The sequence below is a fragment of the Juglans microcarpa x Juglans regia genome, chromosome 1D, assembly GCF_004785595.1.
Source record: "Juglans microcarpa x Juglans regia isolate MS1-56 chromosome 1D, Jm3101_v1.0, whole genome shotgun sequence".
Lineage (NCBI taxonomy): Eukaryota > Viridiplantae > Streptophyta > Magnoliopsida > Fagales > Juglandaceae > Juglans > Juglans microcarpa x Juglans regia.
The window spans coordinates 35,109,842-35,247,078 of NC_054594.1; the positions used below are offsets into that span (position 1 = coordinate 35,109,842).

Here is a 137,237-nt window from a genome sequence, read left to right on the forward strand (position 1 = left end):
AGATTGTGAGTATCACGTATAAATAAGTGTTGAATTAAAAAAGATTGCAAGTCTCACGTATAAAGAGATTTTTAGTTGAGATGAGTTTAGTAATTTGAGAGTTTGGTATTTAGATGTTAGACTTAGCTTAAAATTAGACTAAAATGAGTTGAACTCATATGAGTTTACCAACCAAACGGAAACCTTAAAAATTAAGAGAAGTGTTGTAGACATAAGAAAGCTAGAGATCATTACACAAAAGTAAATCTACAAATTAACATAGTTTGATTTAATCCGTTAGATCTATTTTATAAAAAAAAAAATTTTACAATCTGACATATTATATCAAATTACGTTAATTTGTGAATTTATCTATCTTTATGTAGTCCTTTTATGATTGACGGCAGGTGGGGAATCCAAGCTCCAATTAGAGAGCAATATTGTTTCGAGTCCATTTTCATGGTCGGGTCAAGAGGGGATTCGGCTGCAATGCAGTGGTTGAGAATCCCACCAGATACACATGATTCAATAAGTTATCTTGCTTTGGAGTATTCAATCGATCGGTAGGGCTTTTTTCATTCTCTCGATCGTCTTCCAAATTCCAAGATAAAATAGACAAGAGTCAACTATTAACAAAAATGACAATCAGTCCCACTTTTATGGATAGTGAGGGTGAGATCTAATTTTCATATTATGAAAAAAATGGATTAGATTACCTCAACATATGAGACTTAATTATGAGTTCCGATCGTGTCGATAGAATAAATGCTTAATAGATGGTCTTTGGAAGATTAGTAGGTTAAGAGTTCAATGGCAGGATGCATTGCATATAAGTATTTGAGAAATAATAATTACAATCGTAAAGTGTGTAAATTCTTCATAATCTTTCATTTGAAAAAAAATGAATAAATACGAAATCTATATGAAAAATAATAATAATAATTTTTTAATAATAGACCACACTCTTTTTCAAAACGATTATATAATACTTATATACTCTACGCTGTATATAGCGTTACTCAACTCTCAGGAAAAGAATCGTCATGAGAAGTATCACTACTTGACTATCAATAAGGACCAATATATTTTTCTAAAACAGAATAGAGATCATAACATCAATATCACGTGTTTAATTTTCAATCCTCCAATTGCAGAAGGAAGGATGTGGAGAAAATCAATTTCAGATATATATATTTTTTTTCTTTTAATCTGATGTTTGGAAACAAATTAAAGATAATTAGCCTAATCGATCGATGATAATAGAAAGTTGAATGTGACACGAGAAGAAAACTGACAACTTGAGTACCAGTGAGTTTGATTTCTATCTAGTCTTGCAATAATGCAAAACCACTTTTTGGCACATTAAATCAACCATGGTACTGTTTTTTTTTTTTTTTTCTTTTTTTTTTTTTTTTTTTTTTTTTTTTTTTTTTTTCTGTCCAACAGAGAAGGTAATCATGTTCATGTGACTCTAGTCAAAAGCCATACGCGAAGTTGTTTGTCCGACCAACCGAGTAAAAGGAAATGCATAGGCTTAAAAAAATATTGCTTTTTGTCCAATCCCATCCTCCCACGACTTTCTGTACATGCAAAGCTTAGAAACTCTTATGGTAATTTGCCACTTTTTGTGACATTAAAGAAACTCCTTTGAAATGAGAACGTGAGACAATGAGATGAGATGAGATAAAAATTTTATAAATAATAATAAAATTATTTAAGATGAAATTTTTATTAGATTTTAAAAAAATAGAGAGAAAAAATTGAATAAAAATATTATAAATTTAAATTTTATTATAATATAATTTTATTTTAAAATTTGAAAAAATTGTATTATTTTTTATGTTTTGTTTAAAAATTTGAAAAAGTTGTAATAATTAGATAAAAAAAATTGATAATTTGAAATTTGAAAAAGTTGTGTTCAAATGATGTTTATGAAAGAAATTATACAAACATCATTTTCTCTGAACTGGACCGGACCGAACATCCATAGCCCATAGGGACCGGACTGGTAGCTATCGGTCCGCTCGGTTCGGCCTAAGTATTTTATTATTATTTTCATATTTTTTTAAAAAAATAAATTAATAAAAAATTATTTAAATTACTAAATTAAAACTAAGTGAATTATTAATGTAGATTATGTAACCAACTCATTAAAAAAATATTTTACTATAATTATATTTATGATGTTGATAGTTACTACTTACTAACTTAGACTTTACTCTTTAGTATGCATAATTATTAATAATATCATACATTTTATATATGATTAATGAATATCAAATTATTTCATTGTACATAGATGATTATTCATGTTTGCTTGTAACTTAGGTATTTAAAAACAATTACCTAATTTTTTAATTAAGTGTAAATAGTAGAGTATGTATGATGTATTAACTATTTACATATAATGACATAAATTATCAAATGATTTATTATTTAATATTAATTGATAGCATATATTATTTTATATTTTATATGGTCAATGATAATAAATTAGATGAAAATGACATCATTAACTTCTATAATTATTAAATAAAAATAATATATTAAATTATTAAAAATATTTTTTTAAAAATATATATAGAGGTTAGGTCCGATTCTGTCCAGTTCGGTCTAAGATTTGTAGACCCCGAGACTGGACCGAATGCCATCGGTCCACATATTTTGGGACCGAGACCAACCGGTCCAAAATTCAGTCCCGTCAATTTTGCCAGTCCAAAACAAATTATTTACACCCCTACCAATGTTTTGAATACCGTACCGGTCAAGACACTAGAACGAGTACCGGTACTATTTCGGGATAGCGTTTCGGGATAGTCGATATATAAATAAATTATATATATAAATATATATATAAATTATATTCCAAAATAATAGTCTATATATAAATAAATTATATATAAATACATATATATAAATTATAAATAGTTTAGTCTGAATTGGGGGTTAAAAAATAAGCTTGTAGTTTGAAAAAACGAAAAAAAAAAAAAAAAAAAAAAAAAAAAAAAAAAAAAAAAAGGTCGAAATATCGGCCGAAATATAGGCCGGTACAAGTAGAAATTCAGGCCGGTACGGCTGGTATTTTGGCCCGTACGAAACAGATATAGTACCTGTATCGGCCGAACGGCCGAAACGAAAAATTTTGACCATACCGACTGGTACGGTACAAAATTTAAAACACTATCCCCTACACTCACATGTATATTTCATGACTTTTATTTATTAATTTCCATCACTCTTTTCTCTTTTTTTTCTTGGGTTTTAATGACGCATTATTGCGACGGTCTTAGCGTCATGGAGAGGGAAGTGATCAATTATTGAAGGGATGATCACAATGATCTTAAGATTTTCTATATTTTGATTTTGTGGTGCTTTCACCTTTGCCACAAAGTCAAGTCATGACATGCACGGTAGAGCTTTAGCATGTTGAATTTTGGCCTTCGTTTGTGTTTTTTTTAGATGAGGTGGGATTAAAGTTAAAAATTATATAATATATTATTAGAATATATTTTTTTAATATTATTTTTATTGAAACTTCTCAAATTGGGACACGTGGTCAATTAAAATTGATCCATTAATCAGCATGCTTTGGTAATTAATTCCAAAGGTTCTTTTCCACAACTACATGAAGAAAAAGATGCCAATTAGCAAGCTAGGTAGAGTTATAGTAATCGATCGGAGTATGCGATTTTGACTTGCATCCAGTTAAAAATTTACTGATCAATATATTTTCACTTAAAGTAATCTTTTTCTATTCATTATTCAAACAAGATGTATTCAGTAAAATTTTAACATGATCTGTTCAGGAATTTTCCTTTTTATTTTTTTCTTTCTCATAATTAAGATAGATATATAAACTGTGAAAAAATCATAGAAAACTCTAAAAAAGAAGGGCTAAAGTTTTTTTTTTTTTTTTTTCTAAGCTAAAGTACTTAATGATAAGGACGTTACTTAATTTTGAGCCTAAAAAATTCACTTTCGGCGATTTATTGCTTTGTATAGCCAATAATTTATAAGCTATATATTTAATTATATAATCCAATAATATTTGTTACAATTAATTCTATTTACTGAAATTTTTCTTTTTGCTCATTAAAACTCATGCATGCATGCATCAATTAGTTTTTCGAACCATACGAAAAAGAGACGTCAACCATATTATTGGAAACAACCATTGCCGTGAACTTGCTTATAACTACAGTACTCAAAAAAGGAATATATATATATATATATATATATATATATGTATATATGTATATATTCTTCGTCATGTTTGCTAAAGAGGTAGCTAGCTAGCTTATCAGGGTTTAATTTATCTTATTTTATTTATTTTTAGGAAGAACCGAAACTTTAATTTTATTGATAAAAATTTACGTAAGCCAAACGAATTTAATGGGAACAAGCAGGGACCGCCACCCCCAAAGTTTTTTCAAAAAAATAATTTTCTCTTTGTTTTTTTAAGAAATTTACAAAAATAAAATAAAAATCTTTAGCCGCAAAAAATTCAAAAGAGTTTTGCTACACAACCTCCATCACACTCCACACTTTACATTTTTTAAAATTTTTAAATTTTTTAATATTTTTTTTGAGTTTATTCTTTTTAAATTATTTCAAATTTTCTATTCATTATTCATATAATAAATATTTGATAAAAGAAAAAAATAATAAAAATTAAAAAAAATGTGTAATGTGAAGTGTAGAGTGTGAAAAGATTGTGAAGATTTATTCAATTCAAAATAATCTAACTGCTCAAAAATTTGAGTAAATACTAAATACTCAAAAATCTATGAGTAATACTAAATATATACAAGAATTCTCTTTGTTAAATGCAAGCGTCGCATTCTTTTTAAAAAAAAGTGAGGTTCATTATTAAAAAATTAAGTAGGTCTTATATTTTTTCATTTAAAAAAATATATATACGATATTTGCGCATTCAATAACTATTGCAAATATCATTTTTTAAAATATATATATAATAATCATATCTTTTAGAAAAATTATTAGAAGTACTGAATTAATAATGCCACCCTAGGTAGCTTTATCCCTTTTTTCTCACATCCTGCATTCGACAATAATATTCCAAGCCAAGCCATGGTCGACCTAGTTCCATTTACAGGGTCCAGAACCACATGATCACATCTCAAACGTCCATGACCATTATGACTAATACCATATATGTTAATTAAATGTCTCTAATCACATAATTAAGCTGGCTTTAGTCTGTTTTTTGCAGAGTGATTTAACCTCTAAACCTGTTTGATAGTTAACATAACCAACTAATTGGTTGTTGGCTTGGTTGATTAGACTCAACTTCTTATTAAAAAATGTATGATCTTCTTTATCTGATCAATAGCACATTGAACGTCTGAGGCTAATTCAGGAGCTATTTCTGGCTAAACAAACAGATAATTATCATCATGATCGTGTTCTCAGGTTTGAAACAAAACAGACACATCAAAGGTCATGTTATCAGCTAAATTAAGTAATCAATTAGCATGATCAGTTTGTCTTCGAACCCAATTAATGTGGATTCATGTAGCTATGTTCAGGTTAATTTGTAATGTCATTTCATGGTTCAAACTGAAGAAACTATGTTCGCTTAGCTCCAGTACAGACAAGCCAAGGCAACATAAAAGACTAGTCATTGTCATGCATGCATGATGATCTAGACGTGAGTGCAAATTGCCCGGTAGATGCCCGGCCGGCAGTTGCAGTAGCCATGATGGTGTTCCCTATTGCTGTCGGTAGGTTCATGATAATGATAAATCTCACAAGCTGGTCCAAAGACTTTAATCGATCCTAGAATTTGTGGGAGTAGTCTTGCTGCAAATGATACTAAATAAGGTTACAAGTGGGTTTGGCCTACCTTTCTTTTTATAGCATATATATATGCTAACTGACTTCATTCCTGTTGCTCTATTCAGGTTGATTTTTTGGGCAAGCTTGGAGTACTTATCCAGAATAAATAAATAAAAAGGATGCTTATTTGCCCCTTGGTCCTGGTCCAAATGACAAATATTCATGAGTGGGGTTTCAAATATCTGGCAGCTAGACTGCTCATCTTGCAAGTTGCATATAATACAGATCAGAGGGGGAAAAAAAATCATGATTGCAGTATTGATCACTTTACACAACTGAGAATCATTGGTTTAATTCATTCCCCTAACATGTCCAAAGTTCAAAGTTCAAACTCCTATTGGTCTGAAGAATGGTCGAGTATATAGTACTCTTGGCTTGTCAGCTCATTGATCAGTTGGCTTGGGATTTCATACCAAGCATTCCGGCCTGGTATGCCATGAAAAAAAAAAGGGGTGAAAACAAAAGATCAGACAAAGAAATTTACCTTGTTTTGTTCTTTGTGCAGTGTTTCCATGCATATATAATATTTAAGTAGCACTATATTAATGTTAATCTAATACTTAAGAGTAATAATTTGTTTTAGCTTCTTATGCTTAACGATTCCCTCACGGATTTATCAGCTCTCTCTCTCTCTCTCTCTCTCTCTCTCTCTCTATAGTTCAGAAGGTCAATAACTTCTCACATGGCGTCTTGTTCGGTTCTTCCATTATTATATATTTGAATTGTATAGGTTTTTAACTCTGTGTGTGTGTGTGTACAAGTGGAGTTTGTTCAAAAAATTAATGCACTTCACGTGGCATCCCACATGCACTCTCTTAATTCTATCGTCTAGCTCCACATGACTACCACTCAACCAATTCTCTCATCTCCCAATCAATCATTTGGCACTTGAAGCTCAGCTTTAAGCCCTAATTAATTAAGATCATTTTCCCATGATTATTATTAAATTACTAATTTCTTAATTAGAAGTATAGCTAGCGCGTATGAGTTTAAGGGCCGGCCGGTGGTCGTTCTGTACCTGCACCATATATGATTCTGTAGACTGCATCACGATTCAGTGCGTACGTACTACGTTACTTTACAGCCATAAAAATCTCATCGACCATCATTGCTATCAAACTGTTTCTGTGCGCTTCGTCGTAGTTCTTATCATCATCATCTTTACAAAAATAATTGAGAGAAACCAAGCAAGAAGCTAGCTGATCGAGCAATCTTCGATCTGGCTGCAAACATATACCTTGGTTTGTAGCATGGCCCATTAATTTTTTTCTTCCCCCCATACAGTTTAGTATAATTTCCTGTCACAAATCATTTTTGTGAATGGAAATCATTATTCGATCAACGCAAAAACGTTATTTTCTGGTACTGGATTTTATTATGTGGGGTATTTAATTTTTCTATTATTATCATGAGAAGATACATACATACATATATATATATATATATATATTAATTTGTCTACGCATGCATGAATATTTAAGAACCCAAGTACCCAATCGGCAATCACTACAGAAGCCATATGTATCAATAATCAGCACGTAAACTAATATAAAATATGAACCGATATTCATCACTACTCGTCTAAGTTGGCTTTAGCCTTCGATCCTTCTCGCTAGCTCTTGGTCGAAAACCGAAGTATTTCATGCATGCAATACAAGATTCTGTATGTACGAGGAAATGAGAAATTGAGCTTTAAATTGAGTAAAATATATTCTACCTCGTGCTTGTCAACAGTCAACATTATTGATATATATATATATATATATATATATATATATATATATATAACATGCTTTCCAACCTATACCACTAATGACTGAAGTATTAATTTATTGAAATAAATTACCTGCCACTCCATTTCGATTCTGATTGTGAAATTATGTCAGAAGATGATAGCTATATATTGATTCGGTATACTCTAAAGACCCTAGCTCTTGATAGCTCTTGATACACTACTGACGATCTCACAAATTTAATTTAATTTCGGTGAAATCCCATTTATTAATCGATCTCCTTTTCTTTTACTGTACACGAATATGTAACTCGGCATGTGTACAGGATAACGTTGATCTTTCCCTCTCCCCCAAAAAAATTAATATAAGGAAGGAATTCTTGAATTTTATAAGAACCTGCCAATGGTTTTGCATAGCAATACCATGCAAGAGATTGATCCATTATTAATATTGATACCGCTATCGGTTTTGTATTTAAAAATTATATATGATTAGCTGCATATATATATATATATATATATATATATATATATATTTTATTATTATTAGTGACCCTAATAATTGGCATCCTCCTTGATATTTTTGCTGTGTCATGAGTTGGGTATACAAGTTATGAGAGACAATATTTTAAGCTCATGACTAATGGCAAACTTGAGTAGGAATAGGATATATAACATTAAACATCCATCCTGAATTTAAGACTTAAATAGTAGTTGTACATAGTACTGGGACATTGACAATGAAACAAAAAGCTAAAATTTGGTGTAATATAATAATATATACATATCAAAATTAAATTAAAAGAAAAGACTGAAGAGTGTGACTGGAGCATGCATGCATGCATGAAATGATCAAATTATAGAATATGATATGATAGAGGGAAATCTAACACGGTGGTCCGCATGTGCTGTGGTGTGGCCTAGCGCGATAGCAGCTCATGAGAGGGTTCAATTGGTGGTGGGAATTAATGTGGGATCCTCATCATCCTCTTTATATATGTACGTACGTTGGGATTCTTTTGAAAACTGAAATCAGACCTTCAACACTCGACACGACACCAGATATGGATAACTTCTTCCTAGGGCCCACCACGTGGATTGCACAATCAGTTTGTCCCTTATGTCGGTCTCCCTTCGCTCAAGTGTCCCTTTGTTTCTCCTGTAGTGGGCAACATTCCCCTGTTGTCTGAGATGTAGTCTTTTGGTTTTTGGTTTTGTGTCTCTCTCCTAATTTATGGCTAAAATTGAGAGAAGAAAAGATGTTTAGGCTTAGGGGAGTGGGATTGTGTCCACTCCACAGCCTTCATTTATGATGTACATTATTTCTGTGAAGAGTTAAAGACGCTAACATCTAGCGTTTCCAAGGAAATCAAATACCGTGTTCTTTAGTGAGTTGCTATACTAAGATATAGAGCCATTGGTCAAGGCAAGCCCAAACAAACAGTACCAAAATGTTGGGGGTGGCAGAAACCTTGATCACATTCTCGGCAATATGATGAACTTACTGCAAGGAAAACCCCTCTCGAGGCTAACCACAACAGCAGTCAACATTGGAATTTCATTTTCAATGTAAAGTAGAGGGGAAAAGATCTTAATACTTACAGATGCTCTCTCTCTCTCTCTCTCTCTCTCTATATATATATATATATATATATATATATATCTGTCTATCTCTCTCAAAAGATTGTAAGCAACAGTACATCACGAGGCTTGCAATTTTACCAAGGGCAAAGATACCGTTAATATATAGAGAATGAGGCAAACAATCAAATCTCAATTAGATTTCATCTCAAGATCTTCACTTTCCTTGTTGGCATCATGATTATCCCGTGGTAAGAGGCCGAGGAGTGGCAAAGGCAACAATGAACTCAAATTACAAAGGATTATCAAAGCCGTCAAGTTATCAAATCTGTCTTTTGTAACACCAAACAGCTGGGTCAGACCAGCACCAATCAGCCCCCCAAGAACGCTTCCTCCATTTGATATGGACATGAGTGTTGCAAAAAGTGTGGCTTCCATTCCCTCTGGACATAGTCTTGCTGCTAGCACAAGAACAGGCATGAAAGAAGCCTGCAGGAAAATTAGCAATTAATTTAACACTAGAATCAGGAGCAGGATAAATTGTCTGCAAACAAGAAATAAGATAGTTGTTCAGGAAATAATGATTCCACGGCAGAGAGAGTACATAACGTCATCCAAGTGGTTATTATCAGATCCATCAGACAAACACAAACAGGATCTTATTTACAAACAGACTAACGCCTTAGAAGTCAAAGTAACCAAAGACCTTGTATCTTTTCGTTTGTTTTAGGCTAGGAAAAAGGTATCTAGAAAGCTTTAAACAGAACAAAAACAACCAGTAGCAGTCACTGGGGAATGCATTTCAGCCAATTCTCCGACCATTCTGCATATACAATAATGCAGTGGGGGACAGTGACATGCATACAACAGGAATTGAAACCAAAATCCTCATATTAACAGAACCCAAAAATCACCATATCAACCACATCAGAGTTATAGGAACAGTAAAGAAACAACTTTCAACTGTGCAGAGAAGTAAAATAGTGAGGTAAAAATGTATCACCTGACCAAGAACTGTTAAAATCAGAGAATCCCCAATTGCAAACCACTCATCACTTATACCAAACTTCCGATTCAATCCCGTTACAAGGAAAACCTGACCAAAATCCATCAATAGAAAAAGGTTAAAAAGGACCATCAAGCACACTCAATCAGACATTATTATGAATGGCCTCAAAAGTGAGTTCCATTACAAACCTGGGTCATTCCAAGAGATGAACCAATAACTGTTGTTACAAGAAAAATCTTCTGCAACTGAACGTTTTTCAGAAATCCATTATACAGTCCAACACCAAGCAGGGATGCCACCGAAGTCACAAGTTTGACACGCCCCAAAAATTCTGGGGTGAAACCAAGTTTATTTGTGCTGTACCAAATCCAAAATAATAAATAAATGAAATCATGTTGCAGATTTGAGTTAGATTTAAAAAGTTAATTTAAAACGCTAAAAGCACCCCTGAAATACATTCGCAGACAAGACATACGTGAAGAAAAACATGGCAGAGTCTGACTGAGGTGTTGCCTGCCACAAGAATATAAATAATGTAGGAAGAAGTACATTGGGCTGCTTGACAGCATCCCACAACTGAGCAATGTTCTGTTTCGAGCTTTCAATAAAGTTTAGACTAGCCAAAGGAAGATTTTTCCCTCTTGCTGGAAGCACGGGTTGTTCTTTTACAAGGACCGCAACTGCTGAAGTAATCAGTGGAAGCAAAGCCGTGATACCAAAAACAAACCTGAGACAGTAAAATTATAACCAAAATGACTGCTTCGAATGATCAATCAGTAGTAGGACATTGTATCCATTCAAAAAAAAACAAGTACCTTACACCGTAAGCATCCACTAGGGAGCCACTAAAGTAGGAGCTCACAATTCCACCAAAAGCCGAGGATCCCCAACACAAGGACTGAAGAGACCCAGACATGCTTTGTGACTCACCACGAGCTCTTTCTACGACCATAGAGTCTACAACCTACAACATGCTTGAGTTTTTTTAAATTATTTGTGAAGTATGCCACAGAAAATCAAGAAGATGAAACACCAAAGATGCATTTCCGAAAAAAAGCAAACTAGACAGTTCTGTCACTTCTAGTATTTGGGAATCAAACCCAACCATCATTTCTGACTCATGTCCTCTGAGTGCCGCTTTCCCTTTTCGATTAATGATAAGATTTTTGGCTAAATGGTCCATAGACCATACAATAACGAGAATTTGAAGCATATGATTGGTGGGGGTGGTAATAAGACACACTATTAACTATCTTGTGATGTTATTATTAAATGGAAAAAATACTATAAAGCCACATCATTCACTCCATATGTGTTATTATTAAATATATATATATATATAATATAGCTAAACTTATGAAATAAAAAAGATATATTCAAATAACTTATTTAAAATTTAAATTATTAATGAAAAATTATATATTTTTAATAAAATTACTAATTTTATTTCAAATAATTAGCTTTTAATTTTCCTAAAGCGGGTTTTTTTGTTTTATCAACTTAAACCATTTTACTTATGGCCTCTCTTCACTCAAATAAAGTTTGTGATTTCTCATCACTAACATAAAAACAAAGGAGAGTAAGGGGCCATAAGATCAAGTAGCTCAACCAAAATCTTAGAAATCAAAATGCTAATATATACATCTTTAAAAAGTTTTATTTGTTGTATACTGCCTAAGATATGCTAACTTAGTTACAGAGTGTTTTTCATTTTCGAGATGAAAGTCTCATGCACAGTTTTGAATGAGGGGAAAAAGTGAGGAATCCTCTTTTTGACTTTGACTATCCCACTATAGTTGCAGCCCCAGTTATACTTCCACGGTAATACATTATAAACCACATGGCGTCGTTTGTTTTTCTTGGGCCCAGCTTGGTGTGTTAGGAGGTGGTTTCGATGGTGTAGTTCTGGGGTGGAAGCTAAATCTTTTGTGTTTAGAAGGAAGGGGGGCAATCTTTTTAGTATTGTTGAAAAGTGTAGGAAATTTATTAAGGTTCTTTACCTTAATGGTGAAGCAATGGTTTGGATGGCTAAGGTAATCGAGGAGTGTCTTGAGTTATTCGGGTTAAAAAGTTTTTTTCCAGACTAGAAGGGAAGGTAATAGAGTTTTCCTTATTCAACTCTCTCATAATTCTTTTGGAAGATTTGTTAAAGTGATTGAGCTGGGTGAGGGTAAGGGGAAAGGAATTATTGTAGTTCCTAAAGGGAGAAATGGTAGCGGCTGGTCTAGATTCGTGACGAAGGTGCGTGAGGTCGTTGGGTCTAGACCCTCTGTTCTTGTTCTAGAAAACAGAGATTCTTTTGGAGATGAGAAGGAGAAAAGTTCCAGAGAAACTCCTTACTTAGCTGCTGCAATGAAACCTGTAGATGTTGATGTTGGTTTCAAAAATAGGTGTGAATTGGTTGAATCTTCAGGAAGAATCAAGAAGGTGAGCTTGAAGGAGACGAACTGTCGTAGGACCTCTTCAGTACAGGGTGACGATTCGAGTCCCAAGATGTGGAAAAAAGTGGGGCAAGTTGAGGGGTCTCTCTGGCATATACGGGCGGAATTAATGGGTTGGAAAGATAAAATTGGTTCCTTATTATTTTCAGTTGATAAGGGTTTGGGTCTCTTGATGGGCTTGAGTAATATGAAGTGTGGGCCTAAGTCAGATAAGCCTAATGGGAGTAAGGTGTTTGTGCCTATTCGAGGCCCAGGTGGAAAGACCAACGAGGTGGTCTATCGGCAGATTGGGGCTAGGCTTCGCTTTTCAGCTACAGTGGTTTCCCCTGTGCAGAAGTCTGGCCCACCACCTCAGATAGGGTCACGGCGAGGTGTGAACCGTCGGGGACCTTTTGGTGGCAAGTTCTGCGGCATTTAACAGCACGACAGGAGTTGGGCTCATTGAATGCAATCGCCCGTTAGCCTTTGGGCTTCCTCCTTTGGCTATGATGGACTACGATGGTCAAAGTCCTGGTCCATCATCACAGAAAAAGTCGCCGGTGAGGTGCGAGCCGACGGGGACTGTGGAGTTGTCAAGATCGACAGTTGTGAACAGTGACGAGGGGTATTTTTCTGCTGCGAAGATGGTGTGTGCTCAGTCCAGGGAGGATTTGGGTTCGATTCTATCTGGGTCTTCACAGAAGGGGTCAACAGAGGTTTGGGGGGGGGGTCTTCTAGCTGTTTCCCGTCGATGTGCTTGTCCTTGCAGGGTGGATTGGAGGTTGGTGTGCTGTCCAGGGAGGATTTGGCTGACGATGCTAGGGCTGGGGTTTTGGAGGAGTGTTGTGATGGGGTAAAGGGATTAGTTTCTTCTGTGGAAGTAGTGCCCTGCACTCTTCTAAAAAATTCTGATTTACAGGTGGTGTTGGGGGGAGGGGAAGACTCAATTTCGTGTGAGTCAAGGGAGACTTTAGAATCTGATGAGGATGGTGATCCTGTCCCTTTGAGTTATTTGAATCCACTTGAATGGCCTTGTAACTCTTCTGATTGGATTCTGAGGAAGGTTGAAGAGATCAGAGATGTTGTGGGGATTTCTTGTAATGGTTATGATGAAAAGTTCAGAGCTCTTTTAATTGCTATTGAAGTGGGTCAACCTGCTTTGGCCAAATCTGCTGCAAAAAAGGAGAGGGAACTTAAAAGGTTGGAGTGTTCTATCACCTATAAGTCAACGATGGGAGTGTTTGGAGGGAAAAAGGTAAGGAAAGGGCTGTCACTGGTTTGTCATGAAACCCAAAATCATTTCTAGGAATGTTCAGGGTTTAAATTATTATAGGTAGTGTTTAAGGGTGAAATATTGGCTGCGTCAATGGAAGGCTGATGTTATTTGCCTTCAAGAAACCAAGCTGAAATTTGTGAATAAAGCCATAGTTCAAAGTTTATGGAACTGTAGTAGTGTGGGTTGGGTAGAGCTGGTCTCTAATGAGGCCTTGGGTGGTATCATTATATTGTGGAATAGGAGGGTGGTGGAGCGGGTGGATCATTTTGTGGGGGGAATTCTTGGTGGCTTGTCATTTTAAGAATATTGAGGGTGGGTTTGAGTGGGCGTTTGCTGGGGTTTATGACCCTAATGTGGATAGTAGGAGGATTCATTTATGGGAAGAAATGTCGGGTGTGTGTAGTTGGTGGAATTTACCTTGGTGTTTTGGAGGGGACTTTAATCTTACTCGGTTTCCTAATTAGAGGTCAGGGGATTCATATTTTTCAAGTGCTATGGCTAATTTTTTAGATTTAATTTTTTATTTAAATTTGATAGATTTGCCTTTGGTGGGAGGAGATTATTCATGGTCTAATGGCAGATCTTCTTCTAGGTTGGATAGGTTTCTGGTCTCGTCTTCTTGGGAAGCACACTTTTTGGGTTTAATGCAGAAAATTTTGCCAAGACTGTGTTCCAATCACTTCCCCATTATGTTGGATTGTGGTGGTATTGTGAGTAGAAGAAGTTATTTTAAATTTGAGAACATGTGGCTTAAGGTTGAAGGTTTTGGGGAAAAGGTTAGAGGCTGGTGGAATTCCTATAATGTTACTAGCACTCCTAGCTTTGTTCTGGCTAGAAAGTTAAAATATCTTAAGAAAGACTTGGTGAGATGGAATAAAGTGGAGTCTGGGTTGTTGGATACCAAGAGGAAGCGGCTTATAGAGGAGAAGCAATTTTTGGAAGAAAAGGAGGTGAAAGGGTTGTTATTGGAAGAGGAAAGAACCAGAAAACTAGGAGTGGTTTCTGAACTGGAAAATTTAGCCTTGATGGAAGAGATTTCATGGAGGCCAAAATCGAGGGTGTTGTGGCTGAAGGAGGGGTATAGGTGTTCTAAATTTTTTCATCAAATGGCAAACTCTCATAAAAGATATAATGCGATTGGGATCATTCGTGATGGGGACAGGTTGATTACGGATCAAGAAGATGTTAAGGCCCACATTGTGAATTTTTATGAGCTGCTGTTTTCAGGAAATTTTTCTTGGAGACCAAAACTGGACAGTCTTGCTTTTAATTCTATAGAGCAGTTGGATGCTGTGTGGTTGGAAAGAGAGTTTGAAGAAGATGAAATGCTAGATGTGGTAAAGGGTATGGACAAGGATAAGGCTCCGGGTCCATATGGGTTCACTTTGGCTTTTTTTCAAGATTGCTGGAACGTTGTTAGAGATGATATCATGAAGGTGTTTGCTGAGTTTCATTCGTATAGGAGGTTTGAGAAGAGCTTGAATGCTAATTTCATTGCTCTTATTCCAAAGAAGGCAGGGGCTGTGGAGATAAGAGAATTTAGGCCTATTAGTCTGGTGAATGGTATTTATAAAATTATCTCAAAGGTGCTGGCAAATCATTTGAGTAGGGTGATGGAGAGAATTATTTCACCATCTCAAAATGCTTTTGTGAGAGGAAGGCAGATCTTAGATTCTGTTTTAATTGCTAATGAATGTTTGGAGAGTAGGTTGAAGGTGGGGAAAGCTGGGATTCTTATTAAATTGGATATGGAAAAGGCTTACGATCATGTAAGCTGGGATTTTCTTGTTTATTTACTGAGGAGATTTGGTTTTGGTGCTAAATGGAGCTCGTGGATTATGCATTGTGTTTCGACTTCAAAATTTTCTATATTAGTGAATGGTGAACCGGCTGGTTTCTTTTGTAGTTCTCGCGGTTTGAGGCAAGGCAATCCCATTTCCCCCTTTCTTTTTGTTATGGTTATGGAAGCTTTGAGTAGAATGTTTGAGAGGGCTGTGGAGGGTAATCTGCTGTCCAGTTTTGTGGTGGCTAATGAGACTAGGAATTGTTTAAAGATCTCTCATTTGTTATTTGCTGATGATACCTTAATTTTTAGTGAGCCTGATTTGGATAATTTTCATGTTTTAAGAGCACTTTTGCTATATTTCAAAGCTGCTTTGGGGTTAAGAGTTAATTCGGAGTCTGAAATTGTTCCTGTGGGTGATGTTCAGAATTTATCAGACCTGGCTAATTTACTGGGGTGCAGAATCTCTTCTTTGCCTTTGAGGTATCTTGGGCTTCCTTTGGGAGCCTCTTTTAAAGTTGTCAATATATGGGATGGGATGATTGAAAATATTGAAAGGAGGTTAGCAGGTTGGAAGAGGATCTACAGATCAAAGTTGGTGCTTGAAAGAGAGGATAGTATGGTGTGGATCCTTGCTGGAAATGCTAAGTTTTCAGTCTCATCTTATTACAGATTTTTGTCAAGTCATAGTAGTTGTGTTTTTCCTTGGAAAAGTATATGGAAAGTGAAAGTTCCCAGTAAGGTTGCTTTTTTCTGTTGGGTGGCATCTTTGGGTAAAGTATTAACGACTGATAATCTTAAAAGGAGAGGTCTGTTTATAGCTGATTGGTGTGTCATGTGTAAAAGGGCAGGAGAATCTGTAAATCATCTTTTTCTTCACTGCGAAGTGTCAAGATTCTTGTGGACTGAGTTTTGAGTTGGACAGGTTTACATTGGGTAATGCCTAGAGAAGTGGTGGATTTATTGGAAGGGTGAAAGGGTTTGAAGGGCTGTAAGAAGGCGGGGAGAGTTTGGAAGATGATACCTCTTTGTCTTATGTGGTGCATATGGGTTTGAAAGAAATGGGAGATGCTTCGAAGATAAAGAACGCTCATTGGGAGATCTGAGGGATTTTTTCTTGAGTACTTTGAGTTCTTGGGTTAAAGTGTTTGTAATGGAGGATAATTTTCTGCACTTGTTTTAGTTTTCTGGCATTTAGTTTCTTTTCATTTGTGGAAATTGAAGATGTTTCCTTTGTATACGTCCTGTGTACTTGGGCTTATGCCTATTTCTTGAATAAATTATTACTTATAAAAAAAAAATTAAACCGCGTGGCATTCCTTCTGGTTCAATAGACAGGACCCACCTAGATCGAAAGCCAGCGCCAAAAGCAGAGACAAGGAAAGCGAGGGTGATAGTCAGTATAGGGAGCACCCCTCCAGTTCCATCTAATTTAGTTATCCTGCACATCACGCAGCTCTACAACTAGTATGGATTAATGATTTATGTTTTAATGGGCATTCCGAGGGTTGTCATACCTCTTAAGGCTGCCTTTGTTCTAAGATGATATGGGGTTGTCTATTATCAATAGCAACTACAGGTGCTTAGTTTGACATGGAGAATGACATACTTGGGCTCTCTAGGTGCAAAATCATCTTCCTCTTAGAAATTTTTATGTGCAAAGCCTAAACTTCTGCCATCGGTGGCAACCATGTGAAAGATTTTATTTGTATCAAATAGGATATATAGCTTCCATAACAATCCATCTATACATAACTATAAATAGTATCTTGGACACAATAATCTACAAGAGATACTTACAACATCAGAGAATGCTACAGAAAGTGATCCTAGCAGTATGCAGAAAGCAGCATCATACTTGCTGTCAACAAAGTTGGCCATCAAAGTCCAAGACAGTGCACCAAGAAGTCCAGATAGAATCAAATATGACCTTCTTCGGTAACCAAAAAGTGGGACAGAATCGCTGCAGTGACCAAACAATTCCTTCAATAATGTACAGAAACGAAAACATATATACTTTTAAATAATGGGAAGGAAATTTGGGGTGAGATGGTAGATAGACTCACACCTTATAAACCCATAGAGAGGTTTGACAAGCCACGGTAATGCTGAAAAACCAGATATGACAGCTGTCTAGTGAACCACATATAATTTGTCAGTCTTTCAGTTATAAAAATAAATCTGCTGATTCCCCTATAAAAAGATGAATCCATCAACTATTAACTTTTGAATAAAATCCTGCATGAGCAGAAAGTATGATAGGACATCAATCAAGATATTCCTTCATTTGAACAATAGTCACAATTTACTCTTCACAACTACATCTTTGAAGGAAGCGACAGGGTATGAGTTGTATATCTAATATATAATTCCAATGACAATCAATAGAACCAATTAAGATCAAATACCTCTGCTGGTTCAAGATGCAAATCGTCCTTCAAGTAAAAACTGACAGCAAGCCTTGCAAGGCCCAAAACACCTTGTACAAAATATACCATAGCAACTGCCACATTATCTGGGGACAACTCCACCCCAAAGCATTTCACCGTCCTCATGTGATATTTGTTCTTGCGAGGAGCAGTTTTAGTAGAAGAGGCTGCCTCTCCATCCACACTCGTCGTCAGCATATCCCCTTTTCCTGCACCTGGATTAAGCACACACAACAACAATGGGAGAAACAGAGGTTAGGAACTGTGGGTTAAAGCAAATCAGGGAGCCTCCTATATTGAATTACTGTCTGAAAGCTGGAATGAAAGCAAAATTGTTCAACAAGGAGCCTTGCCTCTATTCATTCTAGTCTTTAGTTAAAAAATGCAACTCCAATCTCCAAGATAGTCTCTTCAAAGCTTGAAGATAACAAAAATTCACTCAAAAAAAGAGCTACTCTACCTTAAACAATCTGATAACCCAAAAGTTTCAGTCTCGGACTTCCTCAACTACACTAAAGTTCAAATTAGCAGGAATTTGATGCCTATATCCAGGTCAAGTTTCACAAAACTTGAAGATTATTAACAATGCTTGGGTGTCAGCTACCCTCGCTCATAAAGTCTCTTGTTCTTATAAAAAAGAACTATGAAATCCTTAGAGGTTGGCTCAAGTGGTAAAGGCCTTGGTCTTGGGGGTATGCTCCCTCCAGGTCTACGGTTCAAATCCTCTTGGGTGCACACAATTTCTAGGAGACATCAGACTGGGGAAACTTCCTCTTGAATTACCCAATGTACACTAACGGAAAACTCCTTACTGAGGGCCTATGCACCCCAGGGATTAATCGGGACTTTGTTCTTGGACACCCGGTGCCAATTAAAAAAAAAAGAACAGTGAATCTCATCTAGTTCAAAACAAGGGGACGAGGATCCATTTCATTGTCGAGCCTATAAGATCTAATAAACCTCTAATGACAAGAAAAAAGATAAATTAAAATAAACCAATGAGCTCTAACTCAACAGTGCCTCCGGCTAATATTCTGTGGAGGGTGAGGTAGCGGTTCAAGTTCCACTGAATGCTTGTCTTAACTTATCAATCAAGATTAAACACCAAAGGTGCTGAATCGAAGAAACCTTGGCCGGACTCAACCCCAATTAAGTACGAAATCTGAAATCGTAGTTTCTATCTCAAGACTTCAAATACTGTTACCATTAAAACATTTCCATTCTTCTTCTCTTTTTCCAAGTATTTCGAAGAAGAATTATTTTTTTATTAGTGAGTTGAAGAAGGGAAGGACTGGATGAGGGCCATTAATTAAACATTTCCGATCAATCATTATCTAAGGCAATACTTAGATAATCATTCAACATACTTAGATAATCATTCAACATCACCGTTGCCCAACCCAGATCAAAGCCAGCCACTAAACGGGTCCACTTGCATCATTATCGTCATCATTTCATCATATCTAAACATAAAAACTTGTATTTTGGATGCCTAGAAATCAAAAGAAAAGTACGAGTGAAACCAAGAACACTACCAAGTCCCAACTACTATTCGAGATTCCAAATCTTCCTTTCCTTTTACCAATTTTTTTGGCTCAGAAAGAAAACAAATTATATACCAGTCTCGTAATGCAATGCAAGGAAAATTTACCGTTTCTGGAATCCGCAAGAGGGACGTCGTCCTCGCCCTGCAAGTGAGACGGAGAAGGCGCCCGTATCGTAACCGCGACGGACATTTCCTTATCGGGAAGCTTCCGACGGGGTCTCCGTCGAGTCCTTCTATGTGGCCCGGCAACCAAAGCTCTGGTTCTCCGTGGAATCCGAGAGATTGGAGGAGAGGAGATAAAGGACAAAATCGGATTTTGCAAGGGTAAGACTGAGATTGAAGAAAAAGTAGACGCGGATGCCATTACATATAATTTAATCAAGGCTTGATTTTAGATGTTCAGTGTGTTGTAACACAACATTCAGAAAAGTGCCTAAAAAATAACCCCTACCAAAAAAAGAGTGACTCGCCTGTGCATGGACACGTAGAGAGAGCCAATCGCTAAGGCCTGAATGGTTAAGACCATGGGCCTCGGCTCAAAAATATTGCTGTTTTGAGAAATGGGCTCGTGGATCTAATGATTTCTTAATTGAGATAGTAAATGCCTTGTATTTTCTTAACTTACAAACAGCTCAAAATCTCTTTTTCCGTCATCTAGCAAACATCATCGTTAAAACATATATAGGGATGAGAGACGCCGGTTCAGGAGAAATGGTATTTACAATGAGTAATGATATATACATAATATATTGTATAATATATTACATAATAATATTATAAAATGAGGGTATTTTTATAAAATGATATTACTTTTATCAAATGTTTTATAAAAATACTTATCATTTAAAACATAGTTATATAAAGTGTTGTGAAAAATATTGTGTATCATTTTTCATTTGCAATTGTGAAGTGCGCAAAGGTGGTGCAATTATTTTAAAAAAAGTGAGTAAATACAATATTCACATGAAAAAATTAATTAATTTTTTAATAGTGAACCTTACTCTTTTTTAAATCAATTGTACGGTGCTTACGCACTCTATGACTGTATGTGATATTACTCATGTTTCAAACAGTGATGACATATAACATGGTTGGCATATCTATTTTGCAGTAAATAAAAAGAAGTGATCTATGTCAAATTTTAAATTTTCTAAAAAAATCAGTCATTGTATGAAAATATAAAAATATATATATTTAACTATCTCAAACATGAAAAGATATCAAGGGAAGCTTATGGATGTTTGGACACTTAAAATATTTTAAGATACCTTTAAATAGTAGTAAAATGTTTTGATTTAAAATATTTTATTTGATTTTGAGGCGAGAGAAAAGTTGCACAAAATATTATAAAGATAAAAAATTATTTGAATAAAATTGTTTCATATAATTTTTGTTTTAAAAATTACAAAAATTGTATGATTTTTTGTGTTTTGCTTGAAAATTTAGAAAATTTGTATCGGATTTTTGTGTTTTGCTTGAAAATTTAAAAAAATTGTATTGAATTTTATGTTTAGACAATGATCAGGTAATAATTAGACGAAAAATTAAAATTTAAAAATTATTTTGTATATGAATAATATTTGGGAATGAAATTATCTGATAATATCTTATTACACAATTGGGTCATGTAATGTTAGCTCTTGGTATAGAACCAAAAGCATTTTGTTACGAGGAAGAAGAGTTAATTGGATAAGTACTCTCCAAACGTATATCATGTTATATCATTTTAGATTACCCATCAATATGATTGTTCTACATAGAATTGTTCATCCGAGTTTCGGCTCGAGAATCGAGGTATACCAGGATCGAAACCCGGACTAGATTAGAACGGGTCAAATCCAAGCTAGAACTTGGATTGAAATCAATTTTTAAAAATCCGGAACTTGGGTTCGGGGTTGCATCCCGCATCCCTCCTTTTTTTTTTTTAATCAAAGTCTAAATGTTATGAATATTATTAATGCAGCATTCAAACGCTATTTATTTAATTTTTTAAATCAAACTTACATGTTCCTTAACTATCAATAAAAAGCCGCATTGAAAAGAGAGTAAGAAAAAAAAAACTATAAAATGGATGATTTATTGAACATAATATGGTTTGGTTTTTTTTTTTTTTTTTTTTTTTTGAGTTTTTGTCCATTTAGTTGCTAGAAAAGAACAAAAAATTTAGAACATCATAACATCCGAACTTAAAAAAAAATAAAAAAATAAATAAAATAAAAAAATCCGGGTGCCAAGTTGTAAACCCGAATTTTGGGCTTAAAACTCAATATCCCGATCGGGTGTACCAAGATTTTTCTATGTTAATACTGGCTCAAATTTGTTTCGGGTTGAAACCTGATTATATGAGTTCCAAACTAGGTCAAGAAAAAATACGACCCGAATGAACAAGCCTAGTGAAGGCAAACGGTACTAAGGTTGGCATTCTAACCTGGATTTGAAAAAAAAAAGACACTTAGTGAGAAAGAAAACAGTAACCAATTTGTATTTGTTCTTTTTTCAACCGTTTGAAGTGGGTTCAACTTGCATGGTGGACACCATTTTTTATAAAAAAAAAAATATGACGCAAAAGGAGCATCACCTCCAAACCTACCGCTGAATTGAAATGGAGATTGATAGGCCAATAATCGAAGCTTGGTTTCAGTCATGTCTCTTTCTTGCCCACTCGCCAAATGCTGCAAGTCTCGCCTCAACTTTTTGGGAGGGTTGTTCATCCTCCTTTTATTTCGCGGTTTTACCGTTTTATGGACCAAATAGTTCCGATACTGTGAGCTTGAGGACTTCAAAGAAAGTAATAGCCATATCTATTATCTATATTGTAATCTCGAAGAGACTGATCAATTTAAAAGCTTGTTTTTAGATACAAGGTACTTCGATAACTTTCACGAGGGCTAGAGATGAAGATTGAAAGAGGCCTCGAAGCGTGAGCTTCCTGATATCAAGGATGTGAAGTCACAATTTATCTCAAAAATTTAAATTAATAAAAAAAATAAATTTTATTATTTATTTTATATTTTAACACTCTTTCTCACTTATGTAATAAACTCTCCCTCAATATATAGTTCAACAAATAAAATATTTAATTAAATAAAATAAAATATGAATTCAAGATTCGAATTTAAGACTTATGTTTTAATATTATGTAAAATAATTACTTATCTCAAAAATTTAAACCAATTAAAAGAGATCAATTTTACTATTTATTTTATAACTTAACCGTAGCAATACTTGGGATTAAGATGTCGTTTGGATTCGAAGATGAGTTGAGATAAGTTGTGAATAGTAGTGAGATGGGTTGTGAATAGTAATGAGATTTGTGAGTTAAAGTTAATGAATAGTAATGAACAGTAGTGAGATGAGTTGAGATAAATTGAGATGAGTTGTGAATACAAACCGAACCTAAGAAGTAAGAAAATAAAAAGATACTTCAGTAAATACGCAGAATCATTCGCTCGAAATAGTCACTAAACTATACCCTCGAAGTAGTGATTCTCAGCACTGTGGTATAAAGAAATGGAACTCGCTAGAACTCTTGATAATTTGATTTCAAAGCTTGACAAAATGGGCAATTGATCATTGGAGATGTGGAAAGAGGACATAAGAAAAGAATCTATTTTCAAGTGAGGTCATTGGTGCTATGTGCTTAATTATTAGATGATTAAATTAATATAAACAAAAATAATGTGAGCTTTAGTCATGCATCATCATCATCACAAACTATGAAAAGACAACAATCTGTGGACAAACCCAACAGCATCGCCTATTTTTCAATTCAACAAAATCATCAACTCTACAATATCTAAAGCCCTTTTAGTCCTCCTTACAGGAAGAGTATCAAGAAGTAAAAGCAAACAAGAGAATATGAGTGAGATTACACCAAAGCACGCTCAATTTCCCAGGAAATTCAAGGACCATCCTTATCTTCGGTAAGGAGAACCGACGATACAAAGATTTCCCTTATTAAGTTTCTCGTTTTCTTTTATGGTTCTTTGGAACAAGCAAGATTAATGGAGATTCAGATAGCTATCAGGAACAGGTCCCATCATCATTGGGTCCCAATTTATCCATTCCCTCCTCCAAAACCATCTGCTGGTGGCGGCACTCCCTGCTGCAGAAAGCTTTCTCACCTCTGAAAGAGAAATAGATCAATTAGATTCAAAGTTCCAAACTTGGCTGAGTCTCTGATGATCAAAGACCAAAAATCATTAAATAAGGGTGTATATATTGGAAACACGATCAGTCCAATCAAATCATGCAAGCTACCTCAATCGCCCTGGTATCAACCATCTAAGACAGAACAGAATGGAAACAAAAAATAAAGCCACGATAAAGACTAACAGTGCCCGATCAAGGTCAGTTTATGGTCAGTTTATTCATATAATTAAAGCCATCTAGCATATCCAAATATGAATCATATGGGCATTTTTGCTAGCATAAAACCTACTTTAAGCTTAATTTTCTTTCCCTTAGTAAGAAACCACCATGCTATGGGAGAAAAGATTCCTAACCTTCCACAAATGCATATCTAATATTTCCAAAGGTATCTAATCAACTATTTTTTCTGTCAAATAAAGGAAAATAAGGCCAACCTGTACATGTAAATGTCTTTTCCCTGATCAAGATTCTTCTTGCAAGAGTAACAGAAACTGAGAAAACTTTCAGACGGATAGCTGGACGACTGGTCAGCTAAAAACCCATCTTCTTTTCCGAAACTAGAGAACGCAACCTCAGCACAGCAGCTCTCAACAATGCAATCCTCAAAAATATGGGTGGTTCTGGGGTTAGGCCCATGGGATATCACACAAGTATAGTCCTCTGAGAGCTCCATATCACTTGCAGAAAGACATCCCGCGAAAACCCGGGAAGAATTTGGAGTCTCTATACCTGAATTCCCAGAACCGAATATGGATTTCTTCGCCGGTGACTGAGAAAAGCCGGAAGAAGATGAATCCAGTTGAGAATTCCTCGTCTTGATGCCAAAATCGGCGGGAGATTTGGGCGATTCAGCAGGTGAAAGAACCGAATTTGGAGGATGAGGGATCTGAATCTTAAGGTGGGAACCAAAGAGAACCATTCGGCTTTCAGGTTTGGATAGTTTGGAGTCAAATCTTTCTTCATTGAGAGCATCCACAATAGCTAGACCAATGGCTTTGGAGTTCAAATTGTCCCAGTGGCGTTTTGTTTCGGGTTCTGGGTTTCTGGGGGTGTTTGTTTCGGACCAAAAGGGGTTTCTGAGACCAGAGAATGGCTTGCTATCGAGTATGGAAGTGGGGCTCATCACGGCCTCGGTTTCAGACAACGATTTTGGAGAGAGATTAGTGAACAACCTTGGGCAAATGAAGAGAGACGAAGTGGGTTGTCTGTATTTGCCTGTGGGGGATGGGAGGGGACTAGAGTCTGCCATTGAAGCCTGCTTGCTGCTTGTTGCTCTTGACCTCTTCCTCAGCATACCTCAGAATCTTATAGTACCACTGCAAACATCGAAAAAAGGGGCCCAAAGTTAAAGCTTTCTTCTTTAAACCGAAAGAAAGGAAGACGTTGGGACTCACCCGAAAAAAGTCGTGATCTTTCTTTGTATTAATGACTATCGGAGAAAAGGGTGGTAGTATAGTCAAATCCAACATTCTGATGAAACCCGGAAACCAGAACACCCAAAAGAGGCTCCATGAAACCTGCCCCTGCTAATCCTCTGTAAACTCCATTTTCTGAAGACTCACAGAAACCCAATAAAAAATGAGAAAGGGACCTTTTCCCCGACTTTCTCGCTCTTTCTTCCTCGCTATTTTGTTCAGCAAGAATCACCCATGCTCACAACCGACATGCAAAGAGACTCTCACCAGTCATGATCAGAAGGACCGGACGTGCATGCACCAGACAGCAATAACAAAGAAGGTTTTGTATTTTTGTTCCTCTTTATGGCTAGCTTTTGTTTCCTCCTTTATTTTTTTTATCGTTTTGGATATGTGCGTTCCGCACGGCTATTTCAGCTAAAATGGTTCCTACCACCGAAAGGATTTTAATTTTTAGAGCCTTGCAAACAAGACCCTCAAATAATAAAATCAAATTTGCACAGATTATAAACCAGGCCCCAAAAACCCCTGCGTAATACAAAAAAAACAAAAAACACCCAAGAGCGAGTGAATACTGCCCCCTTCACTCTCTCTCTCTCTCTCCCACAAACTCAGACGTAATCCATCGTCAGTCCTGAAAAATCGCCATGGAGCTGCAGAGAGGGTCAGAAATAAACATAGGCACGCACACAGAGAGACACGGAGGTTGTGGGCTTTGAGGGAGGTGGTGGTAGTTCAGTTGTGAGCGATTTTAAAGACGCGTGTGCATGGGAATCAGTGGATTTGATAAAACCACCCAACACTGTCTGCAAAACGACAGTTCTCTCTCCTAATCTGTTTGCGAAGAAAGAATTGCTACTCCCCTCTCTCTCTCTCTCTCTCTCTCTCTCTGAGTGGAATTATTTCTCGATGATCGGCTATCTCCAGCTCTCAGCATGACAGAGAGGAGCGAATATAAAATGCACGCGTAGAGGCTACAAAGTACAAACACAACAGAGCTTTGGATCGGCTAAAGTTACAGTTCTACATGGCTTTGGATCGGCTCGATCGGCTTGTGGTTACCTTTTAGGGTAATGATAGATGGGTTGGTTTGTATGCATAGATTATTTCACATCATTTTATATTATTTTATTATTATAATTTTTTTTAATTTTCATATAAAATATAATAAATAATTCAACTTTTCAAATTTTAAAATAATAATAATATTAAAAAATAATATTTTATTCAACTAATTTAAAACCATATCATCTTATCACATTTTCCAAACGAGTATTTACAATCTTTTTACCACCACTTTACTATCCTTAGTATATTTTTTTTTTCTTTGAAGTATTTTTTTAATATCTTTAATCATTAAAAAAAAATTTTTAAAATATATAATTTTACTAATAGTTACTTTCTTAACTATTAAGTAAAAGAAGTATTTTTAAAAAATTAAAAAAAAATAGTAGAAGGATAGTAGAAGAGTGGTAAGATTATCATTATTCTACTTTTTAGAGATGGTTTGGATTCAAAAATGAGATGAAATGATTTTAGATAAAATATGAAAGTTAAAAAAAATATTGTTACAATATTATTTTTTAATATTATTATGATTTTAAGATTTGAAAAAGTTAAATTTTTTATTATATTTTAAGTGAAAATTTGAAAAAACTATAATAATGAAATGAAATGAAACACTTTCTTAATCCAAGCGAGTCTAATCATTCCACTAATTTATTTATTTATCTTCATTAATTAACAATGATATATTTGCATATATATTCGGCGTAGAGGTCACCAACCCTAGCTAATATATATACCCATATGGGAGACACACAAACACATCCTACCCGAGGAATCTTGTTCTTTTAAGAAGTGGTTCTTTGGGTACATCTAGGTTTTAAATTCCTACTTAAATCAGCTTGAGAATATAGAGATTCGGGAACATACTAATTGACGTTAATGGGCAGGCAACATTTGTTTATGTTCTTAAATGCATTATTATTATCATTATTGTTACTTGTTCAGTGCATGATTATAACCTGAATTAATCATGTTCATTGGTGACGCTGCTAATTCGGGTTTTTGTCGCCAATTGTATGCCTTCTTTCTTTCACTATTAATATTGTTGTACTCTGCTTTTTCAATTTGTAGAATATAAATCTTATTTAATGGATTTGACTAGGTTGTATACTGAGAAAACAACATATTCATCATCTATGGTTTCTGATCGAATAGATTATTAGTACTCTAATGTTCCATTTCCATTAATTATGTTGATCTTATAAACTAATGTTTCTAAAAGAGTTGAGAAGTGCCAAACGCATAAAGAGATTGCATAAAAGTAATCTCACAAACTAATGTAGTATCTTGTGATATGTTATATTTACTTTATAATAAAATTAACATTACGATTTGACGAACTATATCATGTCACGTCAGTCTGTGAGAAATTTCTTTATAACTAAATTATTTCTCTTTTTAGTGTGTGTGTGTATATATGAACAGGCAATCAGCCTCGTTTGTTTTCAGAGATGAGATGAGATTAAAGTTAAAAAGTTAAATAAAATATTATTAAAATATATTTTTTAATGTTATTTTTGTTTTGAGATTTGAAAAAGTTGAATTGTTTATTTTATTTTAAGTGAAGATTTAAAAAATGTATAATGATGAGATATAAGATTTTCAAAATTTTTAAAATTTTAAATTTAGCTTTGAAAGTAAACCAAGCCTAAGATTCTAAACAATGTTTTATTATTTATCCACCATCCCTCCTGAACTGAGAGATTTATCCATAAATCTAAACGTTTTTTATTTTGCACTCTCAATCATCGAATATTTTAAAATTAAAATTAAAATTAAAATTTTTCACAATGTGACATGAAAAAGTAAAGAACTTGCTGCAACTATTTAACTATTAATAAAAAAATTTGAGAAATATTTTAATGATCATAAAAAAATAAACAACGTTATTTTGAAGTAAAATACTATATATACACAAAACGACATCAGATCAAAAACGTCATTTCATCTTTTTAATGCGAAATTTGGTTATGGGTACCGGATTTTACTCGCATCATATAATCGACTACTTCGATCAAGAAAATCAATATCTTTTATTTAAAGGGGGAAAAATTACTTTAATTTTCATGTGAATCTAGCAGTGAGCAGTAGTTAACAAGCCAAGCCAAGATTGCAGTCAAAAGGAACGGAACTTTAACTGGGTTTAACTTCGGCTAACCGTAGGTCTAGTCTAGAACAAGCCGGTGACGTGGATGTGGGCCCACATTCCCTGACGGAAAATGGACAATGTGGGGTAAGTTCACGGACCGTTCTTGTGGAGCCGTACCACATCATCGTCATCAGGACCCCGGACTCCTCGGCTACGTCAAAACCCCTTTAAGATGGGTCCCACTTAACTCTCAGTTAAAGAACCCGATTTCTGGTCCGACCCGGACCACTTCTTATACGGGTTGGTTGGGTGGGGGACCACGCTAAAAGAAATTGTTGTCATCATCTCATCATTTGATATATCGTATTTTTCTTCGTAATTTATTAATTAACTCTGAATTTATGATTCCATCTACCGGTGTATTTTACGGAAACACCCCGAAACATGTTAAATGGGAGAGGGACCCGTTTGGAAGTTTGGGGGGGGGGGGGGGGGGGGGAAAGGGGAAAGGTGTCCGGTTGGGGCCCTTTGAGAATGATGACGAACAGTGAAGAATGGTGAATGATGGCAGTTACCAGACCTGACCGATTAAAGTCTGTGCTGAGGACTGTGTCTGCGTATGTCAGTGGGACCTGGTGGGGCCCTTGCCCCCTCTCTACATTATTTTGTCCAACTTCTACCCAAATAGAAACCCGATTTGGACCTCGCCTGTACACCAGTACTACCTGATCCACCTCTACTGAAAATGATTATTAATAAATTTATATATTTTTTAATTTTTGTAACAATTGTGGATTTTTAAAAAATATTTAAAAAAAAAAAACACATTTACACTCATGTGCATAGTCGCCTATAAGACTTCAATCTGATTAATAAGATCTCAACTACAATAATGCATAATCTCTTGAAAATATCTACAGATGCTATATAAAATAGTCTAAAATATGTTTGGATAATGAGATACGAAGAGAATTTTATCAATATTAATAAAATAATTTGAATTAAGATATTTTATTAAGTTTTAGGAAATAAGAAAAAAAAATTAAATAAAAAAATTATTAGAATATAATTTTTTAATATAATTTTTATTTTAAAATTTAAAATAATTATAATATTTTATGTGTTTTGTTTGAAAGTTTAAGAAAGTTATAATAAATAAATAATGATTAGATAAAGTTAAAAATTTAAAATTTAAAAATTTTTATATTTCAGTAATGTTTCAACAGAAATTATGAGAATTTTTTGAATGAGAGATGATATAAAAAATTATATTTAAATAAGTTTTTAACTTTCTAATATTTTTATTCAAACTTTTCTATCTTATTTATCAAGATTCAATAAAGCATCTTAATCAAAATCAGTTTATTATTTTTTACAAATTATTTTATTATTATTTACATTATTATATCATATCATTATCTAAACATGCTCCAATCAACACAAGCATATTATATATATAAAATACAAGAGTTAAACAAGTGAGATATATTCGGGAAGTTTGGGAGGTTTGAAATGAGATGAAAATTTTATGTTTTGTTTAAAAATTTAAAATATTATATTTTAATATTATTATTTTAAAATTTAAAAAAGTTAAATTAAAATTTTAAAAAATTAAATTATTTATTTTATTTTATATAAAAATTTAAAAAATATATAATTATAAAATAAAATTTTTGTATTTTATCTCTCCCCAACCCTGCCGTCAGAGAGTTCTAAATTATCAGTAAACGACCTCAAGGGTTGCATCCACACTTGGGAGCCACGTGCCGAAAGGATACGGGTAAAGTCAGTCAAATCTTTCATCTCGTTGGATTTTTTGGTGCCATGTGTGGTAATTGAAGCCTTATTTATTTTTTAAGATGAAGATAAAATAAGATTAATTAAAATTAAAATAAATAAATAAATAAAATATTTTTTAATATTATTCTTATTTTTTGATTTATAAAAATTTAATTATTTATTTATTTTATATAAAAATTTAATAAATTTATAATAATTAGATGAAATGAATTAAAAAAATTGTGAAAACAAATTAAACAATTTTTATTACACGGCTGAGTGCGGATCACATGTGTGAGTCTAGGCAGCACGTGAGACCACGCGCTATTCGCTGGTCAATCTTTTCTCAATTGTCGACTAAAAAATAAAAATCACAATATTAAAAGTTAAAAAAAAATACAAATACTTAAAAAAAAAACCATAATTCGATACAATAACTGTAAATCAATGATGGAATATGTATTGGATAATGCTAAAGTCGCCTATAAAATCTCTACAGAGACCGATTGGTTTTTTTTAACTTAGCAATTAAGAAACTATTTTTAAATGATATTGCAATTTGTTTTAAAAAAATATCTAAAATGATTAAAAAAATATACGAAATAAAAGAAGAAGAGAGAAATAACCTTATCGGTGGGCAGTGTCAGGACCCACTCTCGGTGGCTTAGCACTGCCCATATGTATTAGAACTAAGAGGATAGGATGTGTGCAAATCAAGGATGGAATATATTGCTAAGAATATTTTTTTCTTAATATTTTATCAGTTAAATAGTTTGAATGCCGAGAAAAAAAAAAAGTTAAATAGTTTGTAATTTAACAAATTAATTTTTCAAAATATGAGTGGAGAAAGGTGGGTTCATTCATGGATTAAGTTTTATTGATGTGCCATATTTTTGGAAGCAGAATCTTTCATCAATACAATTTTAATTCTAATGTCGCAACTAAAGAAAGCATCAACTCTATTCTCATGGCCCAAAACAAAATTCCCACCCTGAATCCCACCATCACCTCTTCCGCAGCCCACCTTATCACCATCAAGCTTACCTCCCATAACTACCACTTTTGGAAGGCTCAAATCCCCAATTTCCTCAAAGGCAACCAACTCTACGATTTTGTCGATGGCACTTGCCCTAAACCTTCTCCCACCATTCATAAACAACCCAATCCCGAGTATGATAAGTGGGTTCTCCAAGACCAACTTCTCATTTCTGCAATAAACTCCTCTCTCATCGATAATGTCCTTGCTCAAGTTCTGAATTGCTCCACCTCTCAAGAGGTCTGGACAACACTTCAAGGACTCTTCTCTGCTCAAACACAAGCTCATACCATGCAAACACAATACTTCCATGCTACTCTCAAGAAAGGCTCAGAGACAATAACAGAATACTTCCATAAAGCCACAACCCTATCGACTTCCCTTAACGACGCCAACCATCATCTTTCACCCTCCAAATTTAATATCTACCTCCTTGCCAGTCTTGGGTCAAATTACAAATCACTCATAACCTCCATTACCACTCGGCCCGAACCCATGTACTCTTCCCAAATATATAGCTACTTACTTAACCACGAGTCCCACCTCAGCCATCAAACCCAGTCGATTTTTTCTGGCTCTTCTACTTCTACTCATGCTACTTCGATTCGTCCACCTTCTTAGGCCTCCCCACCTAACCGAGGCAGTAGTCATGGCTTTCGAAAAGGTCGGGGTGGAGGTCGCCCAACTCAGTCTACTCTCAGTAATGTTTTTACTTCTACTTCCTCAAAACACGCTGCACGTCAACTCTGTCTTAAACTTGGTCACATGGCCTTAGCTTGTTATCACCGTTTTGATCACTCCTACCAGAGCCCTTCCCCTTCTTCTTCCTCTGCTAATTACACGGCTTTCCCCAATAGTCCAGTAAATCCAAATAGTTGGTTCCGTTCCCTGCCACAACAACTACAAATCATTTTATTGATGACTTTGCAAACTTAAATCTGGAATCCTCTCCTTATCGAGGCACTGATCATGTCAGCATTAGAGATGCTTCATCTATTCCCATTCAAAAATTTGGCATTGGCATTCTTCAAACCCCTTCTGGCAAATTTCTTCTCCATCATTTATTTCATGTTCCATTAATTTCTCGCAATTTACTTTCTGTTCGTCAATTTTGTATAGATAATTCCGCTTTCTTTGAATTTAATTCCTCTGATTTTCTTGTGAAGGATTTTGTGCACTCAGGCGATACTTCTTCTGGGAAGCATTAAGGACGGTCTGTACGTTCTTGCATTTGATGCCGCAGCTATGACTTCCACCTCTTCTTCCCCATACGCTCACATTAGCGTCCGAACTACTCCACAAATATGGCATTCCCATTTAATCCATCCTTCTTCGTGGACTACCTCACTTACCATTAGGCAATTTAATCTTCCCACTACTAAAACCGATATACAAACTTGTCCACCTGCCTCCAAGCCAAATCTCATGATCTTCCTCATCCCTCATCCTCATCTCGATCCCATTCTCCTTTTCAATTTTTATTTTTAGATGTGTGGAAATCAGCGTCTATGCTGTCCTCTATTGATTTTTGGGATTGTATCTATTTATTGTTGATGGTTTTAGCAAGTATATTTGGTTTTTTCTATTACGTGCCAAATTTGATGCCTCATCTATTTTTTTAGCATTCTTAAAATATGTGCATAATAATTTCTCTTCCAAAGTACTTGCCATTCAAACAAATTAAGGGGGGTGAATTTTGCCGCATTATCCATCGTATTACTTGTCCATATTCTCATGCTCAAAATGGTAATATTGAACAGCGTCATCGCCATATTGTTGAAACATGACTGTCTCTCATGGCTCAGTCCTCAATTCCAACAAAATATTAGATTGATGCTTTTCAAACCGCTATTTTTCTTATTAATAGAATGCCCACTCCAATTTTACAAAACTCCTTTCCATTTCAAGCTTTGTTCAAATTACCTCCTGATTATTCCTTCATTCGTATTTTTGGCTCAGTTTGCTAGCCTAATTTATGGCCTTTTAATCGTCACAAAATGGATATGCATTCTCAACTCTGTGTTTTCCTAGGATATACTCCTGATCACAAAGGTTATAGTTGTCTTCACAATCCATTTGGTAAAATTTACATTTCCCGTGATGTAATTTTTTATGAGACACGTTTTCCATTTAGTGATAACCTATCACCTCCTCGGTCTTCATCCTTACCCATGGCTTGCACTCCGTCTACCCCGGGACTTCTTCATTCTATCTCACTTGAGTCTATTCCATCTTCCCAACCCGTTACACTAAACACTTCCCAACCCATTACAATAAACACTTCTCAACCTAATACACTCAATCCATAATCGTCATTCCCATCTCTAGCCCTTATCCGACGGCCTATTCACCCTTCATCACCTAACCCTAATATGTCAACGTTGTCTCCTTCCCACCCGAGCCCTAACGTTCCCTCCTCTCTTACAAAGTCTTCTTCCCTACAATCAAATGCTCACCCTGTACCAATACAATCCTCTCCACTGCTCGTTACACTCTCTACTTCGTTGTCTCTCATAGATGCCATAGCTTATAATCCTTCCTCATCCACTGATCATATGCTTACTCAGTCCAAAAATCATAATACTCGGCCTCTCATCCGCTCAGATGGCACCGTTCCATGGTCCTTTCCCAAACCCACGTCTCTTCTTATTGAAGCTCATGGCATCCCTGAAGAACTCTCATCCTACACAGAAGCCTCAAAATTCCTTGTCTGGCATACTGCCATGGCCAGTGAATTCAAGGCTCTTATTCACAACCACACCTGGATTCTCGTTCCTCCTCACCCAGTCAGAATGTTCTTGGCTCAAAATGAGTACTCAAGACCAAAAGGCTCTCTGATGGCACCCATGAGTGATGAAAAGCTCGTCTTGTTGCTAAAGGGTTCCATCAGCAAGTGGGTCTTGACTACTCTGAGACCTTTAGTCCAGTCATAAAACCCGTCACCATTCGTTTGTTAATTTCTTTTGCAGTTTCTCGTCAATGGTTGCTGCATCAGCTTGATGTTCAGAACGTTTTTCTTCATAGCGATTTGGAGGAGGAAGTCTTTATGCAACAACCACTTGGGTTTGTAAATCTAACTTTCCCCACTATGTTTGCAAACTTAGAAAATCCATTTAAGGGCTTAAACAAGCTCCTTAAGCTTGGTTTTCAAAACTAAGCTCTAAATTGATCTCCCTTGGCTTGCATGCATTTGTTTCTGATTCCTCATTATTTATCTTTACTTCTAATTCTGCCTGTGTTTATGTGTTAGTTTATGTAGACGACATTATAGTTAATTAATGCCTTTGAAGCAACACTAATCACAAATTTTATTTATGCTCTTCGCACTACATTTCCAGTAAAAAAACCTTGGTATGCTACACTATTTTCTTGGCATTCAAGTGTCTCGGTCCTCCTTTAGTCTTTTCATGTCTTAGTCCCGCTATATTTCATAATTGTTATTGCAAACTAATATGCATAACTCGAAGCCTATGTCTACTCCTATGGCTACCACGACTAAACTTACAGTTCTGGATGGGTCCTCCTTTGAGGACCCCCAGCTTTACCGTAGTGTGGTTGGTCGTCTTCAGTATTTAGGATTCACTAGACCCAACATTTCTTTTGCTGTAAATAAAATATGTCAGTTTATGCATTGTCCTCATCTTCCCCAATGGCAAGCTGTTAAACGAATACTTCGGTATCTTCGTTCAACAGCTTCCTTTGGATTACGTTTTTCCTCCCTTTCTTCACTTAAACTCATTGCTTTATTTGATGCTGACTGAGTTGGCTGCCCTGATGATAGAAAGTCAATAGGTGGTTTTTGCATATTTTTTTGTTCACATTTGATTTTTTGGGGCTCTAAAAAGCAGTCCATCATTGCTCGTTCTTCCGTTGAGGCCGAATATAAATCTGTGGCCAATACGGCATGTGAGCTCTTATGGTTTCAATCTGTTTTAAAAGAATTAGGCATATTCATGACTGAACCACCAAGTTTAATGTGTGACAATCTTGGGGCCACTTATCTTTATGCGAATCCAGTTTTACATTTACGTACTAAATATGTAGATTTTGACTATCACTTTGTGAGGGATCGTGTAGCTACAAAAACACTCAATGTATCATTTGTCTCAAGTCATGATCAACTTGTACATATTCTTACCAAGCCGCTTTCATCAACTCGACTTGCACTTTTACGTTCAAGCCTCGCTATTTTTCTTGTGCCGCTTGAATCGCGGGGGAAAATAAAGCAAGCAACGCTGCTACCTCAATAGAATATTCTTCTGATAAAGGCACAACCACAATACATAACAAAAGCAATTTGTAAAATGCTCTGAAATGATTCTTTGTAACTGAATGGGTGCAAAAATGTAATTTTCCTTTTTATCATGTGTCTGAAATATAGGCTTGAGAAATGCCTATTAAAACTGTATTAGACCTTTGGTCATGGTATGAGAAAATATGAGACAAAAAAATTCTCTGTGAAAATCGAATATTCATAGTGGCATTGCATGGAATACCTATTGTGCACTGTTGCTCTGTTTTTCTCTTCACGGTATCAGAGTCTACCATAGGACGAATGAGAGCCCACACTACTTAGCTCGTGACAAGGATCAGGAAAAATGCTGGCATGTACGTGAGGGGAGTATTGAGAAATAATCTCACATTGTCTGTGGACAAGGTCTTGAGCATATTTATAAGGAATGAATAGTCTTCTCTTGTATAACCTATTTAATGAGATGAGTTAGGCCCATGAATTTCTTTAATGAGCATAGAATGCAGTTGAGTAATTTTATAAATTCTTTAATCATAAAAGAATTTTACACAAAGTAAATTTATAAATTGAGTAATTTGATAACTTATGTTAGATTGTAAATTTATTTTTATTGTAAAATAGATCTAATGTAATCATATAAAATTGCGTCGACTTATAAATTATGGGTATGTTTGGAGTTGTGTTAGGAGTCATAAAAAATGTTTAATAGCCTCAAAAACTCTTTAATGATAAAATTAAATTGTTTGGATGTTACATATTAAAGTATTTATTAATCTTAAAAAAGTTAAAAAATACAGTTCATGAAAAATATTAGTTGATGCTTTTATTCAAACGTGTTTTTTCATATAATACGAAACTTAGTTTGAATTTAAAAGAAGACTGTCAAAGGGCTAAAATGCCTATACATGTTTTAAATAATTACAGATTTGGCTTTGCCCTTTGCCATGGATTTCTTTTTTTATTATACTTAAAGAAAATCCTATTAGATTATTTTCATTGTTATTTAATTATACGAATTGGTTTCTATAAAATAATATTGTCATAATATTTAAAAAATCAAATTAATTTTTTTATGTCATTTTTACTTTAAAAACTATTTTTATATATTTTTTCTAAAAAAATATAACATATTTTAAAGTGTTTTAGACATATAGTTACCAAATAATAAATAACTAGAACTTATTATTAAAACTCTATAACTAAAAGCTTTAAAGTTAGAAGTTGTGGTATTCACTTCAATCTCAAGCTTGCACTATTTTTATTAAATATTTGTGTAATTAAAATATTTACTTGGAAGAAATTGGATGGCAAGAGAATAAGGGATGCTTCGAGAATTAGATGAGATGTGAATTTTGTGAATATTAGTAAGATAATTTGTAAGTAGTAATGAGATAATTTGAATTAAATATTTATTGGATTTTGGGAAATGAAATATAAAAGGTTGAATAAGAAATATTATAAAATTAAAGTACTATTAGAATATAATTTTTATTTTGAGATTTGAAAAAATTAAATTTTTTTTATTTAAAAACTTTAAGAAATTGTAATAATTAATTTAAAAATATTTTTAAAAAAATAAAATAAGATGGGATGAAAATTTTTTCTAAACATCTTAAAGTAATTTCTAAAGATTTGTTATATAACTGGATTTGATGGATAAATAAATATCTTCATTGTCTTCTGTCATCGGATGCGGAATTTTTTTTCGAAAGGAACTAATTTTAAAATATCCTGACCCGATTCGTATTCACTTTTTTGAACGCCGGTTTATTTTCTGGATGGATTTTTTAAAAAAAATATAAAATAATAAAGTTTTTCTTTTAAAATTGGCAAAAAGTCAAAAAGCGTAAAGTGGAGCCGGCTTCATTGCTTATCTTTCACACCGCATCCCTCGGTGGAATTGGACTTCTTTTCAAGCACAGATCCCCAGTAGTAGCACCCCTTTCAGCGGAATTGCCTTTCTTTTTAAAAATGATAAGTTAACCTCACTTTTCACTTTATGCAACAATATTTAAAAAAATATTTTTATAAAATATCTTATAAAAATAATAATATTTTATAAAAAATTCTTATTTTATAAGAAAGGAAATATCTTATAAAAAATAATATTATTTTAGAAAAATATTCTTATTTTAAAAGAAAGGAAATAACTTATAAAAATATTCTTATTTTATAAAAATATTCTTATTTTATAAGAAAAAAAAATATCTTATAAAAAATATTCTTATTTTATAATATATACTTTTGGGGTCATAGAAAAGTGGTTTCGAGAATTTTTACCGAAAAATTTAAAAATATATTTTTATTATATATATATTTTTAAGTATTTTTTAAATCCCTTTAAATATTAATAAAAAAGAGAAGAAATTTACAAATTTATTAAAAAATACTTTATTAATCATTAAGTTAATAAAAACCACCATTCGTCACATTTCTTGGTGGGATAAACATTTTCTTATTATAAAATATATTATGTGAGTATCGTTAATCTTTTTTTCCCTCCTCCGCACGAGCAGGATGTTGCTCAACCAAAAGGATCATTAAAGTCCTGTTTGAATACAGAAAAGGTTTTATCTCATCTCATTATTACAATTACTTCAAATTTATACACAAAATATAATAAATAATTTAACATTTTTAAATCTTATAATAATAATAATATTAAAAAATAATATTTTAATAATATTCTATTCAATTTTTAACTTTAATCTAAAATTATTTCATCTCATTTTTCTATTTAAACGAGAGTTGGCGTTTCAATTACGTTGACAGTGTTTAATGCATCTATGCCTCGATGCCTTCAAAGCCACAAATGCATCTTCGCCGCACACGTGGATATATATATATATATATATATATTTATTTGAAGCAACGAACTTGTTATTTTAAAGAGATTTTATAAAAATAAATTAAAAAATTAATATAATTTAAAGTGATGCATTAAATCTATTTTATAATAAAAATAATTTTATTATTTAATATACTATATCAAATTATATCAATTTATAAATTTATTTCTAAAATTAAAAGCGTCACGTATAAATCGAGTAAAATTAAAACTAAAAGATAGGACAATAAAAAAATGAAGACAAAATATTATATCTCATCGATTATCATGATTTAATAATAAATTATTCTAGCGTATAGGGGTTTATTTTGTTTTTCGAAAGATAAGATAATAGATTGATAATAACAAAAGAAAACCCTCTATGTTGGGTTATTACGATTGATGGGGTCTTTTAGCTTTTTGTATAAATATTTTTGTAAATGGTTGGTCAATGATGATAAGAGAAAAAATAGAGATAGAAGCACTTCAAGTTTCGATCAATGGACAATGTAAATGGTAGGTCGGCCCCCAAGTCCAAAGTATTTGTTTACATCCATGTCAGCGCTGATGAAGATGATCTTGATTGTAATGGGACCCATCCATGACAAAAAAAAAAAAAACTGATAAGACTAGTAGAGTAGACACCACCAATACACAAATTTAATGTCATTACTCATGGCCGGTTTGGATTTTGTTATTAGAAGTTGTACCAGATGACAATCGTTGAACGAAAATGATTTAAGCATAGCATTTTTTCACAACATTTTTTACGATTATATTTTAAAATGATTATATTTTAAATGAATAATATTTTTATAAAACATCTTATAAAATTAACATTATTTTATAAAAATATTCTTATTTTATAATATTATTATATAATATATTGTAATCATGTGTATATCATTATTTATTGCTAAAAAGTACTGTCCCTTTAGTTTATTTATTTATTTATTATTATTATTATTATTATAGAAGAATATATCATTTCATAAATTTTGGAGTTAAAAATAATGTTACAAATAATCGTGGACTGCGTAAGTGTCGTACAATTATTTTAAAAAAATAGAATCTATTATTAAAAAATTAATTTTCTTTTCATATTAGTTCTGTATTTATTTATTTTTTTAAAAATAATTATACAATACTTACACACTAATAACTGCAACTATAATTTCTCAAGAGCTAAACCCACACAATTATTGACAGATTAAAAATATTATCTACGTCTCAAAGTTGGTTTGCCAGCTTTATCTACCACTAATAAACCTCTAACTTTTCTTAAATTGAGAATATTGATGAGTGTTAAGAGCATTAGTATTGGTCTATATATATATACAAAGTCATATTTGCATAATATAATCTTAAAATTTTCTACATTGACTTATACATATCCAAATATTTAGCTATCTATGAACAGTGCTTATCCAAATTTAGATAACTACTATTCACCTTATAAATAATATTTTAATCATTATTTCTCTCTCCTCCCACTCTCTCTCTCACAATCCTTTCATTTTCTCCCTCCTTCAACATCACAACAAACCTTCAGTTGCACATTCATTTTATTATTATAATATATTATATATATATTTTTCATTTTATTATATTTTTAACATAATATATAAAAAAATTATATTTTTTTATTATTGCATTTGTATTATTAATATCAAATATATGCAGTGGATGCTAATTGTAAAATATATATATAAAAAAATTGATTTTAGCAAAAATTAATAATAATAAAATAATAATATTTTATTATTATTTTATCTCAAATATGTATAAGCCAATGTGAAAATTTTGCTTGAATGACAAAATAAATATGCAAAAAAAATAATTTTGCATATGTATATACATAGATCAATACTAATGCTCATGCTTTACCAAGATAATTTCAGCAACTTTCTTAATCTCTTAATTATATACATGACTAATCTCTTAATGATTTTGTACACATTATATGCTTTGTCTTATGATTGATTGCAATCTCTTCCCTCCACGTACAAGATCCCGAATCTATGTAAATAGTTTCGTATCCATACATCATCTAAAGTTATGAAAAGAATATCAAGGAACTCATCATATCAAACCACTATCTAATAAAACATAAGAGAAGATATTTGTAACCGTTAATTGTATAACCGTAATTTAATCGTTTTAAAAAAAGTAAATTAAATATGTGATTTACATAAAAAAATAATTTTTAAGTGAATCTCACTATTTTTCAAGGTTATTACATGACGTTTACAGACATCACGATTGTACGTAGAATTACTCATAAAATATACATGCCAATCTACGGGAGGCTGGTTTTGCCAAAGAGAAGTGTTACAAGTATAAAAAGATTACACAAAAGTAATTTATAAATTAATATGACTTTATATGATTCGTTAAATTTATTTTATAATAAAAATAATTTATAATTTGATAAAACATATTAAATCACGTCAATTTATAAAATTATTTTTATGTAATTTTTTGTGATTAAAATATTTATATTGAATCGAAAAGATGCTCTCTCTCGCTCGATCATATATGAATCAATCACGGAGAAAATGAAATTCTGCTCCAAAGTGATCAGTTTTTGGGTAAGATAGCATTATCTGCCGGTCTCTTTACGTGCACAGATCCATAGAAACATAACTTTCACCATAAAATCAGTTATATAGTTGTAGGAGTAGTTGGGCCTTCTCATATCCACTTGTTATTAATAATGTGCAAAAGGAAAACGTACAGCTATTATATATATAAGGATCCCTCTTCAGATGTCCTTTTTTTCGTGGGTCCGTTTGGAACATGAAAATATCCGAGTTTATATTAGTTGAGTTGAAATTTAAGTATAGCTTAATTTTTAAATAAACAATTTCTAAATCATTAAATATCATTGAACTCAATATTTCTTTACACGTAAAATTATAATTTTTTTCAATTTAACATTTATTTATATGCGGGATCTATAACTTTTTTTAATTTATCATAAATACATATGAATTTATTTTAATATTTAAACACATCGAAATTTATAAAATTCATTTTATCATATTAATTTATTATTATTTATAAAAAAATCAACAATCTTATCTCAACTTAAACGTATAATCACAACCTTAAAGTGCTCGTAGCACCACCATGTCATAATTTTGATCCTTTTTCCTTTATTTCTTTAGCCGAGACCTCATTGCCCTAAACATTTTACTTTCGAGGTATAATCGGATGGTGGCAAAGAGAAAGTCCATTCCATCTCCACACACACTATTTTTTTTTTTTTTTAAATTTTGGGAGTATTATTTAAAGTTTAAACAATGGGTTGATTCAATTAATTCTAATTATATGGGTTGAAATTCCGTTTACTGGACTGCTTTAGATTGCGTTTGGATGTTGAACTGAGTTGAGTTAAGTTGAGATTATAAAATATTTTTAGAATATTATTTTTTAATATTATTATTATTTTAAAATTTAAAAAAGTTGAATTATTTATTATATTTTGTATTGAGATTTGAAAAAATTGTAATGAAGAGTTGAGATTAGTTGGAAGGAGTTTATGTATCAAACGAAGCCTAAATCAATCGATTTAGACTGATTTTATTTAATACTACACCGATTCAAACAATTTTAAAATTATATTTATTTCTATGCTCACTAATAATTGAGTTTCTTTTTACTGTACAAGAATTTGACAGAACTAAATATATAATAACTTCATCATCACTCTATTCAATAAGAATCGTAGAAAAATTGAAAGTTAGAAAATATACTTTATTTTATTTAATTGAAAAATGAAATGTGGGAGTTGAATGTATATTTTATATTAAATTTGTGGTTGTGAATAAAATATTATATTTGTCATGTGCTTATAATTTAATAGTCTTCATCTTCTTCATATATGAGGCAAAAAAAAAAAAAAAAAAATTGACAATTGAAGTTAACTACATAAATTACGTTCTTTATTGAAACTATTTGAATTCATATTATATTTATTAATTTTATTAAAATTAGTCAATGTTAGAAAGCACAACAGAAAAATATTCCAAACTCAATTTCCAAAATTGCTCTACAAGTTTCTCAAGATTGACAAATCACAAGTATTTCCTCTTCGTGACGAAGTGTACTACGTAGTATAAAATTAGAGTAACACTTAACAAATCCACAGCCTAAATATCTTATTAAGATATAACAAAAAGAGAGAGCTTTTGTATATTTCAGATAGTTCCAAAAACCAATTAAGGAGGACTATATATAATCCTCCTACACACGACTGGCTTTAAAGGTCAGCCTTCAATTGTCAAATTGAATGGCAGTAATGCATGGCTTTTACAAGCAAATAACGCATACTACAGTTAAGGAGGAGGTCAGCCCCAAGTGGGCGCCCTTCCATCTAACATCTTCCACTCGCACACAGTGAACATTACTCTAGGTTTGCATCTCTTTAATGTTTTCAATCTTGTTCATACAAGTAAATTGGTTGTGCGACCACCAAACACATATGTAGAAAGGTGGGAGTACATACACCAAATCTCTCACAGAGAAGACCAGCATAGTAATATCCCTAAAGTGTCTGGTTATGTCCTAGACTCATTCGATCGCATCAAGATCAAGCATTTTCGAACCATATTGAGTAAAAAACTCAGAACAATGCTTGATTACCTCCAAATCATTTCAATGTGTTCACAACCTTTAGCTGCTACCACCAAGATATAGCGTTATAGTTTGACGCTAGCAAACACTATCGAAGATATGATATCAAAGAGTCTTCCTTTTGCACTCATATCACTCAATTTTGGTCAAACCGCTTTCCCAGCAATGCCTCTTTAGACCATATCAATCATGGCCATAGACAGCATACCAAAGTAGCAAACATCACAACCTTCATCTAATGACATAGTCATAAGTAAATGACATTTTAAAAAATGTGACTCACACAATGAGAAAGAGGGAAACATTATACTCACTTACTCATATGATCATATAAGCACATATAGTATGAAACACATGCTACGGTGGATTTCTCTTTCTCAAAGAGCATATGTCTATATCAACACAGTACAAATCTTAATCTAGCCGCTCCTTAAACATCTAACCCGAGATCATCCATTTGCATGCCTCCAAGGCGTCAAAGAAGATCTCGCATCAGGCTTACTACATGCTACATGGGTGGTGGGTGACCCATGCATAGTCCTCTCAATGGACCTCATCTTAGCTCCCATTAAGGTGGTATGTGTTTATGTAAACCAACTTATCCCTTTGACAAGTACCTAGAGACATAATGTCTCATCTCTACTCGCTACTCAAGCGCTAGAGGCGATCGCTCGTGTGAGTGAGCCAATCTTAGCCTGTTGACATATCTTCTGTGTGTATTAGAAAAACAATATGATAAAAAATTGAATCATATTGTATTAATATCCTGAAGGAAATGTTACATCTCAATGTCATTTGAAACACAAATTATATTTACAGTCTACGCAGTCCTAAATTTCTAACATGAGTCTCAAAGACATTTCTTGCTATAGGCTTCGTGAAGGGATCAGCAACCATGCGACTTGTAGAAAGGTGTTTCAGAACCACTTTTTTTTGCCCTACCATGTCTCTGATGTAATGATATATAATATCTATATGTTTGGTTCTTCGATGATACTTTGAGTCCTTAGCTATTCGAGAGCTGCTATGCTATCGCAAAATATCGTCATTGGATTTGAAGTATCTGTGTCAATGTCTAAATACTTGAAGAACCTCCGTAACCAAACAGCTTCTTAAACTGCTGCAGAACAAGCTATGTATTCTGCCTCCATTGTGGATAAAGCCATACATGGTTGTTTCTTACTGCTCCATGTAATGGCACCTTTGTTGAGCATAAAGACATACCTAGTTGTTGATTTGAGCTCATCTAGGTCACTACCCCAATAGGCATTACTGTAACCTCTCAATTGTAAATTTGAACCCCGATAGCACAACACAAAGTCTACAGTTCCCTTGAGATATTGCATAATCCTCTTGATTACTTTTCAGTGAGCCAGTCCTAGATTCGATTGGAATCTACTTACTAAGCCAACTGCATAGCATATGTCAGGCCGAGTACACATCATTGCATACATCAGACTACCCACAACATTAGCATAAGAGACACGAGCCATCTTTTCCTTTTCTCTTTAAGTCTTAGGACACAACTCTTTGGACAAGTTATCGCTTCTTGCAAGATGGGTGTTAATGAGTTTACATCCACTCATTAGGAAGCATTCGAGGGCTTTCTTTATGTAAGTCTGTTGGGACAAACAAAAAAGTATGTTTGAGTGATCTCTGTAGATTTTAACTCCCAGAATATATTCTGCCTTCCTCATATCCTTCATCTCAAAATTGAAGAATAACCACCTTTTTATGGCGACTATCAACCCTTTATCATTTTCAACTAGTAGTATGTCATCAACATACAATGATAACATAATGAAACTCTTCTTTGACCTTTTGATCTAGACACAATGATCCTCTGTGATCATTGTAAACCCGTTCGAGAGAATGACTCGATGGAATCTGAGGTACCATTGTTTAGATGATTGCTTTAGGCCATATATAGATCGTTTGAGCTTGCACACTTTGCACACTTGACCTTTGACCACAAAACCCATTGGTTGATTCATATAGATCTCCTCATCTAGTTCTCCATTGAGAAATACTGTCTTAACATCCATTTGGTAGAGTTTCAAAACCATGTTTGCTATTATAGTTAGAATCAGGCAAGTTGAGGCAAATCTCACCACTTGTGAAAATGTTTCCTCATAGTCTATACCCTTCTGTTGAGTATATATTTTCGCCACTAAGCGAGTTTTGTACTTATCTATTGATCTATTCGAGCTGCATTTGACCTTAAGAACCCATTTGTTCCTAACAGTCTTACGCCCTGTCGGTAGATCAACCAGATCTCAAACCTGGTTAGTCTTCATAGATTCAATCTCATCATTAAGAGCTTTCATCCACTCATCTTTAGTAGAAGATGAGATAGTCTCATGAATTTTCATAGGCTCGTCATCGTTATGCGGAGCTACCATAAAAGCTTCCCATTCAATCTCAAAACGACGACGGGAAATATTTTCAAGTGAGCTTTTACGCGGCTGAGGTTGTTGTGATTGATTGACAAGTAGTGTGCTCCCACTCGGATTCAAATCATTTTTATAATTTGTAGGAGCTTGAAGAATTTCTTCCTTATTCTCAACTAAATTTTTTGGAACACTTTTCTTTTATTCCACAATCTCATGAAGTTCTAAACTCCTACTAACCTCAAATTTACTTGGAAACTCATTTTCAATGAAATCCACATCTCATGACTCAATCTAGTCACATTTCCATCAGATTGTTCACCTATTAACACATACCCTTTAGAGTGTTTTGAGTACCTTATAAAGATACACTTCTTCCCTCTAGGGCCTAACTTCCCATACTTATGAGAAATATCGTGAACAAAATGGGTTGAACCCAATGGCTGCAAGTTACTCAAGTTGGGTTTCTTGCCAGTCCATAGTTCATATGGGGTGGAAGTTACTAATTTTAATAGCACTAGGTTAAGAATGTTGGCAACAGTCAAAAGTGCATCCCCCCAAAAAGAAATTGGTAGGTTTGCTTGCGCCATTATTGACCTAACCATTCGAAGCAGTGTTCGATTTCTTCTTTCCGCCATGCCATTTTGATGCGGCGTACTCAGCATCGTCAACTATTTTTTGATTCTTTTTTCATCACAGAGCGTTTTAAATTGCTCATAGAGATATTCTCATCCTCTGTCAGTTCTTAGAGTTTTTAAACTCTTGTCTAACTGATTATCAACCATTCTTAGATATCGCCTAAAACATTCTAATGTTTCAGACTTATGGGTGATTAAGTAGACATGACCATACGTGAAAAATCATCTATAAATGCGATGAAGTAAACACCACCATGTCTTGCCCTCACATTCATTTGACCATAGATGTCTGAGTCAACTAATTGCAGTGGAAAAGATGCCCTAGTGGCTTTTCCAAATGGTTTTCTCTTAGTTTTTCTCATTAGACAATGTTTACATATCGGCAACATGACCTTAGCGAGTTTGCCTATCATGCATTCTCTAACTAATCGAGCTATTCTATCTTATCCTATATGGCCAAGTCTAGCATGCCATTTATATGAATCTAAATTATCAGATGTAGAAAGAAAAGTAATAGACTCATTTATATTTGAATAATCCAAATCCAATATCATAAAACTGTCTTGAAGAAAAACATTATTATAAAACATATGACCTAAATAAAAGAAAACATAATTGTTTTCAAATACAATTCGAAAACCAAGTCTTAATAGAGTGACTACAGAAAGTAAGTTTCGTCGGATCTCGGGAGCGTATAGCACATTGTGGAGGAAAAGAGTGCGGCCACCCCGTAAGTCCAGCTTGTAGGTATCAAGTCTCAGTACCTCCACACTAGCTCCATTCCCCACCTTGATACCACGGCTCCCAGCTGGAATTCGACGATACTCAACAAATCTAAATCTGTCTCGCACTTTATGTTCGGTCGCTTCTGAATCAACAGTCTACACAGGATAGGAGTGAGCAACCATCATATAACTAGTTACAAAAACAATGCGAGAAAAGTCAGAGTGTACCTTCTTCGGCTCAGTGCAGTCACGAGCAAAGTGGCCATTCTTTCCATAGTTGAAACACTCTAATTTTGACTTGTTCTTCCCGCGTTTGTCCCTCTTACTGGGTTGAGAAGTTCCGGACACTTCCTTAATTTGTCCAGCAGCTACCCCATTCTTAGGCTTCTTGGGCTTCTTGCACTTAGACCTTGATGCCTTAAGTGAACTAGAATCAGCCACATAGGCCGTATGATTGGGCTTAGCAGCCTCTAGGCGCTCAGCCTCCAATTCAAGTGACGTGAAACATCATTAAAGTTTTTGATATTCTCGTTATGCTTCAGGTTCCAGCTCATATTCTCCCAAGAATTCGACTGCCTGGACTTGCTGTTCATCAGTCAGGTTGTTTCCTACCAACTTAAGTTTGTGGATCATGGTCGACATAGCCTTAAGATGTTGCTTCATCGTGTGGTCAGAGTATATCTTGTATGAGTCAAATATCATGGTTAATCCACGCAACCTAGTGGCTGAAGTTCTACTAAACTTCAATTTCAAAGCTTCCCACATGCTCTGGGCAGTACCATAGATCTCGAACTCACACATTAGATCATTGTGCATACTGCTTAACATTATTATGTGCGCTTTGTTTCTTAGCTCATTGAGTATAGGCTAGTTGATCTATCTTGTATTATTCTGAGGTCCCTTCTCTAGGTGCAGTAAGGGAGTGAGATAAGGCCTACAAGACCTCTTGCTCATCTAAGACATATTGGATTTTGTGATGTCATATGTCATAGTTTTCCACATCTAATTTCTCCCCTTTGTTTAAGTTAGCAACAATACTCTTGGATGTCATTTCCCTACAATACGTAAAGAAGTGATATTACACACACACACCTAAAAAATCTGCCGCGTCCATCCAAGCTAAAAAAAAAGAATAATTTAAACATGTCGCAAGATCAAAAAATCGCTAGGCTTCAGAATCATCTCTTGCGTCACAATATCCAATTATTAAATTTCTAACGTAATTCTCGCACAAATTTAAAACAACTATGGGAGAATTAATCATCATAAATCTCAACCATATACTCCTACTATCTTAAGTCACCTAGTCCTAGTCACGCGTAAAGACAGATCCTACAAAAGTTGCAGTAACCTTTTGGGCCAATCTACAATGACAGCTACTCCAACCACAACAATTTGTTGGGCCAGTCTATAAAGATGGTTCATATAAGACTATTATTGTTCATTTTTCTTGTTCCATCAGTGCATTTACAGTTTTTACAAGGGCCACCATGGTCTTTTGGCTATACAATGCATTTACAGTTCTTACTGGGGTTACTGCAATTCTTTCAGCCTATCATTTACACTAACAATTCTAACTAAGACTATTTAGTGGAAATTTTTCTATTTTATCATTGAAGACTAATGTATAAACATTCAAGCCTAACATTCATAGATGATAAAATAATCACATATCCACATGTTCAATTCACATATACATGTAATCACATTTAATCTAAAAAAATTAAATAAAAGATCACATGTAATATAATATAATGGAATAAAAAAAATAGCATGAATATAACCAAATATTTACATGTAATCATATTTAATCTAAAACATTAAATTAAAGATTACATGTAATATAACAATATATCTAAGCATATATTAAATCATGCAAACTTTTTTAATAGAAGCGAAATAAATGTATAATAAATACATTTAAAACCCCACCTAAGCCAAAGTTAAGTTGTAACCCAGTGGTGCGCACGAGACTTTTTAAAAAAAATTGACACCTATATTTCAATCATATGCAAGAAAAAAATATAAAGTGGAAGCAACTATATGCGCTCTGATACCAATTTTAGAAAGCACAATGGAAAAATACCTCAAGTTCAGCTTCCAAAATTGCTTCACAAGTTTTTCCAGATTGACAAATCACAAGCGTTTCCTCTTAGTGGCGAGGTGTACTACATAGTATAAAACTAGAGTAACACTTAACAAATTCACAGTCTAAATATCTTATCAAGAGAAAATATAAAAAGAGAGAGCTTTTGTATATTTCAGATAGTTCAAAAAACCAATTGAGGAGGACTATATATAGTCTTCTTACAAACGACTAGCTTTAAAGGCTAGCCTTCAATTGCCAAATTGAATGGCAGTAACGCATAAGCCATGCGTTAGCAAATAATACATGACTTAAAGCCATGCGTTACACTGCAGTTAAGAAGGGGTTCAGTGCCACGTGGACGCCTTTCCATCAAATAGTCAATAAATTTATACTTTATATTCTTTTTATACATAATATTAAATAATTGAATTGCATTGTATATAATTTTTAATACATTTTATTCTAAATTATCATCAATCGCATATGTTGAATTGCCGAGTTATTCTAGATCTGACTTGTACGGTAAAATGCAGTTTAGATGGTGAGTTGAGATAAAATAAGTTGAGTTGAGATGAAAGTTAAAAATTGAATAAAATATTGTTGGAATATTATTATTATTTTAAAATTTAAAAAATTTGAACAATTTATTATATTTTGTATAAGAATTTGAAAAACTTGTAATGAGAAATGAGACGAGATAAACTGAGACGAAACTTTTTTTTATAGAGCTTTGCTACTCATCATCCTCACACACCACACACCATATTTTTTTTAAATTATTTATTATTTTTTAAATTTTAAATATTATTTATTCTTCGTAAACTTATTAAATTCTTCTATTTATCATTCATATACCACAAATTTAGTAAGAAAAAAAAAATAAAAATAAAAGTGTAGTGTGTAATGTGTAAAAATGATAAATATAATTTTTATTTTTTATTTTTATATCCAAACCGTACCTAAGACGTGCTTATTTCTTGCGTTCAATAAATTTACAACGTCGTTCAAAAGTGGATAGCTATAACGGACTACATCTCTAATCTCTGTTCTTCGTACTCAAATTTGAATTATGATAAGGTTACTATCTTACTACTACCTATCTATTACTCTTTTTATATTTGATTTTTTTAATTTTTTATTTACTTAATGATTAGGGAAGTCAGTATTAGTAAATTTATTTATATTTTTAATTTTTTCTTAGTGATTTAAGATGTTAAAAAAAATATTTTAAAAAAATGATAAAAAAATAAAAAAACCTAAAATACATTTGGGTAGTAGATGAATAGTAATAGAGTAAGCCTATCACTACCCCTCAAATTTTGTTTCCTTGTAGTCATACTTTCATTTTGTTTATAAAATATTTATTTGTGATGGAATTTTATATTAGAATAATTATATTTATCATCCTTTATATTATACATTAACATATAATTTATCATTTTTATCATTTTATTTAAATACACATATTAATGTACAAATATGCGTGTTTAAATAGAAGAATAAAAATAATAAATCAAATGTTAGTATGTGGTGTGAGGATGATAAGTAGTATTTCTCTTTATATAAATATAAAATTATCTTAATTAGTTTGAATTTATGCCTGATTCGGATAGCAAAAATATAAAATCTTATTTCATTTTATCTCATCTCATATTATTTCAATATCCAAACACCACAAGCACAAACACCTTTTAATTTCAAATTTTCAACTTTTTCATCTAATCATTGCTTAATTATTACAACTTTTTTAAATTTCTAAACAAACACAAAAAATAATTTTACTTTTTTAAATCCTAAAATAAAAATAATATTAAAAATTTAAATTCTAATAATATAATATTTTTATTCAATTTTTTTCTCTGCTTTTCCAAAACTTCTTAAAACAGTTTAATTCAAATTATTTTAGTACTATTTATAAATTATTTCATTACTATTTACAGATAATTTCATCTCATCTCACTCCTTATCCTATTTTTTTTTTTCACGGCAAACTAACTTCATTATAATAAAAATAATACAATTGGATGCAGTCCAAAGTCTGAAATAAAAACTTTACAAACAAGGTGGATCCTTTCCACTATGGAAATCTAAAAAACATTAAGGGATCTTGATCAGCGGGATGCTACCATACTGATTTTTGGTAGCGGCCCATTGCGCAATGGAATGCGCGCATCAATTATGTGATCGATGTATTTTCCTTACTTTCCAATTTTCAAAACTTTGGAGTAGAAACCGTGTGTCTCTTACAATTCCTTCTATAGTCCAATCTGAATTGTTGTTTCCATTTATTGCTGAAATAGCCACTCGGGAGTCATATTCTACAATGATTTTTTTGATATTTCTTGTGTGGGCTTCTTGATTTCCAAGCAAAGCTGCTTGTGCTTCCTCTTGGTTGGAGTTGTTGCTCTGTATGTGTTTTGAAACAACAAAGATTGTGGCTCCCTCATGATTTCTGCAAATTGCAATTATAGTACTCCCAGTATGCCTAGTTGCTTCATCAAAAGAAATCAAAAGATGGTCGATTGGAGGAGCAAACCAATTTGGGAATACATTGAATATTTTCAAGACCCAAGATTTGCAGTGATCTTTGTGGAACTGAATGGTTCTTTGGATAAATGACTCAATAGAAGAGGAAGCATTTTCATGAATAATTTGATTTCTTAGAAACCAAAGATTATCCATGGCTAAAACAGCAAACAATTGGAAGTTATGGATAACTTTAGATCTGAGATTTAAGGAGATGGTAGGGTTAAGAAAAATTTCTATCCATTTACTCAGATCATTTTCAGTGACAGATGTGATGTCCATTGGCCAAGGGGAATGACGCCACAAAATGCGGCTAAAGGGGCACATTAAGAAAAGGTGAGAAGCAGATTCCTCCTCCCCTGAACACAATGGATAGAGAGTCTGATCTTTAGTGAGAGAGAGACAGGTTTTGAGGAGTGATCTGGTTGGCAAAATGCTACTTTTAACTTTCTACAAGAACAGTTTTAGCATATCTTGAATCTTTAAAGACCACAATTTTTTCCAGTTAAAAGTGACAGGATGGTTGGGCTGGATGGAGTAGGAAATGGCAGCATAGGTTGATTTTACTGAGAAAACACTACTGGAATGTTTTTTTTTCACTTAAGAGTATCCCTTTGATTATGGTATTGTTATTGAGAAAGAGGGATTCTTTCTATTTTAGTACAAGTCTCCACAGAGAATAAAGCCTGGATCAAGATAGTATTCCATCTTCTAGGTTCCCTTAAGATGAGTTAAGAGACTCTAAGCAGAGGATTTTGAATTATTCTTGAGGATCTAGGAAAGGGGACAGGAGGAGAAAGGGTAGGGATCCAAGGGTCACTCCTTATCCTATTTGTTTATTTCTCTTATTTTCAATTTGGATAATTTTATCCCTTTCCAATTTCTCTAAAAAAACTCAGCCACACATGCACACTAAAATAAAGATAGTGTAAAAAAAAAAACATAATGAAATATAAAAAATAACTACTGTTAGATATATATATATATATATATATTTTTTTTTTCCTTTCAAATTGACGTGGAGTGAGCGAGTTTCGTTAACGAGAAACTCCAACAGGGTAACGTGCGTCTTGTCTTTGTTATCCTTAAAAGAAAATTTATACTTGTGAGGCCCAGCTCAAACCTAGGCCCGAGACCTGTGAAGCTCAGTCCACCGGTTAAAAAGGGCCCCAAAACGACGCGTTTTAGTCTATGGCCTAAAAACCCTATTCTTCTTCCCCAGCCCCCAGCCCCGATCTCTCTCTCTCTCTGTGGTCTCTACTCTCTCCTCCTGCGCGCAGCCCCCGACGTCTCTCTCCCCGGCCCAATCTCCCGTCCCTCACCTGTCCACCTACTTCTCTCTTTCTCCGTCTCCGTTCTCCCTCTCTCTGTCTTGCTGCGCCGTCGCTTCACAGCGCCCACCTCCGCCAGGCCCTGGCGCCACTACGGTCCGCAGTATCGAGCCCCCTTGCGTCGAGCACCACTGCCCACCGCCCAAGAAAAACAAGGCGAACGCCTCACCTCCAAGCCGTGCGTCCACTGTCCTTGCTGCCGCCGCTCTAGTTCCATCACCGAAGCCGGTAAGCTTCTCCGACCATCTCTCCTATCTCGGTCTCTCTGTCTATCTCACTCTCTCGGTCCCGCAAGGCTAACACCCATTTCGGGTTTCAAAATCCCTAAACCGTGCCTCCCCTCCGGCCACCTTCACTGTCTCGCTGCCGCTCTTCGCCGGTCAGCTTCTCTCTCTCTACCCATTTCTTACTTTCTTTCCCTTCTCTCTGTCTCCTCTTCTCTCCCTCTTCATCCCGCCATCTCCCCCACCCAGGCCACCAGCCACCCCCATCATCAGAAAAAACGCCCCAACCGCTCGGCCTCATTTCCACTCCTCTCTGAGTCGAACCCAAGCCCAGAAAATCTTCCCAAAGCCTCCAACCTTCAACTGGACCACACACGGGGACAGCAAAGCCGTTAAAGCTCGGAACACGGGAGATCTTCCAGAAACCTCCATTGTGCACGGTGGTAAGTGGCTCTCGGACTATACTTAGAATACTGTCGTTGGAATTGAGAATTATGAATTTTGTACTGTCGTGTGGATTGTGAACTGTGCTATGTTGTTGTGACTTGTGAGCTGTGAAGTTGTGAAGTTTTCTAGTTTTGTGACGGGCCATGTCAAGTGTTCCTTTTGCTGTTTAAGCGTTGTGGTGTCTTGTATATTAAATGTTGTTGTTGTTATGTCATAATAAGGTGCATTTTCCCCCATTCACACTGTTGTTCACTTGCAATGGGGCGATGAAATTTTCCACTATTGCATGGGCTTACAGCTTGTGAATGTGTGCTGGAAATACCCTCCCTTGCGCTGAATTACAGCATGTGAATGCTTGCTGGAGAACTTCCCATGTGCATTGTCATTTCTCCTGTAATTAACTGTTGTATTTTTGGACTGCATCATAACTGATATCTGTTGCTGATTACCTTGTCATTGAACTGTAATTGTGTGTAAACTAAAATTTGTAAAATTGCTGGGTCTTGTATTAAACGGCTTTTGTGGGTGTGTACGTTTCACGACCCCTAGTCAAAATGAGTTATTATCTCGGTGGAGCTCATATGGTCACTTGGGAGTGGATAATACTGAGACTCCCCTGGGTTGTCATTGGGCGACAATGGGCTCGAGCGAGACGGTAACACTCTTGGGTCGACGTCGTTGTGTAACACCCCTTTCCATAGGTTAGGAATATTGCTAACATTCATAACATAGTGCACGGTGAAGAGATTCATATTCTGAAATACCTCATTTATTGAAATATCAACTAAACTGAACATAACTATTTTTGAAACATGAAACTGAAAACATAAAGTAAAAACATAAACTAAACTAATTCTTGTGTAAATAACACTTATTCCTTTCTAAGTCTTTACACTAGATCTATTCCTGGCCCTCCAGCTCTGCGTCCTCATACTCATCATCTGTGATAGTTAAACATAGAAGAAAATAGAGAAACAAACAAAAATGACTCGAATACTCAGTAAATAGCACATCATACCGTAAAATACATCTTAGCTTAGCATAGACTTAATTTTTGAAAGACTCTTCATAACATTCATACATCATCTCAGATTTACAATCATATTGTAAACATAACTTAATTTAACATATGCTTAATTTCTGAAAAAACTCCACATGCATACATATATTGTCACAGATTCACATAGCGTATATAGTCATCATTAACATGAGCGGAATCACACACAATCATGGTAAACATGTAACGTGAATGCATAAATGACTGACTTATGCATTTTCCAACAATCATACATAACTTGTTTATCTTGTCTTTCACTTATTATATGGTGATCCACTTTGTAGTGTGTTACTTATACGAGGTGGGAGGGGAAGTGTGTTACTTATACGAGGTGGGAGGGGACCTTACCGTTGACGGCGTCTGTGGTGGATTCTGGCAAGGTAAGTGTCTCGGTTCGATGTGAGAGTGATTTTCTTGGTTTGCAAAGGCTGTTGCGTTGGGCTGGAGTGAATAATGTTTCTTGTGTTTATTTCTGAAGGGTCCCGTGGGATTCTTATAGACAATGGGAAAGAATAACGTGAGTCTTTAGGAGATATGTTAGGGTTCTAAGTTGGCTACACTTAGGAAACTATTCCTACGAGGATACAAACACTGAGAGGATTTTTGAAGAGTTTGAGTTGGAGTTAGTTTCAAACTAGGAACCTATTCCAATCTGGGAGACTAAACAGAAAAATAAAAGAGGCGTATAGTTTAACAGTAGAGAATTCCTATTCAAGACAAATTACTACCTCAAAACATATCTAATAAAATAGTAATAATAAAAAAATAATAAATCACATTTTTGGGGTCTGGATGTTACATGTTACCTCTGCTGGTGGAGGCTAGAGGATGTTTGACCACAAACACGTCATTACATTGCTTGATACAAAGTCACACGTACGATCGTTACCAGTGGTGTGGTGAAGGAAGCCAGAGTGTGTAGATGGTCCATATAGGGGAGACCATGTTGCACATATTAGTAAAATGAATGATTTGACTTTATGTGGGTGTGTACGTATCATGACCCCAAGCCGAGATAGGGCATTATCTCGGTGGAGCTCCTTTGGTCATTTGAGAGTGCATAATACATAGTGACATCACCTAGGTTGTTGCTGGGCGACAACGAGTTTGGGCGAGATGGTAACACTCTCAGGTCAATGTCGATGCCTCTCTGTTGGTAGTGACTAGAGGATGCTTGGCTACAAGCACGCCGGACGTGAAACTGGGCATCTCTTGTTACAAAGTCACATGCATGGTAATTACTCGTGGTGTGGCAAAGGGAGCTAGTGTGTGTGGATGGTTCATATAGGGAAGACCATGGTGCGCTCATCAATTAAATGGATATTTTGGAAAATGGGATTTTTTGGTGTATCAACTTGTATATAAATTTTTTATTGAATGTTTGAGTTTTGTATAATTATCATATTCATCAAAAAATTATCATTTTCCTTGCATTAAATGTTTGCATAATTTTCTTTACCACTTGCATGTATTTTTGAGTGTTATACTTAGTTCCACTTACTGAGATTTTGCAAAATCTCACCATGAAATAATATTGTATAATAATTATACAAAATCTCACTATTTTCAAAAATAATATTGAAAAACAATTTTTTAACTTTATAATTTTTTTATTCACCTTTTTTTTTTCTCATTTCTCAAAACCCAATAAAACATCTTAACTTAAACTGTTTTACTACTATTCACAGAATTATGAAATAGTCCATGCAAGTGTCCAAGCATTCCTTCATGTGGCATTAAATGATTAGTTCACAAGTGGAATATTGCAAATAGTCTCTAATAATTAAATGTCACATCATGAGTTGATGGAAATAGGGGTGATACCCGCCCCCGCCCCCGCATATGCGGGGGTGGGGAATTTCTCCCCGGACCCCGCCCCTGCATGGCGGGGGCGGGGTCCCCCGTCCGTTGGGCCGGGGTGCGGGGGTGGACCCCCACCCGTCCGCACCCCCGCCCCCATACTGGGCCTTCGGCCCAGTACATTTTTCTGGGCCCTAATTGGCCCAGAATCGGTTTTTAGGCCACTTTGGGCCCAGAATTCGTTTTTGGGCCATTTGAGCCCATTATTTAGATTAAAAAGTATATATATTTAAAAACAGGAAAAAAATATATATATATATAAGGGATATATAGAATTATACATTGAACTATTACGTTATTAACTAATTAAGTAGTAATCATCACTAAGGCAGTAAGGCACTATGCTAAAATATTTTGTTCACAATTATACAAATTAAGAGAACTAATAAACTATTACACTATTACAAACTCCTCTAAAAGAAATAAATATTACAAATTATACAATTAACTATTGTAGCAACATTACAATCAATGTTAAATGAATAAAATCATAATTTTTCAATTTGATCAATTTGATTTTGGGGTGGAGCCGTAGCGGTGAGTTCACTGAGTGGTGAGTTATGTCGATTGCTGTGAGACTGAAAATCAAGATCATAAAAGTCAATAAGTTATAAAACCTGAAATATTAATAAGTTAAAAATAAAACAAATTAGAATTAAAAAGTTATAAAGATGAAACAAAATTTTAAATGCAAAAAACAATTATGGAAGAAATTGTGCAAAGTGCAAACCATGACAATGGTGGGTCCAATACAAAGTCATACTGCATCGGAGGTAGCCGTAGACGTCGTCTCATGTATCACTATAAGTATTAAATTTGAAATCAAATTAATGAATACCAATTAAATGAAAATAAATAAATTAAAATAAATACCAGATCCAAACTGATCATCACTATCCTCCTCGACGTCGGCCTTCTCATACTCAAGAACATCCGGAACATGAATTGGAGTTCCCTTGATCCAATTCTGCGTGCAAATCAAAGCCTCCACAGTGGCAGGAGCTAATGAACTCCGAAATGAATCTAATACACGTCCTCCCGTGCTAAAGGCTGACTCTGAGGCTACTGTGCTAACATGGATGGCCAAAAGTGTGCGGGCTATCTCTCCAAGGATGGGATACTTCACGGCATTCACCTTCCACCAACTTAATATATCAAAATCTCGGGAAAATGGTAGAATCTCTGCTGCTAAGTATCTGTCTATCTCTGACTGAGCCTCTATAGAACTCCGAAGGAAGGGGGTCTGCTCATACCTCTCACCCCACTCCAATCTACGTCTTTTCCCAACCTCGACTTCAGGAAACTGTGAGCTTGAGGCTGAGGGGGTAGGTGTAGGTGCCGCAATATTACCACCCCGCAGGGTGGAAAACTCATCAAATAATCTAGTAAGGGTTTCCCGAACCCTTGCTGCAATAAGCTCTGCCCATACTTGCCCGTACGCAAGGCCCAATCCAAATATCATGCCATCCAACTTATACCTCGGGTCAAAGACGACAGCTACATATAACAAAATATTAGCCTTCGTTAAATCTCCCCAATACTTGTCGTACTTTGTCCTCATAATCAATGACATCTCCCGCATTCTAATGTGACCACCCGCGACCATGTCATCTAATTCTTCTTTTACCCTACATATTTGCTGACATACAATATTGGATGTAGGATACAAAGTTCCAGATAGCCTCATGGTGACATCGTAAAAAAGCCTCAAAAACTCTACAAAATTAGTTACAATTTTCCAATCATCCTCTACGGGTTTCCCCAATCCCCCGTGATCATCAAAATATTTAACATATTGGATGTCTTCGTCACCCAATAATGTAAATGCCAGCTTATATTCTTGGGCCGCCTCCAACATCAGAAATGTTGAGTTCCATCGTGTAGGCATATCAGTACAAAGGCCCCTCTTAGATGTTAGGCCCGCAGATCTCGCAGCAACCTTGAATTTGTCCAACCTCGAAGGAGAAGGTCTCACCCATCTCACAGCAGTCCTAACCCGAGCAATCGAGTCATGAAGATCTCTCAAACCATCAGTGACAATCAGATTCAGAATATGTGCCGCACATCTCACATGCAGACACTCACCACCCATGAGTGTCTTATTTGCCTCTCTAAGATAGGTCTTTAGATGTCCCAATGCAACATCGTTAGACGAGGCATTATCGACTGTGACTGTAACCACTCGGGTCAACCCCCACTCCTTTATTGCGGCCTCCAAGGCCTTTCCAATTGTCTCACCCTTATGATCGGTGATTTTACAAAATTTTATAATTTTCTTTTGCAATGTCCAATGACAATCAATAAAATGCACAGTCAAAGACATATAATTAAAATTTTGGATCGATGTCCAAGTGTCAGTGGTGAGACAAACAAATTGATCCTCCAATTGACCCCTCAACTTCTCCTTTTCAATGTAATAATGTTTTTTTACATCCTTTGCCACCGTGTGGCGAGAAGGAATGTTAAACCTTGGTTCCAAGTAGCGAGAATACGCTTGGAACCCTTTCCCATCAACAATTTGAAAAGGTAGCTCGTCCATTATGACCATACGAGCTAGGTGTCTTCTACACTCATCGGGATCATACTTAGTATACCCCTTCAAAGTTGCACCCCCACTAGTCTCATCCGCCATTTTTTTAAGTCCAATTTCTAGCCTAGATTGGCTTTTGTCTTGTAATGATCTTAATATTGGACTTTTTTTGCATTGCTCTTCTAAGTGCACCTTTAATTGTGAGGTGCCATGTTTCCTATAGTGACATCCATAAATTTTTCCACAATAGTTACACTTGGCTTGGGGGTTACTTGAGTCACCACCCTCTAGTTTGGTGAAATGACTCCAAACTATTGAAGCAGGTTTCTAGTTGGGCTTGGGGCGGGGCAAGGTGCCGTAGGGCTAGGGGTAGGGGTTTGACTAGGAGGGGTAGGTGTAGGTGTAGGTGTAGGGGTAGGGGTAGGGGTGCCCTCGGCCTGGAAAGGAGAGCTCGCACTAGAATCTGCTGGCATATCCATAACTCAAGCAAACAACAAATCTGAAATTATAGAAAACATAGCAAATATATAATGAACATAAAAAAAATTAGAATAAAAAATTATAATTATATATATAATTCATCAAACAATTGTAAAAAATTTAAAGTCATAAATTTTAGGCATTAAAAAGACACATTAATTATTCAAGTTATAAAAAGACTTATAGTGGTTTTAGTTATTTATATATATATATATATATATATTTATAACTTGAAAGACTATAAGGCATAAGCATAGCAACTATATAAATTATAATGAACATAAAAAAAAAAAAAAAAAAGTAGAATAAAAAAAAGTACCACTTGACATTCATAATTTCATATATATATATATATATTTCATCTTAATTCATTATATTGAATTTCGAAATACCCTAGTGCATTCTTTTTTTTTTTTTTTGTTCAATTTGGTAGGGAACATCAAATTCTGTTTTTAAACCCCTAAATTAATTTTTTAAACCCCTAATGCATAGCAATTTTAAAGATTAAACCCCTAAATTAATTTAGGGGTTCCAAAGATTAAAACCCCTAAATTAATTTAGGGTATTTCGAAACCCTAAATTAATTTAGGGGTTCCAAAGATTAAAACCCCTAAATTAATTTAGGGTATTTCGAAACCCTAAATTAATTTAGGGGTTTCAAAGATTAAAACCCCTAAATTAATTTAGGGTTTCGGATTGGGCTATTTAGGGAATTTCGAAACCCTAAATTAATTTAGGGGTTTCAAAGATTAAAACCCCTAAATTAATTTAGGGTTTCGGATTGGGCTATTTAGGGAATTTCGAAACCCTAAATTAATTTAGGGGTTTCAAAGATTAAAACCCCTAAATTAATTTAGGGTATTTCGAAACCCTAAATTAATTTAGGGGTTTCAAAGATTAAAACCCCTAAATTAATTTAGGGTTTCGGATTGGAGCCCTAGACACAATAATATTGAAATTCAGTGATTTACACACATTATATAATGCAAAAAAAAAAAAAAAAAAAAAAAATCACAGCACACAATTCACGGGTCACATTCAAAATTTCAAAGATCAAACCACATGCACAATCTAAACTCCACAGCACACAATTCACAAAATCCCATCCTCCATCTCCAATAAACCCCATCCTTCCTCCAATCTCCATTAAATATGTAAATAAAAAAAAAATTGATTTAAAAATTTGGGTTTCTTACGGCTTACCTTCGGAGATGAAGAGAGATGAACCAGAGAGAGAGAGAGGTGATGGACCGGGCGGCGGCTCACGGCTGCGAGAAGTAACTCAGAGAGAGAGAGAGGCGAGAGCGAGGCTGCGCCGCTGCGAGCGAGAGTGAGAGCCGAGAGGTGAGAACTGAGATGCGAAGTAGGGGGAGCTGCGTAAGGGACGAAGGGTTTCGGTTTTAATTTTAAACCCAGGCATGAAACGACGTCGTTTCATGCCTGGGTTTTTTTTTTTTTTTTTAAATATATGTAAATAACGTATAATATATAATATAATTATATATAATTATAATTATATATATTATATATAATAATATCCGCGGGGCGGGGCGGGTTATATCCGGGGCGGGGGTCACCCCAGCCCGCCCCCGCCCCCGGATGTTGCCCCAGATGCGGGCGGCGGGGCCGCCGCCCGCATCTGACGGGCGGGGTGATCCGCCCCGCCTAACGGAGGCGGGGCGGAAGCGGGTCGGGGCAGCGGGGGCGGGGCCCCGCTGCCCACCCCTAGATGGAAATATGCTAATAAAAGAGACGGTGTATAACATTACTCTATCTAAAATATCAACATCGAAAGCTCCAAGTGTAACAAATTCTGAATTATATAGGGACAAAAAATACAGAGATTATTTTAATATTTAGTAGCAAACAAGGATGTGCATTTTTTTAAGTAACGAGGATGTACATTTTCAGGCTAAACCGACCCAAAAACACTAGTGCCATTGATACTACTATACGACTTGTCGGATGGATTTTACTATACTTTTATTAGCCTCTCTCGGTGTAGCCCTAAACTCCTCCATAATCTGTTTGAACTTAAACCTTCAGTTAGGGTTTTTCCCCGACTGCAAGCTCACATCGCAGTTCATGTTAGCATTCTCCTTCTGTCTCTGACATGTGCACGCAATTTTCTCAATCCTAAAAAGTGGAGAATTTTAAGGGCTTGTTTGGACACTTAGAATATCTCATAATATCTATGAATAGTAGTGAAATGGTTTGAATTAAGATGTTTTATTGGATTTTGGGAAAAGAAAGAACAAGTTGAATAAAAATATTATAAAGTTAAAAAAATTGTTTGAATATAATTTTTGAATATAATTTTTGTTTTGAAATTTGAAAAAGAAAAAGTTGTATTGTTTTTGATGTTTTGTTTGGGAGTTTCGGAAAGTTGTAACGATTAATGAAAAAGTTAAAGATTTGAATTTGAAAAATGTTGTGTTTGAGAAGAAAATATTTGAAAATAACTTAGAATACTTGTGTTCCCAAATAAGGCCTAAGTTTTCAAACTTTGAAAATTTTCCCCTTTATTGTTTTTTCTAGACATCCAAACAGAACAATACTGCTGCTGTTTTTTTTGTTTGTACTCATAAAAAAAAATACTGTTGCTGTTTTTAAATTTTTATTTTTTCGACGGGTGGTCTTTCTTATTGAATATTTTGATATTGGTATAAATTGATGCAGATGGCTGCAGGATTTGCTTCAACATCATCTCACGGTATGTGATTTTACAGTTTTGAGTGCCTTGTAGGTTTGATTTCAAAAATTAGTTTTGACTGCTATAAGTCGTTTCCAAGTTTCAGCTACTAATTCCAACTTCAATTGCTTCATTAAAGTTATTTGGCCCATAAATTGCATATTTTGTTGTACTTGGTCGATGCCTATTGCTTTCGATTACAAAACTTATTGATGACTTATATATAAAAAAAACTTGCTTAATATGTATCTTGTGCATCTTTTTATACTTTGGCTTGTTGCAAACGATCGTATTCGTGTGGTTTAGGTGAGCTTCATTGATGTGGTATCTTCTGTGCAATTCACTAAATTCCTTTTTCTTGTACAAGTCCTTAAAATAGTGTTTGGGAAAAGGTAAGCACTGTGAACTGGTTGTTGAGGCTTTTTGTGTGGATCCAATTAGGATTATTTGGGATGTAAAATACATTTGGTTGGTAGTCTCTTTCAGGTTTGTCCTATTTGATCCACGAGGTTTTTTGCTGATCTTTAAATGAGTTTGGTGCTAAAGTGTGCTTCAGCTCGGCAATTGATGTTGGATCTCCGTGTTATTAAAATAAACCTATCAAGTTGTGATGTTGAGCTTGAGTAGGACCCCGGATATTTCAGGTGTAAGTAGTATGCGAATGCTGAGGCTCAAATATGGGTTAATCAATATTTTTTAGTAAGCGAGGTTTACAATTCTTGTACAAACTAGCCTGGTTTTAAGCCTTGGTACTTGTATTTTAAAGTCAACAAAGTTGGCTTCTACTGCTGCTCATTCTAATTCAAGCTTGGCTTGAATGGACTTGACCAATCTAAAACTTGGCGTGGGACTAATCACAGGTTTTCAAACTAATGGTGCTGAATTGAACTGGCTTTCCTTGATAGAACTATAAACTTAACAGCTTTCAAAGTTGGTAATAAAGAAGAGGAGATATCTAAATTTTTGGTTACGACCCGCAAGGAGTCATATGGAGCAAGAAGTCACCTTTGTAAAGACCTGAAAATGGTTCTTAGAGAAAGAAGAGGTGAGGAGTGAGTAAGTATCCCTGCATAACGCACACCCTGCAGTAATCTAATGCCTTTGTGTGAGTTGTTCATGTTGGAGTACATGGACATTTACTTGTTAAATCTGAATACTGAATATCATCTACTTTATTATTAATTTTTTTATTGGAGTACTCTATTTATGAGTGATAAACTGTGTTGGTGGACTTGCTTATATTTGTGCTCTGCAAGGATACCATGGCAACCGAGGAAGCAAAGGAAAGGGATTTGTTATTTGTTATTTTTTGTTTTTGATCACTAGAAGAAAGGGAAAATGTTTTTGGTTTTTTTGATAACTAGAAGAAAGGAAAAGGATTCTACTAATAAGATACAAAAATAGATCATGATATCGAAATTTCATAAGTTCTTTTATAATGTTTCAGTTTAATTCAAATTGTATAAAGGCTCAGTCCAACTTTATGGGAGTGAGGTAGGAATTTGCAATTAGATCTAATAACGGGGGGGTAGATTGTACTTAAACCTTATAATCATATACCATTGGGACAAAAGGAGTTCATAAAAGGTTCCATCACATGGACTACTGTGTTTGTTGGGTGGATAACAGGGGTTACCTGGATGCTTTCTAAACACATGGTCCATTTCTCTAGGATTCATGATGATTTGAGGTGCTGAAGAAATTGCTGATTTTAAAATTTTTTAGCTGGTTGCTTGAGGGCACATCTCTATTATGTGGATAATTTATGGATTTAGGGCAACTCTATTGTTATGCTTAAAGATCACCTGGAAACTACCACACCTTCAGACGGACTAAGGCAGTAAATGTTTGGTACATTGGAAGTCAGGATTTTCCCACGGGATTCCTCTTCAAGGGATGGCATACCTGCTTGCTTACGCTCTAATCATGTGGTGAAGAACTATTGGATCACTTGGTGTAGAGTTATGGCAGCTTCCTTAATGAAGAGCGGCTTTCTCTTCTTTTCAATTTTTTTTTCCTTAATTTTTTCGTTCTTTCTTTTTTGGGAAGATTGATGAATTGAATGATTACTTTTTTATATAGGTAAAAGATCACTTCTTGCCTTATCTAATTTAAATTGGCTGATTGTATGTGAAAACTATGCCAAGTTTGGATTATTTAAGTTCTTCGCTTGTATTTACTATCCTGGTTATGCTTTGTTTGGAGAGTCCAGATTTGTGTGATGCTTGTCTTGCAATATGTGCAATCTGCATCGATACAATAAATACAGAACATTAGTTTTTAGTTTTGTTTCTTAATTTTTAATTTTTAATTTTTATTTTTTAAAAATCTAGTCAACTGACAACATCTTATTCAACGTGTTGGGAAAACAAAACTATCAGTTGGTCGTTCATTGTTGCGATGCCTCAGCAACAACTTGTCGAGTGTACTTGGCACATCTCATGGGATAGCTTGCTGCAATTTGTTATCGCAGGTCAGTGTTTTTCTCCTTTTTTTGGTCGTCATTATTATGATGATGATGATTATAGTTATTTGCTAGATATACAGTTGTGGAAGACATACATTTGGTTCACATGCAATATTCTTGGAGACCTTCTATTTGTTTGTGTGGTTGAAAAATGAAAAGTAATGTCCTTATGATCTAGCAAATTTCTTTGCACCCAATAGATAAAAATTAATGGCAGAAGAGGTACTTTAGTCCCCTTTGTATATAGAAACAATTTCATCTCATCTCATCTTATTATTACAACTTTCCCAGATTCCCACAAAATATAATAAACATTTCAACTTTTTCAAATCCCAAAACAATAATAATATTAAAAAATAATATTCTAAAAATATTTTATTCAATTTTCAACTTTCATCTAAAACCATCTCATTTCATCTCACTATCCAAATGGGGCCTTAATGTGCTAAATGGTGAAAGCCTATGTGCTGTTGCCAATCATAACTTTTTGGGTGTATGGATAATCTTCTCTTAGAGCTGTCAGCAGGCTAAAAATCTGGATAATTTTTATTTCACCTTTAGAATCAGAACTGGAAACGCACATGAGAATGGGATTCTGATTGGGATCGAGGATAGATTTGTGATCAAGCCTGTGCCAGTTTTGGGTTCCTTTTTAAGACTGCTCCTTGTGTTAGCTATGTACGTAATGCGAGGTCGTATGTAGTTGTCTGATCTCTGCCACTCCATTTGTTACTGTCCCTCTTGGGAATTGGCCATAAAATGTATTTGTCCAGAGATCAATGAGTCCACATTTTTCTAAATCAAATCTTAAAGTCCAGCGTTAGTACCTGTTTTAACATTGCCTTAGCCTCTTTGTTTGCAATTTTACAGCAGCAAAGGACTTTCATTCAGATGCGAACTGTTCTTAAAGTTGTGGACAACTCGGGGGCTAAAAAGGTGATGTGCATACAAGCTTTAAAGGGGAAGAAAGGTGCAAGACTGGGAGACACAATAGTTGCATCTGTCAAGGAAGCCCATCCAAATGGAAAAGTGAAGAAAGGAAAAGTTGTATATGGTGTGGTTGTGCGTGCCGCAATGCAACGCGGCCGCTGTGATGGCAGTGAGGTCAAGTTTGATGACAATGCCGTGGTGCTTGTCGACAAGCAAGGCCAACCCATTGGGACTAGAGTCTTTGGGCCCGTCCCACATGAACTGAGGAAGAAAAAGCATGTTAAGATTCTTACTTTGGCGGGGCATATTGCTTAGAGTATGCCGAGGGACACAGCCTAGCACGGCTTAACTAGATATTGAGCATATGCTTGGTTTGACTCTTGAAATTATAAAAAGAGAAAAGAATCGAAAGGAATGTCTCTTGTCCGTCGATTTTAAACCTAAACTTTCAAATAATGTAGTAGTGCCTGCCATTGATTTTCACTATTCTTGCGGACTACATAATCAAATTATCATGTTAGGTAGTGCGTCCTATCCAATCAAGTGCTGTTTGATTCACCGTAAAAAAAGAAAATGTGGTTCCCAACTGATTTGTGAATCTAAAAGAAGATATAAAAAAAAGAAAAAAAAAATCTAAAATAGTATCAAATAGATAATTGACGCAATTAAAGCAAACATACAGAATCAAAGAGAGAAAAGATTTTGTAAGGGTGACGATAATTAGAGCATGCCCGAGGACGATATTTTCAGAGGATGTCACGCCCTTTGTGATGGCCGACAAGTAAACTAAACACCAAGAAAGACTCCTAGGGGTCTTGTAAATACGGAGTCAACCAGGGCGGCTATAAGCAGAGCATCATGCAGTGCAATTCTTATTTATAATGGCTCATAAAAATTAAAAAATAATAATAAAAAAGAATCATATACAATCTAATAGGAACCGATACTTTCTCCCCACTCCAAGTAATGCATAGTTGGCACCTTTGAGGCAATTGACTCCAACCTGGCTTTTGTATATAACCATAATTCCAGGCAACTTGTTGCAGCTCACTCTGTAGCAGACAAAAAAGACTTGACATCGTTGCCCACTTGGTCTTTCCTTGCTTACCTCCTTTCTTGCTTAAAATTCATAGAACCAACATCGCTAGATAATCTAAACGAAGCAGCAAAAATGGAAGGAAGTGCTTGCAATTGCAGATCAGTGGGAAAAGAAGGTGGGGATGAATTCACCAACATCACTCTGCGGCCATTGGGTGTTTCTGACATAGACCACTTCATGGTGTGGGCTTCAGATGATAAAGTTACACGCTTTTGCACATGGGAACCCTATACCAGCAAAGAAGATGGCATTAGCTTTATCAAGGATACGGCTATCCACACCCATGGTTCAGAGCAATTTGCCTTGACAACCGCCCAATTGGTGCCATTTCAGTGACTGCAAATTCAGGAAACGACAAGTGCAGGGGTGAACTCGGCTATGTTCTGGGTTTCAAGTACTGGGGCAAAGGGATTGCCACGCGGGCAGTGAAAATGGTGGCTGATGCTATATTTGAGGAGTGGCCACATTTGGAGAGACTTGAAGCTCTGGTTGATGTGGAAAATGTGGGCTCCCAGAAGGTGCTGGAGAAGGCTGGGTTCCGGCGGGAAGGGGTTCTGAGGAAGTATATTACTTTGAAGGGGAAAACGAGAGACATGGTTATGTTCTGTCTTCTTTCCACCGATCCCCGAACCTGAACACTATCTGTTCACAATCAATTGTAGATATTGTTTTCTTAATATGTGATGACTAATGAGTGTCAACGATTTTATTTTGTAGGATAAAGCTATAATTTTCTCTCTCGTTTGTATCTAATGGTAAAAAAAGTGATTACGTGCCTTTATTTGTCTTTATTATTCTGATTATTTTTTGTAATCTATCAATTAGTATATGCCCACGTGTTTGAATTAGAGTAATTAGGTTGCTGAAGTTTTAGCCATATAAAAGGCATGCGATGGTCCCTATAGCCATAAAAGAGAAAAAGTGGATACATGAGACAGAGAGAGGCTTCGATAGAGAGGAAGGTTTTCATGAGAAAAACTTGTAAATCTAGAGAGATTGAGAGAGTTAAGGTCATACTGATGACCTGAATCTTGTAACCTACATCCTTACTATTTGAAATTTGAATAAGACAATCTTTGGCCAGTTCCCCTATGGATCTAGATTCGAAAGGATCGAATCATGTTAAATTTTCGTGTTCTTGATGTTTTCGTTCTATTCTTTTATTTTTCAATCTGGTTGTGTTTTTTGTTTATGATTTCCTGAATCAATCTTGGTACGTGTTGCTGTATTTGGTATTCTTGCCGAATCACTAATTTTTATAACAAGTGATATCTAGAGCCCAGGTCGAGATGGTTTCTACTAAGTTTGAGGTGGGAAAATTTACAGGAAAAAATGATTTTGGTATTTGGCGTATTAAAATGAGGGCTCTGTTAGTGCAACATGGTCTCTAAGATGCACTTCTTGGAGATAAGAAGCTGTCTAAGGGGTCCTTAGAGGAACAATCAAGTTTCTCGATCACTGATAGGGTTAAACCCAAGATATTACAAAAGGCACATAGTGCCATCATTCTTTCATTAGGGGATAAGGTCTTACGGGAGGTAGCCAATGAAGATTCAGCTGCAGAGATTTGGTTAAAGCTAGAAACTCTCTACATGACCAAGTCCCTGGCCAATCGTCTTCATAAGAAGACAAAGCTGTATACCTTTAAAATGATCCCGGGGGTGTCTATTGAAGATCATTTGGATGAGTTTAACAAGATTATCCTAGATCTTGCTAACATAGACATCATAATAGATGATGAGGATTAGGCTATACTATTATTGAGTTCCCTTGATAGTTCATATGCTAACCTAAAAGAAACAATTATGTATGGCAGAGAGAGTTTGTCATTAGATGAGGTGCAATCCATGTTGCATGCAAGGAAACTTCAGAGTAATTTTGAAGCTAAAACTCAGACTGGTGAGGGGTTAGTGGCTAGGGGAAGATCTAAGAAACCTGGTTATAAAGGAAAAAAAATTAAGGGTAGATCAAAATTAAAAGGAAAACAATTGAAGTGTTTCCTCTGTCATAAAGAGGGACATTTCAAGAAAGATTGTCTAGAAAAGAAAACAAGAGAGGGGGATAAGTTCAAACATGAGGGAAATGTATCTGTTGCATTTGAAGGCTATGAGAGTGCTAAGGTACTTTGTATCTCAAAGACTGAATCTAGTAATGAATGGATTTTAGATTTAGGATGTTCTTTTCATACGTGCCCTTATAAACCTTGGTAACTTTCTTTGTTTTTGATGGTGGATATATTATGCTTGGTAATAATAAATCTTGCAAAGTTCTTGAAATTGGTACAATCAGATTAAAATTGCATGATGGTGTGGAAAGCATACTAAATGATGTAAGATACATACCTGATCTTAAGAGAAATTTAATCTCTCTTGGAATGCTTGATAAATTTGGTTGCACATTTAAGTCTGAGTCAGGAGTCTTAAAGGTAGCTAAAGGTTCATTCATAGTAATGAAAGGGGAAATAAAGAATGGTCTTTATACCCTAGTAGGTCAGATTGTTGTAGGACATGCTTTTGCTGTCCAGAAACCACTGGAAAATGATATTGTACTCTGGCACAAAAGACTAGGACATGTCAGCCATAAAGGCTTAAAGGAACTCCAAAAATAGGAGTTACTTGGTGACAAAGACCTAGGAGACCTTCCCTTTTGTGAAGATTGTATACTAGACAAGTCCACTAGAGTTAGCTTCAAACTCAGTACACATCTTACTAAACAAAGTTTGGACTATGTCTATTCTGATTTGTGGGGCCTGCAATGGTTAGTTCTCATGGTGGAGAGAATTACTTCCTATCCTTTATTGATGACTATTCTAGGAAGGTTTGAGTTTATATCCTTAAATAGAAAAGTGACATCTTTAACAAGTTTAAGGAATGGAAAGTCTTGGTTGAAAATCAAGTAGGGAGGAAGGTTAAAAAGCTTAAGACAGACAATGGACTTGAGTACTTATCAAATGCGTTTAACAACTATTGCCAAAAGGAGGGTATTGCAAGGCATAGGACAGTGAGGGAAACACCCAAACAGAATGGCCTAGCTGAAATAATGAACAGAACAATTCTTGAGAGGGTTAGGTGCATGTTGTACAATGCCAAATTACCAAAAAACTTTTTGGGCAGGGGCAATTAGTACTGCTGTGTATTTGATAAATATGAGTCTATCTACTGCAATAAATTATAATACTCCTCAGAAATTATGGACAGGTAAACTCTCAAACTATAGTAATCTGAGGGTATTTGGTTGTGTTGCTTATGCACACAGTAAAACTGACAAACTGGAACCTAAGGCAGTAAAATGCATTTTTGTTAGGTATCCTAAAGGAGTAAAAGGTTATAAACTTTGGATAGAGGAACCTGAAAAATAAAAATGTATAATAAGTAGAGATGTGACCTTTAATGAGTCACAAATGACCAGATCTCAACTGGATACAATTGAGACACAACCTGCCACTGTCCCAGACAAAGTCCAGATTGAGGTGGAGCCTTTGGACTCATTGCCTCAAGATACAAACATACAGTCTGGAGATAATTCAAAGTCTAGCTTAGGGAGTGACCAAGAGAAAATCACTGACTCATATAACCTTGTAAGGGATAGACCAAGAAGGGTTATAAGACCTCCATTGAGATTTGCACAGGCTGATATAACAGCCTATGCCCTCTCTGTAGCACAAGACATTGAAGACCCTGAACCAAGGTCTTATAAAAAAGCAATGCGTAGCAAATAATCTAGTAATTGGCTCATTGCAATGCAAGAAGAAATGGAATCTCTTTATAAGAATAAAACTTGGGAAATGGTGTTAAAACTTGATAAGGTTAAAATCATAGGGTCTAAATGGATATTCAAGAAAAAAAAAGGGTATAATTGAAGTAGAAAAACCTAGGTACAAAGCTAGGTGTTAGTGGCAAAGGGTTTTACACAAATGGAAGGTATAGATTTCAATGAAATTTTCTCCCTTGTAGTAAAATACAATTCCATCAGATTGTTGTTAGCTTACATTGCGTATCATGATTTGTTTTTAGAACAGTTGGATGTTAAAATTGCTTTTCTGCATGGTGCATTAGAAGAAACACTGTACATGCATCCTCCTGAAGGTTTTGTAAATGAATCCAATAAGAACCATGTGTGTTTGTTAAGAAAATTTTTGTATGGATTAAAACAATCCCCATGACAGTGGTATAAAAGATTCGACACACATATGATTGAGAATGGTTTTAAAAGATGCAATTATGATAGCTGTGTATACTTTAAAGTTTCTGATGATGTCAATGTTTACCTTCTGTTATATGTGGATGATATGCTCATAGCTTGTAAAGATAAATGTCAAATTGAGCATGTAAAAGAAATTCTAAAATCTGTTTTTGTAATGAAAGATCTTGGAACTGCTAAGAAAATCTTAGGTATGGAGATAATTAGAGATAGAAAAAAGAAACTACTCTACTTATCACAAAAAACATATTTACAAAGGGTACTTAAAAGATTTAGGCATGGACTTAGCAAAATCAGTAAGTACTCCCATTGGACAGCATTTTAAACTTTCTATTAATCAGTCTCCTAAAACTGATGATGAAAGCGAATATATGATAGAAATACCATTTGCAAGTATGGTAGGTAGTATCATGTATGCAATGGTCTGTTCAAGGCCAGACCTTACCTATGTTGTCATCTAGTTAGTAAGTTCATGGGAAACCTCACTGGCAAGCACTGAAGTGGGTGTTTCAGTACTTAACAAGCTCCTCAGGTTTAGGGCTAAGTTTTGGGGGCAATGTGTTAAGTGGTCAAGAAATCTGTGGGTTTGTAGATTCTGATTTTGCTGGAAACTTGGACACCAGGAAGTCTCTGACTGGCTATGTATTCACAGCCTTCGGTGGTGCTGTGAGCTGGAAATCTAATTTACAATCAGTTGTAGCTTTGTCCACAATTGAGGCTGAATACATAGCCATGATAGAGGCTATAAAGGAAGCATTATGGCTGAAAGGTATAACAAATGAACTATGTTTATACAAGGGTAATATCACAGTCTACTGTGATAATCAAAGTACTATACATCTCACAATCAAGTTTTTCATGAAAGATCACAACACATTGACATTAGACTCATTTTGTAAGAGATGTGGTTGCAGGTGGCACTGTCAAAGTGGAGAAAGTGCCAACTGAAGAAAACCCAGCATACATGATAACCAAACTATTACCAAGATTAAAGTTTAGGCACTGGCTAGACTTGATCAAAATGGAGAAGGGCTAACCAGGGAATAAAAGGTGGGAATTGACCAGAGATGGGGAACCTTGAAGTCAAATTGATGATAAGGTGAAAATTGATGACTAATGTGTGTCAACAATTTTATTTAGAAGGATAAAGTTGTAACTTTTTCTCTGGTTTGTATCTAATGGTCAAAGAAGTGACCATGTGCCTTCATTTGTCTTTATTATTCTGATTCATTTTTTGTAATCTATCGGTTAGCATATGCCCACGTGTTTGAATCAGAGTAATTAGGGTTGCTGAAGTTTTAGCCATATAAAAGGCATGCGAGGGTCACTGTAGCCGTAAGAGCGAAAAAGTGGATACATGAGATAGAGAGAGGCTTCGATAGAGGGGAAGTTTTCATGAGAAAAACTTGTAAATCCAGAGAGATTGAGAGAGTTAAGGTCACTGTAGCCGTAAGAAGTGGATACATGAGACAGAGAGAGGCTTCGTTAGAGGGGAAGGTTTTCATGAGAGAAACTTGTAAATCTAGAGAGATTGAGAGAGTTAAGGTCATACTGATGACCTGAATCTTGTAACCTGTACATCCTTGCTATTTGAAACTTGAATAAGACGATCTCTGGCTAGTTCCCTTGTGGACGTAGATCCGAAAGGATCTAACCACGTTAAATCTTCATGTTCTTGGTATTTTCGTTCTATTCTTTTATTTTTCAATTTGGTTGTGTTTTTTGTTTATGATTTCTTGAATCAATCTTGGTACGTGTTGCTGTATTTGATGTTCTTGCCGAATCACTAATTTTTACTACAATATGTGTATCTCAAGAGTAACAATTAGCAGCAGACATTGCTGCTAAACTGTCTGCTGCTAAACATTTAGTCGGAATTCTTTCTTGTCACCTACAACTTCTTTGATATTGCAAGGAGATATTCTGTTAAGAAAATGCTATTCCTAGTTCTTTCTAGCAACGGTAGCAGACCTAATATCGTATGCATTAAATGAAACAAAAAGAAAGGTTCAGGGGGCATTGAAGCAGTGTTTTTAATTTCGTACTGTACCGGCCAATACGGCCAAAATTTTTCGTACCGGCCACAGGTATCATAGGTGTTTCGTACCGGCCAAAATATCGGTCGTATCGGCCTATGTTTCGGTCTGTATCGACCTGTATTTCGGCCTGTACCGGCTGATATTTCGGCCTTTAATTTTTAATTTTTTTTTATTTTTTCAAACTACAAGTTTATTTTTTAATCCCCAATTCAGACTAGACTATTTATAATTTATATATATGTTTTTATATATAATTTATTCATATATAGACTATTATTTTGGAATATAATTTATATATATATAATTTATTCATATATCAACTATCTCGAAACGGTACCGGTACCGAAATATTTCATTCCAGTGCCTTGACCGGTACGGCATCCGGTACGATATTCAAAACATTGCATTGAAGGCCCATAAAATACACAGGTCACATTCCTCTGATGCATACATGAAAGCTGAAACCTACAAAACACCTGCATAATGTGATGTAGTGTAAGATATATTGGTCTCTGTTTGTGAAAGGCAGCTAGATTAATGTAAATGTAATCAATTGGCCCCTTCCTCATTGAATTAAACCAATATCATGATATTCTTATGATCAAAGATGAAAAAGAACGTCTACCAAACACTTATATTAAATGGCAGACCAATGGGGATTGGGGGGAAATGACTACGTAGTGAAAAGGTACCTAGTTTCTATTTTATTGTTGCTAATTTTGTACTTCTGGCTTCCTTATCGCATCGCATTGCTTTTCAAATGTAGGACAAAAGGCTCGCTCTTGTTCATACAAGCAACTTTCTGCATTATTTCACCTAACCAAGGCTTCGTTGGAAATGGCATGAAAAAGTGGCAATAAGGAAACTGACAAGAATGGCATAGTTCAGATTGCTTATTTCCCCCAGTTTGTGTGTATGTTCTGCTAAGATTGTGCCGAACTTGTAACCAAATTATGGAGGCAAAGCTCTGGAAGGAAATCCAACATCACAGGAACAGAACAAATTTCTTGCTTGGAAAATTCACAAAGGTAGCAATAAATAACGCAGAATCTATTTCCTACTTGGATTTCTCAAGTTCAAACATGAATTTAAGAGAATCTTAAGTAGTCAAGCCCGTTGAGCTTTTCTGTCTAAAACCCATTATAGAATCTAATAGACCAACCTTTGTAACAAAGATCGAATAACAAAGCCAAATTCAAGAACAAATTTCATCAAAATGATGAAGAGAGGAAAAACAAAAAACAAAACCTTCAAGTAATAATGTGGTCGGGTTTTAGATAGCTATACATAGTAACATCAATAGTCCTTCCTTTGACGATTACATATTTCCTAAGGACACCTTCCTTTTGAAACCCAGCCTTTTCCAGAACCCTTTGCGAGGCCTTATTATCCACATCAACAAAGCCTTCCAATCTCTCGATATCCGGAAACTCTTGAAACACGGTAGACACAACCATTTTCACTGCCATTGTGGTTATACCTTTGCCCCAGTACTTTGATCCTAGAGCATAGCTAACGAGACCTCTACATCTCTCACTGGCAGACCCTGGTTTGATGCATATAAATCCAATCTTTCCTCCAAACATATGGCCCTGTACCATGGATGGGGTATGGCAACTTCCTGAAGATAAACAAGTGCATCTTCTCTTGAAGTGTAGTGCCTTAGCCTGCTCGTTCGAATTACTTCATCATCGCATGCCCATTCCATGAAGTCATCCACATCAGATAATTCATAGGGACGCAGTTTGATTTCCATCAAACTCTATAAAATCAAGTTTGAATGTTAATATCTTTCACAATAATCGGAAATTGCATTTAATCGTAGGGTCTATGCAAGTGAAAGATTAATCTCATCACATAATAATGTTAGGTGTTTGATTCCTTTTTTGTGTTATCTGAAATGCAAGTTATACCTACTTTGTGTTTGCTGCACAAGATCGAATTTGCTTTCAAAGGGCCGTAAAGGATACAGATGCACCCATATGGGAACTACTAAATGATATTAAATCGCTAAATTACAAACAGGATGCTAAGGAATCCCCTGCATGTTCAGTGTGAGTGCTACACATCTGGTCGTAAACTAGATTAAGTATAATTATATTTCAATTACTTTAGAAGAATCAACAGTGTACGAACAGAAAGATAATAAACAGAGTGGAAATAATCAGCTTTACCTGGATTCTAAAAGCCTTGTTTCAGGGTAGGGCATGTCCCATCGTTCTCAGGGTGGTCACTTCCAAGCATAAAAGGGTAAAAAAAACTCGTACCCAAATCCGAACCTAACCTTCCAAACCTCATTGTCTTATTTACCCGTCAAAGTTTGACCATTTTGTTTGTCTTCCACGTTTCCAAACAAACTCCCATTCAAACACACGACTTAGAGCTACCAACCTAACTTCCTCTAGTCAAAAGAAACTGACCTTTCGGAAGCACAAGGATCAGGGCCGAATGCTCGAATCAGTCGAGTAGAAAGAATATTTGAGCTTGATTTTGGTGGGGTGCGCCAGGCCCGTGCTGTAGTGCAACGCATGGGCGACGCTCGAGAGCCCCAGTAGCAAGCTACTGCTGTGGACTCTCCCCTCAAAATATAAATTTAATATCACGTGAGCCGATGGCTCACATATCAGATATTAAACTGATAAGAACAGATACTACACTTGATCTTAGCCAAAAGGCCGAGAAAGGTATGAACTTTCTCTTCCCCACTTGATCTTTTTTATATGACACCACTCGTCTTGGCCATCTTGTTGCTTTCCCTATGTGGGACTATACTCTTATGTTAGCATTTGCATTCGAATATGCCCCAACTTCACCATAAAATCTGTCAGATGCCAACAAACTTTCACGTATTAAAGTGATCCGATAATAATTTTAGGAATCCAAAGACTTCTGTTTTAATTAAGAATGTCATATGTGGAGCAGCGAAAATCCATTAGATGCTATCAAACTTTTATATTTGATCTGGAAATAATATTGAACAACCATAGCCATCCTTTAGAGTCCCCTTATTTTCCACCTCTACCAAAGTCTCAAATCCTCGTCATGCCTTGGGAACTCTTCAAGCACCCTACCAGAGAACGCCATATTCAATGCTATAGGACTATCCCTTGAGCCCCCACCCCGCCCAAAAAAAAATAAAAAAGACAAAAGGAAAAAAAAAATAAAAATATGTGCCCGCCCATCACATGGTTGCTGTGCGCTCTGTAATTGTCCTCGTCGGATTCAAGTCTGATTGAATAGCCGATCGAATGGTCATCCAAACATATAGACTGAGGCCATGGGTGGGGTATGACAACCTTTTCAAGATATGTCATGCTTCTTGGTAGCATTGAGAATCTGGTCAAATGATCGGTGTTACAGACTGATCCACATCGGCAACAAACAACTCAAAGTTAAAGTCATCGACAAAGACCTTTTTCAAAGTAGTGATAAGTTTCGTTAACTTCAATTGCAATGCTGTTTATCTTATCTCATTTATTCAGTTCAAATTAAAATATGTAATCATACCAAACTTCTATACAAATCCATTTCTATAAATACAAGCTGATACCTCTGTTAAAGGTAAGTCAGACATTTTTATCAAACAGCTATCTCTAGATGGTATCACAAGCCACAGTGACCACCGTGTAAATCTTCATGGCCTCCTCATCTCCCAACTTAACTCTGCTCTCATTCCCTCCCCACCAACATCCCTTACTCCCCATCCCTTCATTTCCATTAAGCTCACCTGTGATAACTTTCTGCTCTGGCGTGTCCAAGGTTGTTCCTCACCTGAAAGGCACTCATTTATTCGGTTATGTTGACGGTTCTGTTCCAGCAACACCTCAACGTATTTCCACTACCCAGAATGATCAAACACATCTTTTTTATATAATCTTCTACTTTTTTTAGATTTGGTCGAAGCATCATTTCCCTTTGGTAAATATGATATATGACATTGGTATCAATTGAAAAGAACAAACAATCGTATCAAATACACGTTATGAAACTTAATGGTGGCTTTAATATAAGCTGAAGGCTGGAGAAGGGACAGTTCAAGGCATAGGTTCATCAGTAGATAAATAACTGTACATGACCATATCCCTGGTCTTACCTTTGTTGAAACTATACTGTCTCATGACACCTTCCCTGAGGAACCCGAGTTTGTCCAAGACCCTCTGAGAAGCCTTGTTCTCTAATTCAACCAAAGCTTGAAACCTAATCACATCTGGGAAGTCTCTCAACCCTTCAGTGATGGCCATCTTCACTGCTCTAGTTGTTATGCCTTGCCCCCAGTACTGAGCAGCCAAGGCGTATCCGACATCTGCCCTGAACCGGTCATCCCCGGACTGTGGCGTGATGATGATAAACCCAATTGAACGGTCGTCTATGCATATGGATCTGCAATAAGGGTGTGGAATGCAATAGTCCTTGATATAGAAAAGAGCTTCTTCCTTGGAGGAGAAGGTGTTCCACCGGGTGAACCGTGTCACTTTCTCATCTCCAGCATACATCAAGAAGTCATCAATGTCGGAAGCGTTATATGGCCGGAGTGTGATTTTTGAAAGATTGAGCTCCGTTTCCTCCGCCATTTCAATGGTGGGAACAATAGCCTAGAGGTGTTGCTGGTTGCTGGGAAATGAAAGTATTCTGTGTTTCTACAATTTGCAAACCTACCAAATTATTTATGTTTGGAAAAGTTTAAAAATCAGCATCCTCCATTCTCCGTGGAAAATGCGATAACAATGATTATTATATCTTATTTAAAAATTAGAATATAGTTATTAATCTCACTGCACACTCTCTCTTTAGGCTCTATCAACCAGGAAAAAAGTGAAAAAGAAAAAGGGTACTCTGACATCACGCAGTAACTCGCCAGAAAAAGGAGACAGGCTTAAAGTTAACGTGCTTTGGAGGGCAATCCACTGCAAATGGGGGACGCCCACCAGAAAAAGGAAAAACAAATCTGGGTTTGATTTGGTTGGTGCAGGCTTGCAGCACTGCAGCTGGCCGTGAAAGAATGCAACATACAGGACTAGGAAAGACATATGCCCCAACCCCATTAGCGAAAAAAAGTAATAATATAAATAAAGGGAAAACATGAAAGATTGGAAATTTAGGGTCCCTTCTTTCATGGTAACAACGCTAGCTGTTCTTAGGTAAGCTGCCTTTTTGGCTTGGAAAAGCAGGAATCTAAAGGGCAGCAGCAATGTATAACAGTATAAGAATCTCAGAGCTCTGAAAATCGTTTGTATTGGATTGGGTAGGGTGCGCCAGGCCCAGGCAATAGTGCAACGCAAGGGCGAGCTCGAAAGCCCCAGCAGCAAGCTGCTGTGATGGACTCTCCCCGGACAAAAATAAATTTAATATCGTGTGGCCCAATGGACCACGTATCAGATATTAAACTGATAAGAACAGATACTACACTTTATCTTAGCCAAAAGGCCGAGAAAGGTATGAATTTCATCTGAACCATGCTGTGTTTTTAATTATCCAACTCATACAGGTGCTCCTCCCGTGCAGGCAATGTGGGACAAAGACTGCGATAATCTGTTTAGAACTTTTTGAGCAATGACTTTGCATTTATGATGAACTTCGAGCTGTTACGTGTTCCATGCAGGCTCAAAGTTAACAGGTCCTGTGTAGCAGATGCCGTTCTTGCAGATTGGAGGACATTAGTGAGTATTTGCTTAATGATCAGGAAAAAAAGAAAAAAGGGATCATTTGCAGCATTATTGGTAGAAGGTGTAGCGTGCTATGACGATATAGATATATTCCCATTTCTAAGATGATGACAGTTGTGGAATCCGCAGATGCATAACAGAAGGAGATGGTTTAGACTTCAGAAAAAAGCCTCATTCTTCTTAGGCGAGAGAATGAAAGTACCCATATCATGAAGCCTTTTTTTGACAATCAACTGCCAAAATAGTGTTGGGATAAACAAATTACACAGTGCATTGAAACTATGAGGAGCCATAAATTTGGTCCAGCATTTGGATTTTGCGTCGAGGTTGATAAGAGTCGTGTGTCAACATATCATATATTAAACAATATTTGTTCAAAGTTTAGGAATAAATGGTGATTTCACGTAATATCAGAGTAAATGTCCTGAGTTTGAATTTTCAATCTGTACTCTATCTTATTGAACTAAGTATTACATGTGTCCCTATAAAAATATATATATATATATGTATATTAGAGAGAGTTTAACTCATATGTGGGGGGAGTGTTGGGACAAATATAAATGATTAAATCTATCACTTTTTATTAGTTTAAATTTTTAGAATAAGTAGTGATTTCACGTTCCAAATATTAAAATGTGGTGCCTTTATTCTTGATAATGACTTATGAGCAACTAAGAAACTTTTGAGAAAGGGAAGATATCTTTTCATTTGTAGTTTTATCCCCGCTAGAAACTCGTGAAGCTTTGGTTGTTTATCATGTCTAACTCCAGGCATGACCATTTTGGGTCGGAAAAAAGAGGAAAGTAAACAACTGATCATTGCCATCCTCATGTGGTTGAAAGCCTAAAACACCAATTTATACTTTGAACAAGATAGCTCCTCGTTGAATTTTATAGAATCTTAAAATCAAGATTCATGTCAAACCATTGAAAAAAGTCATGGCTGAGACATCGATAGCAATGGGAGAAGAAGAAAGCAACATATTCATTTTCTACATCTGAAATGACATTGATTTCTCCTGTTTTCATAAGATTGTTATAAAAATTTGGAAATAGTGTTGTGTAGAGAGGAAAAAACCCACTTATTGCCCTTTCGGGTTTTAAAGTAGTAAAACTAGACTAAAAGCTTAATGGGGTTAGGTGACAGGCAGACGTAGCTAGATTTTGTTAATGTATAAACGGGTTAGCCCATAATGTTTATAAAAATTTGCAAATAGTAGAAAGCTCAGTAACACATGGGATCCAACAATATAACACTCCTGACAGGCAGTGTTTTGCATACGGATCAACACATTGGACTCTTAGGGCATCAATTCTTGTTTTATGGTATGAGCTTGATTTATGTTGCTTTAAGAAACCACCAATTGTTGTAAGCTATATATATATATATATATATACACACACACACTACAACAAATAGTACTTTTTCCTACTACATCTTGTAGTAGCTGACTCCCCGGAATAATCTGGCAAAAAATAGTACTTTCAGCTGCGAGCCTACTTCTCGTGAGAATTACTATTATTTCTGGTAGTAGGTGATTGTAAGAAATACATATATTTTTCGTAAGAAAAAGTATTGATTCAAGGCACCTTTCGCCCACAGAAAAAGTATTTTCTAACTAAACTTTTAGCCGGAAATAATTATTTCTGACACGTAATGTTGGTAGGAAATTCTCTTCTCTTACGTACTGGAAAAGCTTTTGTAGGAAACTATTTCCGTGGATAAAAATTTTTTTCCGCATGTAAATCACATGAATTAATTACTTGCTACATATATATTCCAATGGAAATACTTTATTGTGAGAAACATAATTGCTAGAAAAAGTCATTATGGTGAGGAATTCTTTTTTGCAATTTACATACATAGTTAGGAAATTTTTCTTTTTTGCTAGTAGGAAATTCTTTTTTCCTACATGCTAAAGAAGCCATAATTTTTTTTTCTTACACTCATTAGGGCGGTAAATTTTATTTTTACCATGTACATATATGGTTAGTAAAAATATTTTTTCCTACATGGTAAAGAAGCCAGAAAAAAGTATTTTTGGGAACACCTAATATTGTCGAAATTAGTTATTAGGCATGTACAAATAGTCTTGGGAAGAAAGTATTTGTTGTGAACTATTTGATTAGTAATATTCATTTTTTTTCTTCTATGCGATTGAATTACATAGTGACATTCTGCTTTATTACAGCTGTGATTATTAGTGGGTAAAATGCTTGGTTGAGCATGAACCAATTTGACCCACTAATTATGAGGTCTTCATGGTCTGCTACAAACTAATTTCCAAGTATTACTTTGGTCAAATGCACAAATAATCATAATCATTATTCATCTTTTCAGACCTATATGCCAATTACTATGCCATGTAACATCTTCTATATAGAACTTCTCATCTCTTACAGCCTGTAATCACCTCATATCCCCAAAGTCCAAACCAAGTCTACTTCAACCAACATACATACTGATATATTATACTCACCAACATATATATACATACATAAAGTTCATAGCCCAAGTTGTAGAGCATTTACATGGACAACAAGAGTTCCTAGAAGTTAATTAAAACAATTTGTAAGCAAATACATCTAGTTTAGTAATTCTGAAACACCTTCCTGGATGGAGCATTCTTGCAATAAAAGCTGTATGCATGCATGAAGACTTGGTCCATTATTGTAGTTGTAAGTTAGATATTTATCTTCACCAATTGTAATTTTAGATGAAAACTATTCTATTTAATTGAGCTGCAAAATTGGAAACACCAATGTCGAATATTAGTGTATGGTCAATCGCTATCAACCTAACCAGGAAATTCCAAACTGTACAAATAATCATTTACTACTACTGGCCTTGTATTAACTCCAAATATAATAAATAACGTGATATGTGTTTAAATCATCCATAGAAATCTGCATTTTTTTCAATGTATATTACACATACATAGGGAAATACTTGTAGGTTTGACTGAGTTTTCTAAAAGTTTGATTAGTACTGCAGTTGGCCCCAATTCTGGTTTCTTCAAGAAAATAACAACTGGGCATCAGTTACAGCAAATCATTTATAAACTACTACACCCATCTCAAATAACAGAACATCTACAGTAGAACAACAGAACATTTGTCTAAGGACTGCACCTTGAATAAACTTGATGAACTCATGTTACTCATAAAGGACCCATATCTTGTTTAGAAAACAAACTAAATATATTGAAAGTAACTAACAACAATATATTCCCTATGATATACTAGCGTCATTTTTGCAATGAACTATATAGACACAAATACAATATTCTTGTTTACAAACAGTAGCTGCATCCAGGCCTTGTAAGTCTATTATTTCCTATATAATGTCCTAATATCACTTAAGTCACACATGAGAAATATACCATAAGATGAGAGGGCAGAAAGATACCAAGTATACCTGTACATAAAGCAGTTTGTCTTTGTCTCACCTGCATCTTAAGTTATCAAAAGTTATGCCTCAATCTATACAACTGTATATACACCATCCTAGCCTTAACTAGTAAACTTTGATGGCTATTTTCTTTGACAAACCAAGTCCCCACATCACCAGATTAACCAATATGCTCAACAAAAGGATACATACAGCTTGCTAGAATGATTTTACTTTTTACTTATCAAAAAGGTTTCTCAAAAGTTTAAAAAACTGGTACCCCCATATATAGTGAAGCCTATGCATCTCCCAGATTAGTCTCATTACGAGACTGACTTTGGGACTCTAGTTTTATCATACGGGAAAATAACTACTTCCCAACATCTAAAAAGTGGGCCCTCATAGCATCCACGTCTCTCTTAAAAGCATCAAGTTCGCTCTTTAGAGACCCTGCATCATTCTTGTTCTTCTCATTCTCTTTGTTAATACATTGAAACTCCATATTTTTCAACAATGATGGAGATGGTTCGAGTATAACTAAGTGGCCTAAATCTCTTGCATAGCCAGATCGATGTCCTAACACCTCATTGAACACAACATCTGCTACATCATCCATGTTTGCTTCTGGTTCCATCTCATTCAACCTTTTAACCATCATATTCTACATTATATCAACTAATTCAGTATTAGCCATTGACTAATTTGTTCTATAATATGTAAAAAAGTAGATAATAAAATATTTATTTATGTAGTTATGCTCATCAATTTCAGTAATGAATCTACTCTTTTTTGTAGACCAATGCATCTTCTTATAAAAAGCAACTAAATTCGAAGCTGTCTCCTACTTTGGAGTGTTAAGAAAGCATATTTCGAGACTTTAGTTTTCCATCAATAAGAAAGAATACAATAGAGAAAATAAACTATTAAACTTTGTAGTGTTTATACTTTCCTCCAAGAGCTCAACAAACGACTTCTTGCCAACTGTGTGATTCATCATTTGATTCCCCCTATTATTTGTGTTCTTCTTTGACAGATTCTAGAATTCAGCAAAAGTGGTTGATCAGTTATTTTATTTTAGTGCCAAAGGAAAAACAACTCATATGTATAGGTAGAAAATTCCATCTAAAAATCAGACCCTAGAAAATAATAGTGGTTTTTTTTTACCTTGAATTCTTCACTTCTCCATCTCTTACATAAACATTCCTAAACACTTTTCTCCACTATAGTTGTCCCACCAGAAACAACCTCATCATGTGTTTCATACTCTTTGTACTTGCGGTGTAGTAGGTAGTAGAAATCATTATGTATTTGGGAAAGTGCTATTGTCACAGACTCTTGGTGGTTGCTTTTAGTCCAATCCACCACAAAGTCAGGCTAATTACAAGAGGTTAATGTATATTAAGTATGCAATTGAATGTGTATTTAACTATAAAATTTCAATTAGGAACAAATAGTACCCGGACACGATCTATTAGCTCATCATTCTCCTTTTTATCTACGCGAGTCTAGCTTGCATGTGTCATGTTTGCATATAGTCTGACAATATATGTCACTCGTACTGTAAAGACTGAGGCATTACTACAGGATACTCCTCGTTGGCCATCCTTAATATCGAAAGATATTTTTCCATATTTACGAATGCGATCAAATTCCGTGCATTTTGCTAGTCCTCGACCTCGTTTCTTTGTAACGACATCTATAAAACAAGACCACGATACAAATAAGTGGATTATAAAGTAATTCAAACAACTAACTGTCTCCAATATAATTAACAGCAACAACCTTAAACATATGGTAGAGATATTTTACCTGCAACATCCATACTCATACCAGCCTCATTGACTGGAATTGTCGACTCTACTTGTTTAACACTCGATGCTTGAGTGCTCATCTGAAAATGATAGAACCTCGTCTCTTAGTGTGCCTACTTGAGGTTGTTTTTCTAATTGGCCTCATGTAGAAATTGATGCTACATGCCCAACACGCCTACCACGACCTATCTTTCTTCCTCTCATCGCATGCATCATCTTTATCTTCAAATGAAGTCTGATTTCTACCTTGAGAGAAAAAAGGTATACGATTATGTATGTACAACAAAGATGAACAATAACTACACAAGTTAATTAAAAACAATACTTCATCACTAATGTAGCATAATCAAGTAATACTACTATTGACTGTAGAATACTATAAATTATTAGCATATAATATCAAAATTGTTCAAGAATACTAACAAATTAAAGCAAAAACTATATACACAAATACTGAAAGTGTAGCCGAACTCGTATATATAAAGTATTACATACCAAAAATGGGAAGTCACATATATAATCAGTGGCACTAAAATCCATATTGAAGAAACAAAACATCATGCCTTTGCCCCCTAATGTATCACCCATAATGTAGAGAGCACATTGGGCAATGTAATTATGAACCGTAACAAGTGCAATCTCAAAGCTACAATATTTCTTTCAACATGTATAGAACCCATTTTTAGTTAGAAAAACTTTTCAAGAGGGATATGGCCATGATATAGTGACTTTGTGAAGAGGCAATGCTACCTAGAAGCCTGGTTGTGAAATACACCGCATGAAAAATGATGTTTTCGACTAGAAGTGAAAAAATAAACAACTCCAATTATCCCAGTGTTCTCTCGTACAGAACACCCCCTCTCTCGTACAGGAAATCCCCCCAACTCGTTTCTTCTTTCGTACAGAAGCCCCCTCCCCGGGGGAAAAAAAATCATTTTTTCTCTTCTTCTCCCAGGGTAGCCAACCTCCTCATTCACCATCCTTCACTCAACATCTCTCCGTTGATAAGCTTCAAATAAACTCATAAAAGTAGTTCAATGTGATACAAATTGTACATTCACAGAAACTCAAGTGAAAAGCCAGAAGCAATCCTCGGTCCTACATTCCAAATCACATCCAACAACCACCCTTAAATTATAGCATTTCTTTACAATGCCAAAAGAATACATAGAAACCATAGCAAATGTGTTAGAAGATTTCAAGAGTACCAAAACATACCATATTCTAGTCATAGGTACTGTATACAAAATCAAAGAACCTAATGAAGAGGGTGAGATACGAAACATGCTGAGATAATTATATAGAGAAATTGATTTCTATATATACTTCCTGAGATATATTTAAAGCTGCCAATTATGTAAAAAATCCAGGTTTAGCCCTTCGAATGGATTTTTAGATGAACCTATTTCCCTAAAAAATAGTAAACAAATGAAGGAACGTAACAGAGCACTTAACCATCGAACGAAGTGGGTAATGGCAGAGACCTGCTATTTTCCTCTCCAGACAGATGATGGCAAACCTTCTCTTTGCTTCTCTATGCATGAATGAAAAGGAAACGTTCTAAGCAATGACTACAAGAAAGCGAGTCTAACCGTTAGAAAAGGTATGGTAGAGTTGGACAAGTATTACTGCTGTTGGGACATATTTTTGATTTCTGAGCCAATTTTTGAGTTTCCCACGCCATCACCAAATGTTTACAGTGCAATGCATAGCAACTTTCATTTATTTTTTTCTTGCAAACCAACTTATGTCCTGATGAATAATACGATAGTACTACTACTTTTAATTTTGTTGTTTATCTTAAATAATCATCCTTGTGGTGATTATTATTTTCCACTATCAAATATTGTCTGATCCATGCACCTTATTTTTGTTTCCTTGGAATTTTCTTAATTTTTATAAGAACTATAATATTATAATTTATAAAACTTGTGGTTTTAATTAATTTGGCCTCATATTGTTCTGGTCGTACATATAAAGTCATATTAAAAGAACTGAATATATATAGCTACTTTCGAAGAACATAATTAATGGATGTTGTAAAGCGGCCATGTTAAGTCTAAACTTGGTTGTATCTTGAAAAAATGTAAAGTTGGTTAGTTCCTGTAGGATTCACCATCAGGAAACTCTGTACGAATGCAATGGTGGATTTTCTTCCCTCAATTAGGACTTCTTTTCTACCAAATGATCACTAGCAAAATTAGGACTGACCAAATAGACTGTTGAGTTGCATAGTTTTTACATATGAATCTATCTTTAGTCATGCAGCAGTTATTGTTGATTCACAATTTCTTGAAAAAACTTGGTTGAGCTAGTTGTTGTGATAGCCCTTTATGTTGTCTGGCTAACAAGAAGCAAAATAGCCATGAGCAACGCCAGTCTACTGGTGGTAACAAAACCTGGTCGAGAACATCTACTAACATCAGCCTAAGTCAGTTCGATGACATTATTGTTCCTATTTTTTGTATGAATTAGATATCGATTTAACCACAGAAAAGTACAGAGAAATGTAAACAACATATAACTTAATCAAACTTGTTCAACTCAGAGAGCTTTAGAGATGCTAGATTCCATTACATTTTCTATCTTTATTTAGATCGATAGGCTTAGAATCCCTTTTTACCATCCTGTATTGGTTATTCAGTTCCTCTCAGTGAGGAATATGGAGGAAAGAAAATTGTGGGAATAAGAAAAATGGTCACTTTTTTTTTTTAAAAAAGAAATTAGATTAAGAGGCGAAGATCATCTTTTTGCAATTCTTTAATTCTTATTCAAAACGAAACTCTTCATTTCCTCTCCTTTCACTTTGATATTTTAATAAAAAGTTTCACAATATCATGTCTGCTATAATTAATGTTAGTCTTTAATTATAAACATTCATATAATATCTGCTATACTGATGACTAATTTTTTTTTTCTTCCAATACGTTTTAGTAAGTCTTTAGCCTGTTAGTGAACAAAGTCGTTCGATTTTGGCCAAGTCCATATAATAAACCTAAAATATTTCCCTTTAGCTACACTTGACTGGAATGTTCTGAACTACCTACTCACGGCAGTTTTACAGCAAAGTTTTAATGCAACAATGTTAGCATTGCCACCTACCTACTCATGAAGCATATATGTATAAAATATCAAAATAGTAAATACAGTTGTAATCCTTGCTTGTCAATATTTTTTTCATATATTATATAATCCATGAAATCTGTGTTATGTTGCAGTAGCATCTCTACTTGTTCCAAGGGTATTTCTGTTTTTGATATGCAATGTTTTTATCGCATTCTTCATCTTGTTGGTTGATCGTTCTTCGAATCATGCTTCAAAATGTTTATGCAGAGAGATGACACATCTAAAATTCTCGAACACCCCAAAAAATCCAAGGAAACCTTTTTATTCCTGTCCAAATTACAATAAATATGTTAACACTAATTACTCTTGTTTCTATACTTTTATTTTTAGACATCATTGTATTAATTGTAATTTTCCACAATGATTTGTACAAACTGTTTGCTGCAGGGAATGTCATACTGTGAGAGTACTTTTTATGAGCAGATATTGAAGTAGGAAATGAAGAAAAAATTGTTTGGGAAAGAGAACGTTGCCTCCAAAAGAGAGGAAAAACTCCAAAAGTGGGAAAAAGAACTCCAAAAGAGGGGGAAAGAACTCCAAAATGCAAGAGAAGAGATTCAAAAAAAGGAGGATGACATCCAAAATGATTGGGATGAGCTTCATGGTCAAATGAAAGATATTAGCCATGCACGCATGCTACTCTGCGTGTATTGGAGACTTTCAATTCTAATATCATGTTGTTGGATAGGATTAATAATAATTACAGAATAAGTAAATGTGTACCAAAATGTGTTTTGCTGTTGGATAGGTTGTAATAGGTTTAGATCCTTTATCAATATTGTAATATTTAAACCTAGCAATTGTGTATGAAACGCTTAGAACATGTGATATTTAAAATATATTTAACTGTTGTCATGCTTTCAGACAGTTTAGATTGCTATGTTTTCAATACTTAGAATATCAATGATGGCAAATTGAACATGAGGAAAATGATGGCAGCATGTACCACTAGGAGTTAGAAAATTATAATGACTAATCTCATCTCCACCAATCTCATGAACATGACCAATCTTGTAATAATTTGAAAATACGATGCAAATCTCATGTCCACCAAAATTTATACAAATTCATACTCATAAAATGGTTAAAATATCCAACGTCATCGACAATACACCGAGCTACAAGAATACATTGAACGTCCCATCATGCCAAAATAGAGTTACACATATGAAGTTATGAAATACATGAACCAATTCTTTTTAACATAGTCAAAATGCAGCAGTCTACAACGTCTTCTCATATCTTAAAATAGTCAAAATGCAACAGTCTACGACGTCTTCTCATCAATCCTCGAGAGGGCCATGGTATTGGAAGTCCACCTACAAGTAGTTTGAAACATTGTGTAAAAACTATGCAAAACTTCTCATTACTTGTTCAGCATAGAAACAAAAGGGAATAGTAACAACATTTACCTGAGAAATAACGCTTTTTGTGTACCAGACACTTGCGAAACAATAATTTATTGTGTGCCAGATAGTATTACCGAAGCTGTTGGGTTTAATACATCTTCCGGATGTACGGTTTCCTACATTTGAATACATAAACAAATCAAATAACTTAAAAATAAATGTTTGCATATATCAAAATCACATTATTTAAATCTTCCCACAATTTTCCTCTGTTGCTTGCCACCGGCCTTTTTGTTTTTGGTTTGCAACTTCTCTATTGTAGATTGTCTCCTCTTTGATGGGGGCCTTCTTTTGCCTCTAACAACGCGATTACTAAGCACTTTCTTCGAACTTCCAATTTCGGCATCAATGAAAGTATGAGTACTTGAAATTGTGGTATGGTATTTTGATTTAGTGTAAATCAAATTCATTGTCTGTAACTTCAATGTCATTTCTAGGGAATTATCTTCGCTTTCTGTTACATTCATAGCTACTTTGTAATACATTTTTATCAAATTAGAGTACCTACCAGCAGTTGGTTTACCACTCAAGTCTTCGTAATTGCTTTGAATGAGAGCATATCTACGTTTAATATCCTTCCTCTACCTGTTGATAGTATACTTTTTTGCAACACTCAGACATCTCTTGCAACGAAAATTGCAAGAATGTGCCTATATATAATTCCTCTCATCTCAAATAGTCCACACATGCACTTCGCCTCGAACTCATCTAGATTGAAGTATGCCTGCAAAGTTGATCGTTTAATGCAAATTTTAACTTGCCTGTGGTCATTAACTTGACATGTGGTAATCTCGCATTCCATTTTTATGAGAACACAATGAGAATAGATAATCCCATTATTTATGCATGTACTTCCAAACTTAGAATTTGTGTACAATTCTTGAAATTTCTTCTCCATGGGTAAATGGGATATACATAGGACTATGCAATTGAATGAGTGAAAGTCCATTGTCATCTCATTCTCTATTTTCTTCCTGAGTGCATTGTCAAATTGATCGACGAATTCTTTTAATGTAGTCATTGAATGTATAAATCTATAAAAAAAAATGTATTCATGCTCTCACTCATCTGAGTTGTGCTCATCCCAGCCCATAATGTATCTTTCAGGTATACATTAACCCAATACATTCGCTCACTATAGAGACTTTGAAGACATGCATTCTTGTGCAAATTGTAAGTGTCAAGAAACATCTCCCAAGACTTCTCAAACACTTATATTTAGCATGTGAGCCCAACTTCTTTGACAGTTTTCACATTATATGCCACAAACAGTATCTGTGACGGGTGTTTGGAAAAACTATTACAATAACATTTTTATGGCCCTGTCTTGATCAATATGATAGCTTTTGGCACTCTCTTATTCATACATTTCAACCAAGTTATAAATAACCAAACAAATGTTTCAGTATTTTCACTTGATATCAAACCTGCTTCTAAAAATATTGACTATCCATGGTGGTTAACTCAAACAAACGGGGCGAATGCCATGCCATATCTATTTGTTAGGTATGTTGTATCAAAGGCCACAATATCTCCAAAATACCCATATGCTGCTCTACTACGTGCATCAGCCTAAAAGACATTTTGTAATCGTCCATCATCATCCAAATCTATCAATGAGTAAAACCTATAATTCTTATACTGTATTCTCTCAAAATAACCACGAAGTGCATTAGCACATTCTTTGCCAAGTCTAAGGTGTTAAACTTTGTCAATATAATTTCGTGCATCTTTCTCAATAAATGGAAGTTTTTCAAATCCACCAGCCTCGATAGCCAATGTGTTAAAACTTTTGACCATACCTATGTCTGCCTTGTCGTTAATATCTAACTGTCTCTTTACGGAATCATCAATAGTTCAATTACATATAAAAAATCTTGCCTTTCGTGGACATAGCCCATGGTTGTGTGCATTTTGAACAGTAGTTATGTGTAAGACATCACCAACCAAGATTGCATTATTTTCGCCTTACAATCAGTCTTCATTGTCAAGCATGGTTTAGAAATATTGGTAATACAATTCCTTACCTTACTACCACGAATACAACCAAATGTTACATATCTACACTCCCATCATCTTCCCTTTTACTCTTTGGGTTATTATACTAAATCCAATTTGTTTCTCATATTGCTTATAGTAGTCAATGAGTTCTTGCTTAGTTTTAAAAAATATTCCTAGCATTGGCTCTGAAACCCCATCATCATCATTTCCTAGCATTGGCTCTAAAACTCCATGATCATCATTCCCAAGCGTTGGCTCTAAAATCCCATGATCATCAATTACTTCCTCATCATCTCTCATATTTGGGGTATCCATATAGTACTGCTTTTAGGAAAAAAAAACAGCGATCACCTAGTAGATGTGTTTTCTTCCCCTTTCTCTATCAAGAAAAATCTTGATATATTTAAGCACAATATGAAATTAAAAAAATTAAAAAAGTACAAAATTTTGGTACTTAAAAGACAACTTTTGTTTCAAATAAAAAATCACACTTGCTTATTCTAACATCACAAAGCACAAGCCTAGGGGAAGACATGATTTTTTACAAATTATAGTTTTTATTTTACAAACTTTATACTAAAATAAAATGACAATCAAGGGAATTGATACTGCAAGCATATTTTCAGTGTATAATATTGATACTACAAGTATATTTTCAGTGTGCAAGAATATAATTATTCTAAATTGCATCTGTGTACTAAGCTGGGAAATGGGGTAAATTAGTTTTTTCCAACATTATGCTAGCACTTATAAAGTCTGTTGCCGTTTTGAACTATACACTAGTTTCAAATTTTAATTTCAAAGTTGGAAATTATAGGCATAGAGATGAACTCCTCCACACTTGCTCATATGGATTTTCGAAGATAAACAAATTCAAGTTACAAATTCCTTACCTGTGGAGGAGGCTGACGATGGGAAGTGGAGGAGAAGAGCACTGCGACTCCGTGGATGGTGGTGGAGGCCGGCGATGGGTAGTGGAGGAGAAAAGCACTGTGAATTCATTAATGGCGGAGAAGGCCGGGGATGGGCAGTTTGATGTGACTCCGTCGATGGGGGAGTAGGTTATCGATGGGTAGTGGACTATGTGACTTCATCGATGGTGGAGGATGTCGTCTCGTCGATGGTGGAGGAGGTCGTCGATGGGCATAAAGAGGGAAAAAAAATTCCAGCCTTCGATTTTCAATAATTTTGATTTCTAAGTTTAGTTTTGGAACTAGGGGCAGTTTAGTCAATTCAATGAAACACACGTGCGCACGTGTGTAGGACTGTAAAAGAGTCCTAGAAGGGGATTGTACATAGTGGTGCTCGATTAAATTACCAATTCAAATTGATGAGAACCGTGAAATTTATTGTTTAATTTATATTCAAATAGAAGAGAGGGCTACGTTTAGGTAGTGAGATGATTTTATATAATCTGTGAATAATAGTGAAAATGTGGTGAAAAAATAATGATAATATATTGAATAATAGTGAATAGTAGTAAAAATTAGATAAAAACTAATGATAAAATATGAATAGTAGTGGAGTGTTCTCATATCACTCTATTACCCATACTTATAAGTGGACGAAATACAATGTAGGATGAAATATGAATTTAGGGTTTCGATTCCTAATCTCGACTCTGATATTATACTATATTCATACTTCTCGAAATAATTTAATCCAATTATAAAAGATAAGTTTAATCATTTAATTTATATTCAATTTCCAACGGAATATAGACTAGGAGACAAACTAAGGAAACTTGACCTGTTGAATAAGGGGTATATATCCCTTTTATTATGTAATGATTTATGAGAGATGCATACCTCATTTATTAACACGAGTAATTTATTTGGTAATTTCGGAGTAGGGACACATATCCTATTGAAAGATGGATAGTATGCCATCAAGATTTGATATTTATATAAATCATTTTAATATCATGCCATCATTATCTGTATTTGCAAAATATTTAATAATTTTCCAATCAAACAGAAATTCCAAACGCCATTCCCCGATTAAAAACGGTAGTAAATAATCTGTCGTTTGCTAAAACCCTATCGTCGTTGAAACAGCAAATGACGGTCGTTTCTGAGAAATTCTATCTGATGGACAGATCGAGTTCGTCTTGTCTCTCCCTATATACACTGCTGAAACGCCCCTTCGAGTCATGTCGTCCAATCTTCCCGTAAAACCCTGTACTCCCCGACCTAATTACAATTCAAGCCACTGCATCTGATCTCGACTCTCTCGTTGATTCGGGCATGGACCCCCTCTCGGCCCTTCGCGACTACACTATCCGCGGCGAACTGGACAGTATCGTCCGGCTCAACGACGAGTTCCGGTTCGGCTCGGACTATTCCTTCCCATGCTCCGCCGAGACCGCCTACCGGTCCAAACAAGGCAGCCTTTACACCCTAGAGACCCTTCTGTATTTCGTCAGGAACCACCACGTGAAGCACATCGAGTACCTCCAGAAGGCTCGCACGCAGGGGATCCCAGCCGTTACCTTACCGGACCGCAAACCTCTGCTTGAGTACCTCCAAGGCAAGGTCTCGTCTTCCGATGCCATCGAGTTCCTCGTCCCCCCGAACACCATCAACCTCAACCTCAACAACAGCAGATTCCCCGATTTGCCCCTCGCTTCCTCCTTTATCCCCTCCGAGTCCACCGCGCCGAATCCTAACGCTGTCGACGACTTCAGCGAGCCTACGGCTCAAAATGCGGATCTCTCTTCGACGAAGATGATCCAAGCGATCGAGCGGCCGCTGAAGGACCGGGAATCGCTTCTGGAATGCAAGCAGAGGGACTTCTACAGCGTGTTAGTGGCGTCAACAAAGCGCGAGGAGGAGCGGCAACGAATAGAGTCGCAGCAGAGGAAAGACGGGCTCGTCGCCAAGAGTCGGCTCATGGGTTCGGAGGAGACCCGGTACGGGGACGAATCGGGTTATGACGCGACGCCGAAGCCCAAGATGCACTTGAAGGGGAGCAAGATCGGTGAAGGGGTGCCGATAATTCTGGTGCCCAGTGCGTTTCAGACGCTGATAACGATTTACAACGTGAAGGAGTTCTTGGAGGATGGCGTGTTCATACCTACGGACGTGAAGGTAAAGCAGATGAAGGGGACCAAGCCCGACTGTGTGACCGTGCAGAAGAAGTTTAGTAGGGATAGAGTGGTCACGGCCTACGAGGTCAGGGACAAGCCTTCGGCGCTCAAGGCCGATGATTGGGATCGGGTCGTAGCCGTCTTCGTGTTGGGGAAGGAGTGGCAGTTCAAGGACTGGCCGTTCAAGGACCATGTCGAGATATTCAATAAGAGTAAGTGACATAAAAAAAAAAAAAAAAAAAAAATCAATTCACATGAAATGATCATCAGTTGTTGATTTTGGGAAGTGGGTGTTTCGGTTTTCCATTGTGGGTATGCTTGCTTTTTCATTTACTAGGTTTTGGAAGGATGGTAGGATTAAGTTGTATTCAACTCGAGGAATTGCACAAAAAAGTATTCCTTTTATATGGATTGTTTGTGTGTGCTTTCTAAACTGAACTTGGGCTGATTGGGATATTGTATGTTAAACTGTATGCAGTTCTAGGATTTTATATGCGCTTCGAAGATGATAGTTTGGAGTCGGCAAAGACTGTGAAGCAGTGGAATGTAAAGATCATCTCGGTGAGTATAATTCACTTGTGCTGTTTCATTATTTTGATCTTGTTTATGTCAAAAGATTTGGTTTGTTGAATGGGATTGAGTATAATTTTATCTTCCACTTTGCTTTGCTTTGCTTTGGTTTGTTAGCATTCAAGATAATTGACATTTCTTAAATGCAGATTAGCAAGAATAAGCGACACCAGGACCGAACTGCAGCGCTTGAGGTGTGGGACAGACTAGAAGAATTTGTGCGGTCACGCTCCCATTCTTGATGTGCATGGAATTTCTTGAAAAGCTGTATGGATATTTCTGACATTTGTGAGCTCTTTGACCCTCATACTCAATGCTGCTTTAGAGTATACTTATGTAATTTGAATCGATTAATTCTGCCACATTCTTGAAATGCTTTTGTTAGGTCCGTGGCATGCTCATTCAAGCTCATTTGCCAAGTAATTGAGACAAGCTGAATCTTAGTTCTAGTTTGAGTTTTCTTGATCAGCTAGCTATAGATTGCCCAGAACTTTATTTGGTAAGCTTGTCAATGATGTCGAATTCATACATGTTGAAAGATCAAGGCCTAGGGATGACGTGCTCAAGCTTATTAGAAACAACTTGTGTGCGGGTTGGTTGTAGCTTATTTCTGTATATAGTTGGCAAAGTACAATCTTGTTTAGGATTTTGCTCTAAAGATAAGCTTATGTGAATCTTTGGGACATGTTTAATATTAGCCCTTGCTCTGTTCTTTGACTTCTCTTTTGTGGCTCAACGTAAAGATAAATCAACTCTAAAATGATATAAGTTTCTAATTCTGAATTACAACGCAGTTTCTTAAGCTGATCAATTGATCGACTGGGAAAATTGCATGTAATCTTTCACCCTTGATTTAAAAATCATAACCGCTGCTTTGGTACAGTTCTAGGCACATGTTTGATGGGAGTTTCGGGTAGGCTATTCTAGATGATTGATCAGGAAAACAAATGATGATTAATAAGAAATTATTCTTTTGTGTTGCCTTTTTACACTAAAAAAGTTCCATAATAAAGCTTCTTACGCTGGCCCTGCAAGATGGACTTTTGTTTTACTAGCAATTTATTGTGATGTCAACTACAACTCGCCTGCTCACTTGATTTCATAATGGATTATTATAGTTGTTCTAGCTGACTTGGAAACAACTTGCGAGTGACCTTCAATGAGCCTTTCCTGAACCACAAGTGAGAGTATTTTTCTTTTTCTTTTAAATGCCTTTCCTGAAACATTCCTTGAAATGCTGATCAATGATTCTAGACATAGCTTTCAGGCTTGCTTGAAATCTGGACCAAAAAGTATCATAGATGACTGAACATGCGTGCACACTTTGATGAACCTAGGTGAAATTTTAGAACCATCGTCTTTAAAGACTACAAAAAAAAAAAAAAAGAACGTCATCTTTGATGGCCTGCCATGAGGTATAAAAACTCCTCTTACTGCAGATGGTAAGGGCAACTTCTTTGTGGCTGTAGTTTGGATTTTGGTTCCATGTTAACATCGTCCAAGAAAGAGAGAGAAAAGGGAAAAGGAAATCAGATGGGCTATATATTATTAACCATATCAAGTTTTACCGATCAGAAAAACCATATCATGTTTCGAGTGCAGCTGCTTTTCAACTTTCTTCTAGTTGTTATGCATATATTTTGAGTCACTTCTTTATTCCATTTTTTTTTTCCCCTAGCACTTCTCAGGGGAAAAGCACAACCAAACAAATAAAATTTGCTGTATTACCCGAGAAAAAAACTTGTTTTTCTTTCTAATACTTCTTTGCCAATGTGCCTTACAGAAGGTCCTCTCGTTGATACTTCTTGTTGTAAATGATTTACATTTACTAGTGTTGAAGAAGTTGCCCGTGGAGTTTTTTAGCTAGTGATGATTAGGTTTTCTGATGTAACGGGAAAATATATTTGTCTCTTGTATGCCAGCTTTGTGATGTAGCAGTTGTTGGAAAATAATAAAATTACAACTATTTTACAACTTTATTTGAAATAGGAAAATCATATTTCTAACGAAGTGGCACAATTTTATTAATTTGTTGTAAAATTTCTTGTAAAATTGTTGTAAAAAGAATTGTCATCGAACAACAATAAGGGATGCATTTGCAGCTTATATGCAGTCAGTCACTCATGATCAGCATAATTCTTCCTCTGTTAAACCTTGTTTGTCTCAGCTGCTGCCCACGTTGATATCGTGATGAATCTCATTCTTTCAGAATCTGACTGTAGTGGCACGGTTGAACAGTCATATTGATCAGGTTTACTATCCTACTGCTGAATTTATTAGTGGTTAAACGCCAAATTGAGATTTATGATTTCATGTCTTATGTTAAAGTGCCCAGGCAATAGATCATAAGCCAGCAATCATCTTTATTGAGAAGGGAAGAGAGCTAGACGCCTCCTCAGAAATACAAAACCATATTAACCCCAGAAGGAGGTCACAAAAAATAAACAAAAATAAATATTCCCTAACCCTCAATCTAGAGGGGGTCTGAATAGTAAATGGAAAATGCTGTAATCAATCATCAATAATAGGTCGGAATCCCGTGCGGTAGCAAGTGAGAAAATTAGCATGTTGTGAAGGGTGAAGCAAATACTGCAGCACAAAGAAGGAAGAAGAGATGGGAAATCGACAACTTGATAGAACTTCCAGCCGATGAACCGTCTCCTGTTGATGGCACGGTTTTAGATCCGCCTCCTGCGCACAATGGAACAAAGTAAAAAAATAAATCCTTTTGACTTTGAGGATTCTCTTATAACCAAAAGATAGATAAAACTGGTTCTATGCCACTATATTTTCAGGTTCTTTGTAAGGATCGATTTTATTGAGCCCAAAGTTCTTTCTGGTCTGCATAAGTTATCTTGAACAAATGATGCAGCAGTTTGTACCTGAAGGAACTGTATTTGAAGATTCTGGTGTTCCTGCGGGAGAGTTGGCTGGTGAATCTGCTGTTCATATTCAAGAAGTGCACGTTAAGAGGGGAAAATGATGTTGAATTATGAAGGTTGACAGAGAGGATATTGCATTGGTCCTCGAGAAGTTTTGACTGGCAAACTTAATAGACTAAAATCAAAATGAGAACTTTGATATGCCAGATACCATACCATTACAGCGGCTGAGGGGTGGGGTCTGAACATTACAAGCATCAGGTAGGGCTAGAGCCTGGGTTCGGTTGACATTGATTCCGAGTGATGAGCCACCACCATTTAGGACCTCACACAAGCACTGTGGTTGTGAGCTGACCACATTGGCAAGCTGTGTGCAGCATCCTGACGATGGGGTGGAGGAGTTGCCGGTGATGTAGTTAAGGCATGGTGACATGCTGATTATCACATTTGTACAACTCGACTGAGCCTCAACTCCTGCCCAGAGCATGGTCACTAGGACTAGGACCAGACCCATCTCAATTTTTCCTTGTGCCATTGGGTGTTGTCGAATTTTGTGCTGCAAATGCCTGTGGCCCTGTGGATTTCTAAGGATCTTGAGACACTTGAATTTTCTCAGTTTGGTGGAACAAGAAGAGGGATGTATGGCTTTTTGTAGGGAAATTTAGGAAGAAAAAGACAAATGAAAAAAATAAGGGTTATGTCATATGTGGGTGAACAACTTCTACTCCATAACGGATTCTTGTTACGGCAGCAGCTTAGATCTCTAGGTGTTCAAACCTGGAGGCTTGGGAACTTTCCTTTGGTTAATTTTTTTAATAGCCAAGCAATACGAAGGAAAATTTTCATTCTAGAGGTCGGCTATGTGGGTGACCAACTTCCAAAGAGCTTAGCTTCTAATTTTTAAGGTTTTCAAAGGCCTTCCTTTAGCTGAAGAGTCCTAGAAACTTCTTGTAAGAAGAAAGAATAACATGTTTCCGACTCTTTCAACTTTCCTCCTATATTTGGATTTTCAACTTTATGGAAGTGGATCAGATAGAAAGCAGAGAGTTCTCGAATTAAAATAAAAGGGATAGATGATGTAAACATATAGGAACGAGTGTTGGAGGAGGTAATACTTAAAATCTTTCTAGTGCTTTCTTCCCTGATAATGACATCCCAGCTTCGACCCCAAAGAAGATTAACCCATTAGCTAACGATTGCTTTTGAGAGTGATCATTGACATATGTCCAGGAAGCCTGCCAACAACCTTTGTGACTTGTATTTTGCCCCATAGCCTTTGTACCTACATGTTGGTAACCAAAATGTTACAGGAAGCACCTGAGTTACCTGACCGTATTCTTTGGGGTATCATGTCTATGAGAGTTGAGGGATAATCACCTCCAGGCAGTTCATCTGATGGCTGAGGGGTTTTGGTGGTTTGTTCCAATAAAAGTGCTCTAGCCATGGGATATTTAAATCGGGTATATGCTAATTTCTAGAATTGAATCAGAGTTCTGGCTGATTCTTAAACATAGCATTTTTCTGTCATTCATCTGTTTGTGTAATTCTCTAAGCAACCTTCTCAGTTCTTGTTGATGTTGATTTTTGCTTCCCCTTTTCTTTTACCAATCTCCCATACGCCACCAACCAATAAAATGTTATTAAATATTGATGTCAACGTAAACTTCGGACGCACGAGTTTTCGTTGGCCCTCACCCAAAAGCAATTAAGATGTGAAAAGAGATGCATTTCTCCTCTATATATGTCAGGGCGTCCGATGCTTTTTTTTTTTTTTTCCAAGCTTCCTTGGCATTTCCTGGTTCTAATATATGATGTATCTTGATCAGTTAATATTTATTGCTGCATTAAAACCTTTTTCCTGGTTCTGATATGTGTCTTTTGGGCAGGTTAGCCATTTCGCCTTAGAGCTTTGCTATTCATCAGCCACATACATAATACTTTCTTTTATTTTTTTATTTTTAATTTTTTTTTTTAGTTTTATTCTTCTTAAAATGATTGAATTCTTCTACTTATCATTCATATGCCATATATTTGGTAAGAGAAAAAAATTTAAAAAATAACAAAAAGAGTGGTGTGTAGTGTGTGAGGCTTATAAATATAATTTTTCAAGGAGTTATGGGAACATATTGCTTATGGTACACCATTATTGCTTTGGCCCCAAACATAAAATAACAAGTTGGGTTATTATTATTTTACACAAGATCTGTCCTCTAGGGGATCTAAATCCTCCTTAATTCATATGGTAAACCAGGTCTTAAAGTAGAGATGAAACAGTAAGCTAGTGGAAACTGGAAAGTTTGCTAATTATTCATGCATATAATAAGCTATAACAATTCTGAAAAATATATAGAATTAAGCAGGATTGCATGTGAAGTATAAGAAGAACACTTATACATTATTTTCGATAAGAAGAACAGTCATACATTATAGTAAGCGAAAAATAAAAATTTTACAGAAGATATTACATTGATGCAAGACACAAAACAAAACCTCAAATAGTAGTTACAGCCCCCAAAAACTCCCAAAGAAAACTCAGAAGCTGCAGAAAATTTAATTATACGTAGCAATGAAGAGGAAAAGGAGGGCGAGCTGAAGGGGCATCTCGAGATTCATTACAATAGCACCATTGGAAGAACCCGTGACTGTTGTTGGAACTGATTTAGATCCAGGTCCTGCATCCATTCACATGCGAACATGATATATATAGTATTGATGTTACCCGTTTTGGTATGGTGAAATGATCCTTTAGTGCCTAAAATATCTAATATTCTCGAAATACCACACCTTAAACAGCCAATGATTGATGCTTTCAAATTGAAGAAGAATATGTAAAGTAAATGAAAATCCACAGTAAAAAATATCATAGTTGTGACGCCTCTATGTAAGGGCTATAGTTGAAACGGCTCTGCAATTAATAATTTATTTCATAGTTAGTGCTAATCAAGGTGAGGTACTGGAACTGAAGGAAAGAAAAATTAATGAATGTAATCCTGACGTTTTACAGAAACTTCTTTTCATTGGCTCAAGAGTTGGGATCACGAATTTTCTTGAAAAAACAACAATGGGCAATTAAATGTTATTTTCGAAACAGACCTCGGGAGAACGTTGATAGAAGCAGTTAGTATTCAGAGCAAGTAAAAATCCAGCCAAAACACTAGTTTTTAGAACCATTTGTTGCGTATCTCAGATTGAAAGGTACCTGGTTCTGATGAGCTAGTTGCAGGGTTTGGAGTTTGATCTGATGAGTCATTAGGTACACCTTCCGGCGAACTTAGTGGGGAAGCGACAGGGGATGGTGCAGGTCCATTAGCAGCTGCCCCAAATGAAGCTTAAGCAGCAAGCTCTATTTATGGAGTTTCAATTTAATGAATTCGAAAACATTGTGGGTTTGAAATTTATTTACCATTGCACTGGCTGACGGGCGGAGTTTGCACATTGCAAGCACCTGGGAGCGCAAGAGCAAGCGTCTGGTTGATTGTTATACCCAATGATGCGCCACCACCATTAAGCGCCGTGCAAAGGCATTGTGGCTGGGATTGTACGGCACTAGCAAGTTGTGAGCAGCAGGAAGAAGATGGGGTTGAGGAGCTTCCTGTGATATATTTGAGGCATGGAGCCAAGCCAACGAGCACACTGTTACAACCTGATTGAGCAGCAGCTCTTGCAGATAGAATGCTAACTAGGACCACGGCTAGAGCCATGTCAATCCCTCTTAAGGCCATGGAATGATGGAAAGTGGCTGAATAGCTTTGGTTGAGTGTGTCTCAGAAGCCTAGTGGCGATGTAAAATTGTTGGTTAGGTTGTAGTTTTGAGTTGCATGGCTTTGAGTACATGATCAGTGCAGGGGACTGATTTATACATGCCCATCATTTCCAATTGCGGTGTGTTTGGTAAACTAAACAAGCTATGGATAATTAACATTTAAAAAAAAAAAAATATATATATATATATATATATATATATATTTGCAAGTCTGCGTAAAGGGCGGATCTTAAGTTTTAACACATCAATAACGTGGAAGATGCATCACAATCATGACTTACAAGCAGAAAAATTCTTAAAATAAACCTAAAACATATCATCATATCATATGATATCGGCCTATGTCTACAGTGTTTGCTAGGATCGCCTTATCAATCTTCCTAAATTGCTGCAAGCTGTATCTACGTCCTTGTTGATCGTCCTTAAAATCAACAAGGACGTACATACAGCAGAGCAGAAATTGACCTTAAATGAGATGGGGAAGATGCAATCGGTTCACCTAACAACCAAACTTCGTATCATCTGAGGACTGCTAGTTTATTCTAGAAGATGATGGGCACCTCCATCTCTCCACCCTCCGCCTCTGTTCCCTTTGTTACTCACAGCTGTTGGCTGATGCAAAAAATGCCCCAGGCTCAGGTGACCTGTGGAGTGCAAGTTTCATTCAATAAGCTCCAGTAAAATCATAATCTACTAGGCTTTTTGATTGTCCAGGATCAAGAAGCATCTTTTGTTTTTTTTCCTTTCTCTGATTTCTTAGAGCCAAGTGTGCTTTAGGGGTTGGATCAAGGTCTATCCACACGACAAACAGCAGAGTAGACAAAAATTTCCAATTAAGCAAGAGAAGAGGTCTGGTGGCATGTCTCATTTGAGAAGACTCGTATAGGTATAAGAAACAAGTGATAAACCAATCAATTTTAAGTGTAATAAACCAATCAATTTTAAGTTTAAGTACCATTTAAAAGGCAACTATTTTAACCCAGTTCATGAAAAGCCAATGTTCTAGTTTCACTTCATCAATTATATATATATATATGAAAAATTCTACTCATAATCTTTTTTCTTTTCATCCTCTCATCATCAAGTGTCATTAAATGATAGTTTCATGAGTAAAACATAAAAAATAGCCTCTAATTATTTAATACCATATCATAGATTATAAGAGGATGATGAGAAAATATACATATATATATATATATTATATTGTTTGATTTGAAAATTAAATGCGTTCCATTCGAAAATAGAATTCATTAGGTTTGGTTCATAAACAGATATTGAAAGAAGTTTCTGGTTAATTACCATTCTCATGCTTGCTTTAGGAGTTACGTTATAAGGCGTAGGCGTAGGGAGTGTGGCTTTCAGGTGTTGTAGGATTTGTTGTGGGACAATTGGAGTCCTCTGACTCTAGTCACTTCATTTTACTCTTAAAGAAAAATGATTAACACAATATTTTAATATTTTAAAATGAAAAATATTTTTATAAAATACTTTATAAAATTAACATCATTTTATAAAAATATCCTTAATTTATAACATGTATTGTAAAAAGTATTATATAAAGTGTTAATTTATAACATGTATTGTAAAAAGTATTATATAAAGTGTTGTGTATTTATCACTACTCTTTTTTAGATGTTAGGATCATATGTGCATGAAGCAGGATTAACTGATCCTGATGAATTCTGCAATGTGTTTGGGCAGCGGAGGAAATCAGCCTGCTTGACTCCGCTGATCTTTCTTTGCCCAGTTGATTCTGTTTGATTATGGTATTAAAAGTGTACACATTTCACTAGCATCAACTAGAAATTTATAACTGGGTATATAAACCTCTGCAGGTTTGGTGTTTTCCGAAAGTGAGAATCATGTTAGGATCGAACCATTTATGTTTGCAGAGAGATTCCAAATTGCTTCGGTGTAACAATGGCTGCTCTGGGGATGAAGTTTTACACAGCCTTCAGGGGAATTCCACGAACAATACTTTTTTCTTTTCATTTCCAAAATCATGTGCATGTCCTTCTCCCATTAAAAACACAACCAAAAGACAGAAAAAAGTGCATAGAAAATAAGATCGGAATTTCAGAGAGAAAGAGAGAGAGAGGAGAAGAATTGAATGTAGCGACTTGTTCGAGGCCATAATCAAAACGAAAGAGATTTGATAGGCACGGAGAATCGCTCAGATTTTATTTTCTATCGCCAACCTTCAATGCAATTTGCGCCATCTTTTATAGACGCTCTTGCTCTGCGAATTGGCTTCTTCACAAAAAATACAGAATACTAACGAAAAAGGGAACAAGTTGTAAACAATGAGGAAGAAAAGGAGGAAGAAAAGAGACTAGTAGAGAAACTGGTTGATCGTCGAAATGAATGGTTCAGAGTGCATTTATAGGCGTCAGAACTAAAACCCTAACCCTAATTGCTGTTCTAACATGAAATGACATACCTGCCCATTTGCCTTACGGACGAAAGAAAGTGAGCCAGTGTGGAATGTCGACTCTCATTGGGCCTCACACAATTGCTATTTAAATGGGCTTGATTTTATGGGCCTGTAATTCAAATAAAAATGGATTTTCTTTTACCGAAATTTCGACTTTTTCTCGTCTAAAGATTAGCATTGAATTATGTAAATACAAATATAAAATTTATATAATATGACATAATTTTGCATTCAATTATTTCATTTAAAACTTATTCTCACATTGGATTATCTATCTATTAGTCAAAATAATAATAAAATATTATAAATTTAATAATATTTTTTTTTCAATTTTCTTTTGTTCTATTAATTTTTTGTTCTAAATTAAGAGCTACATAGAAATATTAATATTATACAATATGAGATTTGGAGTATACAACCATTCATGATACAAACATTAATTGAAAAATTAATACAATCGTTTAGTATACAACAATTAATGCTCTTAATGTTATAGGGAAAATTTTGGGTTTAACAATTACTACTATTAATGCAACAGGGGAAAAAAAAAGGTTGGACAATGAGATACAAGTGCTACTGGAGAGGAAGAACATGTGGGAAGAAATGAAAAAAAAAAAAAGAGAGAGAGTTCAGTAGAAGCCAAAACCGAGAGAAGAGAGAGCTTGCAAGAAAGAAAATATTGTTTATTCCCCTTAGTCATGCTACAATGACTATCAAATATGACCCAAAGAACTAATTTACTGTAACTAAAAGTCATCCATTTTTTCCATTTGCATAATCCAATGTAACACATTTTAGAATTCTATTAGTCAAACCCTTCATTGGATTTGCATTTGTATAATCCAATGAGAGTTCTCTAATCACTCTCATTGGAATAGCCAAAGCCAAATCCAAGTTTTAGCTAATATAAGATGAATTTGGTTTTGACTATTCCATTCATATCAAATCTTCATATTGAATATATTTATTTATTATATAATAATATAATAATATTAATTTAATTTTTTAAAAATTTTAATTTATTTAATTTTAACATATAACAAATCATGAGTAATTTTATCATTTTTTATTATTATTGTTAATTACCTCTGTATTGTTCTTTGTTGGATGAATAGTTCTAAGCAAGCATTTTATATTCATTGACTGAGTCATACATTGCATAAATTTGCCCTTAAAAAAAGTCTACTAAACTGCACTTGCATAAATTTACACTTGAAAAAAGGTCTACTAAACTACTAAATTGCACTTGCATAAGTCTGCACTTGAAAAAAGCATTTTAGAGTCAACATTCAGCCCAAAGATAAAACTACTAAACTTTGGAATAAACATCCACATAAATCTGCACTTGAAAAAAAGTTGCTACACAAAATACATCCATAGCTTCCAGCCCAAATAGTACAACACGCACATCTCAAACATAAACTCCAAACTATCCCAGATCTGTCACATAATGGCTGCCCATCCACATGTATTTCCAGCACATGTGGCTAGGTAGCCACTAAAATCAAAAACTAAGTCTACCATCAAACTACATTAATGTGCATTTACAACAAGCAAAAGAGTAGGAGTACCAATAGTTACTTCCCTCCAAAAGGTGTGGATGTAGATCTATTCTTTATTTTCCCGTAAACTTCGTTCTGAAGAGTTTGAAAATAGTCTCGTTGCATTGCATTCATGCCAGCAAGATCTAATTTTATGATCTCTATATCAATCTTCTTCTTCTTCTTCTTAAGTGCAATTAATGACATTCGATCACTCTCGGCCTTGGTGACTGCTTCTCTCCTCTCCACCATGCACACGGTTCTATCAACGGTCATGCGACTTAAGGATTTATTAAACTCAGCATCTTCACCTTCTCTAGACTTCTTCTTTCTCTTCCTCTCTTTCTCACTCTTCTTGCCTAGAGGTCTCCCACCAATGATCTCGACATTGTCATCGAGAGTGTCATTTGCTAGCAGAGTTGAATCAGCAATGGTTGGATGTTTCCCAGGTGTTCTCCTCCTCGTGTGAAACATCGACATATGTTGCTGCCATTTTGGTTGGTGTCATAATAGCAATGTTCCATGGTGTACTTCTCATTCTCATTCTCTTTATACAATATTTTGGCCTTCTCAAGCTTAAATGAGTTAAGTGATAATGTTAGAGTAAAAATGAGCTCAAGCACTAAAACAACATAAAGGAGAAACTAAATTATTACCTTGTCCTGCTCCATGACACCACTGGAATGTATTGACTCTAGTTGGGCAACAGCAGCACAAAATTTATTTGTGCATTTTTGGATACATTGCCATTGATTAGTCAATGATACTACAGAACGTTCAGGACTGTTTGATTTTTTATACTCATTAGAATATTCACCTATTCTCTCTCACATTTGAGTGGATTTTTGGTCAGTCCCGCATATAGCATTAATGCTAATGTTTAGCTAAATTGAAACAAGGAGACTGTCCTCCTCTACGGTGAAAGACACACCTCGAAATGATTTTTTTAGAGGGTGGCATTCTTTCACCTACACAATGTGAAGCTTAGACCAGAACATTATCATCTATACTATCGAGTGGGGGTGCTGTCTTCTCCATGTCCACCACTTTGTAAGAGAGTGATGAAGAAAGGATTCTCATCAAATGGTGCGACCATCCTTCATCGTATTATAATTATAACGAACGAAATAGTTGGGGTCAAATAGGATACAAACTAACATGGTAAACAACTATATAAGATGATCTTATCTAAATAAACAAATCTGGATGTATGGTTAAGCAATGACTTTTCAACAGTTGTCAAAGAGATTCAGCAATGTCAGATGCACAACTTCAGCAATGTAATCAAACTTACCTGCACATTAAATCATGGTGTAAAAAAGAAGAATAGAAACTTGCATGCACATTCAATTTGGTTTACTTGCACATTAAATCATGTGCATCCAGTTAGCATCTCTTGGACTAGGAATATGTTTAAAAATCACACCACATTTTTCAAACTCCCTCAATACTAAATTGGTGTCAGTTGGGAAAAAGAAAATGGTATACTTATGTAACGATTGGACCCAATAATTCTATATTTTTTATTGGGCCTAAATTATTTTTTTATTTTATTTATTTTATTGGGTCAAAAAGTCCAAACCGTGAGATCTTGTATCAGACTCAACGTTCCACACGATACACTTCCGTTTCCACTGCATGCACGCATCTTTCTCTTTTTTCCCTAGGATTTTTTCCCATCACTTATTTATACATGTATAATGCACGACTGCACGTAGAAATTATCTCCTATATTTCTCTCAAGCACAAACATTCTGCCACCTTCATGATTCGGAAACTGTCGTGCACCAAGCAAGCTACGTAGCAAGGATCACGGCAAATCCACCATAGCACCAGCGCAACTCCTCCCCTTGCAGCAACTCCACGCCGACGCCACCATCACAGAAAGGTAGATTACTGCCCAGCCCCACGAAGGAACTACAACCACCTTGCGGAAACCGTCAACCGCAACTTGCACCACGTACGTATTGGAAGCCAACCATCGGGAGCCTAAAACTCTCCGTGCGCCACAAACATGCACGAATGCAACCCTGTTTTGCACCCATCAATCAGAGCACGGTCAGCAAAAGCCATAAAGGGCTGCCACTCGACGACAGAACCACTGCGGCAACTCCACTGCCCAAACATGCATGACCGTGAAGACCTTCAAGCACTGTCACACGTGCACCACGCTGCGGCCTCTCGCAGTACCCACATACGAGCACCATCTCCCAACCAGTCCAGGTTGTTCCACCACCACTTTGAGATCACGCCGGTGCCAGCTCATGGACTGCCATTGCCCAAAAAACCAGCTCAACCACACTGCGGCCTCTTGCACTCGTAGACGAGCACCTTGACGCAGCCAGTCCAAGTGGTTTTGCTAGCCACCTTAAGGACATCGGAGCACCTCTCGGGAATCACAGAAACCGCTGGTGAAGACTTTCCGTCACCCCAGGTACGCCGCACACCACCTCAGCCTCGACTGCCTCACGGTGATCTCCCTCTATTATTCTTGGCTAGGCAATCCTCTCTCTCTCTCTCTCTCTCTCTCACTCTCTCTCTATCACGGCGTTGCACCACCCTGCCCAGAGACCCGGTCGCGTCGCCAATTTTTCCCCATCCACCCAGAGCTATTGTCGTCTCACCCAGCTCAGTCACGTGCTCATTTTCTTCTCGATGTCGAGTTACGAAGTGATATTCAAGAAGAAGCGCAATGAGGTAAGTAATTTGATCACAAATTAGGATTATCACAGTTCGGCTTATATATAAGTATTATTCAAGCCAGTTCATTTCCAGCTATTATTTATGCACCACTCATATCATATGCCAACATGTCATCCAGCATAGTATACGATTATGTCATTCCGCATCATATTCAAATTCATAAACTATGATTATGTATGTAATATGTCATGCATCTCATGTGTATAAGACACATAAACTATCTTAAGTTCAAGTGCAAGATAAGATAAGATCAGTTAATTATATGGCCATTCAGATGCATGGTACCAATGCAATTCAGATCAGGGTAGATGTACAAGCCACAGACTCAAGCGTGATCCACCATAGTATGCCAAAATACTATCAGCGACTCCCCTTGCTGCATCGGGACGTGGGGCCGGTGCACAACCTCGCACACAGGGTTAAATGTGTTGGTCAGTCAGATAAATCAGTCATGCATAGCATAAGCATTAGTATAAACAATCATGAATTTAAACTCTTAGCATGAAAACTTTTATGAAAACCTTATGTTTATTATGTTTATGTTTTGATGGATTTCTTGCTGAGTTTTCGACTTATTTTAGTTTTTTTTTAACCACTCAGGTGAGGACGATGAATACGAGCAGGCAGGCCAGGATAAGAAGGAGCAGTTAATTTTAGTTTCAGACTTTCTAAAATAAAATTTGCTTATATGACATAAATTTATTTAGTTTATTCATTTAATATTTTTGGAAGACATTTTATTAGACTTTTTTCTACAAAATAAATTTCTAAATTCATTTATGAAATATGAGATCTCTTACTGAATTTATTTTATGAAAAATACGTGACACTCCTAACCTACGGGAAGGGGGTGTTACAACTTATTAAGAGAAAAAAGTATGATAGTCCTACAAGAAAATAAAGTACAACACATTTCATGTGCTTATATGATTGATAACAATCGGAATATCACAAACAAAACTTCAAAGGGTCTAAGACTCAAGTAAGATGCACAGAGGCAGACCTAGCATGCAAAAGACTATCTAAGATAAAGCAGGTCCAAGAACGATTTTCCACAATGATATGCTATTTCCATTCAGTATTCAAGTAGCAAAGTGACTCCAAGATGAAGGCTATTTAATTTAAGATCACTAGCATGCAAAAGACTGTCTAAGATAAAGCAGAGAACACCTCCTATTAAAATTCACTTAGTAGCTCGTATAACTAATAGTGTTGTGGAGAACCATCCTCGCATTTAGTTCCTTCCACACAAACCATATCATGCAAAAAGGAAACATCCTTCAACTACGACATTATATTGGCCTATGCTATTACACAAAAGTCATGTAAAATGGCCAAAATAATATTAAAAAAGAAAAATAGAATTATCCTCTCTTCCTGATGAAATTATTGGTGAAAATTCAACCTCCTCAATGCCTAAAATCTTAACTTCTTTTTTAAAAGAAAAAAGTACATTTCAAAATGTCTGTTGAATCACACATTTTCAGATGTATCACGACCATTACTTAACTTAAGAAACAATATTACAAGGATAGGGCTTCGTTTGATTACTCAACTCACCTCAACTCATCTCAACTCATCATTATAATTTTTTCAAATTTCAATACAAAATATAATAAACAATTTAACTTTTTCAAATCTCAGAATAATAATAATATTAAAAAATAATATTCTAATAATATTTTATCATCTCAACTCAACTCACTTCAACATCCAAATGCAACCTAAACCTCTCAAGCAATATGATTGTTAGTAAAATATTATGATCCCTGTGGTCTAAAATTATATGAAGCTCAAGAGAGAAATGCCTTAAGAGTGATGTCAAATGAGGTTTGTAACAAACAAGATGGGGCTTTCTTTTTAATACACTTCCTATTACCTTTGTGTTCTGGGCTATTAAAAAATAGTAATATGTTTTAAGCGTTTTCTGATGCTTTTGTTTTTTTAATACGCAGATGGAAACAAGGTTGGGGATTAGGGTTTTAGGTTTGGAATTAAAGATCGCGTGTTTCATAGGGGTTTTGCTGGAGAATTTAAGATTTTTATCAGAATGAGAAATAACGTTATTATTGCGAAGGATTCAAGAAATGGGGAAGACGAAATACCTGGTCGAGAGGAAGAGAAATGCGAGATCAAAGAGAGAGAGAGAGAGAGAGAGAGAGAGAGGAGAGGGTGGTGCGGTGGTGTTGTTGCCGACGAGACTTTCAGCTATTACGGGGAAAATTCACCCACATGGCACCAGGAACACAACAACTTAGGACCATTTCTGGAGCTTGCAATATGGGATCGATCAATGCCAGGCAAGAGGGTTTCTCCCACATTTTCCCCAACCTATATAACCCAAACCAAAGTCCTCTGACTTAAAAGATTTCCTTCGTCTTTTGAGCATCTCTTTTTGCATTCACTGATTTCCATAAAATTCAATCTCTGCTCATATTTCCCATTTCCATCAAAGTTGAAGAATTCACACAAAACATTTTTTTCACAATAGAGCCACTCCGATTCAACTACGTTCCCTACCAAAGTTGTTATTGTGTACAACCAAGATACCCTTCCTCCTTTTCGCTCAGATAAAACTTCAGGTTCTGTAACCTAAACCATTCTCACCCTTTTTTACAGGTTTCAAATCTTCTACTTCCATTTGTCATCTTCTAAGCTTGAATCCTCGTTAAAAACATTGATTCGCCAGTCTTTCATATATCAATAACAGTCGTACGAGCTCAAACTGAGAACCCTTGACGAGAGTTCAATACAGAGTCATGCATGGATTACGGTCATGAGGAAGGCCTGACAGTCTGAAATTTAATGAACAGAAAGTATGAACATCGATATTGTAGAATGCTAAGACCAGACTCGTGTAACAAACACCCCCCAAACAGAGAGAAACGAAAGCAAGATATCTGATATAAGAAGCAAGGACCCATTGACAGGCCTACAGGTAGCCTAGCTTATATACTGTTGGCACAAGGTTGAGGTAAACAAGCATATCCTACTAAGATCATTCAACATTGCCTTAAATTCATAACTTAGAACGGCAAACTGAGATCGTGTAACTAATACAATTTATTGAAATTAGCAACTTTAACGGGATTCATATTATCACGTAGTGTCAATGCTGAGCAATCTTTGAAAGTGAATATAAATTCAACTTTTAGAATGCCCAGAATGCTATTCTTTTGCTTGACCTAATTTTCTCCAATAATTGACTACAAGAATTGATTACATTTAAGAAGTTCGAATGATATGTATCCAAAGAGACTCCACATTAATACCATGCATAAATTTCAGATGTTCAGACTCTTAAGCCTTCACTTCCACTTGTTTCGGTCCGTGTTCTGGGATCAACAGCCCGAGCCCGGCCTTGCTCTCTTTATGCAAAGAAGCTCTATAATTGTTGTCATGGCGAGGATTAGATGTCAAAATCCGCAACTCTGAATTGCCAGTGATCTCCAAAACCTCTGGCAACCCGTTAATGCACCCCTTCGACATACCCACATCAATCCGTATTGCCTGGTTATTGCAAACCCCATTGATCCCAACCTTCTGGATCGTATGTCCCATTATCATTCTCTTCGTCCCGGGAATGGTGGCGAGAACACGTTCAAGAGTCGAACAATCGCAATTCTTTGCTAGCTCGTGCGAAAAGCTCCTCAGCCACACTACCGCATTACTCGTCCTACAATAAGCTGGAGCAAACTGCCCCCCCAACCCCTTAATCCAATCCCTGACCTCCTCATTAATCTTCTCCAACCCATAGGAAACATGTACCGGCAAAAGCCCGCCATGAACAAAAACCGAGTCACCCACAACCAAGACAGTCACATTCTGAGACAAAAACCGGCTCGATATCGGCCCATGGGGCCGTAACGCAGCTACTCTCGCTCTGAGACCTTGTACGAGATCCTTATCATTGGTTTTGCGAAACAATGGAACCCCGTCAAACGGGTCCTCTGGCTTTTCCAAACCCTTGCAAAGACCTTTCATTGCTTGCCCAAAACGGTACCAATCCGCCCAAACCCTAAACTCGTCCAAACCCGATTTCGTCACGAACCGAAAATCGCCCTCCACATTCATGATCTCGTGGTTGCCATTCATCGTGATCAGGGTCCCACCACTCCTCGCAGCTTGCCGCTTCAATTTCTCGAGGAAATACAGGATCTTGAGCTCGTCGCCGCCGCGGTCGAGTACGTCGCCGATCTGGACAACGGTGGAGGAGCCGCCTATCCATCTGTCAGAGCGGTCGATCAGATTGGCAAGCCTGAAAGCCTCCTTCGACTTCTCGAGATCTCCATGAAGATCCCCGATTGCGACCAGACGGTCCGGCGGGTTAGGGTAGAGGGTTCGCAGAGGCGGGGGCGGGGGCGGGGGCGAGGGCGAGAATAGTGAATCGGCAGGAGGGTTTTGGCAACTCGAGGGATTAGGAGGAGAGTCTTGGGGTAAGAAGAGGCCGCCGCTGACGGAGAAGTCAACAAAGGTGTCGACGAAAGAGGAGAGGACTTTGGGAACATCTTTACACAAGGGCGAGACCTCAGAAGCAGACTTGGAGTTTGTTTCCATAGTCGCTCTCCCTTTTGAGTCCTTATTTGTCCGTGTCTCTCATTGCAGCATTATATGGATGGGGGCTCCTCGTTCTTGACTTTTTTTCAAGTTTTCTACTATTTGAGCGAGGATGTTTTACATAATTTCATCCAAAAACCTTATAATTTCGTTTATTTAACAAGTTAAATTACATAAGGATATAAATTGAAAGAAATTAATAAGGGCGCCTTGGGTTCTATTTATACCTGTCCAAGATAATAACATCATCTTCTACTTTCTAAGAAATTCTTGTAATGTTTTATGACTTAATAAGTATCGAAGGCATTTCTATGCACTCCCAAACTTCTTCTACCTTTGATTGCATGTGATTATGTGCGTGACAATATGAAACACGTCTATAATAGATTTATATATTTTTTTATTATAATTATAAATGAGTGAGTAAGATGTAGATTCTAAATTTTAAAAAAGTATGGTCTCTTTGTAGAAATACAAAAGCTATGAACTTAATTAATATGGATGACACGCACTTGCTTATAGAAAAACTCGCAATATTAAAACTAAGAGAAACTTATATTTTTAATCGGTAGTGATAAGCTTATTACTACACATCTATTACTTAAGTTTATTCAAATTTTTTTTATTTTTTTTATCATTTTCTTTTAGCTATTTTTTTTAACATTCTTAATAATTAAGAAAAAATTAAAAATATATAAAACTTTACTAATATTAAATTCCTTAATCATTAAGTAAAATTAAAAAATTAAAAAAAATCAAATACAAAAAGAGTAGTAGATGGATAGTAATAGAGTAGTAACTCTATCATTATTTATTTTTAATATAAAAAATGATATATACAAGTTACAAATACTAGAATTTGTACCTAGCATTATTTTTTTAATATATTATGGTGAAATTGTAAGTATAGTTTGATAGATTAAAATTAAAAAAAATTAAAAAAAATTCAAGGATTTTAACAGCAAGCATAATAGCACCGTGATCAAAGTTGTAAATGGGCTTTGACAGAAGATCACGTTAAACGGGTATGGGTTGGATCCGTTGCAGCAGTACCCTGCGAGATCCAATCCTCCAGACGGGCAGAAACAAAAACCCTAAACCCTAATAGCCCCTCGGCTTTTGCAAGCATCGAGCCCGCCGTAGAGGAGGAGAATTTGATTGCAATTGCCAGCAAAGCCCTGAAACCCTCATAGAAAAGAGCAGAGATGGATTACTTAGCAGCAGCTGAAGAGCGAATCGTTACGGAGAGTGTTCAACAAAAACTACACCAAGTCAATTTAGCCGCTAAAGAACATCTTTCTCCGATCCAAGACCATGTCAATTTCACCCTTCAGGTTCTACTGCCCACATACCCTTATCTCTAGATGCATAGCTAGACATAAATTATGTACCTATGTATGTACCCTTGGACATTTCTAGGTCGTTAGATTGTTATTCTAATATGGGTATGTTTTAGCTCCTTTATTGTTGCTGATGGAAAGTAGGGAAAGAAGATTAACTAGAATCTCAAATCTTGCAATTTTTGGCCTTCTGAACTTGAGAAAGCAGAACCCTTTTCAAAGTGTATGAACTGTTTGGCTTAGATTACTTGATCCATTGCCCTATCATTCCACGTGAATAAACATAGATTGTTTTTTTCAATAATTTTGTTTTTCAGCTTTATCCACGTTTTTTATCGAGTGATATGTGTATGTCGCATCCCAATTTCTGAGTATCTCAATTGAACAAATCCATATAATCGGCGTTCGATTACTTTCAAAGGATCATGGAGCGTAAAAGTTTTAAATTTTTCCTTACTTACGCTTTCTTAGCAACAATCTGGAGCATTAGTTATGTCTTTAAGCCATTCTTCATATTTTATCAATCTGTTTCTCCTCTTCTTTGCTTACAATGAGTTTTTGAATGATGATTGTCTGCAGCAAGCGTACTTCAAATGTGCGTATGAGTGCTTTGATAGGAAAAGAAACCATGATGAAATAAGTGCTTGTGTAGAAAACTGCAGTGTTCCGGTTGTTAGATCCCAACAGATGGTCGAGAACGAGATGGCCAAATTTCAAGTAAATTGTTTTCCTTTTCTTTTTGTCATTCGTTAAGGCTGTTCAGTTTCTCTCAATGTGACTCCATTTATTTCAGACTATTTTTTCCCTGGGAAAATTTATTCTCCAAGGAAAAAAGATATATAAACAAATACTGGATAGAAAGAAGCTGTTTATAGGATATGTTTCTGGCAAGGTGTGATAATTACTTTAAACTGAAGGGGGAAATGATTGATTACCTTTCAGAGAGCAATTTGAACAGTTTTTTTTGGGTCCAAAAAGGTAATTTTTCATGAATTTTCCAATAATTGCATCAAAGGGGTGGTGGTGAAAGAACGTGATGTCTCTTCATATATACAGTATACACGTATTTGTGTGTATATGCTTGCCTGATTGCTGGTAGAAGTCAATATCCATATCTTGGTTTACAGGCATAAATTTTCTGGTTGTTGCTGAATTACTCCATGCTAAAATAGAATGTTGAAACTTTGGTACTTTGATTGCAGGAAAGGTTGAATAGATCGCTGATGGTCTGCCAAGACAAGTTTGAGGCAGCTAAGCTCCAAAAGAAACCCGGTGGCCTGCATGAATTGGAGTCCTGTGTTGATCAGTCAACCCAGGACAGCATCAAGATGCTGCCGCATATTGCTGGAAAGTTGAAGGCCTCCTTTTTCATTAGTGATTAGGGAAAACAACCACCTTATTTTTTAATCATGTATAAACCATCGGTAACCGATGAAGATTGTTGGGAGGACATTGAACTCTGTTTTTTGCACCGGCCTAATCAGTAACTAATTTCATTTGATTATAGTTCTATATCAATTGGTTTTATGTAATAGCAGGAAGTTGAAGTATCATGCTAGATGCCATTTTTGGCGACAAACGGAATCATCATATTGATGTAAGAGTGGATAATATATATTTGGCTCATCACAGATTTAATATTGATGGCTTCAAATTCTTCAGATGTGCATGTATTCTGACCTCCGAGTGATGACTTTTGGAATGATGGGAATTTTTGAAAATTGGCTTGTGAGCTCAGACATTATTGTATGGCTGGCGCCGTGAGTTATATTGGCTCATTTGTTTCTGGTGATGCAGGACAAGTTTGTAGGAGCTCAAATTGGCACGATTTTAACAAAGTCAACTTGGGTTGACATTGCAAGCAAGACTAATAAGATTCAGTCAATTATAAAAAGAGCAATTTAGCATTTATTTTCACTGATGAGACTCAAAGCCACGGTGGTCTTCCAACATGAGTTGTGTAATTGAAAGGAGGCCTGTAAAAAAATGTTCATGTTCATTGACGGAATGACTGAAGATGAGCAACTCAACTGTTATCTGCCGCATTTGTTTTTGAAGATTTTTCAAGTGTGAAGCAATCAGCGATTCTTAACGTCTGCAAACTGGGTAGTTCTTGGATTTCAGCGCCTGATATAATCTGATGAAAAATTCCACATTGATAAATCAAATGTTTTATTATACTGCCAATTGCGACTGGCAGCTCTTCAATATGCTATAAATGAACTTCCACACAAGCAGGGATTTGACATTTGGTTTATATGATACATGAAACAGTTTGGTTTAAATCTCTGATCGCATGTTTGAAGGAACAAAACAACAGACTCATATGATCTGTTTCACAAAATACATTCAGCCGTGTCCTTGATTACTTTATTATAAAACTTGTTACAAGATTAAACCTTTGGTGACATGCTTGCCTCAACCCTCAGCCTCTTTCTTGCTTTTCTGCCCTTCAAACTTATCTATAGCCATCTGTAGTTCATCTGTACCTCCAACAGCTCTCATGGTATAGAAGTAAACACCAAAGACAAATGCCGTCAAGCCTCCGGCAACTACAAGATTCTTTGTTTTAGGTCCAAGACTCGTATACCCTGAAAGCTTATCCATTTGCAAGCAAAAACTAAAAGCACTTCTGGATTACTCTTCAAGCCTGCAAATTGCAATCCCAGAGAATTACTTGAATCAGTCCACCATTCAAAGTCAAAAATACAAAATAAAACAAAAAACAAAACTTGAGCACAAATGAAAGGGAGTGGTAGACCATCAGAGAAGTCCTAAACTTACTCACCCATCTCCAGTGCAGCCATGGAAGACTGGTTCTCTATTATTTTTTGAACTTGGTACATTTCCAAGAATTATCTAGTGGCTTACATGGAGAATCAAGTCCAGCCAAGTCTTATATGTTTGCAAAATCAAGTCACTATAAATCTAGGGTTCCAATAATTTTTATTTGCATTATTATTTCATAAACTTATAGTTAGTTTTGTAATGAGTGAACGATATGTAATCTCTGGTAACCCTATTATATTCATGAAGTTCAAACAAGAAGGTAAATCTCTTTCCACTATTTCTGCTAAACAAACTTAGTCACCGTAGTTACTTACATATATATAAAAACTACTTTTACATTCCGTTATTATTAAAAAAGAAATACTGACGCCATCAATTATCCATTTCTGTTTAATGTGTTTCATTTTAACAAGGTATGCTTGACATTATTGCAATCATAGTTTTATACTTTCTCTTGTCGTTATTATATTTGAAACTTGATTACTTTTCTAGCTTAGCTGCATTGTGTGGTAACTTGTCATTTACTTAAGAAAGCACATTGTGCTTCTTCTTTTTTATTGGTAGAAAGCACATAGTACTTCTCATAATACCAGTAAAGCAAAAAGTTTCTATCGCATACTTTCATGTTCCAAATAAAATTGTAGTGGTCTAAACCTCAAGACAAACAAAAAAAGGAGTCCCCATCACTCTAATTATGTGGGCAGATGAGAAAGATAGCTTAAAGTGAAGAGAAACATGGAATGAACACCTTGCTGTGTTTTAAAACCTTGTGTTTGGCAGAAAAGGTAATGGGGTAAAGATGAATATGAATAAGAAACAAAAACAACACGAGTAAAAACACATTGATGATAAGTTAGTGGGGCTGCAAAAACAACTCACCAAAGCCAAATCATTAATTTGGTGACAAATGAAAAGCATGATAAAAAGTGCTGGCTAAACATGGTATAATTCAAATGTTGTAGAAATATGCTGCACTGATACCTCCAAATAAAAAAGAGCTATTGAGAACAAGTAAAACAATTTCTAAATTGCATTTTGAGTCCTGATAAAAATCCACAAAATCGAATATACAGGCTGTTGAGCATTGCACGGTATGGAAGCTTCAGACACTCAAATGAATTATATCACAGATCGATATTTGGTGCATTTTATGTTTCTTACAACTACAGTGTCACAATCATACAAAACCATAAGAAAATGGACCGAACCAAATCCTTATAAGCTTAAAGGATTATCACCAGGGTCCAAAATAAAATGAAATCATTACTCCTAAGAATAAGCGAACCACAATAGATTTAGCTTTTGATATTCATAAAAAACATACTATGTGCATATGATTTTCACCACCCTCCATTTACAATAACCAAAACAATACAGATTTCTCAGCAAATACGTAAATATGTTCACTCTTTTTTTCACTGAGGAGAATAAACTTTGAATCCAACAATTCTGATATTTCCATTTTCAAATTTAAAAGCCCCTTTTTTTCACCAACGAGATAAATAATTCTCAAAACAAGATTCTCGGAAACTAAACAAAGGGCGGTTTTTTATTCTCTGATTCAATCAAACAATAACAAACGATTAAGTTCAAATCCATAACTTAAGATGGACTAACTTATCCCATGTTTGGTAACCGATAGAAAGGATAGAATAAAATAAAAATAATCTACAAAAATTAGGGATCTTTAAAACCCCCTCCCACCCCCCACCCCCCCCCCCCCCCCCCCCCCCCCCCCCCCCCCCCCCAAAAAAAAAAAAAAAAATAGTCTAACAATTATTTAAAAAAAAAAATCAATTCTAACAGTGACTTTCTCAGGAACCAAACGTAGAGTAAAGAAGACCTAATCAAATTTCAAATTAGTAAAGTGGAAAAAAAATGAGATTAGACATGAACCTGGAATTGAGATTGAGATTTGCGAGTGAAAAACTCAAAAACCCCTTAAAACCCTACCACTGCGAATCGTTTCGTGGCTTCTTCGGGATTTCATTAAAAGGCTTACGGTGACGCTAACGTGTCCCGTGTGTGACCATGACGGGTCAGATTGGATTTGGGTTCGGTTGTGGCCGCTGGATCATTTGAGCCGACATCCAAGACCATGAGAATAACTCATTCCGTTAGGGTTGATGGGCTAATTTGGATAAGGCTAACCTGCTCTGTAAGGTTATATTAAACAGATTCACGTATTAAATTTTAAACTGACTTATTTAATATAATACGTTAAATTTGTTTTAAAATAAACAATTATAATTTAATGTTTCATATTTATTTTTTTTTTTTGAAATAGAAGTGATCATGATCTATTTATGAATAATGTTGGCAATCAGCCATTACAAGATCAGAAATAGAAGAACAAATAGAATCAACATCAATTCTTTCTTCATCTAATAGCATTGCTACCCTTGCAACCCTCTTGTGCTACTTGGTTGCCACTCCTCTTGATATGTTTTACCCTCCAATCAGTACCCTCCAGCAATTGTATAATGTCTGCTATGATAGGATTTTTACAGTAATCAAGGTCTCTCTAATTATGTATTGCAGACACAACATTTGAAGAATCTCCATCGAATAAGCACTCAAGCAAGCCAAGATCCTTGCATAACTTAACTGCTTCGAACAACCCCTAGCTTCAGCCATATCAGCACTTGAATAGAAAGACATAGGCTTCATCAAGCTTAGTAATATAGACCCTTCCCAATCTCTAAGCACAATGCCAATGCCAATTCTATTGGCTTGTTTCTGCACTGCAATATCCCAGTTGATTTTTATAAACCCCTCAAGTGGTCTTTTCCATCGAACTGCAACATTTGAAACTGAGACAAGGTGACAAGTGGTGGCCTCCATAGCTTGTTGATATAGATCACATTCATTGACAGCATGCTGAAACAAAAAAGAGGGTGAAGTAAACTACCCTTGATGAATTAAGGAATTCCTTCTATGCCATAAAGAACGAGCCACATAAGCAAAACAAGCAAGATCTCTTCCTTGCAACTTGCCAAGCACCTTCTTAAAAATCTGAGCGAAGTCAACATCAGTAACAGCCATTTTCTGCAAGATCTTATCACCCATCAACCAAACATTCATAGTAGCAGGATATGCCCATAAAATATGCCCAGTGGATTCAGGTTCTGATAGACAGATAGGACATAAATTGTTCTCAATCACCTTTCTTTTATAAAGATTCAACTTAGTTAGGAGTGAGTCTGAAATAGCTCTCCACATGAAATTCTTGACAGAGTTAGCAACAGGTAAATCCCATAATTCTTTCCAACAAGGGTCATACTCAGCTCGAGTAGAGGTCTCACCATAGATATTGCAAGTTGTTTCCATATAGAGATGATAAGCACTTCTGACAGAAAATAAACCATTCTTAGTCCCTCTCCATACCAATCTATCTGTATTCCCCAACACACTAATTGGAATCTGTAAAATTGCAACAGCCTCCACATCATTAAAAACAGACTGTATCAATTAGACATTCCACCAAGCATTCTATTTATCAATTAGTTCCTCTACTAAAGCATTAGAACCCAAAGTTTGAATTTGAGATTGAAGCATACCTGAGTTGGTTCCTGGAATCCATCTGTCCTGCCATATGTGAATCTGACTACCATTCCCCACCCTCCAGATGAGACCATCTTTAAGAATCCTTATGGCTTGCCAAATGCTTCTCCACATATAGGAAGGTCTTGACCCCAAGTTTGCTTGCAACACTGAAGATGAGAGAAAGTACTTTGCCTTAAAAATTCTACTAGGAAGGTTGTTTGGGGCTGTGAGGAATCTCCAAGCCTGTTTAGCTAATAAAGCCATGTTGAAACCAGAAAGGTCTCTGAACCCACATCCTCCTTTCTGCTTACCAGTACATAAAACATGCCAAGGTTTCCAATGCATCTTATTTTTATCTTCCAGACCACTCCACCAGAAATTGGAGATTAAAGAATTCAACCTCTAACATAGGTTTTGGGCAAGAGAAACACACTCATACAGTATGTAGGGACTGACTGAAGCATAGCCTTAATCAGAACTTCCCTTCCAGCTTGAGATAGAAATCTATTTTTCCAATTTCCAATCTTGCTTTATACTTTACTCACAATAGTCTGAAAAGCCTTCCTTCGAGATTTGCCCACCAAGTTAGGCAGCCCCAGATACTTCTCCATATATATATTTATATATATATATATATATATATAATATCTTTATAGATCTAGCACATTTCTTAATTATTTAAGTCCAATTCGAAAAAAATTTCTTCAAATAAGAGCTTGAACTTGAGTTTCACATTGAGCTGTACTTGATCTCCGGCCAATTGCCCCCTTCCTTAATTTATTAATTTCTTAACTAGTTTCTTAATTAATGATCATATTAAACTATGTAATTAGTTCCCCTCTGGAATGGTTGGGCTGATGTTGGGCGTTTAACAGTCCCCAATGAAAATAAGACAAGTAGGAAGTTTTATACTAGACACAGTAAATTTGATCTCATCTGATTAAATCAACAAAAGTCATTTTTGAGAAGAGAACGTGGAAAACTGATGGAAAACTAAAAATAATTCAAACTTCATCTTGTGAAGAACTAAACTGCTGCCGCACGAAACCCAGACCACTACTGCACCAAACCAGGTCCGTCATCGCCACAGCCGGACAAAGTTGTTGCACCACCGAGCTCTGTCGCCCCATGAGCTCTTTCTCCCCCAGCTTGTTCCATTGCCCATCACAGCCTTCGCCCACCACAACATCGGAGCCAACTGATATCAGTCCCGAGAAGTACACAACATCACTAACCTCTGCAGGTGTCAATGCAGAGAAATATCCCAAGTATTTCATTGTCGTGGGCTCATAGCACTGAACTTTCGAGTCTGCCTACTGCGTCCTTCCCCTCGGTGGAACCTGCACCAAACCAATTGCCATAAAAGGTAAGAAACCAAGTTGTATACCAAAGTGAATAAAATTCATAATTCTACTATTTTAGCTTTTCTTAAACGAAACTAGACATCCATTTTAGATTTTACGAACAATATGAATTGCTCTGAACTACTATGAAAAAAAAAGAAAAAAGAAAAAAGAGAAGAGATTAATTTCTTGACCAGTTCATTTTCCTTTCTTAAGGCTGATCAGACTGATAATATCAATAACAAACGTCCTATTTTGGAATTAATCGGAAAGTAAGAGACAGCTAAGCCCGAAATCTTGCACAAAACTGGTTAGTGATTTTTAATATCATACTAAATTCAAATAAAGTACAAGTCCTGACAAATTATAAAAAGCCAAAAAGAAAAAGGCAGTTGAGAAACTCACATATATGAAGTTGTTCTCCTACATCTGACTCCCATCCTCCAACACTACTATTGGCAAAATCACACCAGATCTTCACCAACACAAAAAGAGAGTAGGGGGAAAGCTTCTTGTATGAATCATACCGTCTAAGGCATTAACGTCGATGGAGGGAACATTGTGAGGAATGAGCATGAAAATGAATCTACAAATGGCATAAGCTAATGCAAGAACCATCAAAGGCTACCAAAACGCCATTTTTCCTTTTGAAAAATGGAAGAGAACGAACATGAAGCAGCAATCGCAACAGATTCTATTTTACTTTGGTTTACTTAATTCTTTAATTAACTACGACGGTCAGGGGCGGAACTAGGATTTGGTGCGTGGGGGCGATTAGTAAAGTGTGTCGTATGTAAGGGTGACCAGTAATCGATATTTAAGGTTGCAAAGTATGTCGCCGATATTTAATATTGACCATATAAGGTTGTTATCTAGGGACAAACTAAATTATTAAATCCACCCATCTAAAACTCCCACTTGAGCTCCATCAGACTCAAGTGAAAGATAAAAATTAAGATATAAATAGTTATGTAAGATTTTTTGAAGCAAATGATAAAAATTAAGTAAATAAAGATAAATTTTTTTGTTAAATCTAAGATTGAATATTGTAAAGTCTCTATAATATAGATAGAAATAGCTATGCAAGATTTGTTGCATTCACTCCTAATTGTTAACTTGATGGTAGTATATATGTATTTACTAACAAAACTAATCCAAACAAGCTAACTAGTGGAAGACTTAAAAGGAAAAATGTAAATAAATATGAAAAATGAGGTTGTAAATTTACTAAATAGCTTATAACAAAATACCCATATATTTTATTGCCTCTTATGAGATGTAAAAAAAAAAAAAAAAAAATTAAAAAAAAAATTAGAATGTGAGATTTTATTAATGACAAAAAATAGGTATAATTATGAAAAAATTATTAAAAAACTAAAAGAAACTTAGACAATTAAGTACTAAATGAGATTTTTGAAAATATTTTGGAGAGGCAAATTATCTTTATATTAGGATATTTTTGAAAAAACCATATACTAAAACATATTTTTGAAAAATTTTGAGGGGCGCCCCCCCCCCCCTCTCCCCTCCCCCAACAACCAACGTAGGTCCGCCCCTGACAACGGTTGGGAGAGGGGGAGGGTCAACGAGAGGGTTAGAGCGTAGTGGGCTTCAATGGAAAAAGGAGGAAGGAAAGGTTTCACAAAGGGAGGAATGAATATCTTCACAATTATATCATCTGTAGGCAGGTATATGAGATGTGAAATGGAAGAGCTACGTGGTAAAATTCTATTGGAGGGCTGCTATTTTAGGGACAACAAATTAACTAGCGGGAAGATATTCTCCTATGTAAAATATGAGGTTATATTATTCTCATTGGATTTAATAAAAGGGAAATTCAATCTGAGCCAACATGCATGTACTGTAGATTAGTTTCTTTAGATATTTTTTTTGAGTTTTTTATTTTTATTTTTATTTTTATTTTTTGCATCCAAATTCTAGAGTTATTGATTGAATTCTAGAGTTAATTAGAGGGTAAGATCAGAGAATATAGACACGTGAAGTAAGTCTTAATTAAACATTAATTTGGCAATACTTAATGGTATATATTTGAGAAGAAAAATGATAGATGTACTTAAAAGAAAACTTACAAAAACTTTATTTTTCTACATGTCAGTTATTGATATGCTGAAAATTTGAAAATTTGAAACTTAAAAGAAAATTGACAAAATGAGTCTTGTCTAGTAAAATTGTATCACTATTCATTTGATAATTAATCCACATGAACAAAATTAAATATACACTGTGGGACTTATTCTATATCTACATCTGATCTCTTGTTCTAAGTTCTAGAGTTTAGACACAAATTTTAAGAGATTATAATCCCTAAATATGTAAAATTTTAATTGAGAATATTAATTTGTACTCACATGCAGTATTGTCTTAATCCCACCCTATTATACATATATAATTTAATATATAAAATCAAGAATATTGATGGACAATAAATACCTGAACTATTGACAAGGGCCAGTAGGTATGGCTAGCTTGATCAAGTAAACATGATATTCCTAAATCCTAATTTGTTAATGATGAAATAACGTGTTGAAATATGTGTGTGTAGTATATATATATATATATATATATATATATATATATATATATATATATATATATATGTTTCCATTTATTCTGGTTTTCATTCTTTGAAAGTACTACGCGGTTACAGCTTTTGCCACATTTTGTAATTATATCGATTCATTGAAGCTAGCTCCTTTAATATGGAGGGCGGTGTGGACGGGTAGACATTTTCTTCTCACAAGCCATGATTAAAAAACATAAAATAAATAACATAACATGAAAACACAAAGGCCAAAAAAAAACTTCTTTCTTTGACAAGATATATATGTCGATGATCCGTGTTATATATATATATATATATGTCTTGATCATGATTGATCGATATATGGTCGATCGACGTAGGTCATGCCAATGATCTGCAGGTTCGATCCTCAATCGATGTCAAGAAATGGGGGTTGAATTAATTAGCAATCTTAATACTTAATTCTCGCATCGATCGTCAACATTTCCATGCGAAAATATCCATCACAAGTTCCACGCTTTCCTATTTTTTTTACTAATTGTGTGTGCATGCATGTGAGAGAGATCAAAGGGAGAGAAAAGGGCCGGAATGCATTCTTTACTGTTAAGTAATTAGAATCTTACTTCATCAAACTAATTAATTTCAAGTCAATCTTTCTTATCAACCTTGAAATTTAGCTAGCTAGCTAGCAAGATTTGACTAATTAATTTTCTGAATTATTGTTGGTTCTCCAGTACTACTATGTTGAAAATATATATAACAATATATATATATATATATATATATATATATAGTTCAATTATAAAATAATAGAGCATATCTGGGCTACCAGTCTCTATCCCACCGACGCATGGCTGCCACGCATCACAGGAGCGTAGAAATGCAAATGATTAGCATATCAGTCCACTCGATGCCGGATTTCCCACTATGTTATTGCTTTTCTTAAACCGTGATCTCGAAAAAAAGATCTGAGGATCTCTCCAAAAATCATTTCAAGAGAACAAACAACAGTGCATGCGCGCACCTGCCACTCTCATCGCTTTCAGCGGAGGATCCACTGCTACCAACCGTAGTTCCATATATTGTTTGCAATTTTTTACGAACAGGTTATTTCCGTCTTTTAAGACGACGTCCTCTTTGTAGGACATAGGTGACGACCAAAAAATTAGTCGTAAAAACTCATTTTTTTTCCTTTTTTATCCACCACTTTGAACTGTTGTTATTGTTCTAGGATGTTTGTTGAGGAATCTCATCCCCTTCTCTTGTATTATTTTTTTCTAATGAAATATACTTGCTTGCTTAAAAAAATAATAATAAATAAAACAATAGAGCATGCACGCTATTAATAAAAAAAAAAAAAAAAAACATCCAACTTCAATCCCTTGCACTAATATCGATCACTGATAATGGACTTTACTCTATTATATATAGATACAAATATATTATAGTATGGAAATTTAAAAAAGGGGCATCCATAGTGGGTACTCATTTCCTTTCTCTTAGAGATTATGAAGTAGTTCTTAAGCCACTTTATGAGTCTTGGTGGCTAGCTAGTCCTTAATGGCCAACCGGAGGTTACACTTAGAGAGACTATTTACATAGCTCATCCCCCCTTTGGATATGATGCTAGTCAAGTTTGTAACAACTAAGTGAAAATCACTTTCAAATAGTTCTCTCTAGTTTCGGCATTTAGGCTGTAGAATATGTTGGTGTTACTCTAGTATATTACTATGTAGCACACTCCACCATCGATACGGGAGATTTCAAATGAACAATAATGACGAAGAATAATTTGTGGAATAACTGCGTTAGATTCAAAATATTTCTGATGAGGTAATATCGCTTTTGTTGTGTACTTTGATTGATTTTTTTTTTTTTTGTCACTTATTATATGCAATTCTCATTGATTCTCTGCCCGTTAATGTTTCTAAACCATCTGGATACTGATGATTGCCTTTCATAAAAATATTTGACACATTTTTTTATGAGTAGCACTGCTACATGATTTATTTACAATTTTACTTATTATTTTTATCAGTTTTCTTTTAAAAATCAAATTTCATTGGGCAAAACTTTGATTGATAAAAGTAACGGCCATGACTTGATTTAAGTGATCTTGTTGTCTCCGTTACACGATACAATATTAATTTAATTTGTTTCAGAAATTCTATCAAGCATTCTATTATATATTACTCTTCTGAACTAGATGAACAGTTGACTTACACCTTACAGATTAAGAGGGGATTACATCAGTGAATTGAAATTATAAACCACAAGTTACAAGATCATGATATATATAATTTATATATAGTTGGATATTGATATATATATATATATATAAATAATATTGTTTTGTTTTAAGATATTGCAGAAATAACAATTAAAATAACTTATAATTTAGAATTAACGAAAGTAGTAGTGCTGCTGCTGCTACTTCCAACAAAGAATTTTCCAGTTGGTAGCTCCTGAGGAGGAAGCAGGAGCAGCCTAGCTCCAACATCCGCAGCGCCCTCGGCTGTATGCTTTCCTTTGCCACCAGTCATAGATGTCTGAGTGAAACCGGGACAAAAGCAATTCACACTTATATCTCTTCCCACCTCGTACCGCTTTGCTAAAACCCTTGTGTATGCATTTAGTGCCAGCTTTGACACTGCATAATCTGTCCATAATTTTGGCCACCCTTGCCTCTCCCATCTTCCATTTTTCACATCTTGAAGAAACAAACTTACCACAGCCTCGATCTGCTCCACCGACAAATTTTCACTTTCTAGTATGTTTTTTATATCTGGGTTCCTAAGCTTCTGCAGTAGTACGCATCATTAATTAAGAATCAGTACTCATGAAGCTGTGGATCATGTTCATGATCATGTGAATGGAACTTGAAATTAATGTAAGTGCTACTTACGTTTAGTGAGCCAAGTCTAGAGCTAATGTTAAGAATCCGACTGGTGGAAGGGGAGCGACGAAACATGGGCAAGAGAGCCTCAGTAAGTAACTTTGCTCCATAGAAATTGGTATTGATCACTGTCTCTGCATGCTTCACTGAATTCTCATTGATCTCATTGAAGGAGACAGCTGCATTGTTCACCTGATTATTGGAGGGTCGATAAAGTTAATTTATCATTATAAAGATCAAGACTGTAGTAGTACTACTCGAATTAAAACACTAAGCAGCTAGAAACTAATAAGGGAACCATGCATGCATGCCGCAAATATACTCGAATTAATAATAACCACTACTTATTTTCTTTTTCGATCTTTGACGCTTATGGCCAGAGATCAGATATAATATAGCCTAGCATTACACATGATTATCTGGCATCCATATAAAGGATTGAAATTTGGACTTTGAGATCTCTTATGGAATAAAGAGTGACAACATACGTCATGACATTGAAAAATCTTCAAATGGATTTCAGGAATTTTCTCAAACCTGTGAAGAGACCATCCTCTCTCTCTCTCTCTCCACAATATAATATATAAGATATCAGAGCATATTTTCTCTACAATTTAATAAGAGGTGTTATAGGTTCAAATTAAAGAAGTCTTGTTGCTAATTAAACATCCAAAATCCGAGCTTCAGCCAGAAAATACTCAAATATATCTGAAAATACTCAAATATATCTTTGTTCTAATTTCATCTGATCTTTGGGTATCCCCAGTACATGAATGGATCATTAGCAATAAGTTTGTCATACAACTTTCTCAGGCCATTTTGTCAAACGATTTTCAAGGACTGAAAATAAGCCTTTTTAAGACGAAATTCCGGTGCCGTAGCATAAATTTGGTTAAGAATAGTTTCGTTTCTTGCAATATTGCAGAAACCATAATGTTCTGGGATAACAAGAAGCGGAAGTCGGCAGACATCAAATGAGGCGTGTAAGACGGATCCAGCAGCTTCTCGCTGGGGAACGGTCAACACACATGCAATACATTAAAAGAACGGATCAATATATGATTTTAGTAACCGCTGAAAATATCAGAACCAAATAAAAAAAACAAATAGAAAATCTTTTCTTTGAACTGTGCCATTTCTTGTCGTTTTTGTGTTCCTAATTTCTTCGCTTTCATTATGTACGTCTGTAGCCGGCCAGAAAAATTTATAATATCTATAATATGTATGTATGTATGTATGTATGTATGTATGTATGTATGTATTTATTTATTATGCATAATGAACATGTGAATTCTGCATGTGCAGGAACACAACTTACGAGGATATCCAACGTTCCGAATTTCATACGGAACAATGCTACGAAAGTCTTGATCGAAGCAGGGTCGGAGACATCGAGGCTTAAGAAGTGAACGTGAAGTCCTTGCGCTCTCAGCGCCTGAGCTGCACAGTGCCCCCGCTCAGAGTCTCTAGCAGTTAAGATTACAGTGAGTCCCAATTCTGCCAAGCGCTGCACCAGTGCAAACCCAATCCCCCGGTTCGCTCCGGTGACGATAGCCACCGTTTCCTTGGACCACCACCTTCTTGAAACAATATATATATATATATGGTATATGAATACAGAAGCTAGCTAGAGTGAAAAAGATTGTGTATGCAATGTGTGTGGACTTGAGATAGACATACAGAAAGAGTGTGAGCGTACTACTGCGTGTGTATTATATATACCTGGTTGAAGGGAGGAAAGGAGAGGAAAAAGGGACAGCTTGAGTTAGTTCCTTGGCGGACTCCATTTTTCTGCAGATCAAGAAGAGGTAAGAGATTTATGTATTTATATAGATGGAAGTGAAGAGGGAGATGCCATGTAGTATATAGATTAAATTAAGAGTAATGGTATACACACAGAAAAATTGTAGAACATGACATTACATAACAATATTATAAAATAAGGATATTTTTATAAAATAATATTACTTTTATAAAATGTTTTATAAAAATACTCTTTATTTAAAATATAATTAAATAAAATATTATAAAAAATATTGTGTATAAATTATTTTCCTTAAATTAATAAGGCAGGCTAGACGGTGGCAAAGGCAACGTGCTCTTGTATATGTAATTGAAAAGGGGCCCCGCTGTTTACTCATACCTACATATCATCAAAAAGGATTGCCCTAACTTCACGACGTTGATATATTCTCTCATCATTGCTGCACCATAACTCAAATGACCCGATCAAGTATTTATTATTATTACGAGAAATACTATAAGGAATTCTTACATCATACACTTGATCCACCTAAGGTCCGAATATTTATTATTATTTTTCATTCTATTTAAACACATGACATATTTAAACATTAACATAGAATGATAAAAATAACAAATGACATGTTGATTAAGTGTAAGTGTCCGGTTTAAGATTTTCACATAGAATTGCTGATCCCTTGTTATTAATTAGTATATATTATATGAGTAAAATATGACAGGGAAGTGGGCTATGAGTAGTAAAATATGATCAAAAGCACCACTACTTGATTTAATTAATTTTTATTAACGAAACTTTAATAATAATTTAATATCTTCAACCGTTCAACATTTCTTAGTCAAAACTAGATTTTAAAGTACTGAAATTAACAATTTGAATACTTCTGTTCTTTAGAAAAAAAAAAAGAAAAAAAAAAAGGCCTCTCGATCGATCTATTTTTGCGTGTGTATATATATATATATATATACACGCTAGTTATATGATAAATTAAGCACAAAAGTCGGTTGACTCCATGATCAATTCTAACAAAATTTGGAAAAATATCGACCTCTACTTGACCATTTAATATATAGATTATTTTGTTTATAAGTTATGCATGATGTTTTATACTTTATACCAAATGATCCCATCCCATTGCGCTAGCTAGCTAGCTAGACCGGATGACATGCATTAGTAATTATCAATTACCCTTGGATCAACTTAATTTGTTGTTAAATAAACAAAAATCAATGGTTATTGACAATGCCACATAAGCATGCATAATGTGATAAAAATGAGATGAAGGTATATTTTATAATTAAATATATATTTATATATTGGTACGATTAATCAGCTTGCTAATATATATGATAATTAAAACATGAGGTCCTAGCATATATATATATATATATATATACACACACACACAAGAGTTTTGCGGTTATATATAATTATATATGAAAAAATTTATTAATTATCATATTTTTTATGATTATGATCCTCTCAATATGATCTATTGATATGTTATTTATAAATGATAGTCTCATAAATAAAATATAATAAATAATTTTTAATCATTTAATGTAAAATTATGATGAGATGGTAATGATAAAATGTACTCATTTTATATTTATGTCCATGGTTTCTATGCCTGCATGTTGGCAGTTAGTGCTTGCCATCAATAATACTACGACATTTAATCCATGCAGCTGGCAAATTAAAGATATGATCGAGCTGGTTTGACTATAAAGGTGAAGAAACCAAATAACCGAAAGGGAAAATAATTTATAATAAGCGCCGATAGGAACAAAATAAATGGACAGATAAAAAAAAGTGGAAGAGGATTTAAGATCAAGAAGATCATCAGATACATGGAATTTAATCGAAAACTAATTACATATAAAAAATAGATAAAATGCTTAATCGGCAATATATATAAAAAAATTTTACTCATCATCTCTAATACTAATCACCAATCTATAATTTATTATTTTTAACATTTTATTTAAATGCACGTATATTGATATAAATATGTGAATATATGTTTAAATAGAAAAATAAAAATAATAAATTACGTATTAATACGTGATGTAAAGAATATATATATATATATATATATATATATATATATTCCTCGAATTCAATAGACTTATAAGGAACGTTAATCATGTGTTTGCCTAAGCTGTTCAGACGCGATTTTAATTAACAAATTCCAGTTGTCTAATATTGCGGGCGGACGGTTAACGTTTGAGTTCATATCATTTTATCTATTAATTATCATTCTATCACATCATGCGTATGTATGCGTAGTACATGTAGGGACAGTAGTACTACTACTTCAATATAAAATCATATTAAGTTTTTAAATATAACATAATAACATTAATATATATTTATATATGAAATTTAGAATTTGAAAAATAAAATAATTACGAATAAAATAACTTTTTCTTTTTATTTTCGTCATGCAAAAACAAAGAGGAAAAAGTTATTCGACAATACTCTTAAATTTGGATAGAGTAACGTTAAATACAAATTTTAAAATGTATAAATCTTTTATTAAAATGTGAGTCTCATAAGAAAAAAATAAAATTTTCACAATTTTTCATGATGAGATCCACTTTTTATAAAGGACATGCACGAAACTTGTGCATTTGACGTATGCAAAGCTCTGATCATCTTATATAATACAGATTTCATGTTATTAAAATTATTTAAATAAGTACTATTTTTATATAAAATTCTATAATAAGAAAGAGAATACCATCCACTAATATTCAAGAGTATCCAATAATTACTCTCTTTTGAAAAAGGTCTTTTTTAAAGAAAATAATCTAGCCATAAATGGATTATACAAAAGCAATATCATAAATTGATGTGATCCGTTAGATTGTAAAATTATTTTTATTATAAAGTAGATCTAACATATCAGATGAAATCACGTTAGTTTGTGAGATTATTTTGTGTAACTCTTTTGTGTATTTAAATCGAATGATAAAATTGATAAAATCACATATATATATATATTAATGTGTGGTGTGAAGATGATAAGTAACATTCTCTCAAATCAATGAGGATTCACTAATTAATAATAATCAAAACCTTATTTTAATTAGGCTAAATTCAAGACCTTTTAATCATCAAACCCTTTGAAAATGAAAGAAAGAATGGTATTGGACAGAATGGTATTGGACCACCGCTTATTATAGTCAAGTTGTTTCGACTTCAAAAACACGGTTAGTTTTCCTAAGCATGCTGATTGACTGCCAAGCAATATATTCTAATTGAGAGGAAAAAAAAAAAAGGTGGCCGGAGCCTTGATTATTTCTTCATGAGAAATGATATTTACACTGGTGTAATATATAAATGCTGTATAATATTTTTGAAAATTTTAAGTAAATACAGAATCCACATAAAAATAATAATAATAATTTTTTAATAGTAAATTTTAGTGCTTGCACACTCCACGACTATATATACTATGTAACATTACTATTTTTTTATATATCTTACATTTTCTTTCTTCGTTTCTAAGCAATAAGCAGTTGAGTTTATTCCATTTCCACATGCATGCTATCCGCACATATCATATCAAATCACGTCAATTTATTTTTAAAGATAATCTGATAAGTTTATTTTTATAAAATCTATTTATCGCTGTAGCTAAAACATCTATCTTAAGCATTGATGATCGATGTTGGTAAGTAGGGAGAATCTGAACATAAAATAATGAATAGTGTTTATGCTTACATGCCTGGAATCCACGGAGTAGAGTGGTTATCATCATGCTTTAAGGAAAGCTAGCTGACAATATTAACAAACAGGCACAAACTAGCAAAACTGCTTTAAGTAAAGATTAATATTATATCAGTGGTGTAAATTCTGATCGCCCAGTATCTGTTCTTGGTTATCAGTTTTCATACCTTTCTTTTTACATGCCTAGCTCAGCTTAGGTTGGGGACCAAATTTCTAAGGCCTATACGTCCGGCCATTTTATTTGCTCAAAAGCTAAGATTATTATAGGCATGTGATTATTAGATCACTTTTATAAGTATATTTTATGAAGTTTAAGTGACTTTATGACTATAAATTATAGGAAGAAATGCAGAAAGTTTTCTGTGGCTTCAAGGAATCTTAAGCTAGCGTGCAACCCACCCACCCCCAACGCCTTTTGGATGGTTTTTGTGGTAGTGGTCCTTCTAGAGTTAATTAATTAACACCTCTTAACTTGATGACATAGACAAAGACAAAACCTTTTGTTTTGGGTGCTGTTATTATGACGATCAGGTTTGACTGCAGAGCGTGCTCTTAGAGCAAATTGTATTTTTATTTTTTTTTTAAAATATTTTAAAAATAAAATAAAATACATGAACAGTCAAATTGAGAAGACAAACTCAAACAACATAGTATCATGGGAAAATGACTTCTACTTCGATTCACATAACATACATGTGAATACAGAAAAGAATGAATCAATCCGTTCCAAGTTAAAAAAAAAAAAAAAAAACGAGGATGAATCAATCCGTTCCAAGTTTAAAAATGCATGTGGAAGGAACAATCATGGGTCGGGAAAGAATTCTACTTCGATTCGCACAACATTCTTCCTCTTGATTACACAACTAGGAAAAACCTTTGAAAGAAACGAGAAAGGGTTTCATATTTGAGACCCGTTTGAATACAGAAACTGCTAGGAAAAGAAAGATAACATAGAAAAATGACGAGTCAAAAGTAGCACAACTTGCACCCTGCAAAAACCAACCAAAAAAAGTACATTTGTTTGCTTCCTAATCCCACCATTTATTTATTTAATGAGTGAATTAAGGAGATTGTCATTTAATCTATTCTATAAGTTTGGAGATCATGGTTGTTTAATCCATTTTATGAGTGCTTTTTTCATAATTTTTTTTTGGGGTGGTGCCAATGAATTCTCATCTTAATAAGTTTCCAATGATTCTTGCTCAATCTCCAGAGCTTGCAGAATCCGAAATTCAATTATGTGTTTTCATATCATGTTTGAGCTTTGAAATCTAATTTATGTGGTAAGGACTTCACAATGTTGTAACTTTAAAGGATGCTGCAAGTAGTAGCAGGACCTTGTTAAGGCAATTGGGGAGACCTTGACACCTTGTGCACCCGTAGGACAACATCTGAGAGATTGTTCACCTTTCAAAGAGAGGAGCAAACCAGTCACAGGTGTGGGACTCGGATCCTGTCTATAGCGCACACGGCCCCACGGGGTGAATGATGAAGCAAATGTAAAGATACACACAGGCAATATGATCGGAGAATGAATCGATATTCGATTGTACAAGCTCGGGTTGCATTTTCTTATCACATTCTTCCCTCATAGACTGGAAAAGAACAGAGGATAGATATTGTTCACCAAGGCAGTTTGGACAAAGGTTATTTAGAATGGCAACTAAATATGTTTAACCGCATGTACAACACATTTAGCTTTAGATAATCCCTGTTGGTAGTTAAGTGCCAAGTGCCAAGAAGAGAATAAAGAATCTAACATAGTTGTTCTCCAAGCTACAAATAGCACAATTCACGATGCGTTGGTGCGAATTAAAGTCTTCTGACAGTTCTGGTTGCTGACAACAAACACTTGAGAAATTGCTGATGTTGGGAACCACAGTTTCTGGAATCGAATTGTTTAAGATACTTGTCCCTCGTGGGAAACCATGTTCATATGGAGTTTACATGCAAGATATAGCTCGGTTGCAGGAAACAGTCCACCACCACCAATCAAGAAAACAAACCAACCTATTAGCAGCCCCGTAAGTGCTTGATCAGAGTTTGACCCACTGCCACAAAAACAATGTCAATTCCACGGACCTGAAAGGATTCACATGTGACTGCCCTTGTTTTTTGGCCCCACCAACACAACCAAAAGCATGGGTTTAGAACAAATTATCAAAGAAGAATAAAAAATAAGGCCAACTATCAGTAAACAATGTCAACAGTAGTTAAGAACCCTCTCTAAAGGTGAAAAATGGCACCAAAATTAAAATGGAGAGCTATTAGGTAACTCAGACTGATAGGCCCCCCCAAAACTAGACTCACATGCTTTGTGGTCCTCCCTTAAAGAAGAGTGTTGTTCATCTAAAAGGTCGCTTTGGCCAACTTTGCATTTAAACTAGAACTACCTCTATGCATGTCCACACTTGGTAACACTCTCATTGCAGCAACTTGGAATCCATCATGTCTTTTTCTTTTGGTCAACAATGTTAGTTTACTTGTTGTAAGCTCTCCATCTCCACTGAACAAGCTGGATAAAATGATACCCATTAGTGACAGCCACTTCATTCATATTTCTAGCAAAGGGCTAGAAACATACGAATGTACCGCATCAATAAAGGTTAAACCAAATGAAATTGGAATGCATTTCCCAAAGCATAACTCTAGTTATGATATGTGCAAACAACTGCAGCATGTTAATAATATTTGGTGAGGCAAATTAGAATTACCCGCCAGCCTCTATACTCAGTATTGACTAGCTCATTCCTTAGCTGTGCGGTTCATGGTTTTGTCCCCAGAACCCCCTTGTTTCTAGTGGAAAACGAACAATAGTTAACAAATCAACATGTTTCTTTCCCCTTAATAGTTAGTATTCGTTGCATTGTTATGCCCACATCAGAGAAAAACGAGAGTTCATGATGCATATCTCAATAATGTCCAAGAAACCTTTTTGGACATTAACAAGCAATTTGTGACTCTGCTTGAAGATAAGCTTTACTAAAAAACTTTCTGACTAATGCTCATCAGACATATACTAGCACAATACCTTCCTCGTCCACCACAAGTTAATTACAATAGCTTTGCATTTGATATTAATCAAAGAGCCCATAATAAAACACTGCTATACTCACATTGTTACACAATCGACTTCATCTAACATGTAAGCAATCAAAAACTTGACAACTTAAAAATGTAAATTGATATTTTTATTACATATGATTGTGCTAAAAAATATGATAATTTCAAAGTTCAGAATCTAATTCCTCCTCCGTCTCCATGAATTCTAGAAGTGGTAGTAGCAATAGAGAAAAAGAACCCAAACGAAAGATTACAATATTGCAAGCAATTACAACTTCATAAATTGAATTAAGCTAGCACTTAATTTTCTTCGAAATTTTTTTTACACAAGCGTAAATACGATGGATGTGCTTATCTACTTATCCGATACTATCAAATTAAGGTAGAAGCACCAATCATCCAGAAAAACAACTCTAAACTTGGAAAGGCCATGGCCAATCCTTCAAGTCCTCTTCTTCAACTTTCCCATTTCTGTCAATGGAATTACCTCCAGACCCGTCTCCTTCCAACGAAGCATAGTATCTCAGCACGAATGCAAGTGTCAATACTACCCACTCCACGCAAAAGATCACCACACAAAGCCCGCCAGCCAACTTTAAAATCACAGCTCCATCTTCCTCCCTAACATAAGATCTCAGATTTGCTAAAACATCTGTCGTCCTCGTAAAAATAAGCACCGAAACAGAGCCTTGAAATATTGCAGTCAAGAAACTGACCGCCATGTGGACCACATACCTTTTGTTAGACCCGGATGTGGGCACGGTGCAACCGCATATGGCTCCGGCAATCGTGAATGCGTGTAAGAGAATGAGGAGAAATCCACATGTCGATGGGACTAAGCGAAGAGATATGGTGAGGAAAATGCAACTAGAGGCTGCACCCAAGAGAATGTAGTTGCATAGGAGGAAGATTTTGTGGGTCTGGTAGTGAGATTGAGTCACAGAACAAGATGGGTTCTTATTGATCGAGAAACCCATTTGGGAGGAAAAAGAAATCCCAAATCCAGTGATTGAAGTCAGAAGAAGGTGGGTTATTGTAGGATTTCTGGAAGAGATTAAAGCATTAATGATGGAAAGATCAGAATGAATGAGACTCCTTATATGAAGGTAAATGTGGGATAACGGTCTTACATTCAAATTTGGTTGCTGGGAGATTGTAATCCTTAAGAGTCGTGCACAAACCGCTATAAGTATCCCAACGGCTAGTTCTCCCGTTACAAGTTTTGAACTGGAAATAGTTGTTGGATCAAGACGTTATTTTTCTTAACAGTAGAGCTCCAAATCATCAATAACGTTCTGGGGAAGAAAAATCAAACAAAAAGGAGCGCAAATGGTACCGTTGAAATGGGCATATTTGTAAAAGCAACACAATTATGCGGTTATATTAGGGAAATGATTCCGCTTTTCCAGCTGGGGACATCTCCTGTTGATCCAATCTTCTACCTATTACAAGGGTCTTAAAGTAGAAACCATTTGAGAATTTTCTGCAATAATTTCTCTTGATTTCAGGTTTTTATTGAAAGAAATGTATGTGGGAGTGTACACTGAGTCCTGGGCACATTTGCAGATGCCAAAATAAATGTGGTAAGAATATACCAAAATGTAAGAACATTACTCTCTAACGTTGATAATAAAAATACCCACTCAGCAAAAAATAGAAGGATAAAAATACCCACACCCAACTCGAGAATTACAGCAGAGATACAACCTCTTTAATGTCTTTTTAAGGCATTTAAAGAGCCAAACTATTGGTTGAGAAACAGTCAATAAGGCACACGTTCTTTTCACGTTTCAATTCTTAAATCTCCCCTGGATAAATATGTTTATCACTACTACAAGATCCAATAATTGGTTCACCGCGATGAAAGACACTCAGTAACTGATCCAGTGTGGCCAGGGAGCTTATATAGGATTCGTCGAGAAGTCATATCCCATATGTAAACCATCCGATCTGAACTCCCTGCGGTGACTTTGCTTCCAACAGGTGACCAGCAACATTTCAGCTAGTTTTTGTCGAAGTTGTGTTGGTGCCCTTCCATTACCTTCACACATCGATTTTGCGGTGCATATGATCGCATATCCCATATGCAGAGCTTACAGTCCATACCATTCGTAAGAAGATAAGAGCCATCAGGACTCAACTGCATACCTATTATCATATCTTGATGCCCGAGAAGAGTCATTGATACTTCACCTTTGCGCAAGTCCCAGACCTTGATGTCATTGTCGATACCACCTGTGAATATCTTGTCAGATGCATCTGAGAAACTGACAGCTGTGATTTGATATTTATCTGGAAATATCTGAATGGCACCCCTCTGCCACATATCCCACAGTTTGGCAGCTCCATCATCAAATCCGCTGACAACCAGTAGTGGCCCTCTCTGAGAAGGACAGCATGAATTCACACACGAGGAGTGCTCTGCCATTTTCTTTATTTGTTTCCCCGTTCGAACATCCCATGCCCTCAGAGTTTTGTCAAGACTGGCTTCTATTACCTGGGATCCATCAATAGTCCAATGTAGATCCAAAACTGCATTCTTGTGTCCTTTAAGAACCATGAAGTTCTTGCAAACCTCATGCACACTCCAAAGAAAAATTTCTCTGTCATGACACCCAGATGCAACGACTGTTCCTAATGGGTTGAACTTCATTGTGTATATAGCACTCTGGTGACCCATCAGCAACA

General features: G+C 35.4%; 14 protein-coding genes, 1 long non-coding RNA gene and 3 other non-coding genes across 21 annotated transcripts in view; 4 read left to right on the plus strand and 14 right to left on the minus strand.

Annotated features, from left to right (window-relative positions):
• Positions 1–9,324: 9,324 nt before the first annotated feature.
• Positions 9,325–20,030, minus strand: LOC121266220 (folate-biopterin transporter 1, chloroplastic-like). The gene is made up of 9 exons (XM_041169994.1): positions 19,720–20,030; positions 18,048–18,283; positions 17,708–17,772; positions 17,440–17,602; positions 10,976–11,124; positions 10,636–10,887; positions 10,349–10,517; positions 10,155–10,247; positions 9,325–9,640 (listed from the first exon to the last, which is right to left on the minus strand). The coding sequence occupies exons 1-9, from the start codon at positions 19,976–19,978 to the stop codon at positions 9,344–9,346; spliced, it is 1,683 nt and encodes a 560-aa protein (XP_041025928.1). The 5' UTR covers positions 19,979–20,030; the 3' UTR covers positions 9,325–9,343.
• A 3,317-nt stretch (positions 20,031–23,347) lies between these two features.
• LOC121266230 (FCS-Like Zinc finger 8) lies at positions 23,348–26,113 on the minus strand. Its single transcript, XM_041170004.1, has 3 exons — positions 25,161–26,113; positions 24,201–25,082; positions 23,348–23,740 (listed from the first exon to the last, which is right to left on the minus strand). Exons 2-3 carry the CDS (start codon positions 25,058–25,060, stop codon positions 23,638–23,640), a joined length of 963 nt encoding a protein of 320 aa, XP_041025938.1. The 5' UTR covers positions 25,061–25,082; positions 25,161–26,113; the 3' UTR covers positions 23,348–23,637.
• Positions 26,114–52,627: 26,514 nt separating this feature from the next.
• On the plus strand, positions 52,628–65,742 carry LOC121266263 (50S ribosomal protein HLP, mitochondrial-like). The gene is made up of 4 exons (XM_041170039.1): positions 52,628–53,236; positions 61,847–61,880; positions 64,241–64,332; positions 65,197–65,742. Exons 2-4 carry the CDS (start codon positions 61,847–61,849, stop codon positions 65,569–65,571), a joined length of 501 nt encoding a protein of 166 aa, XP_041025973.1. The 5' UTR covers positions 52,628–53,236; the 3' UTR covers positions 65,572–65,742.
• A 328-nt stretch (positions 65,743–66,070) lies between these two features.
• Positions 66,071–72,505, plus strand: LOC121266239 (uncharacterized N-acetyltransferase p20-like). The gene is given in 3 exon segments (XM_041170016.1): positions 66,071–66,629; positions 66,632–67,035; positions 72,361–72,505. Coding segments are annotated over 2 exon segments (561 nt in total). The 5' UTR covers positions 66,071–66,427; the 3' UTR covers positions 66,991–67,035; positions 72,361–72,505.
• A 1,126-nt stretch (positions 72,506–73,631) lies between these two features.
• On the minus strand, positions 73,632–77,272 carry LOC121266248 (uncharacterized N-acetyltransferase p20-like). 2 transcript variants are annotated; one of them, XR_005940766.1, is made up of 3 exons: positions 76,688–77,272; positions 74,769–75,415; positions 73,632–74,356 (listed from the first exon to the last, which is right to left on the minus strand). XR_005940766.1 is itself a non-coding variant. In XM_041170028.1 (1 exon), exon 1 carries the CDS (start codon positions 77,163–77,165, stop codon positions 76,629–76,631), a length of 537 nt encoding a protein of 178 aa, XP_041025962.1. In that variant the 5' UTR covers positions 77,166–77,272; the 3' UTR covers positions 75,757–76,628. The 2 variants fall into 2 exon arrangements, 1 of the variants encoding a protein (XP_041025962.1); XM_041170028.1 differs by lacking the exons at positions 73,632–74,356; positions 74,769–75,415 and having other exon boundaries at positions 75,757–77,272.
• LOC121243600 lies at positions 75,088–75,282 on the minus strand. The gene has a single exon (XR_005936193.1). It is a non-coding gene; the product is annotated as a U2 spliceosomal RNA (small nuclear RNA).
• Positions 77,273–77,836: 564 nt separating the features above from the next.
• On the minus strand, positions 77,837–78,031 carry LOC121243627. Its single transcript, XR_005936205.1, has one exon. It is a non-coding gene; the product is annotated as a U2 spliceosomal RNA (small nuclear RNA).
• Positions 78,032–92,032: 14,001 nt separating this feature from the next.
• LOC121255463 (protein CDC73 homolog) lies at positions 92,033–94,349 on the plus strand. Of its 2 annotated transcripts, XM_041155820.1 has the most exons (4): positions 92,073–93,294; positions 93,561–93,643; positions 93,802–93,940; positions 94,038–94,349. In XM_041155820.1, exons 1-3 carry the CDS (start codon positions 92,241–92,243, stop codon positions 93,892–93,894), a joined length of 1,230 nt encoding a protein of 409 aa, XP_041011754.1. In that variant the 5' UTR covers positions 92,073–92,240; the 3' UTR covers positions 93,895–93,940; positions 94,038–94,349. The 2 variants fall into 2 exon arrangements, with proteins under 2 accessions (XP_041011747.1, XP_041011754.1); XM_041155813.1 differs by having other exon boundaries at positions 92,033–93,294; positions 93,802–94,349.
• A 1,642-nt stretch (positions 94,350–95,991) lies between these two features.
• Positions 95,992–97,538, minus strand: LOC121255485 (non-specific lipid transfer protein GPI-anchored 5). Its single transcript, XM_041155844.1, has 3 exons — positions 96,751–97,538; positions 96,535–96,594; positions 95,992–96,343 (listed from the first exon to the last, which is right to left on the minus strand). Exons 1-3 carry the CDS (start codon positions 97,067–97,069, stop codon positions 96,213–96,215), a joined length of 510 nt encoding a protein of 169 aa, XP_041011778.1. The 5' UTR covers positions 97,070–97,538; the 3' UTR covers positions 95,992–96,212.
• Positions 97,539–98,910: 1,372 nt separating this feature from the next.
• On the minus strand, positions 98,911–100,443 carry LOC121255477 (non-specific lipid transfer protein GPI-anchored 5-like). The gene is made up of 3 exons (XM_041155832.1): positions 99,938–100,443; positions 99,734–99,847; positions 98,911–99,206 (listed from the first exon to the last, which is right to left on the minus strand). Exons 1-3 carry the CDS (start codon positions 100,254–100,256, stop codon positions 99,085–99,087), a joined length of 555 nt encoding a protein of 184 aa, XP_041011766.1. The 5' UTR covers positions 100,257–100,443; the 3' UTR covers positions 98,911–99,084.
• A 1,529-nt stretch (positions 100,444–101,972) lies between these two features.
• On the minus strand, positions 101,973–102,666 carry LOC121255492. Its single transcript, XR_005938780.1, has 2 exons — positions 102,125–102,666; positions 101,973–102,050 (listed from the first exon to the last, which is right to left on the minus strand). It is a non-coding gene; the product is annotated as an uncharacterized LOC121255492 (long non-coding RNA).
• Positions 102,407–102,537, minus strand: LOC121243420. Its single transcript, XR_005936133.1, has one exon. It is a non-coding gene; the product is annotated as a small nucleolar RNA snoR86 (small nucleolar RNA).
• A 7,357-nt stretch (positions 102,667–110,023) lies between the features above and the next one.
• LOC121235742 (shewanella-like protein phosphatase 2) lies at positions 110,024–111,602 on the minus strand. Its single transcript, XM_041132126.1, has one exon. The coding sequence runs from the start codon at positions 111,530–111,532 to the stop codon at positions 110,276–110,278; it is 1,257 nt and encodes a 418-aa protein (XP_040988060.1). The 5' UTR covers positions 111,533–111,602; the 3' UTR covers positions 110,024–110,275.
• Positions 111,603–112,540: 938 nt separating this feature from the next.
• On the plus strand, positions 112,541–114,533 carry LOC121236425 (protein FAM136A-like). Its single transcript, XM_041132854.1, has 3 exons — positions 112,541–112,866; positions 113,452–113,589; positions 114,075–114,533. The coding sequence occupies exons 1-3, from the start codon at positions 112,738–112,740 to the stop codon at positions 114,252–114,254; spliced, it is 447 nt and encodes a 148-aa protein (XP_040988788.1). The 5' UTR covers positions 112,541–112,737; the 3' UTR covers positions 114,255–114,533.
• A 563-nt stretch (positions 114,534–115,096) lies between these two features.
• On the minus strand, positions 115,097–117,719 carry LOC121236434. 2 transcript variants are annotated; one of them, XM_041132872.1, is made up of 2 exons: positions 117,616–117,719; positions 115,097–115,522 (listed from the first exon to the last, which is right to left on the minus strand). In XM_041132872.1, the coding sequence occupies exon 2, from the start codon at positions 115,477–115,479 to the stop codon at positions 115,291–115,293; it is 189 nt and encodes a 62-aa protein (XP_040988806.1). In that variant the 5' UTR covers positions 115,480–115,522; positions 117,616–117,719; the 3' UTR covers positions 115,097–115,290. The 2 variants fall into 2 exon arrangements, with proteins under 2 accessions (XP_040988806.1, XP_040988799.1); XM_041132865.1 differs by having other exon boundaries at positions 117,559–117,653.
• Positions 117,720–125,483: 7,764 nt separating this feature from the next.
• On the minus strand, positions 125,484–127,827 carry LOC121239862 ((+)-neomenthol dehydrogenase). The gene is made up of 4 exons (XM_041137215.1): positions 127,712–127,827; positions 127,308–127,566; positions 125,999–126,181; positions 125,484–125,894 (listed from the first exon to the last, which is right to left on the minus strand). The coding sequence occupies exons 1-4, from the start codon at positions 127,774–127,776 to the stop codon at positions 125,484–125,486; spliced, it is 918 nt and encodes a 305-aa protein (XP_040993149.1). The 5' UTR covers positions 127,777–127,827.
• Positions 127,828–134,655: 6,828 nt separating this feature from the next.
• Positions 134,656–135,694, minus strand: LOC121251118. Its single transcript, XM_041150443.1, has one exon. The coding sequence runs from the start codon at positions 135,524–135,526 to the stop codon at positions 134,963–134,965; it is 564 nt and encodes a 187-aa protein (XP_041006377.1). The 5' UTR covers positions 135,527–135,694; the 3' UTR covers positions 134,656–134,962.
• An 857-nt stretch (positions 135,695–136,551) lies between these two features.
• Positions 136,552–137,237, minus strand: part of LOC121247026 (U5 small nuclear ribonucleoprotein 40 kDa protein-like) — a 687-nt gene continuing 1 nt past the window's right edge. Inside the window, exon 1 of the mRNA XM_041145362.1 lies at positions 136,552–137,237. This exon is cut by the window's right edge and continues 1 nt beyond it. Within this exon, the coding sequence (XP_041001296.1) occupies positions 136,552–137,237 (686 nt within the window).

Bases quoted from the DNA above. Each gene is read 5' to 3' on its own strand.
- LOC121236425 (XM_041132854.1), top strand. From the start codon at position 112,738: ATGGATTACTTAGCAGCAGCTGAAGAGCGAATCGTTACGGAGAGTGTT. The intron at 112,867-113,451 runs GTTCTACTGCCC...GATTGTCTGCAG, and splicing joins ATGTCAATTTCACCCTTCAG to CAAGCGTACTTCAAATGTGC. The intron at 113,590-114,074 runs GTAAATTGTTTT...CTTTGATTGCAG, and splicing joins ACGAGATGGCCAAATTTCAA to GAAAGGTTGAATAGATCGCT.
- LOC121255463 (XM_041155813.1), top strand. From the start codon at position 92,241: ATGGACCCCCTCTCGGCCCTTCGCGACTACACTATCCGCGGCGAACTG. The intron at 93,295-93,560 runs GTAAGTGACATA...AACTGTATGCAG, and splicing joins TGTCGAGATATTCAATAAGA to TTCTAGGATTTTATATGCGC. The intron at 93,644-93,801 runs GTGAGTATAATT...TCTTAAATGCAG, and splicing joins GGAATGTAAAGATCATCTCG to ATTAGCAAGAATAAGCGACA.
- LOC121236434 (XM_041132872.1), bottom strand. From the start codon at position 115,479: ATGGATAAGCTTTCAGGGTATACGAGTCTTGGACCTAAAACAAAGAAT.
- LOC121266263 (XM_041170039.1), top strand. From the start codon at position 61,847: ATGGCTGCAGGATTTGCTTCAACATCATCTCACG. The intron at 61,881-64,240 runs GTATGTGATTTT...CAAAACTATCAG, and splicing joins TGCTTCAACATCATCTCACG to TTGGTCGTTCATTGTTGCGA. The intron at 64,333-65,196 runs GTCAGTGTTTTT...GCAATTTTACAG, and splicing joins GCTGCAATTTGTTATCGCAG to CAGCAAAGGACTTTCATTCA.
- LOC121266230 (XM_041170004.1), bottom strand. From the start codon at position 25,060: ATGCTGAGGAAGAGGTCAAGAGCAACAAGCAGCAAGCAGGCTTCAATG. The intron at 23,741-24,200 runs GTTGGCCTTATT...TTTCTCTTTCAG, and splicing joins AAAGACATTTACATGTACAG to AGGTGAGAAAGCTTTCTGCA.
- LOC121255485 (XM_041155844.1), bottom strand. From the start codon at position 97,069: ATGGCACAAGGAAAAATTGAGATGGGTCTGGTCCTAGTCCTAGTGACC. The intron at 96,595-96,750 runs GTATGGTATCTG...GAATATGAACAG, and splicing joins ACCCCTCAGCCGCTGTAATG to CAGATTCACCAGCCAACTCT. The intron at 96,344-96,534 runs GTACAAACTGCT...CATTGTGCGCAG, and splicing joins TTCAAATACAGTTCCTTCAG to GAGGCGGATCTAAAACCGTG.
- LOC121251118 (XM_041150443.1), bottom strand. From the start codon at position 135,526: ATGGGTTTCTCGATCAATAAGAACCCATCTTGTTCTGTGACTCAATCT.
- LOC121266220 (XM_041169994.1), bottom strand. From the start codon at position 19,978: ATGGCATCCGCGTCTACTTTTTCTTCAATCTCAGTCTTACCCTTGCAA. The intron at 17,773-18,047 runs GTATTTGATCTT...GTGGTTCACTAG, and splicing joins TGCATCTTGAACCAGCAGAG to ACAGCTGTCATATCTGGTTT. The intron at 10,888-10,975 runs GTACTTGTTTTT...TTACTGTCTCAG, and splicing joins GTGGATGCTTACGGTGTAAG to GTTTGTTTTTGGTATCACGG.
- LOC121266248 (XM_041170028.1), bottom strand. From the start codon at position 77,165: ATGGCGGAGGAAACGGAGCTCAATCTTTCAAAAATCACACTCCGGCCA.
- LOC121239862 (XM_041137215.1), bottom strand. From the start codon at position 127,776: ATGGAGTCCGCCAAGGAACTAACTCAAGCTGTCCCTTTTTCCTCTCCT. The intron at 127,567-127,711 runs GTATATATAATA...TGTTTCAAGAAG, and splicing joins CCTTTCCTCCCTTCAACCAG to GTGGTGGTCCAAGGAAACGG. The intron at 125,895-125,998 runs GTAAGTAGCACT...GTACTACTGCAG, and splicing joins CTAGACTTGGCTCACTAAAC to AAGCTTAGGAACCCAGATAT.
- LOC121255477 (XM_041155832.1), bottom strand. From the start codon at position 100,256: ATGGCCTTAAGAGGGATTGACATGGCTCTAGCCGTGGTCCTAGTTAGC. The intron at 99,848-99,937 runs GTAAATAAATTT...CATTTGGGGCAG, and splicing joins GCCCGTCAGCCAGTGCAATG to CTGCTAATGGACCTGCACCA. The intron at 99,207-99,733 runs GTACCTTTCAAT...GAATGGATGCAG, and splicing joins AACTAGCTCATCAGAACCAG to GACCTGGATCTAAATCAGTT.
- LOC121235742 (XM_041132126.1), bottom strand. From the start codon at position 111,532: ATGGAAACAAACTCCAAGTCTGCTTCTGAGGTCTCGCCCTTGTGTAAA.